Consider the following 135,175-nt stretch of genomic DNA (forward strand, 5'->3'; position numbering starts at 1 on the left):
TAGGAGAATAGCTTCAACCCGGGAGGCAGAGGTTGTGGTGAGCCGAGATCACTCCATTGTACTCCAGCCTGGCCAACAAGAGTGAAACTGTCTTAAAAAAAAAATTCATGTTACTCCAGACTGAGTTTTCCAAGGACCTTTGCCTGTTTAATACTTTATTTGAGAGACAAGCACTCTATCTAACACAACTTATAAGACTAAAAATATATACAAACGTTAATTTTTTGCATGGAAGCAGTGAATTTCCCCTACTGTCTAACTGGCTAGGCTATTGCTTTGGTTACTCGAAACTTTCATAGGTAAGACTTGAGATACTCCTGTCTTTCATATTACTTTTGTTTTGACAATATAAAATAGGTCTATGTCAAGACTACCTGATCTTAAATGTCATTCTTTTTATTTGACAACCTGTTGTTCCTACCATTTAGTCCTCATGGAGCCAGAAGCCTTAGAAATGTGTCCTTATGACCCAAACCACAGGAGGCCAGCCAGCAGATTACAGTACCACCTGTCATGCAGAAGAGTAAGTTTTCCTGATAAGAACTGTAAGCCACTAGAGGGAGAAAATAACCTCAGAAATAAAAAGTTAACGTTTTAAAAAAAAAAATTAGGCTGCGTGCAGTGGGTCACACCTGTAATCCAAGCACCTTGGAAGGCCAAGGTGGGAGGATTGCTTGAGGCCAGGAGTTTAAGACCAGCCTGGACAACATGGCAAGACCTCATCTCTAAAAATAAAGAATAAAAATAGGCCAGGTGCTGTGGCTCATGCCTGTAATCCCAGCACTTTGGGAGGCCGAGGTGGGCGGATCACGAGGTCAGGAGATCGAGACCATCCTGGCTAACATGGTGAAACCTTGTCTCTACTAAAAAAAAAAATACAAAAAATTACCCGGGCGTGGTGGCGGACGCCTGTAGTCCCAGCTGCTGGGGAGGCTGAGGCAGGAGAATGGCGTGAACCCGGGAGGCGGAGCTTGCAGTGAGCCGAGATTGCGCCACTGCTCTCCAGCCTGGGTGACAGAGCGAGACTCCATCTCAAATAAATAAATAAATAAATAAATAAATAAATAAATAAATAAATAAAAATGAAAATAAACAAGCTTCTGACCATATGTAGCACCTGGCAGTTCTTAATGTTGGAACATGGTATCTGTCTTCAGCATTTCCAGAAAGGGGTGGAGGATGGAATACAGGGAAAACCTAGAACTTTTTCCTTCTAGAAAAATCCAAAGATAGTTAAAATGATGGCTAACTGAAAAAATAATGCTAGTCATGTGGTCCCAATAAAAAGGCTCAAGGAGGCCGGGCGCGGTGGCTCACGCCTGTAATCCCAGCACTTTGGGAGGCCGAGACGGGTGGATCACGAGGTCAGGAGATCGAGACCATCCTGGCTAACATGATGAAACCCTGTCTCTACTAAAAAATACAAAAAATTAGCCGGGCGTGGTGGTGGATGCCTGTAGTCCCAGCTACTTGGGAGGCTGAGGCAGGAGAATGGTGTGAACCCGGGAGGCAGAGCTTGCAGTGAGCCGAGATTGCACAACTGCACTCCAGCCTGGGCGACAGAGCAAGACTCCAAGTCAAAAAAAAAAGAAAAAAAAAGGCTCAAGGAACATGAGGCTGTGTCAACAGAACTGCTGTAGATGATGGTAAGTTTTTCATTTTGGGAGCAAATAAGTGGCATAAAATTCTGTCGCTTCCTTTCCCACTCCAATATCGCATAGCTATGGAAGCCTTACAAACAAGAGGAAGAAAAAACAAAAATAAGTTCCTACTCTAATTCTATAACTTGTGGTCTGCTTTATTTCAGAGCCATTTAATCTTCCAAAGGTTATTTCTCCAAGTTTAGGACTAAATTAAAAACTTTCCAATGCTGACAGATTCCTGACCCTGATGTCTGGAATATAGGTGAACAAAGGTGAAACAGTGAATATACTCATGAATTAAGGCCTGGACCCTAAGCCCTTCATAGTAATAAGTACTAAAGCCCTGAAGACTTAAGTCTTAATACTCTTCCCACAAAATCCTTCACAAGAACAATCAAAATAGTCAATCTAAGAATATCACCTGTCTCTGGAGAGGCAACCCAGTAAAAAGGAATCTAAAATCTAAAATCATTTAGAACACTTAAAAGATTCTTCTTATCATACCAATATCTGGTCACTTTCCTATCCATAAAAAATCATTACTGGTATAAACTGAAATTTGTAATCCGAAAGGGTGGGATTTGTCTTATCTCCAGTGATCTCTTTCTCTAAGATGCAGCATGTTATAATGGAGACCTCATTAGCCTTCAGTCAGATCTAGGTTTGACTATCTGCTCTGACCTTAATGGAAGTTACTTCCCTTTTTTTTTTTCTTTTGACTTTTATTTTAGGTTCAGTGTTTAGGTTTAGGTTCAGTGTACAGGTTTGTTACATGGGTGAATTTTGTGTCACTGGTGTTTGGTGTACGAATGATCCCCTCACTCAGGAAATGAGCACAGTACCCAACAGTTTTCTTACCCTCGCCTCCCTTCCAACCTACCCCCTATATTAGTTCCCAGTGTCTATTGTTCTCATCTTTGCGTCCGTGTGTACTCAATGTTTAGCTCCCACTTAAACATGAGAACATGTGGTATTTGGTTTTCTGTTCCTGTGTTAATTCTCTTTGAATGATGGCCTCCAGCTGCATACATGTTGCTGCAAAGGACATAATTTCATTCTTTTTATGGCTGCATAGTAGGGAAGTTACTTCTTAAACACATCTTCTTCATCTGTACAAGGCTGCCTCACAATCACCCTCACAAGGGTGACTTATATTAAATAAAGATGCATGTGTGTGTTAGAGCAATGCTAGCTTCTATATATCAATTCCAAATTGTGTTAATATCATGGCTTAAAACAAGAGAAGTTTTCTTGTATAAATCCCAACACAAGTATTCAGTGGGTGGTAGTGACTTGAAGACACAGGCTCTTTCCATCTTGTGAGTGTCACCTTCCACACTTGGTTTCCAAAGCTGCCACAAAGAGAATGGAGAAGGTGCAACTGCCTTTCAACCACCTCAGCCTGGAAAAGAATACTTTCATTCATATTCCATTGGCAAAACTAGTCATATGACCATACCTAAATGTAAGGGAGGTGGCAAAGCACCCACTCCTCAGCAACAACTATGGAAGGAAGACTCAAATCTCTGCTACCATCTAACCTTCTCTACAAACATATAAAAATGCTAAGTACTTGTGTTACTTCTTCCTTCTTTCTAGGTAATATGCATCATACTCCGTTTTTTTCTTAAGACTTTTGCCCTAAAAATGCTGGTTTGTGAAAGGTAAGATAAACCATCTTTTCATTGTTGGAAGAGAGAGCAGAATACCTTTAAACCTGGATTTTTTTTTTTTTTTGAGACAGAGAGAGTGCAATGGCGCGATGTCGGCTCACTGCAACCTCCGCCTCCTGGGTTCAAGCGATTCTGCTGCCTCAGCCCAGTTAATTTTTGTATTTTTAGTAGAGACAGGGTTTCACCATGGTGGCCAGGCTGGTCTTGAACTCCTGACCTTAGGTTATCCGCCCACCTTGGCCTCCCAAAGTGCTGGGATTACAGGCATGAGCTACTGTGCCTGGCCTAAACCTGGGTTCTTAAAGTGAGACAGCCATCAGGTCCTAGGCATGGCAGATGCCTAAGCTTCAATTATGAATGTAAAAGATCTGTATTGGTGGGCCCTGAGTACTTCCATTCCTTCTCAAGGGCTCTGCTTCAGACTGTATCCCATCAAGGACTTGCATACACAACATTCTTGATTCTGTGTAAGATTTTCAAAGAATAAAAGACCAATTTCCAAAACTGCGAAGGGAAAAGAATAAGCATATTGTACATGAAGGAGGTGAGGACTGCCAGCTAAACAACTTGAAGGGCACATCCAAGAGTTATAGGAGTCATTCATGGAGTTACCTGCCACAATCACAGGAAGATGGGAAAGGGCAAAATAATTATACAAAACAGAAGTAAGCAAAAAAAAATCAATGGTTTCTACTCTGACATTTAGTAATATCAATTACATTGGATAGAGTAACTTTAATCTCCTGTAATTGATTATCTAGATTAATTCTCCAGTACTGGATTCCAACTAACTTTCCTCTTATAGTCATCACCTACAGTGACTCAAGAGACCTAAGGAAAAAAAGAGGCTATGGATGATATACATCCTAAAAACAAGTCGTGGAGAAAAGATAAAATAATTGTTTTTAAAAAACTGATGTCATAGTTTTAACTAATATCACTAATGTATCCTAAGCCTTTAAAGATTCTTAGACAAACTTTTCTTCTTAAAAAAATTAAACCATATTTTCTATTTCAGTTTCCTATTTCACCCACAACAGAATGCAGGGAAAGTCCTGATGGCTTTAAATTAGTCTTAGGAGAAAGGGCTGTCTAGGGATCTATTTGAAATGCTACTAACTAACACACATCGAGCTTAGATCTTCCACAAAAACACTTGCAGCTGGGCACAGTGGCTCACGCCTGTAATCCCAGCACTTTGGGAGGCCGAGGCAGGAGGACTGCTTGAGCCCAAGAGTTCAAAATCAGCCTGGGCAACAACGTGAGACCTCTGTCTCCACAAAAAAATCAAAAAATTAGCCAGACAGGGTAATAGCCAGGCCTGTGGTCCCACAAGAGGCTGAGGCAGGAGGATCGCTTGAGCCCAGGAGGTTGAGGCTGCAGTGAACTGTGTTCATGCCACTGTACTCCAGCCTGGGTGACAAGAGTGAAACCTCATTTCAGAAAAATACACACAAAAAAAACCCTTGCCATCAAAATGACACTACTTCAGTCTTCTCTTTTCCCCTACAAATCAGAAAAAGTGATGTAGAAGTTGTAGATTAAATAGCCAGCAGACAAAATATTTATTTTTAAATCTTTTTTAAACTTCAGAGAAATCTTAACTAGCATGTTTTAGGTAACAACTCTTGGTACTGTTGGCATCTTAACACGATTTTATTTATTTAAATAAAGAATATTTTTCCTGGCCAGGTGCCGTGGCTCATGCCTGTAATCCCAACACTTTGGGAGGCCAGAGTGGGAGGATCACTTGAGGGCAGGAGTTCAAGACCAGCCTGGCCAACATAGCAAGACCCTGTCTCTACAAAAATAAAAATAATTTAAAAATTAGCCAGGCAAGGTGGCACACACCTGTAGTCCCAGCTACTCCAGAGGCTGAGGTGGGAGAATCACTTTAGTCTAGGAGTTGAAGGCTGCAGTAACACTGTACTCCAATCTGGGCAATAGACAGAGACCCTGCCTCTAAAAAATATTTAAAATTTTTAAAAAATTTTAATTTCTATGACAAGCTTCATTTGATTTTTTAATTTCTTCCTTGTTTTTATATTTTCATTTGCCAACCAAAAGTCTGGAGGGCTTATTTGCCTATTTCTGTTATTAGTAGGGGAAATCTTGTCATGTGGGCTATAATGCTATTCCATAATGAGGTTCTTCATCTTTCAATTGCTTTTTCTTCAAGTCACTTACTATATGACCGTCAGATTATTCTTCAATCAGTTCTCTACACAAACTTTCCATGCTTAAAGGATACGTTTTATGGAAAGCTGAGACTGGAACATGGCTCCAAATGTACCTTCCTAACTCTGTAACAGGCAACTTACACCCATCTTAAATATGCCTTATTCTTTTTCACTCTGCTCATTTTTAAATGTCACCCCTTGCCCTTCAATCGTTTAAATTCCTGTTTTAGCTTTTTTTTTTAATCCAACTCTTATTCCTCACCTCATTTAAACCTTCCCTATCTTCTTTAGTGATTTCTATCATGGCAGTTAAATATAGACAATTTTCTCCAACCTCAACCATACCACAAACCCTCACGAGAGAAGTCAGAATCATGTGTTGCTTTGTACTTGTTACACCACTAGTCTGCTGCTGTGCATCTAGTAGATATTGAAATACTTGATGCTTAAACTTAATGCTTAAAAGACCCAATTTATGACAGGCCGAAATCTCTGAAATCATAATTATTTTTTTTTATTGCAGCTAGCTAAGCCTTTCAAAATAACGATATGGTTTTTTTTGCTTAGTTTAGTAATTGTTTCAGGTGTATTTAGATTTACAATTAAAGGAAGTTATAGACAACTGAATATTTTATGCCCTTAGGAGGCTAATCCTTACTTATTTTCTAGAATAATCTTCTTACTTTATCTTTTTTTTTTTTTTTTTTTTTTTTTTGAGACAGGTCTTTACCTGTCACCTAGGCTAGAGTGCAATGGGGCAATCTTGGCTCACTTCAATCTCCACCTCCTGGGCTCAAGTAATTCTTCCACTTCAGCCTCCAGAGTAGCTGGAACTACAGGCACACCCCACCACACCTGGCTAATTTTTTGTAGAGACAGGGTTTCACTATGTTGCACAGGCTGGTGGGGTCAAGCAATCTACCCTCTTTGGTCTCCAAAAGTGCTGGGATTACAGGTGCAAGCCACTGTACCTGGCCTACTTTCATCTCCTGACTAAGGCCTTACACATATTTTCAATTTTTAAAATTATCCTTTGGTATATCGACACCACATTATTTAAAAAAAAAAAAAAGTTCCCTAAGAATAATGACCCAATATCATCAAATGTCTTTCTTTTTTTTTTTTTTTTGAGATGGAGTGTCACTCTGTCGCCCAGGCTGGAGTGCAATGGCGCAATCTTGGCTCACTGCAACCTCCGCCTCCCGGGTTGAAGCGATTCTTGTGCCTCAGCCTCCCAAGTAGCTGGGATCACAAGCGTGCGTCACCATGCCTGGCTAATTTTTGTATGTTTAGTAGAGACGGGGTTTCACCATGTTAGTCAGGCTGGGCTCGAACTCCTGACCTCGTGATCCACCCACCTCAGCCTCCCAAAGGGCTGGGATTACAGGCGTGAGCCACCGCGCCCAGCCCATCAAATGTCTTTCTTTATCATATTTTACATATAGAGAATCTTCCCTTAAAAGGCCATACAGTCTTATTTGACGTGACCACAATGATTTTGTTTTTCCAAACAAGGATATTTTTGAGTATGAAAGGGCTCACTATCAATAATTATCCTGGCTGTAATCCCAGTACTTTGGGAGGCCAAGGAGGGTGGATCACCTGAGATCAGGAGTTAGAGACCAGCCTGGCCAACACGGCAAAACCCTGTCTCTACAAAAAATTAAGAAATTGGCCAGGTGTGGTGGTGTGTACCTGTAATCCCAGCTACTCGGGAGGCTGAGGCAGGAGAACTGCTTGAACCCGGGAGGCAGAGGTTGCAGTGAGCCAAGATCACACTACTGCACTCCAGCCTGGGTGACAGAGCAAGACTCCATCTTAAAAAAAAGTAAAAATAAAAATAATGATACTGGGACAACCAGACTAATCAGGTTGGCCACCCTAGTCTTAAGAGAAAAAAACATCATTTATTAGGCAACTGTGTCATTCAAAATATGGGTGCCAGAGCTACTCAAATCTTTAAGAAATTCTGAGGCCTTCGAAAGAAAGCATAATAGAAGTTAAAACATCACTTTGTGGCTTCTAACATAACATTTGGTCAAAGCTTTGAGAAACACCAAATAAACTTATGGGAAAAAAAAATAAAAGCACATGCATTTTTTTTTCAGTACAGTTTAAAAGTAATTGCCTCAAAGCCTTCCTAGATTTCCCAAAGCCTAAACTATTCCCCCATGTTCCCATAACAGGAGTCTCATGTCTCCAAATAACCTTTCATTCCACTTTATTATTGTTAAGCTATAGGACACTTGAAGATAGGTATGATCTTGACTATGTAGTCATCCTGTACCTACAAGCAAGATTGCTGAATGTGGAGAATCTATATCTTATCAATGGGATAAAAAAAGACTCAGTAGTCTGGGCTAAATATTTCTCTCTTTTTTGTCTTTTTTTCTTTACTTCTTGTAGAGAATACCACAAGGTCTTACTATGTTATCCAGGCAGGTTTCAAACTCCTGGGCACAAGCTATCCTCCCACCTCTGCTTCCCTAAGTGTTGGAATTACAGGCGTGAGCCACTGCCACCAAACCTGGGCTAAATATTTCTATCAGAATAAATCAACCTTTCAAAAACTTTGGTAACCAGGTTCTCTTCTCTAAAAAGTTCTATTAGCTAAGCATGGTAGCAGGTACCTATGGCCCCACCTACTCAGGAGGCTGAGGAAGGAGGATCACTTGAACCCAGGAGGTCAAGGCTGCAGTGAACTGTGTTAACGCCACTGTACTCCAGCAGCCTCAAGGACAGAGCAAGACCCTGTCTCAAAATAAAATAAAATAATAAGTTCTATTAAGGTAATTTAAGGCCAGGCACGGTGGCTCATGCCCATAATCGCAGCACTTTGGGAGGCCAAGGCATGAGTATTCCTTGAGCCCAGGAGTTCAAGACCAGCCTGGGCAACATGGCAAGACCCCATCTCTAAAAAAAAATTTTTTGCTCCCTCTCCCTCTCCCTCTCCCTCTCCCAACGGTCTCCCTCTCCCCACGGTCTCCCTCTCTTTCCACAGTCTCCCTCTCATGCGGACCTGAGGCTGGACTGTGCTGCTGCCATCTCGGCTCACTGCAACCTCCCTGCCTGATTCTCCTGCCTCAGCCTGCCGAGAGGCACGCGCCGCCACGCCTGACTGGTTTTGGTGGAGATGGGGTTTCGCTGTGTTGGCCAGGCCGGTCTCCAGCCCCTAACCGCGAGTGATCTGCCAGCCTCGGCCTCCCCAGGTGCCGGGATTGCAGACGGAGTCTCGTTCACTCAGTGCTCAATGGTGCCCAGGCTGGAGTGCAGTGGCGTGATCCCGGCTCGCTACAACCTCCACCTCCCAGCCGCCTGCCTTGGCCTCCCAAAGTGCCGAGATTGCCGCCTCTGCCCGGCCGCCACCCCGTCTGGGAAGTGAGGAGTGTCTCTGCCTGGCCGCCCATCGTCTGGGATGTGAGGAGCCCCTCTGCCTGGCTGCCCAGTCTGGAAAGTGAGGAGCGTCTCCACCCGGCCGCCATCCCATCTAGGAAGTGAGGAGCGCCTCTTCCCGGCCGCCATCACATCTAGGAAGTGAGGAGCGTCTCTGCCCGGCCGCCCATCGTCTGAGATGTGGGGAGCGCCTCTGCCCCGCCGCCCCATCTGGGATGTGAGGAGCGCCTCTGCCTGGCCGCGACCCCGTCTGGGAGGTGAGGAGCGTCTCTGCCCGGCCGCCCCATCTGAGAAGTGAGGAGACCCTCTGCCTGGCAACCACCCCGTCTGAGAAGTGAGGAGCCCCTCCGCCCGGCAGCCGCCCCATCTGAGAAGTGAGGAGCCTCTCCGCCCGGCAGCCACCCCATCTGGGAAGTGAGGAGCGTCTCCGCCCGGCAGCCACCCCGTCCGGGAGGGAGGTGGGGGGGGTCAGCCCCCCCGCCCGGCCAGCCGCCCCGTCCGGGAGGTGAGGGGCGCCTCTGCCCGGCCACCCCTAATGGGAAGTGAGGAGCCCCTCTGCCCAGCCAGCCAACCCCTCCGGGAGGGAGGTGGGGGGGTCAGCCCCCCGCCCGGCCAGCTGTCCCTTCCGGGAGGTGAGGGGCGCCTCTGCCCGGCCGCCCCTACTGGGAAGTGAGGAGCCCCTCTGCCCGGCCACCACCCCGTCTGGGAGGTGTGCCCAACAGCTCATTGAGAACGGGCCAGGATGACAATGGCGGCTTTGTGGAATAGAAAGGCGGGAAAGGTGGGGAAAAGATTGAGAAATCAGATGGTTGCCGTGTCTGTGTAGAAAGAAGTAGACATAGGAGACTTTTCATTTTGTTCTGTACTAAGAAAAATTCTTCTGCCTTGGGATCCTGTTGATCTGTGACCTTACCCCCAACCCTGTGCTCTCTGAAACATGTGCTGTGTCCACTCAGGGTTAAATGGATTAAGAGCGGTGCAAGATGTGCTTTGTTAAACAGATGCTTGAAGGCAGCATGCTCGTTAAGAGTCATCACCACTCCCTAATCTCAAGTAACCAGGGACACAAACACTGCGGAAGGCCGCAGGGTCCTCTGCCTAGGAAAACCAGAGACCTTTGTTCACTTGTTTATCTGCTGACCTTCCCTCCACTATTGTCCCATGACCCTGCCAAATCCCCCTCTGTGAGAAACACCCAAGAATTATCAATAAAAAAATAAATTAAAAAAAAAATTTTTTTAATTAGCCAGGTATGGTGGCAAGTGCCTGTGGTCCCAGCTACACAAGAGACTGAGGTGGGAGGATTGATGGAGCTCAGAAGGTTGAGGCTGCAGTGAGCCGAGATTGTGCCACTGCTGGGCAACACAGTGCGACCCTGTCTCAAAAAAAAAAAATGGCAATTTCAGTTATATTTCTGGAATAGTAAAGAATTTCCAGCTTTAAAGTTTATCCCCTAAAATCAGGTTTTAAGGTTTAAACCTTTACACTCGTAGTATGAACTACGAGGGAAAAAATTGCTAAGGCCCGTTACTCATGTCCTAGATATGCACCAAAATATGCATCAAAACATATCCCATTAGTTCCACATCTTTATCTATCCTGTGGTTGGTCCATACTTTACAGGCCTTTTTGCTCTGCCTTTCCAAGTAGCTGCAGTATAAAACAGACTCAAAAAAACCTAAATATTTTAGTCTCTTTTTCCCCCATGCTCTTCACAAGATAGATGATATCATATAGTTGCTGCAGCACCTGAAAAAATACACCTGTTCTCAAGTCAAATAATCAAGTATCTACTATGTTACTACTTAATTAAGAACTGTAGTGTATTGGGGGAAATAGGGAGATAGATGTTGGTGAAAAGGTATAAATATTCAGTTTAAGATGAATAAGTTCTAGAGACCTAATGTACTGCATGGTAACTATAGTTAATAATAATGTATTACATACTTGAAATTTGCTAAGGGAATAGATCTTAAGTATTCTCACCACACACACAAAAAAAGATAACTGTGTCAGATAATAGATTTGTTAATTAGTTCAATTGTGGAAATCATTACACAAGGTATACTTGGATCAAAACACCATGTTGTACACCTTAAATATATACAATTTATTTGCCAATCGCCTCAATTAAAAAAAAAACTGTAGTGGCCATGGTCCATTATTGGGGAACAATGTTGGCAACTATAGTATAGGGCAATGGTTCTCAAACTTTATTGGATATTTAAACTATTTGGAGGGCTTATTAAAACACAGACTGTAGGGCACCTCAGCCCCCAGAGTTTCTGATTCAGTTGGTCTGTAATGGGGCCCAAAATGTGCATTTCCTCAAATCCCAGGTGATGCCGATGCTGCTGGTCTATGCACCACACTTTAAGAGCCACTGGTGTCACGGACAGTTTCAGTGCTGGGAGGATAGGAGGGTGGAGGAAGATTACAAGAAAATATAAGGATTTGGGGCTGCACGGTGGCTTCTGCCTTTAATGTCAGCACTTCGGGGGGGCCAAGGCAGGGGAATGCCTTGAGCTCAGGAGTTCGGGACCAGCCTGGGCAACAGGGCAAAACCCTGTGGAGAGAAGAAAAAAAGAAAGGGAAAGGGGAGGAAGGAAGGGAGGGAGGGAGGGAGGGAGGGAAAAGCAAGAAAAAAGAGAAGAAAGGAAGGAAGGAAGGAAAAATGTAAGGACTAATCCCAAGTAAAGGTTAAAAGAAGGCTTCACAGAGAAAATTAACCTTGGATTTAAACATTGTATATGCCTTAAAATAATAGATCCACAAAACAGCAGTGTTGGAATTTTAGAATTGTTCTACGGAAGACCAGTCCTTTACAGAACTTTTAGTAAGGTTTTTTTAGTATAATTCTGCCCTTCTACCATCTTTTTTTTTTTTTTTCAACATAATCCATAGGTTCACACCTCCTACCATCTTTTCAACAGTCTTTTAAGAAGTTACCAAAGTGATGCTTATGAACTTTGGCTTACAATTTACATCTTAGGTGCCAGCACTAGAAAGAGAGTAAGAGATATTTGTTGCTGAGTCCTGGGGAAAGAACTATATATGTAAAGGAAAAACATAAAGAATAGATTTCTCAGGTATACTGGTAACTATTACAGGCAATGTGGATTACAGAAATACGTAACATTTACATGTTAGAACATAGAATGGCTCTAGGACAAACAAAATATCACTACCAGTTTTTCTTCACTCATCCTGTATTTTGCTTTAGCTTTCTAGAACTGAATGTTGGCTCTTCTTGGCAAGTCCTCATTAGCAACTCTTTTTCAAACATAAATTTATTTTCATTGGCTCTCACTACCTCTCCCTGCTACTTTTCCTGAACAATTGTAACCAACCCCATATTTTTACCCTCCCCTAAAGCAATATTTCCTAATCTATTCTCACTTATTCTCACCAAGAAGAATATCTGTTACCCCATAGAGCCCCTCTTCTTTTTTTTTTTTTGACACGCAGTCTTGCTCTGTCACCCAGGCTGGAGTGCAGCTCTGCCTCCCGGGTTCAAGCGATTCTCCTGTTTCAGCCTCCTGAGAAGCTGGGACTACAGACAGACACCGCCATACCCGGCTAATTTTTTTTTCTTTTTTTTGTATTTTTAGTAGAGATGGGGTTTCACTATGTTGACCAGACTGGTCTCAAACTCCCGACCTCAGGTGATCTGCCCATCTCGGCCTCCTAAAGTGCTAGGATTACAGGCGTGAGCCACCACGCCCAGCCGAACCCTCATTTTGAAAGAATTTGCAACTGAATTTATTGAATAATTTTTCCATTTTTAATTATACACTCAACTGCCAAACAGAAATCATAATTAGATGAGAGAAAAATTAATAATTAGATGAGAGAACCAGGACTTGATTAATAAAACCTAAGCCAGAAACAAAAAAATATATTTTGGTCTTTTGACGGGCAAAAGTTTTAAGTTTTATTAGGGTTGTCTGAAAACAGAAAGTTTCTAAAGAACCTCAAGGACTACTGGAATGCCTTCAATCCTAAAATCTGAGAAAACTATTTTCCTAACAAAGGGGTTTTTTCCAATAACTAAGAGAATAGATCTATTTATTCATTAGTTCAGATATTTTATTTTTACTATTATTAATTCTTTCGTTTCAAATTTTTCTTCTTTGAGACAGTCTTACTCTGTCGCCCAGTCTGGAGTACAATGAACTGCAAACTCAGCTCACTGCAGTCTTGACCTCCTGGGCTCAAGGAATCCTCCCACTTCAGCTTCCCGAGTAGCTGTGACTACAGGCACCCACCATCAGGCCTAGCTAATTTTTGTATTTAGAGAAACAGAGTCTCATCATCTTGCCAAGGCTGGTCTCAAACTACTGAGCTCAATCAATCCACCCGCCTCAGCCTCCCAAAGTGCTGAGATTACAGGCATGTGCCACCGCACCCAGCCAACTATTATTAATTCTAAGAATATAATCTATAGGAGGCTGGGGGTGGTGGCTCACACCTGTAATCTCAGCAACTCTGGAGGCTGAGGTGGGAGAATCACTTGAGGCCAGCAGTTCGATACCAGCCTGGACAATATAGCGAGATCCCCACCCCTGATCTCTACAAAAAATGTATACACACACACACACACACACACACACACACACAACATTTAGAGGTAAATGCTAGTATATACACAGATAGAACCAGCACGGATCAGATTCAGTTTAGGGTATTAATTCCCAATAGCTCCTAGAATGACCCTTGTATAAAATGCCTTGTCTCATTTTTTTTTTTTCCTTTTCAAATATGATCAACCTGGCTGGAAAACCAGTCTAAAAGAAAGCTAAGCAGGGACCTCAGACAAAGCAGAAAATTTATAGTTAGAAAGTAATGAACAAAATACTTAAGAATAGAAAGAACAGATGTGTGGTGCATTTTTATTTCAAAATCACCATTGAAAAACAGGTTTGATTTTTGCTTGTTTGAAAGTTGGTTGGCTTATTCACAGGTGCTAAATGAAACAGCATTATCAGTTGAGGATCCTGTCATTCTGACAAGGCATTACTACTGAATGCAGTGAAGCCTGACTTTGGATTCTGGTTTGGTACCCATTCCCCTATCCTCCCAAGCCCTTAGCTCTTTCTTCCTCAGAAATTTCAATCTGCAGGTATCTGAATAAAATGTATTTATGGGTCACAGTAGCACTGTCAACAGTTTCACCAGATTACTGCAATGTAAAGCCTGAAAAAATATTTCATTTCAAATCACACTGGCCCCAACAATCTGCATTCATGATACTGTGATAAAATCAGAGGTTTAGGATTTCATGAAAATTGTTTTAAAATATTTCCTAACAATCTAAAACTGATTTGCCAAAACAACTTTTTCCAAAATGGTTAGTGCTAAGCTTGCAATGAAGCTTTCCTTCTTAGCAATTATCTTTCGCAAACCACTTTAACAGTTTGCTCCTCCTTCAAATGAATCATCCAGGCCATGGGTGAAAGAATGGCTTTTTAAATTTCAAAACAATGCCTAGGCCAGTTGTTCTCAGCCCTGGCTACACATTAAATTCATCTGGGTAGATTTTTAAAAATAACTATGCCTGGCTCTTTCACATTAATTGGTGTGGGATGGGAAGTTGGCATGGTATGTCTTAAAAGCTCCCCTGATGATTCTAAGGTGCAGACAAGATTAAGAACCACTAGCCTACAAGAATGGCTTGAGCCTGGCTTCCATCAACACTTGGTTCTTTTTAGTGTCTTAATCTGAACCGATAGCTGCGGAGCAAACTCTCTTCTAGTAGGAAAAAAAGGTCGGGGGGAGGGGGTGCGGAGGGAGTAACAACAATAGACGCTCACAAATTAATCATGTAAAACGAAAACATCCCTTGCCCGGCGCAGTGGTTCACACCTGTAATCTCAGCACTTTGGGAGGCCGAGGCAGGCAGATCACCTGAGGTCAGGAGTTTGAGACCAGCCTGGCCAACATGGTGAAACCCCCGTCTCCACTTAAAAAAAAAAAAAAAAAAAAGCCGGGTGTGGTAGTGCCTGCCTGTAGTTCCAGCTTCTCAGGAGGTTGAGGCAGGAGAATCACTTGAACCCAGGAGGCGGAGGTTGCAGTGAGCCGAGATCATGCCACTGCTCTCCTGCATGGGCGACAGAGCGAGACTCCATCTCAAAAAAAAAGAAGAAGAAGAAAAAGAAAATGCCCCACTGATCCTTTTTACTAAAGCTACATTCAGTTTTTGTCAGGGTAGTCCTCTCAAGTCCTATTTGGGCTCTACACCACTGAAATGCTGTAGAAATCCCAATATTTCACTGCCCAGACTAATCACCCAGACTGCCTCCTACATCTTGAACAGCACAGAATGTTTTGTCATATCTTTTACTTCTTGGTTTTGAAAAATATTACCACCAGATCTACTTGTAGTGTCAACACCTTCCTTTTTTTGTCTAACCTTCAAAGGCTACAAGTCCCTTTTCTCTATAATGCCTTCCCAGGTCACTTCAGGCCCCATTAATTTTTTTCCTTACAGGAATTTACAGTCTCTACCACTTTTTTGGCATTTTTTGTACTGCTATTAAACCTTTCATCCACTTTGGGAGTCGTTTTTCTAAGCACTCTGGGGACAAGAACTGCAGCTTACACTTTTTTTCCCCAGAACAAAGCCTCACACTACGTTTGGTTTTCCCTTAACAAGTTGTAACCTTCCGACCTTCTTGTCCTCTCCAACTCTTCATTGAGCTCTCTCCCCAACTCTAAAACTCGCTTTCATCAGGCAGCAACAACCATCATCCTACCAAGCATTCTCAGATAGTTAGTGCCTTTTGAATTTTGGGATTTTACAACACATTCTAAACAAGAACAGCCAGACACAAAATTCCTGTCCTTGGTGATTGTTTTGTGGCTGCACTATCTCCTTTATAATTCCTCTTCTCTTCCCTCAAAATCTAAATTACCTTTCTATCTAGACAACTTCCACAAACAAGGCTTCTTTCTAGGCAGCTCCCCACCTCTAACCAGTTCCATCAGTCCCATTCCCTCAGGCGCCCTTTTTTTTTTTTTTTTTTTTTTCCTGAGACGGAGTCTCACTCTGCGGCCCAGGCTGGAGTGCAGTGGTGCAATCTCGGCTCACTGCAGCCTCCGCCTCCCGGGTTCAAGCAATTCTCCTGCCTCAGCCTCCCAAGTAGCTGGGATTACAGGCGCCCGCCACCACACCCAGCTAATTTTTGTATTTTTAGTAGAGACGAGGTTTCACCATGTTGGCCAGGCTGGTCTTGAACTCCTGAGGTAATCGCAGGTGCCCATTTCTAAGTGCTCATCTGCCTTTTCTAAGATGGCCGCCACAAAACCCGGGGAAAGAAATGCGAGTTCTACCCTCTCAAGGCCACTGTTGTTCTGGGGGCCAGGGGAGGATGGGCCCAAAGATGGGGTGCCCAAGGAGGAGATCCTCGTGGGAAAGGGTCATCAGGGAGCTGACCCTAGGGGCTCACAGGTGAACTCCACAGCTGATCCACCCTGCCCCACACTCAGCCAGAGCCGAGACTCCCAGTCACAGGAAGTGCCGGCCCCTCGCCCCACCTCCCAACGGTAGGCGCCGGAAGTGGCCGTTGCGGGGGCTTGCGTGGGAGGAAGGTGACTGTGAGGAAGGTGTGTGTCCACCGAGGTAAGGAAAGGCATCCCGGGGAGCCTCTAAGCAATTCCTATTTTGCGTACCGGGATACCTTCACCTTCTAATATCCTCTTTTCGCTTTTCTGCTGGTAGCCTTCAGCCCTGTGGGCTCTCAATGCAGCTATTTTGGCTACCAACCGGTTTCGCTGCATTGCCCACTCGAGGGCCTCCTTGGCGCCTTTTCTATGTTTTTTTTTAAGTTAACCACCTCCCCCACTTTATCTTATTTAGTCTCATTGATTAAGTCTACTGTGATTTTGTTGTTGTTGTTGTTGTTGTTTAAAGGAAGAAAAATGATTCTTTTACTAAGGCCGGAATTCTGTTAAGCGTTTAACCAGTAGCCGCCGACTACACCCATCCCCTAAACTTGATTGCTTCCGGCGTAGCTTGTCTATTTCACCGTGATCTAGTAGTAGGGAAAAGGTAAAGAATCCCGTTAACAGTTTGATGCGGAAGATACTTAAAACAGACACGGCTAAGTGATGGTACTGTGAATTCCAGTGCCCCTAGTGTACTGTAATTCGTCCTTTTGTCCGGGAAGAATAGGTTGGCTTCCTACAAGCTGCTGAATCTGGTGCTCATCACTTAAAATCAAGAAACATACTTGGTTCTTCCTTCCAAAACTCTTATTTTTAATGAAAAAGTATGAAGTAACTATGTATAAGTGAAATATATACAAAAAGACGGTGGGGATTTCTTGATCCAAACATAAATATGAAAAATATTTTTAAGACAAATTCACTAATGATTGTCATTAACAAATGGGCTCAGTAGCAAAAAAACTAGAGTTCTAGCTGATCACTTGTATTTCCTATCATAGGTTCTAACGCTGCTTATGTCACAGAATGGGGGGAGGGGTGGTGAGGAGTGTAGAATTGTGTGAGGGGCCAAAGGAGAGCATGCTTTAGAGACAGACAATTTTCAGAAGTTTCGTATGGGGATGGTTTTATATAAATTCATGTTTTTCCCACAATAATAAATGTATTTAGTCTCAGTGCTCAATAGAAGAGATTTCTAATAGAAAAGGATTCAAACTATGAAACCATTTCTCTTTTAATGTTTCACATTCCTGTTACAGATTTGTTCTCTTGTGACTCTGTTATCCATAATATGGACAGATCTTGAGTCCTAACATTGAGAGGTTTTCCCTCAGTGCATAGAGGGAATGAGTATTAATTGGAGAAGCTTAGAGTATTGCCACTTTAGCACTGAAGATTGGGATGAGAGGAGGTGAAACCTCACTAGAAAAAGGGACAATGTTAGTGTGGCCCTTCCTGATCATGTTTAAGAAAAGTCATGAAAATGGTGAACTAGTGTTTCCAAGCATATTGGAAGGGTTAAGTGTATACTGTCTGTCAAAGACTTCCAGCATTTCCAGGTCCTAGAGAGGAACAAGACTGGTAACCTGCCTATCTGTATTTTTAAGAACCCAGGAGGAAAGCTTTATAATAGAACATTATTTCTGTGTTTATGTATAAGGGGTTTTTTGTTTTTTTAAAGACAGGATCTCACTCCATTGTCCAGGCCAAGTGCAATGGCACGAACCTCATAGCTCCTGGACTTAAGTGATCTGCCTGCCTTTGCCTCCTGAGTAGCTGGGACTACAGGCATGAGCCCCCATGCCTGGCTAAGTTTGTTTTTTTGTTTGTTTGTTTATTTTTGGGGGGGGTTGTTTTGTTTTTTGTAGAGACGTAGTCTTGCTTTGTTGCCAGGCTAGTCTCAAACTCCTGGCTTCAGGTGATCCTCCTGCCTCAGCCTCCCAGAGTGCTAGGATTACAGGTGTGAGCGACCACGCCCGGCCCTCATGCATAAGTTTAAATGACAGTATTCTTGTGGTCTTGACTTGCCCCCTCTAATGTTAAATATTATATTGATATTTATATTATAATCACTATTATATTAATAGTGTCAAACCCTAATAGATGCTAAACAGTGACAGGCACTTAAGTAATAGCACTTAAGGTAGACATCTTATCACCCAAATACAGCTTAAATTTGAACTATAGGAGTCATATTTGGTTTTTCTTAACTATTTGGTAGGCCCTAGAATTTATTCCAAGAATGTGAATTAGGCCATGATGTTAAAATGATTCCAAGAAGAATGCTTTAAAGAGAAGAAAATATTGGGGGGAGTGGGGAGAGTAAAGGTTTCTTATATTGAACTTGGGTAGTTTCAAATCCAGAAGTGACTCCACTTCTTAGGGTTACCTTTTGGTACATTTTATTTCTGATTTCCTGAATCACACTTTTGTTTTTTCCAGCACTTGGATTCAGCTTCTTCATTTCCAACATGGAAGAAACTTACAGTATGTACTCCTTGTTGCTTTTAGAAAATAAGTTAAATCATTTACATATAGTTTTATATCTGACAAGACTTTTAGTGTGCTGGGAAGAAGTCGGACTTCTCAACTGCTAAGGAGGAAAAGTCTTTATGGTATTGCCCAAATTTGAAATAAGATACTTGAAAATTAAGAAAAGAGGTATGAGAAGTCATAAAGCTTTGAAAAGGCCACAGTTAGGACACCTTTGTTAAACTATTAAATGAGGCAGGACTTCACCTTCTTGTATGTATGACACGGAGATAGTAACTTCTACTTTCTATTTTGAGGAGTAATATATAATAATGTTGATGTACATTAGTTTTTAGGATAAGAAATCTGGGAAGGATTCTTATTTCTCAAGTGATCCAGGAACCTTAGATGGCCCAAGAAATCAAAGCAGAGCCAGCACCTAGAATCATACAAGTGTAGAACCAAAAGGGACTTGAAAAATCATCTATTACAACAGAGACAACAGAACCTAGATTAATTAATTTGCCCAAGTTTACATAGTTAGGGACAGAGTCAGAACCAGAGTCTTCTATATTGTTTATACCTAGTACCCTACATGACACCACAGGCTCTGTTCTAGGCTCTGACTAAATTTGAGGAATATCTGAGTTTATGCCCGTGGATAAAACTTGTCAACAGTACCTACTTTTTCTTCCTACTTTGCTGTCTTGTTCAGAATCTCATTATAATTAAAAGTTCCAACTAAAGGATATTTCAGTCCCATTCTACCCTCTAGGAAGAGTCCAGTGGAGAGCTATATCTCCAATATACAGAAACTACATAGAAATAATCTTTATTAAATATCTAGAACACAGTAGTTCTCAAACTTGTTAACATGCAGCAGAATCACCTGGAAAGCTTATTGAACCAGATTGCTGGGTCCCACCTGCAGATTTTCTGATTCAAAAGGTCTGGTATCTGAGAATTTGCATTTCTAACAAGTTACCAGGGTGATGCTGATCTGAGGACCACACTTGAGAAAAGGGATCCCCTGCCCCTTAATTTTTCTTAAAGTTTTTGTTTTCTTTTTTTTGAGACAGAGTCTTGCTCTGTCACCGAGGCTGGAGTGCAGTGGCACAATCTCGGCTCATTGCAACTTCCACCTCCCGGGTTCAAGCAATTCTTCTGCCTCAGCCTCCTGAGTAGCTGGGGTTATAGGCGTGTGCCACCATGCCCAGCTAATTTTTGTATTTTTAGTAGAGACCGGCCGGGTTTCACCGTGTTGGCCAGGCTGGTCTTGAACTCCTGACCTTGTGATCCACCTGCCTTGGCCTCCCAAAGTGCTGGGATTACAGGTGTGAGCCACCACACCTAGCCTTCTTAAAGTGTTTTTACTTAAGATGTGAAATTCCTGAGCCAGGTGTGGGGGCTCATGCGTGTAATCCCAGCTACTCAGGCAGCTGAGGCAGGAGGATCACTTGAGCCTAGGAGTTGGAGGTTACAGTGAGCTATGATCACACCACTGCACCCCAGGCTGGGTGACAGAGCAAGACCCTGTCTTTTTTTTTTTTTTGAGAAGGAGTCTCGCTCTGTCACCCAGGATGGAGTGCAGTGGTATGATCTCAGCTCACTGCAACCTCTGCCTCCTGGGTTCAAGCGATTCTCCTGCCTCAGCTTCCTGAGTAGCTGGTACTACAGGTGCATGCCACAACGCCTGGCTAATTTTTATATTTTTAGTAGAGATGGGGTTTCGCCATGTTGGCCAGGCTGGTCTCGAACTCCTGGCCTCAAGTGATCCACCAACCTCGGCCTCTCAAAGTGCTGGGATTACAAGCATAAGCCACTACGCCTGGCCGACCCTGTCTCTTAAAAAGAAAAAAGAAGGCTGGGCGCGGTGGTTCATGCCCGTAATCCCAACACTTTGGGAGGCCAAGGCAGGTGGATCACAAGGTGAAAAGATCAAGACCATCCTGCCCAACATAGTGAAACCCCGTCTCTACTAAAAATACAAAAATTAGCTGGGCCTGGTGGCACTCACCTGTAGTCCCAGCTACTCGGGAGGCTGAGGCAGGAGAATTGCTTGGACCCAGGAGGTGGAGGTTGCAGTGAACCAAGATCACGCCACTGCACTCCAGCCTGGCGACAGACCGAGACTCCGTCTCAAAAAAATTAAAAGAAAAAAGAAGAAGAATGTGAAGTCCCTGTATGGTATATATACACTTATTCTTGGAAGCATACTACTCTCTATTAAATTAGAAAACAACATCTCCCCTTTCTGTCTGTTACTTCTTCGTTACTTTTTTCAGCCACATTTTTTTTTCTTAAATATCACTTGGGAGTGTGTTGGAAATGGACAATCTCAGCGCTCATCCCAGACCTACTGAATCAGAATCAGCACTTTAACACAATCCCTAAGTGATGTAACACCTGGAGAGTAAGTTAAAGTTTGAGAAACACTGCCTTAGACTATGGTTTCCCAAATTGACCTGGATTTCCAGCTTAATCTTACAGATTCCTGAACATCTCTGTCTTCTCTCTTTGGACTGTACCTCTTAGCTGATGATACTTTTGTCAGGCCTAGTTCCTTATTTCCATGAAGTTTTCTCCATTTCTCACCATGGGTTCTGGTCCCTACCCAAATCTGAGTAACAGCTGAGTCTGTGCTTTTAGAGGAAGCTTGTCAAATAGACCTACTTTGTTTTCGAAAGTAAATTATATTCCCAGGAAGCCAGACAAAAATTTGTAGAGCAGTTTGATAGTATTTATTACAACTTTTAATGCACAGACACTTCAATGCAATACTCTTAGGTGTTTATCCAAGAGAAATACTCATACATTGGCCAGGCACGGTGGCTCATGCCTGTAATCCCACCACTTTGGGAGGCTGAGGTGGGCAGATCACAGGAGGCTAGGAGTTTGAGACCAGCCTGACCAACATGGCAAAACCCTGCCTCTACTAAAAATACAAAAAATTAAACAGGTATGCCTGTAATCCCAGCTACTTGGGGGGTGGAGGCACAAGAATCACTTGTACCCAGGAAGCAGAGGTTGCAGTGAGCCAAGATCGCACCACTGCACTGTCCAGCCTGGGCAACAGAGCAAGACCCTGTCTCAAAAAAGAAAAGAAATACTCATACATGCAAAAAGAAGAATAAACTAGATTGTTAGTCACAGCATTGTATATAATAGTAAAAACTGGGCCAGGCGCGGTGGCTCACACCTGTAATCCTAGCACTTTGGGAGGCTGAGGCAGGTGGATCACCTGAGGTCGGGAGTTTGAGACCAGCCTGGCCAGTCTCTACTAAAAATACAAAAAAATTAGCCAGGCATGGTGGCGGGTGCCTGTAATCCCAGCTATTTGGGAGGCTGAGGCAGGAGAATCACTTGAACCTGGGAGGCAGAGGTTGCAGTGAGCCGAGATTCGCCATTGCACTCCAGCCTGAGCAACAAGAATGAAACTCCATCTCAATAAAAAAACAAATCTGGAAACAATGTAAATGTCCATTAATAAGAAAATCAAAAATTTGATACATCCATATGCAGCAGTGAAATATTTCTTATATGTAGTGACTTGGAAGGAACTCCAAGATACATGAAGTGAAAAGAAAAAAAAGCAAATTGCAAGATAGAAGATAAAGGAAATGGCCGAATGTGGTGGGTCACACCTGTAATCCCAGCACTTGGGGAGGCCGAGGCAGGTGGATCACCTGAGGTCAGGAGTTCAAGACCAACCTGACCAACATGATGAAACCCCGTCTCTACTAAAAATACAAAAATTAGCTGAGCTTGGTGGTGGATGCCTGTAATCCCAGCTACTCAAGAGGCTGAGGCAGGAGAACCACATGAACCCAGGCGGTGGAGGTTGCAGTGAGCCAAGATCGTGCAACTGCACTCCAGCCTGGGTAACAGTGAGACTCCGTCTCAAAAAAACAAAAAAAAACAAAAAAAACACACAGGAAATTCTGTCACATGTTATAACATGGATAAACCTTGAGGACCTTAGGCTAAATGAAATAGGCTAGTCACAAAAAGCAAAAGACTATGATTTCACATATATGATGTATCTAGTCAGACTCACCAAAACAAAAAGCAATGGTGGTTGCCAGGAGCTGGGGGCAGTGGGGAATGGAGAGCTGATGGTTAATGGGTATAGAGTTTCAGTTTAGTAAAACAAAAAACTTTTGGAGACTAGTTGCACAACAATAGGAATATATTAATGCTTAACACTACTGAACTGTATACTTAAAATTCATTAACATGGTAAATTTTATATGTGTTTTTAATCACAGTTAAAGATTTTTGTCCCAGCTACTCCGGGGGCTGAGGCACAAGAATCGCTCGAACTCGGGAGGTGAAGGTTGCAGTGGGCCGAGATCGCGCCACTTCACTCCAGCCTGGGCAACAGAATAAGACTCTGTCTAAAAAAAAAAAAAAAAAAAAAAAAAAGATTTTTAAATCAAAAAAATTTTTTTAATCTAGAAAGCCCCGTTAAAGTTGACCTAAAGTGCTGGAGACCAGGAAGTAAAGCATTACAATGAGAAGCTCTCATTATCAACTCTGACATATGCTACTATATGGGCAGTATAATAGATATGAATCATAAGGTACCATCCAGTCTATCAGCTGCTGACATGGCCTAACATTTGCTAGTGATGGGAATGGATTAAATGAGGGGAAACTAACAAGAATTTCATCTGTAAATTCTCCCTGGTTGTCCTGAAGCTTCAGAAATATGAAACATTGCTGGTCAAGAAGAGCCTGGTTAGCATAATAAGCCTGCCTGTCCTTTAAGACTTTTCCTTCCTATTCATTCTGTCCTTCAAGTCACCTTTCTGGCTCATTTGCATCACGATCATGGTTGGCAATTTATTCCATGTTTACCACTCTCCCAGTGAAACTGTCTGTTTCAATTCCCCACTGGCTTCTGATTTTCCTAGCAGTCTCCTGGTTTATAAGCTTCTTATCAAATGTGAATTGTTTATCTTATTTCACTTTTATCATTGCCTTCAGGGGTGGCAAGAGCAATTTATTAGGTTGCCTCTTGTCTTCATAATATACCAGAATGTGCTTAACCATTTAATTTCCCTTCCTTAACCAGGCTTGTTAAAATTTGGGGCACAGCCTGGTCATCTTGTATAGCCTAAGGGTTGTTTTAAATAGCATTTTATAGGTTAGGGGCTTTCTTTCACACAGCAGTTCCATATGTCTGCAGTTGTCTTAACCTCAGGAGGTTCTGTTTTTGCACATTGTTCTATTTTTTTAGCTGGCTAATGTAGTAGTCACTAGATTAAAGAATTCTCTGTTTTGTTCTCACATGTGTTCCAAAATATGAAAAGTAAAAACTACCTGTCTGATAACAGTATTGGTTTCATTTGAGAGGTAATTAGAGTAACCAAGATTGGGAACTACTTATAGGAGTAAGTTAAAGCAGACAGATGAAAAAGAAATCTATCCACTAATATTTTTCAAGCTTCCATAAAACATATAACTGATATAGGGCAGTGCTTACCAACTTTTTTCATGTCACAGGATACTAGTAATAGATGAAGATGCTATTACTAGTATCTTCATCTAGATACTAGTAATAGCAAGTATTACTATTACTTGCTATTACTACCCCCAACTTGCCTGTGGAAATGGGGGGTAGGGGATGACTTGAACTAGCTGTGGGCCCCCAAATCAGTGTATTAGCACACTAGCAATCCATTTCAACTGCAGCATACTGGTTGGGAGGCTCTGGATAGACTAGCTAGAGAATAGGAATAACCCTGAATTAGCACTTTTAGAAAAGGAAAAGAGGATGACATTTTATTTAACTTTTTGTTTTATAATAAGAGTAACCAGCAACAAAAACAATATGTTCAGTTCAATATGAAACTGAGACTTCACCCTGAGATTTCTGGTTCTGCTGAACTTACTAAGATTCAGAAATATTTTAAATGTGTAGTCACCCTTTTTTTTAATCCAAGTTTTCTTTAGACTATATTGTTCTATTATTACAGAGTCTCTTGAAAAAATCCAGTGTGCCTGGAATGCTGTAGTTTTACAAGGGCCTGTTATCGTTTTACCTACTGAAACACTTCTGTCTTTCAGCCGACTCCCTGGACCCTGAGAAGCTATTGCAATGCCCCTATGACAAAAACCATCAAATCAGGGCTTGCAGGTTTCCTTATCATCTTATCAAGTGCAGAAAGGTAGGGTCATAATTTGCCCTCTAACACCCTCCTGAGTTCTTTTAAAAGGCCATATTTTATAAATATCAAATAATTTTATCATGTTTTAATTGATTGCCAGAATTGTTTTGGGAATCTACCTCTCTTAAATACCAACATTTATAGAAAGGCATTTGTTCATTCCTTAGGATAAATTTTTTCTTGTTTTGGTTTTCTTCCCATTAACTAGTGACAAAGAACCCTTTATAAACAGCATCTCTAGAGTCTTCTCACCCTTGGTAAAACAGACTAATTTTGGCTAGCAATGAGAAATCCTGCCTGTCTTCTAAATTTGATGTATTCATCAGCCTAACAATGATTGAGTGCTATAACTCACTTTTTCTGATTATTTTGTTTAGAAATTTTAGAGCTTGAACAGCTAGAAGTTAGCCCAAGAAAAATTATTCCTAAAAATAACTGTATCTCCAAGTTTCAACAATAAACATCTTTAAAAAAATAATAAATAACGATTTTTTTTCTGGTCACTCTTGTATAGACTTAGCTGATATAAACTACTTTCATGCTACCTTAATTGAGACATTTTGACAATGTTGTTAGAATTCTGATACAGAAGCCAAAATTCTGCTAGAATTTATGCTTGGAAAACAATTGAGGTATTTAATCCAAACTGCATACAATTCAGCTTTAACATCCTTTAAAAAGTGCTTGTAATCCTGGAAACATCATGTATCTTTGTTATTTCTCCAGCTCCTTTTAATCTTGAGAGCAAGGATCCCTTAACATTAAACCTGGACAGTATGGATCAGCAGATACCACTACAACATTGTCCCCTCTAGGCTCTCAAACATTTCCCAAATGGAGTCAAGTGGTAAAAAAGACACTATCATAACTCCCTTCTTCTAATGTTCTTAATCTTTGGCCACAAAACCTTTGTATTGAATGCCTGATACCACTTATGAAAATGACGGCGATGCCTGCAAGTTTCTCACACCTATGTATTTTTCCAGCCTTCTCCCTACTTCATATTATTTTTACTTTTCCGAGTTTCATTTATGACATATCTTTTTTTCCTAATAAATTTCTTAATTGCTGGTATATTTGCCATAGGATATAGGTGATACTAAACCCTTTGTTTTGTTTTAAAATAAGGAACTTGGTCAGCAAAGTAGATTCTATCATTTGGGTTTTTCCTTAGTGAAATAGCTGAAATGAAGGTCAAATTGTTCAGAGATTCATTTCAGGCATCATTACGTTAAGTAAGCGTCACTGTGTTAATCTGAAAAATTACTGGTTTGCCTCTTCTGCGGCTCCCTTCCAACAGCTATTTTCCAGCACTATTGTATTGCAATAGCAGGGACACTACTGCAATGCAGACTAAGAGTGTATTTTAGTGTTACTATTCATCTTGAATATCAGCTTTCAAAGACATCCAGAGAGCTCTCTCATTACAGGCTGTGCTGCCTGAATCATGTGACTCTGAGAAATAAATGGGGGAAAGATGTCGTTCCAATACCCAATCCTAAATTCATTGTTTAGCTAACAATATCTGTGTTGTCAGTCTCTACAATCATAACAAAAAGACTTATGTTTTGATGATTTTGAAGTAATTGTCTATAAAAACAATAAATAATTCCCTCTTAGTTTTTTACTCTGAGTTTACTTGTTATAGTTAAGCCAGAAGTTTATTGAGGAATTTTAGGGGAGGCATTTGTAGAATAAGGCTTAGCTACTCCCTGTTGACTTTAGTAGATCCAGAGAACTGACAGATCCCTTAATTTTGGTTCCACAGAATCATCCTGATGTTGCAAGCAAATTGGCTACTTGTCCCTTCAATGCTCGCCACCAGGTTCCTCGAGCTGAAATTAGTCATCATATCTCAAGCTGTGATGACAGAAGTTGTATTGAGCAAGATGTTGGTAAGACTTAGTATCTAAAATATTTCAGTACTGGAGGGTAGCTCCTTCAGATTTGTATTATGCTAGATTGTCAGCTTGATTTTTGGCTTTCAGTGTTTCAGAAGAACAATACTTTTCCACCTTTGAGATTTGTATCATGGCAGCAATAGGTTGTCAGATTGTACATGTCATACTGTTTTCTCTCCTGAACAGCCTGGTTCATTTTACTAATAATTCATCTAAAAATAAATCTTTTATTGCCATAAATATGGTAAACATTTTTGTTTCTGCTTTTCTTTCTTCTGTCAGCAAAGAGATAAGATCCCTCTTTTAGCTTTTATACTATCCATTTTACAGAAATAAAGACCCAACAGGCTACCCTTGCAACCTTTTAAGCTACTAGCCCCTTTGAACACAATAACTTGGCAATATCCCCCTCTTATATCCAATCTTTATTGTCTTGCAGTCAACCAAACCAGGAGCCTTAGACAAGAGACTCTGGCTGAGAGCACTTGGCAGTGCCCTCCTTGCGATGAAGACTGGGATAAAGGTGAGCTGCCTCTACATCTTTTTCTTCACAATGTCTAAATCTCAAGTCATTTGCTTAAGACAGAAGGAAGATTTTCCTTTTTTATGAACATACCATGTTGTTCAGAATGCCTTATTATTTTTATTGGGCCCCAAAACGAGCACATTTGTATCGCTGTGCAGACACGTGGAACAGCCAATCCCTCTTGATTGGAAAAAGCACTTCTTTACATCTGTTTTTTTCCATAAATTGTGTTGTACCATCTGTGTTTGATTGTTAGTAGGCACATTTATTATTATTTATGTTGCTTGTGTTTATATTCTTCAATTAAATTCTTGCTACTGTGTCACTTAGGCAGGACACTTGATCAATTTTTACTTGCTTCTGCAAAACTTAGGTGTATTATTTCCCATCTTATAAATTCAACCAACATGAACTGCTGGTGTCTTATCTAGTAGTACCACAAACTATGTTTACTTCCTTTAACAGATTTGTGGGAGCAGACCAGCACCCCATTTGTCTGGGGCACAACTCACTACTCTGACAACAACAGGTAAATGAAATAGTCTTATCCCAGCATTGCCTCCCAAAATCAGCGTGTTCTGTTACCAAGAGAAGCCACCGGAGCATGAATTGACCACTTTCTTTAACGATGTTCCTTGATGGTAGTTTAGTCTAGATATTGTTTTGGCATTTTTTCATATTTATTCCTTGATTCAAAAAGGTCATGTGCTTTGTGCCAATCATAAGGGATACAAAAATACATTATCGTTTAGCAAGGGAAACAGTAGCCCCAGACTTTCATGTGTCTTAGTTATGTTTTTTGCTAGGTTTACATTATTTTAATGCTTTGAAAAAATTCTCCCACTATACCACTTGGATCATTTTTACTTTAGGTAACTAGTGTATAGGAAAAAGCAGGCTTAAAAATTCTTTATTTGAGATTGGAAAATCCAGAGTACCTATTAGGAAAGAATATGCATCTCTTCTTCCCACTGATTTTGTATCTGATTTATTTTTTTAGAGACAGGGACTCTGTCGACCAGGCTAGAGTGTAATGGCATGATCATGGCTCACTGCAGGCTCTGCCTCCTGGGCTCAAGCGATCCCCCTGGGCCTCTCAAATAGCAAGAACTATAGGGATCCACCACCACACCTAGCTAATTCTTTATTTTTGCCCAGGCTGGTCTCAAACTTCTGGCTTCAAGTGATCCTCCCCCCTCTGCCTCCCAAAGTGTTGCTCATGCCCAGCTCTAATTGAAAACTAGATGACTTCTGGCCAGGCACAGAGTAGCTCATACCTGGAGGCCAAGGTGGGAGGATCGCTGAGGCCAGGAGTTCAAGATCAACATGAGCAACACAGTAAGATCCTGTCTCTACAAAAAAGTTTAAAAAAGAAAATAAGCTGGGCATGGTGGTGGATGCCTATAGTCTCAGCTACTTGGGAAGTTGAGACCAGAGGATCATTTAAGCCCAGGAGGTCGAGGCTGCAGTGAGCCATGATCATGCCACTGCACTCCAGCCTGGGTGACAGAAAGAGTCCTTGTCCAAAATAAAATAAAAATGAATGAAACTATTTCTCATTAACACCAATACTCAAACCTTGGAAGATCAAGTTTCAAACCCAAATGAGAATATTTCTGGTTTAGGAAATGAAGGAATAAGATGCTAGACTTCACTTTTTTCCCCAAACAGAATGCTTGTCAAATTTTTACTTTTTAACTACTGAGATCAGTAAATAATTTTAAGTGTATACTATTTTATGTGCACTAAGATAGAAAAACTTAAAATGAATTCCATTGGCTACAACTTTTAATTTTACCTCAGTTGAAGATTTGCTGCTTTTGGTTTGGTTGCCTTAGCACTTTATTTTATCTCTTATGTTTATTGAGTGAGTTGATGAGCCTGTCATACAGCTGAACAGTAGATGGCATTGCTGTTTATCTCAATTTCTAGAAAATGGTTAGACCCATCTTAATGTCTATACAGAACAGGGAGCTTTCCAGAGAAGTAAGTGGTAATCATTCTAATTGCCGGAATGTTTTGATGGAAATGTGTTTACATTTCAGATGAATGTAGGTTGTTGTTTTTCCCCAAATTACAAAAAACACATTTTGATTATCTTACGTGTGCCTGCTTGAATGATACTGATCTGCCGACATAGCCAAATTCATCTTTTTGCAGCCCTGCAAGCAACATAGTTACAGAACATAAGAATAACCTGGCTTCAGGCATGCGAGTTCCCAAATCTCTGCCGTATGTTCTGCCATGGAAAAACAGTAAGTGAAATAGAGACAAAATAGTTTTACTCTTTTCATTGTGCTAAATACAGTTGATCTTGATTATTCAGATGTGTTCAGTCTGAACACCTTGCATTTCCATGACCCTTAAAGTGAGTGCCTCCTTAAATGTTATGCCCTAAGCACCTTACTCAGTTCACCCTATTGACCATGGTTAGGAGCAAGAAATTATGAACAGGAAAGTATAAGATCACAGAAGCCAAAAGAATATTTTCAAAATGGGGTGACCACTGACGTCAAATACCATGAGAAAATTTGGGAGCCAATAAAAAGGTTAATGATTTGGGCTAGGAGGAAGTGATCCCTGATTTCTTTCAAGGCATAATATCAGTAGGGAATTGAGATCAGAAATTGGATTGTGAGGGCCTAAAAGGAAATGAGTAGAGAGAAAATGAAAGTCATAAGTCATAAGAACCAGCATAAAGAATGGTATTCAGATGTCCTCCCCAGACTTTAGAGGTCATGCTGGGTAAACAAGTACTAAATTTGTATCATATTACCGTCATAATGAAATTTCCACATAGAGAACACCCAAGATACTGTCATTTTTACTTAATACAAACTTTCTTTTCCAATGTTGCCCCTAGATTCAGATTCTCTTGATTTCAGTCTGTGCTACTGTTTGAGCTAATTTTTAGGTGGCTAGAGGATTCACTTTAAAACGTTTCTCCCTGGATACTTGCATTTCCCAAAAAATGAAGTCACCAAATTATATGTCAAAAGGCTTGGTAGGTAAAGGTCTATTTTCTTTTCCCATGCTCTTGAATGAAATCTGATTACTAATATTAAATTCTTCTACTTTTATATTATAATTCAGTTTACACAGGAATAAGTCATTTGTGTTTAGTAAGAATAGGGGATGGAGTGAATTTCAATTAACATGGTGTATTTATTTTGAAATATTTCTACTTGTAGATGGAAATGCACAGTAACTGAATACCTATCTCATCAAGTAAGTGTTTCAGTTTTATTTCACTGTCTCTTCAGATGGTAGCAAGATTTAACTGGACATAAAGCAATTTGGGTCCAATTTTCTTTCAGATTATGGTACCAAATTAAAGCTTTGTGTGTGCATGTGTTTTTTAAGTATATAGCCTCTGTTATGGCTTTACACTCTAATGAATAGGCATTTACTGGTTAAATTAGAATTCTGTTAACATGCCAATTTGTTTTCTCTAACATTAGTACACATTGCCTTTTTTTTTTTTTATCAAAGTTGCATTCTAGATCTATCATGCCTCTTTTAATGGACTGAGATTAATCATTGAGCTGTGCTTCACTGCTCTGCAATTCATTCCCTGTGCAGTACAGTTTAATACTCATCAAAAAATTCATACTTTTTTAATGAGCACTTAAAAGTTTTGGGTTTCTGGCCGGGTGCAGTGGCTCACACCTGTAATCCCAGCACGGGGAGACCAAGGCGGGCAGACCATTTGAGGTCAGGAGTTTGAGACCAGCCTGGCCAACATGGTGAAACCCTGTCTCTACTAAAAATTCAAAAATTAGCCGGGCGTGGTGGTGCACACCTGTAATCCCAGCAACTCAGGAGGCTGAGGCAGGAGAATCGCCTGAACTGGGAGGCAGAGGTTGCAGTGAGCCGAGATCATGCCACTGCACTTCAGTCTGGGCCACAGAGTAAGATTATGTCTCAAAAATAAAATAAAATAAAATTTAAAAAATAAAAGTTTTGGGTTTCTAAGAGTTTTACACTGTCGATCTTATCTGAGTATTTGATTTAGCAGAACCTCACAAAATCTATGTGAAGAGACCAAAATCTCTCTCACTTTTCACACATGAAGCCTTTCCTTTAGGTTACCCTATGTGCCTGTGGCAGAGCCAAGTTTGATCCTTCAAATGTCGTCTTGGCTGAGGTTGCCCAGACACATTGCTTCTGGCAAAGGGAATGTTATAAAGGCTGAGAATGGGATTATATCCCAACTGTTTTGCAGTTAGTAGGCCCTCAGTGAATATTTATTGAATTAATGAATAATTGGCCTCTTGCATTCCAGTCTGTTCACTCTCTCTGAACAGTGAAACAGATAAATCTGTGAGTTAGTTTCATTTTGTAGTAAAACTGATGTTTCTTCTGGTAAGAAGCAGAAAAGAGATGCTAAAAGTTAACATCCCTTAGCTATAGACAATAATACTTATCAGTTGCTTCTAGGTACCAGCCATTTTTCCTAGTAGATTCTGACGTCAAATTGTTAAATACATTTGAAAGCCAGAAAATGGGATTTGGTCCCAGAAGGAAAAGAGATACACCAGCACTGGGGTACATCAGGAAAGCATACATTGAGTATGGTGGTATGCACCTATCATCCCAGCTACTTGAGAGGCTGAGACAGGAGGATCACTTGAGCCCAGGAGATCAAGGATATAGTGTACCATGACTGTGCCTGTGAATAGCCACTGTACTCTAGCCTTAGCAACATAGTGAGACCTTGTGTCTTAAACAAAAGCAGGGAGGGCTGGGCACAGTGGCTCACACCTGTAATCCCAACACTTTGGGAGACCAAGACAGGGGGATTGCTTGAGTCCAGGAGTTTAAGACCAGCCTAGGCAACATAGTGAGACCTGTCTCTAAAAAAAGGGGTTGGAAGAGAAGCATACATTGAACAGACCTGGATAAATGGTGAATTTTGAATTCCTCTCTGATATGCTATCCAAGGTGTCTGGCGATCAAACAATATGAATAGCTGTCTAGTAAAAATGGCTACTCTAAGATGAAAATCTAGGAGAAATTTCTGTGTCTATAACTTAAGACCAGACCCTTCTCTCCTTTGGGACTTAACTCTTTATGGTTAAACTCCTTACACACTAAAAATTTATTTTTCTGTGTAACTCCTGAGGAATCAGAAAAATAATTAGATTAGATAAGAATCCTTAAGCAGCCACAGACATTATCCTCTTAATAAAAATGAAGTTTTGGGTTTTTGTTTGTTTGTTTGTTTTTTGTTTTTGAGATGGAGTCTGGCTCCTGTCACACAGGCTGGAGTGCAGTGGCTCACTGCAACCTCCACCTCCCGGGTTCAAGCGATTCTCCTACCTCAGCCTCCCAAATAGCTGGGATTACAGGTGTGTGCCACCACGCCCGGCTAATTTTTGTATTTTTAGTAGAGATGGTGTTTCACCATGTTGGCCAGGCCAGTCTCGAACTCCTGACCTCAGGTGTTCCACCCGCCTTGGCCTCCAAATAGCTAGGATTACAGGCAGGAGCCACCACACCTGGCCATTAAGTATTATTTTCAATGCCTGTTGTTGCAGAATTCTCTAGTTTCTTTGGAAGGATACAAAAGAAATAAAAGATATGACTATGCCCTTAAGGAACTTAAGTGTGAGTGAAATGTTTTTGAATATACATACATGACAAGGGTTTGTTCACTTAGCATTTAATATGTTTTATCCTATTTATGTTTTTATCAACAACTCCACTTTTTACTAGATAAGTACCTCAGAAGCAGGTAGTATCATACCAATTCTTGTCCCCTAATTTACATTGTAAAAGCTTAAAAACTATTTTTGAACTAATGAGTAAATACAGTATGTGAGAAAAAGATCAAGATAATTGGAGTTAATCCAGAATTGTATGAATGAATCAATTTCCTGATATTCTCCTCACTTGTAAAACTCTTGACACAGAAGTGCACATTGATTTCTGTATAGAATGTTTTTAATTCAATTAACAAGTTTCTCTGTGCTCAATGGTAGTAAAGAGTTAAAGATCAGAAGGTACTTGGTGTTCTGCCATCAACAACAGCAGATTCCTCCAGCAGAACAAGATAATTTAATTGGGTTATAGTTGTGTGGCCCATTGTCAGATGTAGTTGGTGCTTTTTTCATTGAAAAAAACTAAGAACTTTTTTTTCTCCATTTACTTGCAGATGCCAGACCCTAGAAGACTCTTGCTTCTTCCTTCTACCAGTGGGTTCTCATTTTCCTCCTAATCTAATTATAGAATGGTAAACTCTCTGTGACTTTCCAAACTGACAAGCACACTTTTTTCCTCCCCCCTTGAATCCTCATTTAATGCAAGAACCCTCATACTCAGAAGCTTCCAAATAAACCTTTGATACAGATTGCTTAATAGTTTGGTCAGGTACCTGCAGCCCCAAGATCAGAGATCATGTCCAATTCCACATTAATGAACCATAATGATTTAAAGTTTTCTTAAAGGATCTAACTGAAATAGACAGGAAACTTGGGTTAGAAAAGGTAACTGTGTATTTGTGTTCTCTGACACACATGGACCAAATTCCTTTTAGTGTTTGTAGCAATGGACTTTTTCTGATCAGTGCATCTGTTTATCCATTCTCTAAGATACTGATTACATTTATAAAGCAAAATACTCCATTCTTATTTATAGTCTTTAGGACATCTTACTGCCTATTTCCAACCTAGGGTAGTTTTATTCATCTCCCCACATTCCAGCTAGAAATTGTACTAGCGGTCAATCTAAGTGTGGATTATGTAGGAATTAAGATTGGAATGGAGGGGAGGAAGTATACCTGTGGAGAAGAGATGGGCTTTCCACCTGTGTGTGAAATTTGATTAAGCTTCGGAGTTTAAATGTGTAAAGGCCCTGCTGACTGCCCTGGGATATGTGTGTAACGACTTAGATTTCTGAAACACCCAAAGCTCTGGCTATCCTAGCATCTTGTGGATTCTTATAAGGAGACTTTATAATCTCCCCAGACCAGTTTTTTGTTTGTTTGGATTATTTTTGAGTTTTGTTTTTGTTTTTTTGTTTTTGAGATGGAGTTTCACTCTTGGTCCTAAGGCTGGAGTGCAATGGTGCAACCTTGGCCCACTGCAACCTCTGCCTCCCAGGTTCAAGTGGTTCTCCTGCCTCAGCCTCCTGAGTAGCTGGGATTACAGGCATGTGACACCATGCCCGGCTAATTTTGTATTTTTAATAGAGGTGGGGTTTCTGCATGTTGGTCAGGCTGGTCTCGAACTCCCGACCTCAGGTGATCCGCCTGCCTTGGCCTCCCAAAGTGCTGGGATTACAGGCATGAGCCACTGCACCCAGCTTGTTTGGTTTTTATCAGGTTAGGTTTGGTTTTAAAAGCGTCTAGCATGGTGGGGAGGCATTTGGGATCTGGTATAGATAGGGACTTGGATGAATAATACTGACAAACATTTCCAAAAAAGATTCTCTAGCATGGTTTGAAGATGACAGATTAAAAAGAGGGAGTGGACTCCTGTGGAATACCTCCTTCCAAGAGTTTTACACAAAACAGGATTCTCCCCCTAATGAAGCAGAGCTGTTCATTTAGCTCCAATCTTTAAAAACAGGTTCAAAATAAGACCCAGCACAATAGTATTTCTGCTTCCAGCTATGTGATCTTAATAAGAAGGCTATTTCTCCTGGAAAAGGTAGTATATTAAGGAGGAAAAAATACACCTATATGTCCCCTAATTCCGGTAGTCATTTATGTTTGTATATCAGTACCTCACAACAACTTTATTTTAAAGAAGTCATATTACTGATAAATACAAAACACTTTTTTATTTTATTTTGGTGATGACAAAACAAAACTGTCTATACTGCACTTAGAACCTAGAACTCCTACCTAGTTTAGGAAAAACAAGTAATATGAGTTTCATTGCAAAGAGCTACTCAAATACAACTCAACAAAGGAATTAAATAGAAATTAATTTATTCATGGGGCTCAGTGTCTTATGCCTGTAATCCCAGCGCTTTGGGAGGCCAAGGTGGGCGGATCACTTGAGGCCAGGAGTTTGAGTCCAGCCTGGCAACATAATGAAACCTGATCTCTACTAAAAATGGCAAAAAGTTAGCCAGCCATGAGGGTGCGTGCCTGTGGTCCCAGCTACTCAGGAGGCTGAGGCATGAGCATCGCTTGAACCCAGGAGCTGGAGGTTGCAGTGAGCCAAGATCGCATCACTGCACTCCAGCCTGGGCAACAGGGCGAGATTCTGTCTCAAAAAAGGAAAAAAAAGAAAATAGTTAATTTGTGCTTCTTAACTATTTAAAGGGTCAAGGTAAGCTAACATCTATCATTCATGAAAAATATTTTGTTATTTTAGGGGGACATCTCTTTGCTCATGACTACTAGGACATAATCACAAAACATCTGACCTTTTGGAGTGTGAGTAGCACTCACTACAGGAGAATGCCTGCCTGTGTTGATTTTGTTAGCTCACAAAATAGTTCTGTTTCTTTTTTTTTTTTTTTTCTTTTTGAGACGGAGTCTTGCTCTGTCTCCAGGCTGGAGTGCAGTGGCGCGATCTCAGCTCACCGCAACCTTCAACTCCCTGGTTCAAGCAATTCTCCTGCCTCAGGCTCCCGAATAGCTGGGACTATAGGCACCCGCCACCACACCTGGCTAATTTTTGTGTTTTTAGTAGAGACAGAATTTCACCATGTTGGCCAGGATGGTCTCGATCTCCCGACCTCATGATCCACCCACCTCGGCCTCCCAAAGTGCTGGGATTACAGGCTTGAGCCACCGCGCCCAGCCAGTTCTGTTTCTTTAGTAAACTAATGATTAAAGCCACCAAATTGTCTGGTCACAAGCTTTTAAGGCCTAGGATTCACTAACCTAGATTTAGTTGGCAGGAAATTTTTGGAGATTCCCAAAAACTAGTAAAAAGAAACAGTTCTTAGGCCAGACACAGTGGCTCATACCTGTAATCCCAGCACTTTGGGAGGCCAAGGTGGGTAGATCACTTGAGGTCAGGAGTTCGAGACCAGCCTGGCCAACATGGCAAAACCCCGTCTATACTAAAAATACAAAAAAAATTAGCCAAGTGTGGTGGCGGGCACCTGTAATCCCAGCTACTTGGGAGTCTGAGGAAGTAGAATCACTTGAACCCGGGAGGCAGAGATTGCAATGAGCCTAGATCATGCCACTGCACTCCAGCCTGGGTGACAGAGTGAGACTCCCATCTTAAAGAAAAAGGAAAAAAGAAAAAAAGAAATGGTTCTTGGGAGGGAAAGCTTGCTTATCTTTGGGACCTTCCTTTTCAAAGGATACCCTTCCTTTGGAATGTGAACAATGGAAGGTAAACAGTTGAATATTCTGCCTCAGTTTCAGCTAAAGTCAAGTGTTATGGTTAGAGGTTAAATGCAGAGGTATTTCAAAAGCTTAGCCCAGAGAGATCTAAGCTTTGAGTCCTGCATTTTAGTCTCCTCCAGGGTTTCCACACTCTACCCAAGGAGAGGATTTGCTTTTTGGAAGATTGCCTTTCTCCATAGGGGTTCTACAAGTGCCATTGTGATTTGCAAATGCTCTCACCAGGAAAAAACAAATGTAGGTGATAAGTGATGCTTAGCTCTCCTGGTAGTTGTACCTGAGCTAAACAAGGAGAGTATTTGGACTTAATTTCAAATAATGCCCTTTCATTGGTAAGGCAGAACAGTAGCTGCTTGTGTTTGTCTCTCAGACAAAATGTACAGTATATACTGTACTGGCATTCTTGTATTCCTTTAGTTGTACTTTTCACAATTCATATTAAACTCCAAAATAGGCAAAAACTGAGGAGATAATATTATACTTATTTTTACCATTTTTAAAGAAGCAAGTTGTAAAAATTAAAGCAATTTATATACTGTATTTTAAATGATTAAAACTGGACTGGCCTTAGAAGAGACATCTAAGAAAATACGCATTTTCATGTGCCAGTTCAATGGTAGAATAAGGAAAAACTACCCAAATTTCATGCAAAAATACTATAACAACTGCTCATTCCTTTGACCACTGTCTTCCTGATACTGTTAAGGTTCAGAACATATTTACATCCTACTTTACAGTGTTGGCCTCTTCAGAGATCACTGAAAACACACTAACCTGTTACCTCATACTACCCCTCAGCTGACTTTCCATTCCAGCCACACTAAGGTCTGATAAATGCAAACCTGTGTATGAACAGGGCATTTGCCTTTTACACAGCAATTCACTGCCTGATCCAACTCATTTAACTCATAAACTTGTTAACAGGTCAGACAAAAATGAAATATAGGATTGTTTGTAGCTAGGAAGAACAGCATCCTAAACAGTAACCCAAAGAACAGCTATTTGGTCAACAGATTTGCATTGGTATTTACCTTAAAGACTGGTTTATATGAAACTAAAATAGTGTAAGAGACTTTGAGGAAACCTATAGAAGACAAGTTTAGTTGTTTTATATATGTAAGGAGGAAATCAGGTTTATTGAAAACCACTGCTTATGAACCCAACCATGCCTCTTAATTTTTATTAAAATACTTGTCACTGAAATAAAGTAAGTTTTTTCAAGTTTGTCTGTTTCAGTTCTGTTGCCTCAGACCAGCATCCTGAATCCCCTTGACCCCCGCCCCTATTGTTCTACTGTCTCTGCTTTACCAATTCCCAAGTTAAGTGAAGCCCACCATGTTTTACTCTGTTCCTTCTAGGTTATCAAGCATAGTTACAGAAAATCATATGTTTTCATTGGACGGGGTCCGGGGCTTAGATTTAGCTCCTTGTGTTGGTTTTCTCTAGAGTAGATCTTTATAGTAGAGATGCAAATTGAAAGGAATTGAAAGTCTTGTTCTTGAAATTAGAAGCTCCACTGAGATATCCTTTTGTTGAACTGCAGATTTCGACAAAGGAGTCTGTTTTAGCTTTATAAAACCCTGCAAAAATAAGCATTCACATGGTTCCCACTAGGTATGTAAATTTGATATCCACCTATTGTATCCCATATAGAGCTGAAAGGGGCTGGGCGTGGTGGCTCATGCCTGTAATCCCAGCACTTTGGGAGGCTGAGGCAGGTGGATCACTTGAGGTTAGGAGTTCGAGACCAGCTTGGCCAACAAGGCGAAACCCTGTCTCTACTAAAAATACAAAAATTAGCCGTGGTGGCACACTCCTGTAATTCCAGCTACTCGGAAGGCTGAGGCAGGAGAATTGCTGAAACCCAGGAGCTGAAGATTACAGTGAGCTGAGATCACACCCCTGCACTCCATCCTGGGCAACAGAGCAAGACTCTGTCTTTAAAAAAAAAAAAAAATGCTGGGTGCAATGGCTCACACCTGTAATCCCAGCACTTTGGGAGGCCAAGGCGGGCGGATCACGAGGTCAGGAGATCGAGACCATCCTGGCTAACACGGTGAAACCCCGTCTCTACTAAAAATACAAAAAATTAGCCGGGCGTGGTGGCGGGTGCCTGTAGTCCCAGCTACTCAGGAGGCTGAGGCAGGGAATGGCGTGAACCCGGGAGGCAGAGCTTGCAGTGAGCTGAGATCACACCACTGCACTCCAGCCTGGGCGACAGAGCCAGACTCCATCTCAAAAAAAAAAAAAAAAAAAAAAAACAAAGGGAGCTTAGAGAGTACCTGATCCAAAGCTTCATCTTACACATGAAGAAACAGGCCCTATACAAGTGTGAAACATGACAGTTTTTTAAAAGGAAATAGAACGATAAACACAAAGTTCAATATAGTGGTAATCCCTAGGGAAGAGGCCAGGATGAGGGGACCAGGAAGAAACACAGGATATTAGTAGTAGTCTGTTGGTAAGTTGGATGGTGAGTTTGTTGGTGTTTATTATGCTTCACAAGTGTGTATTAAATACTATATAATTTTAAAACACTTAAGAATAATTGTTAAAAGAGTTGCAAAGTTCTTAGTATAGGCAAGTTACTGTTCTTACTTAGCATTTTATGTATTTTAACCCAGGAGGGAAAAAAAAACAGGCCCTGAAAATTTGATCCTTGCACAGCTTGTTAGTAGTGAGCTATGACCATAACCTGGGACTTCAGATTTCTAATTTACTGCTTTTATACGATTCTTCCCTAAATATTGATTCTACACTCAACTTCTCATTCTCTCAGGCTATGAGTTTCCTCCTGAACTCATTTCCACATCTGCCAGTTTAGACTCCATGATCCAGTACTTCAGTAGCCTAAACCAGCATCCTTAACCCCCGCTATTGTTCTGTCTCTGCTTTACCAATTCCCAAGTTGAGAGAAGCCCACCATCTTTTACTCTATTCCTGCTAGGTTATCAAGCATAGTTACAGAAAATCATATAACTATGCCACCTAACTCCACTGCAGATACAGATTTCTAAACTTGGGCACTCATTCCTGTTTGACTTTCAGATTTACCTGGTGACCGTTGCAGCCCTTTTACTATTCTCAACTTCGTAGTCCCTACTTTCCATCCTCCACTATCAGGAGATGACATTGACTTTACCTCCAACTTTTTTGAACTCCTGGGCTCAAGCCATCCTCCCAAGTAGCTAGAGCTACAGGTGTGTGCCACCATACTCAGCTACTTTTTAAAAAGAATTTTTAGAGATGTGGTCTTAGTATATTGCCCAGGCTAGTCTCAAACTCCTGACCTCAAATGATCCTCAACCTCAGCCTCCCAAAGCACTGGGATTACAGGCATGAGCCACCACACCTGGTCTTGATTTCCTTGAGAAGGTACTGGTCATTGACCTTAACTTACTCTTTAACTCTTATAGCACCTCTTTTTCCTTTATCTCAGTATACTTCTGGCTGGGCACGGTTGCTCACGACTGTAATCCTAGCACTTTGGGAGGCCAAGGCAGGCGGATCACTTGAGGTCAGGAGTTCGAGACCAGCCTGGCCAACATAGTGAGACCCCCCATCTCTACTAAAAATACAAAAAATTAGCTAGGCGTGGTGGTGCATGCCTGTAATCCCAGCTATTTGGGAGGTTGAGGCAGGAGAATCGCTTGAACCTGGAAGGCAGAGGTTGCAGTGAGCCAAGATGATGCCACTGCACTGCAGCCTAGGCAACAGAGCAAGACTCTGTCTCAAAAAAAAAAAAAAAGTATACTTCCTCTACAAGGCTAACTTTGTCTGTGAACTTTGTACTGCATCACATTGTATTATCTATTGCTACATAACCAATTTCCCCAAAACATAGTGTATTAAAACAATAATAAACATTACTCTCATAATGTCTGTGGATAAGGAATTTGGGAGTTACTTAGCTGAGTAATCCTGGTTTGGGGTCTTTGATGTAGATGCAGTCAAGAGTCAGCCAGGGCTGGGCACAGTGGCTCACACCTGTAATCGCGCATCCCAGCACTTTGGGAGGCCAAAGTGGGCAGATCACTTGAGGTCAGGAGTTTGAGACTAGCCTGGCCAACATGGTGAGACCCTGTCTCTACTAAAAATACAAAAACTGGCCAGGGATAGTGGCATGCACCTGTAATCCCAGCCACTTGGGAGGCTGAGGCAGAAGAATTGCTTGAACCCAGGAGGTGGAGGTTGCAGTGAGCTGAGATCGTACCACTGCACTCCAGCCTGGGCGACAGAGCGAGACTCTGTCTAAAAAAAACAGAAAGAGTCAGCCAGGGCTGCCATTTCTGAAGACTTGACTGAGGTGGGACGATTTGCTTCTTAAGTGGCTCACTTACATGCCTGGCAATTCAAGGCCTCAGTTGCTCCCCATGTGGGACTCTACAAAGCCTGCGAGTATCCTTACAACATGTCAACTGACTTCCCCCATGGTGGGCAATTTAAGAGCAAGGTGGAAGCTGTAAATTATTTTATGACCTAACTTCAGAAGTCACGCTACATCATTTCACAATATGCTTTTGGTTACACTGGTGAGCCCTTTTCATTGTGGGAGGGGACTTCACAGGAACATGAATGCCAGGAGGCAAGAATCAATGGGGGGCTGTCTTGAAGGCAGTCTACTACACTGAGCTTCTCCTATCCTCCAATATCTTCCATAAGTCAATTCCTCTCTCCTCTTTAGCTTTTTTTTCTTTGAGATAGGGCCACACTCTGTCACCCAGGCTGGAGTGTAGGGGTGCTATCATACTTCATTGCAACCTCAAACTCCTGGGCTCAAGCAATCTTCCCACCTTATCTTCCATGACTGGTCTTTCTTTCTTTTTTTTTTTGGTAGAGTTGGGATCTCACCATGTTGCCCAGGCTGGTCTCAAACTCCTGGCCTCACGTGATCCTCCCATCTCAGCCTCCCAGAGTGTTGGGATTACAGGTGTGAGCCACCGTACCCAGCCCTCTTCTCTTTAAATTAACTCTACTCTTTCCTTAACTCTTTCAGCTATGAAAATTTTTATGTTTATTTTTTAAAATATATACCCTGTTCTCCATATTAATCAGGGTTTGGTTGCAGAGAACAGAATCGATTCTAGCTAGATTAAGCAGTAAAGGACTTATTACTAGGGCATTAAATGGATGGATCACAGAATTCTGGGGAAGGCTGAAGAAACAAACTCTAGACTGGACTTCCAGAAATGATTCCTAAAGACTGCTAAGGGAGGCCAGTCGTGGTGGCTCACACCTGTAATACCAGCACTTTGGGAGGCCAAGGTGGGCAAATTGCTTGAGCCCAGGAGTTGGAGACCAGCCTGGGCAACATAGTGAAACCGTGTCTCCACTAAAAATACAAAAATTAGCTGGGGTATGGTGGCATGCGCCTGCAGTCCCAGCTACTCAAGAGGCTGAAATGGAAGGATTGCCTGAGCTCAGGAAACGGAGGTTGCAGTAAACCGAGATCTTACTACTGCACTCCAGCCTGGGTGAGAGAGTGAGATCCTGCCTCAAAAAAGAAACTGCTAATCAGGCCGGGCACGGTGGCTCACACCTGTAATCCCAGCACTTTGGGAGGCCGAGGCAAGTGGATCACCTGAGGTCAGGAGTTCAAGACCAGCCTGACCAACACGGTGAAGCCCTGTCTCTACGAAAAATACACAAAAATTATCCAGGCGTGGTGGTGTGTGCCTGTAATCCCAGCTACTCAGGAGGCTGAGACATGAGAATCACTTGAACCCAGGAGGTAGAGGTTGCAGTGAGCTGCACTCCAGCCTGGACAACAGAGTGAAACTCCGTCTCAAAAAAAAAAAAAGACTGCTAAAGGAGCTGCTACCGCTTCTACTATATTTAGGAAGCTTCTACTACATTCAAGAAGCTTCTACAATAGTTAGGAAGCTGCCATTGCAGCTGCTAGTCCAAGAAGTAACCACCTCTGCCACTGTCAGCATCCCTAAATGGATGCCCTGCACCCCGTCTTAACCCCTGCTGGCTTCAGAATCCAAGTGAAACACTAGTGCATCTGATTAGCAGAACTTAATTCAGAAGTGATTTAAGATAGCTAGCTAGAAGAGAATGTGGGAAATTTAGTCTTTAGCTTTCCAGCTTCTGCACACTAGAAGAGTGTGCATTCTGACCAAACAAATACATAAAATGCTTCACACTCCCACTGAAGCAATTATGACTTCGGTGCCAAGTTTTTTGAAAGAGTTGTCTATACCTGGTCTTAAATTCCCACTTACTCCTTAATCCATTGCAATCTGGCCACCCTATTACCATCATCACCACCCAATCCCCTATTTGCAGGACCAGTGGTCCGTTTTAGTCCTGCTCCCTGAAGCATTCAACAGTAGCAGATTGTTTCTTGTGATGCTTGTGATAGTGGTCATATCAATGTTGTTCATGAAAGAATTAGCTGGGGCGCTGGGCACAGTGGCTCACGCCTGTAATCCCAACACTTTGGGAGGCCGAGGCAGGTGGACCACTTGAGGTCAGGAGTTCAAGACCAGCCTGGCCAACATGGTGAAACCCCATCTCTAGTAAAAAGTGCAAAAATTAGCCAGGCATGATGGTGCCCGCCTGTAATCCCAGCTACTCGAGAGGCTGAGACAGGAAAATCACTTGAACCCAGGAGGCAGAAGTTGCGGTGAGCTCAGATCATGCGACTGCACTCCAGCCTGGGTGACAGAGCAAGGAGATCAGTCTCAAAAAAAATGAATTACTTGGAGCCATTTTCCTCAAAGGGGCCTTGGACTTGAAGGGACTTAGAGCTTCAGCTGTCACCTAGACTCGCCCTTCCTTGTACATGACTAATCCAGATTAATGATGTTACTGTTCTCTCAGTCTTTTCAGAATTCCCTCACATTCAGTTAGCCACCAAATCCTGGCATTTAAATACCAAAGATGACTTCCGAAGCCAACCAGTTCGTTGCATCTCCATCACCACTACTCTATTTCAGATCATTACCTTTGCCCAAACTATTGCAGCAGCTAGTCTTTTAGCCACTAGGTTTTCCTCATTCAGTTTATCTTCCACCTGCCATAGCACAACTTTCATGATATTTAATTGTTCTTAATTTACCCAGTAATAGTAAATAGCAGGCCAGGCATGGTGGCTCATGTTGGTAATCCCAACACTTTGGAGGCTGAGGCAGGAGGATCACTTGAGCCCAGGAGTTCACAACCAACCTGCGCAACATAAAGAGACCTTGTCTCTACTAAAAATAAAAAAAAAAATTTAGCCAAGCATAGTGGCAAATATCTGTAGTCCCAGCTACTTGGAAGGCTGAGGCGGGAGGATGGCTTGACCCCAGGAGTTAGAAGCTACAGTGACCTATGTTCACACCATTGCACTCCAGCATGGGTAACAGAGTGAGGCCCTGGCTGAAATAAATAAATAAATAAAAGAGTAATAGCAAAGGCTTATGAGCACTTGGTATGCACCAAGTACTATACAATGTACTTCATATGCATGTCACATTTAATTCCACATAATCTTAATAAAGTGGATACTGTGCCTACAAGTAAAGATACAAGTCCTTCCTTGATAAATAAGGAAGCTGAAGGTCCTCAAACTTACAAGATTTGACCAGAGTTGTTTAGTTACTATATGGAGAAACCAGAACTGGAGTCATGTCTGCTACCCCTAAAGGCAGCACTCTTAACCCCACTGTATTTTATGATTGCTACAGCCTCATCTCTTCCCATCCTATTCATAGTCTAGCCATGGCGAACTCACCGTCTTTCTAATACATGGTGGTCTTTAATAACCATACCTCAGCACATCTTGTTTCCTGAAATGCACTTGTTCCCTCCCCTTCCCAATGCCTTTCTGCTTAGCATATTCCTATTCCACCTTCAATTCCAACTTAAATGTTACCTCTGGAGTAATTTTTCCAAGTTCCCTGTTCTATGCTCCTACTTTTCCCCATTCATACTTTTTTTTTTTTTTTTTTTGAGACGGAGTCTCGCTCTGTGGCCCAGGCTGGAGTGCAGTGGTGTGATCTCGGCTCACTGCAAGCTCCACCTCCCGAGTTCACGCCATTTTCCTGCCTCAGCCTCCCGAGTAGCTGGGACTACAGGCACCTGCCACCACACCCGGCTAATTTTTTGTACTTTTAGTAGAGACGGGGTTTCACTGTGTTAGCCAGGATGGTCTCGATCTCCTGACCTTGTGTCCGCCTGCCTTGGCCTCCGCTGGGATTACAGGCATGAGTGCTGGGATTACAGGCATGTGAGTGCTGGGATTACAGGCATGTGAGTGCTGGGATTACAGGCATATAAGTGCTGGGATTACAGGCATGAGCCACCGCGCCTGGCCCGTTCACACTTTTTTTTAATAATACTTACTGAGTTGTGTTGTAATTAGCTTCTTAATGCTTGTATCTTTCAGGGTTTAGAAGGAAACAGAAACCACTCTTGATATTTTAAGCAGAAAGGGAATTTAATGTAGAAAATTAGGTACTTACAAAATCATTTGAATAGCTGAAGGAGCAGGCTATATGTGAGACCTCTAGGAATGACTCTCAGAACACTACTGAACTAACTCACCAAAGGAGCTACAGCCTCTGATGACCACTGGAATACTAAGTTTAAGAAGATAGCACCATAGCTACAATCTAGAGATCAGGAAACTGCCACACAGTCCAACAACATATGTAATATCAGACTTTTTATAGAGCTACTGACTAATGTAAACATCCAAGTACATGGTCCACAGAAGAGAGAATAAAGGAAACTGGATAATCAGTACCTGGAGCATTGAGAGTTTGCTCTAGGGTGTGCTGGGGTTTTTGAATGTTTACTTTCATAATAAGATTGAAGTAAATGATGAGTTAATGGGTGCAGCACACCAGCATGGCACATGTATACATATGTAACTAACCTGCACATTGTGCACATGTACCCTAAAACTTAAAGTATAATAATAATAAAAGAAAAAAAAAGAAAAAAAAAGATTGAGGTAAGTCTCTTTTTTTTTTTTTGGAAGGAAATTAGTTATTTTCAAAGCTCAGAGAAATATGTACCATATGCCAAACCACCCCCCAAACTCCCCCCCCCAAAAAAAAAACTGTTACTATAGTAGCTGAGTACTAAATGGACAGGCAAACCTACTTGACAAAAGTGGTTATACCCAGGCACAGTGGCTCAAGCCTGTAATCACAACCCTTTAGGTGGCCAAGGTGGGAGAATCACTTGAGGCCAGGAGTTCAAGACCAGCCTCAGCAACATAGCGAGACCGTCTCCACGAGAAAAAAAAAAATTAAAAACTAGCCAGGCATGGTGGCATTTGCCTATAGTTCCAGCTACAGACTGAGGCGGGAGGATCCCTTGAGCCCAGGAGTTTCAGGCTGCAGTGAGCTATAATTGCACTATTGCACTCCAGCCTGGCCAACAGAATGAAACCCTGTCTCAAAAAAAGTGATTATGAAAGCAGTTGAGAGGTAACATTGAACTAGCAGTCAGACAAACATATTGAGTCTAAGATGAGCCCTGTGACCTTGGAAATGTCAGTTAAACATTCTGTGCCTTAATCCTGTCTTCTATAAAATGAAGAAATTGAACTAGATGACCTGTAAGGTTCAGTCCAACAATAAAATTTCATGCTTATTAGTTATTCAATTGAAAAAAAGTATTTTTATAATGAAAAGGAAAATTATGCAACCATTTCTAGGGCTTGCTTTACTTTTGATCATTCTGTAAAATTTTCCTGTCAACCTTAAAATATTCTCTGAGGCCATCCAGATGAGCTGAGAGAAGCAGTGGGAGGAGAAAGTAACCTAGAAAAGGAAGGGTTTTTGCCCTGACCATATTGAGTCAAATGTAGTTTCTTTAAACACACAGAGCAGCTTTGGAGTTCCCTAATTTCCCAACTGGGGGTTTTAGTTAATCTGTCCCCAGAAGTTAAGCAGGGAAAAAATTCTTCAAAGAACCATCACTGATTCTAGGAGCTGGAAGGGCTCATCACAACCTCAAAAGCTAGGCTTGTTACCAAAAAAAAAAAAAAAAAAAAAAAGTACATTTAAAGTGTCCTCTAGGCTATGTTAGCTGGGCCAGAGATTAAATGGAGCCTTCCGCTAAGTCCCTGCAACTTCCTCTGGGCTATTTGAGGTACTTGCTGAGTTTTTGCCCTAATTTCTTTTTTTCCTTCAAGACTTGCCCTTCATTCTCTTGCTTCTCCGATGTGAACTGCTTTTCAGAACATTTTCAGACAAACCTTCAGATGTTAGCGGAGGGACAGTTTGCCAGTACTGTTTTGTTGTTGTTATTTCCCCAAAAATAGAGACGATCCAGGAGCGACTGCTGCTGTCTTCAGAGGATGCTGTGGTATTACATAGCCCTTGATTTCTCCCCTGCCAATATGCTTTTTTATTGTGCTTCAAAGCTTGTTTACTAACTCCAGCTTAGTCCCTTGACTCTCCTCCCTTACCCTGCCCCATGCATTGTGCATGTCAAAAGGTAGAAAAAAATAACAGCTGCTTCTCAGCCCTCTCCTTTGAAGAACTGCAGAATCACCAGGGCTAACATGTCAAATTGTACAGCCTTAACCAAACCTTTGCACAGAGATGTTTCAGGTTAGAAGAAAGAAAAAAAAATTTTTTTTAAATAATGGCCTCTTTTCTAAGGGCTTTTAACAGACAGGCCCCAGGGCTACCTCTCCTTGCTGCAGAATATATAAATAAATAAGTGAATGAGCAGGGTTTAGTTCTTAGCCAAGAACGATAGAAACCCCAGTGTTGTATCTGTTGCTATGTGGAGCCAATTAAATGAGGTGGACACATGAAGATTTGTTTTAGTTACAGCCCTACCATAATACCATTCATAATCAAAGGCAGTGTTTCCCAAAGCGTAGTTCAACTGTCACCTACATCACAATTATTTTAGAGACTTGCTTTAAAAATGCAGATTCCTAGGCTTTGATCCAGGTTTCCTGAATCAGAATATTTGGAAGCAGCACACAGGAATCTATTTTTAGCAGTACCCCTTATATTAATTCGTATGCACAATAGTTTCTGAAACCACATATTATTGAATGAAGGCTTTTAGGAATATACTAAAATACTAAAATTAGGAAGGAAGATAATTATACTATTTGAATTTTTAAGGACCCAAGTTCTTTAAAAATCTACACACAAATCACAAAGTAAAGAGTATAGGGGCTGGGCAAAGTGGCTCATTCCTGTAATCCCAGCACTTTGGAAGGCCAAGGCGGGTGGATCACTTGAGGTCAGGAGTTCAAGACCAGCCTAGCCAACATGGTGAAACCCTGTCTCTACTAAAAATACAAAAATTAGCCGGGCGTGGTGGCAGACGCCTGTAATCCCATCTACTCAGGAGGATGAAGCAGGAGAATCGCTTAAGCACAGGAAGCAGAAATTGTAGTGAGCTGAAATCATGCCACTGCACTCTAGCCTGGGCATCAAAGCAAGACTCTGTATCAAAATTAAAATAAAAGCATAGTAGTGATTAAGAACATGAAGATAATAAAAGTATAGTATTTATCTCATAAGATCATTTAAAGGTACAAGTGGGAAAAATGCATTAAAGTTTTTAAGAGTTTTTTTGTTTTTTTGCTTTTTTTTTTTGAGACGGAGTCTTGTACTGTTGCCCAGGCTGGAGTGCAGGGGCACAATCACGGCTCACTGCAAGCTCCGCCTCCCACGTTCACGCCATTCTCCTGCCTCAGCCTCCTGAGTAGCTGGGACTACAGGCGCCCGCCACCACGCCTGGCTAATTTTTTGTACTTTTTTAGTAGAGATGGGATTTCACCGTGTTAGCCAGGATGGTCTTGATCTCCTGACCTCATGATCCACCCGCCTCAGCCTCCCAAAGTGCTGGGATTACAGGCGTGAGCCACCGCGCCCAGCCTCAGTTTTTAAGAGTTTTAATGGTAAACACTCAATACATCTTAGCTATAATGAATAAACTGAAGATACGTAATACAGAAATGACATGAACTGTATGTAGCATAAGATGATCCCCAACATTGTCTTAATTCCTTCTTGACTCCTTCCCTTTAAAACAAAAATTTGAAAGATATTTAAAGGGCATGTTTTAAGTGAAAACCTGACATCCAAAAAATAAAAAAGAAATGACTGCTTCTTACTTAACCTGGTTAGATGTTCAGCTGGAGAAGGAGAGTAAATTTCTGGATCTGATGTAAATTGTTTTCCTAGTGCTGTAACCTCCATAAATTGATATTATTGTGCACCCTGATCAATTTTGAGGATATGTATTGACATCGTCCCCATTTCACCAATAAAGGATTCATTTGAGAGCTGTCACTACTTATATACGACCTTCACTTCTGAAGATATAGCCCAGGGACTTTGGTGAATAGCTAGCCCATTGTTTCAGCATGGACAAAATGATTGTTAATGGGTCTAATGGAATTGTCTTTGCTAATGAGCATAGGAAGAGAACTGCTGGTGGATGTGAAAAGAACAGTAGAGGACACCCCCAGTGTCTCCCATATCTGAATCAGGTGGCAGACAGAGAGACGAGGAAAAGGCAATTCTTTAAGATTGCTTTCCCCTTGCCCTAAGGCTAACAAGGACCCTCTGATCTAACCCCACCTACCTGCTGTTTTCTGTCTATGGGCATAGGAGGTGAATAGAGTTTAACCAACCTATATCCAGAGCAACTGAAGCAAGGAAGTGAGGCTCTTGATCTAACCCCTGAGATGTGTTTTGTTTTGTTTTGTTTTGTTTTTTTGAGACAGAGTCTTGCTCTGTCGCCCAGGCTGGAGTGCAATGGCATAATCTCGGCTCACTGCAACCTCCGCCTCCCGGGTTCGAGCACTTCTCCTGCCTCAGCCAACAGAGTAGCTGGGATTACAGGCACGCGCTATCACGCCTGGCTAGTTTTTGTATTTTTAGTAGAGAAGCGGGTTTCACCACGTTGGCCAGGCTGGTCTCGAACTCCTGATCTCAGGAGACCCACCCACCTCGGCCTCCTAAAGTGCTGGGATTACACTTGTGAGCCACTGCACCTGGCCGACAGATTTTTTTGAGAAAGCAGTGTATGGGGGAAATTGTACCCAAGTCTCCCTAGTACCCAGTCTCCCTGAAAAGGCAGTCAATCTGCCCCCATAGCTTCAACAAATTCTGAGAGGGAATGATTTAACCTTGGGATAAATGTAGAGTATTGATGAGGTTTTTTTAGACTCTATGCTAGTTCTAAAGAAAAAAACTGAGACAGTGTTGTCAATCTCCTTGGTGTCCAGTAGGTGGAGATATAGTCTAAGGTTGTCTGGGACTGCAGTGGAAATTTTAGGGCACTAGATAGCTTCCAGAGTCTTCTGAAGTCTGTGGGAAAGAGTAAGCAGCGTGCCTTTTCTGCTTCCCAGTCCACTCATCCTAACCCACACATACCTCACTTCTCTGCCTTCCCATTCTTAGACACTTTGGCTGAGACGGAGGTACATACCACGTAGGGAGGAGTGACACCAAGAACTCTACAGTGGGGGAAAGTTGGGAAGAGAGAGATCACAGAGACATTTGAAGAACTTTCCTGAAGTCCAGGTCCTGTGCTATTCAGCACAGATTCTAGGTTGGCAGTAAGGTGTCCTCCCTTCTGCCAATCTGGAAATGCCAGTATCTTAAATCCATGGAGGGACCACCCTCCTAAAATTCTCACACATACACAAATCTAAAAGTGACACAAACCGGGAACAGCAGACCAGACAAGATGCACTATAGGTATTCAGCCAGCCATCTGGCATCAAGTTAATGCATGAGTGGACACCCTGCCTGCCAATGGGCACTAGGCCATGACCACCAGTTGGGTACAATCAGCCTGCCAAGGTGAAGGGCATCCCACAGCATTGCACCTATCAGCTTCCCTGCCACAAACTGAATGGAGCTCAGAACTTGAGAGACCTCCTGCCTGTAGAGAAATAGACTCAGTTCCTCATTGAAAACAACAGAGGAAAGAGAGGCAGGGAAAGGGGGCAATGCTCTATTTTGCCTGAAAATAGTAGCAAAGTCTCTTCGTCCTATCCTTGGAAAAGAAAAGTCTGGAAATTGACCCTTCCCAACCCAGAACTGGAAGTTGGGAGTCAGTAGGGTAAAATGGTATGTTATTTTATCCTACTGAATGAAAGCAAATGTGGCATGATGGAAAGAGCTGACTTGGAATAAAGACACCTGAATTCTATCCCACATCAGCTGTATGACCTTGGGCAAGTCATTCCCTTTCTCTGGGCCTTGCTTAAAATGAGGACATTGGGCTAGATGATATCTAGAATATCATCCTTCTCCAACATCTGTTCAGTTCTGAGAAGTAATGACTTTGCCTTGTTGAAGTTGACCAGTCTAGCACCCACAGAACCCCATGTGTCCCCAGACATAAGCTATGTCTGAGCTAAGGGAACCGAGTACTAAAGGAGTGGGAAAATGAAAGTTCTGAGCTCCCAATGTCCCTTTCCCACTATCTGTTTCCCACCACTGGGGACCCACTACAGGGATTTGAATATCAGAGATCCAGATCTCCTAATCTTTTGTAGAGTGAGAAGGCTGGAGGCTCCAGTCAGCCTTGTAACCAAAAGAATCTAAAACTACTATTTTAAGAAGAAAGTGATGCTCATCTGGGTAATATTCATTATATTAATATGTATCAAAGCCAGGCGCAGTGGTTCACAACTGTAATCCCAGCACTTTGGAAGGCCAAGACAGGAGGATTGCTTGAGGCTGGGAGTTTAAGACCAGCCTGGCCAACATAGCAAGAGCCCTATCTCTACAAAAAGTAAAATTAGGCCGGGCGCGGTAGCTCACACCTGTAATCCCAGCACTTTGGGAGGCTGAGGTGGGTGGATCACCTGAGGTCAGGAGTTCAAGACCAGCCCGACCAACATGGTGAAACCCCGTCTCTACTTAAAAAAAAAAAAAACCACAAGTTAGCCAGGCGTGGTGGCAGGTGCCTGTAATCTCAGCTACTCTGGAGGCTGAGGCAGGAGAATGGCTTAAAGCCAAGAGGTGGAGGTTACAGTGAGCCAAGATCGTGGCATTGCACTCCAGCCTGGGAGACAAGAGTGAAACTCCACCTCAAAAAAAAAAAAGTAAAATTAGCCAGGTATGGTGTCACATGCCTGTAGTCCCACCTACTCAGGAGGCCTAAGTGAGAGGATGGTATGAGCCCAGGAGTTTGAGGTTGCAGTGAGCTATGATCAGGCCACTGCACTTCAGCCTGAGTAACAGAGTAAGATCCCATCTTTAAATATATAGAGATAAATTTTGGGTCTAAGGCCGATATGTCTCTGATCTCTGCTCCATTGCCCACCCAACCCCACCACCACCACCACCACCAGCTGCCCTTTCTCACTAGAGTCTCTTCCTGCCCCTTTATATTTGCAATGGGCTGACTCTGTTAGTTCTTCCTGCCTGTTGAGTGTTCACCTGGTCCCTGGTAAAGGACCTGTGCCTGAATTTATCCTGTGAAGAGAGGAATGCCTTTACTTTCCCTCCAGACATTGATTCACTTCCTTTGCCCAGGTGAGTTTCCATAGGATATTGGAAACATTCCATTTACCAGAGCTTTCATATACACCCAGGCTGAAGAAAATATTCAACTGTTGAATATTATTAAAGACATGACCCAGAAGTTACACACATTGCTTCACTCACATTCCATTGACCAGAACATAGTTATGGGACCACCTCTAATTGCAAGACAGACTGGACAGTGTAGTATCTAGCTGGCAGCCATGCACCCTGCTAAGATTTAGTGTGTGGATAGCAGGGTAGCAGAGTCATATTATTAAAAGGAAGAAGAGACAGGATGATGAGAATGAGTGGTCTCTGCCACACTTATAAAATATAATTTGTGGGGACAGGTCAGGTGACAAAAGTTAACAAGTAATTGGACCACATCTCTGGATCCAATTCAATAATTAGATGCAAATTAAAAACATGATAGTGAGAAACGCTATCTTGCTAGAAGACTACGTTGTAAAAAACAATGTCACACAATTCAGAAATTAGTTTTGTAATGTTGCTGTGTTATGTTTACCATTGCTTTAAAAACAGGTTCAGTTTATTCAAATATTTGTTTAGCCAGGCAACGTACTTGGCAGTAGAAAAACAGAAGTAAACAAGATCCTTACCTCACAGAACTTAGTCTAAAAGGAGAGACAAACAGGAAAATACAATATAGTGGGGTAGATGCTGTGACTAGTGAAATCAGGAGTACTGGGTGGGGAATTAATGAATGCTTCTTGGAGGAATCAGTGTTTGTGCTGAGACTTGATCTATAAAGTACATTCCATTCAATCCCAGCTACCCGGGAGGCTAAGGCATGAGAAACACTTGAAACCCGGGAGGCGGAGGTTGCAGTGAGCCGAGATCACGCCACTGCACTCCAGCCTGGGCGACAGAGTGAGACTCCATCTCAAAAAAACAAAACAAAAAACAACATTACAGAGAGCACATCAGAGTTTAAATAGATTTCAGATTTATCAGTAGACAGAATGAGGCTTTAATATTTATAACCAAGTACTGTAACCATACATATAGTATATTAGTTTAATTATCCCAAAAAATCTATGAGAAAGATATTACTGCCATTTTACAGGTGAAGATATTGAGACCCAAGGAGGTTAAGTAACTTGCCAAGGTTACATATCTGTTAAGTAAGGGAGGCAACTTTCAAACTCAAGTCTTTTCAGATGACTTCCCTGTATAAAATAAAAGCACATTAACAAAAAGCAAACATTATCATTAAAAATTCTGGCCAGGCGCAGTGGCTCACACCTGTAATCCCAGCACTTTGGGAGGCTGAGCCAGGCAGATCCCAAGGTCAGGAGTTCGAGACCAGCCTGACTAACATGGTGAAACCCCGTCTCTACTAAAAGTACAAAAAAATTAGCTGGGTATGGTGGCAGGTGCCTGTAGTCCCAGCTACTGGGGAGGCTGAGGCAGGAGAATCACTTGAACCCAGGAGATAGAGGTTACGGTGAGCCAAGATCTTGTCATTGCACTCCAGCCTGGACAACAGAGCGAGACTCAGTCTAAAAAAAAAAAAAAAAAAAAAAATTCTATGGAACATGCTTTCATAAAATATTTAGAGTTGCTTCTATCATAGGTGCATTCAAATGTATTCAATTTCTAAATTATACAAGGACTTTATTAATACACTGGATAATTAAGTGCTAGACCATGTACTCCAGACTATAAGCCTAGGACTTCAGAATAGTGGCACATTGCTGAGATTTAGAATGAGCTGGGGAAGTCCAGGCTCAGTGGCTCACACCTGTAATCCCAGCACTTTGGGCGGCCGAGGCAGGCAGATCACTTGATGTCAGGAGTTCAAGACCAGCCTGGCCAACATGGTAAAACCCCATCTCTACTAAAAATATAAAAATTAGCCAGCCATGGTGGTTGGCACCTGTAATCCCAGCTATTCAGGAGGCTGAGGCAAGAGAATCACTTTAACCTAGGAGACGGAGGTTGCAGTGAGCCGAGATCACGCCACTGCACTCCAGCCTGGGTAACAGAGCAAGACTTCATCTCAAATAAATAAATAAATGAATAAATAAATATTTTAAAATAAAATAAAGAGGCCGGGCGCAGTAGCTCACGCCTGTAATCCCAGCACTTTGGGAGGCCAAGGCGGGCGGATCATGAGGTCAGGAGATCGAGACCAGCCTGGCTAACACGGTGAAACCCCGTCTCTATTAAAAAATACAAAAAAATTAGGCGGGCGTGGTGGTGGGCGCCTGTAATCCCAGCTACTCGGGAGGCTGAGGCAGGAGAATGGCGTGAACCCGGGAAGCGGAGCTTGCAGTGAGCCGAGATGGCACCACTGCACTCGGGCCTGGGCAGCAGAGCGAGACTCTGTCTCAAAAAAAAAAAATGAATAAATAAAATAAAATAAAATAAAGAATGAGATGGGGAAGCTTATGCAGGGCTTGGATGGGCCTTGATGACCAATACAGAGGACAGTGCATTCCAGACACTGGAATCACAGGAGCAAAGCTGAAGACAAAATGGGCACATTAGTGAGACAATACTGAGACACTGAGACCCAAATGACTAAAGCAGAAGGTGTATTAGAAAGAAGCTTTCTGGTTCTCCCAGGTACAGGAGAAGGGAGAGATTGGAGACCTCAGGGTCAGTTTACCCCCATTTAAGTGGCCATGGTAGCTGTGACCTACCCCCACTTTTCTAGGAAAAAATATATTCCAGCATTCCCAAGATCTTCTATCTTCAGTGTAATCATTTTGTCACCTTGAATATCAAAAGACATATTATTTTCCTAATGCTAGTCCTGGGCTGTACCAATTGACAGACACAATCTTTGCTTCATTCAAGTTTCCAGTCTAATAGGATACAAACAGACAATTCAGAGAATAAAATGGGGCAAACTTAGCCCAAAATAAAAGCATCATGATTCCTTTAAGATGTCAAAGTGCTTACAGCTGTACCATGTAGGGGGCCATAACAAATGCTACATTTAAGAGGACACTAGGCATGGGTGGGGTGGTCCCAGGCTTGATAAGGTTACTTATGCCCCCAAATCCTTGTGGTCAACCCGAACAGTCGCCTGGAAAAGGGCTGATGAACAGGATACCTTTCCTCCAAAGGAATCCTGCCTCTCCTATATGCCCCGAAATGAGCATTGAGTGGGAAGCTAACCAGAGGGAAAAATAGGAGGTGCTGTTAGGGTCAGACAGGATCCAGCAGCCTGCAGCCTGGACCCAAGCGTGCGGAAAAGGCCATTGTCTGAGTGGCTTTCTGGATTTCCTGCCCTCAAACACCTACCCCGCCCAACAGGCACACTCAATCTCTTGCCTCCTGCTCTGCCATCACTGTGATTAGCAGGCACTGCCCACCAAGAGGACAACAGACCACTGAGGTTCTCCTAAAGTGAGAAGGGAAATCACCCAGACCCATCCCCAGTGGGGAAGGGCAAAAAGATGACACAGAGCAGGGCTTTAAGATTACTAGAGAAAAGTGTTTCCAGATCTTAATGAAGATCCAGGATCCTCCTTATCTCTCAACCCGCACTCATTTCTCCTAGGTCTACTCATCCAGGAGACGTAGAGTTTTCTGGCACAAGTGAGCAACAGCTGGATGGGGGTGGGGGGTGTGTCTATGTAGGTGTCTGTGCCTCCAGGCACGTCCCAGTGGTTTTTATGTGTGGGAGAGGAGAATTCAGCAAACAGGGTGTGGTTGTGGGTGTGTCTCACGTGGGATGAGGCATCTACAGAGCAGTTCTGTTGAGATCCTTGGGCTCCCTGCTCTACCAGCCCTGGCATTGAGTCCATTTCATGACCCTGATGAGACCAGATTCCCAGCTGATGACGCCCATTCCCAATCACCAGCTTCCAGCTCTTTGGCCCCTCCCCCATCCACACGCTTACTCCTCTGGCAGGCTAGCTGGGCTTTTGGCTGGGAACTGAGCTCAAAGCGGAAACAGGCAGTTGGAAGGTGTGATTTATGTCTCTGACTTCACCCCAGGCTGGAGCCCAAACACTTGGACCCTCTCCGCGAGTACCCGTCTGGCAATTATCTCCTCCCTCTCAAAATCTCAGGCTCTTCTAGCTGGTCAGAGGTCTTCCAGGCAAGCCCATCCTCACTACCATCCCCCCTCTCCACTAACACTACCACTCACACCTCTAACTCCTGCTGATTACAGTGATAGAAGAATTAACTTCACTATTACCCACAGGAGGCAGGATTCTCCTATCAGCCCCAAACAATAGATAAATCCCTCCATATATCTAATTTCCTTCTCTCCTGCTGCTGACCAGTAGTTGGTAGAAACAAAGGGGAGCTAACTCACTCAGAATTCTGCCTCTGGCCTCTCAAGGTCTCTTTGCAGATTTAAGGTAATCCTCAATCCTGTGATTGTTTCTATCTCTAGAGACTTCTTAGAAACATTCTCAAAGACACCAGAGTGCCATTTTCTTGCTCCTGATCAGTAACTTGATGCATATCTTTATCTGCCATTTGTCAAGATCTGGAAAGCACACTCCACCCCCCACAATCTGGAAGCCTAGAGTCAGAAAAGATCTTGCTAGGAAGTGAGAATCCTCTAACTCCTTGCAGGGGCTCCCACCATTACCACTTAGAAAATTGTACTAGAAATCTAGTTTCATCTTTTCCCACTTTCAGAGATTCCTCATCAGTCAAATGCCCTTGCTAACTTTAGAGGGCAGTTGAGGAGGATTAAATGAAGAAATCAATTTGAAAGATATAAAATGCTGCTTCATAGGATTATTTTGAGGTTAAATGAGGTCGCATATGTAAAATGCTTAGATCTATACCTGGTACTTGATAACTATTAGCTGTTTTTTCCTGTAACACCTCAAAAATTGGGGAGGGACCTGGGAGTTTGCCCTTCCTAGACATCCAGAGCCCATGGGCTCATTATAACCTTGTTGAATGGGAAGCTCAGATTCCTAGGTTTTAGTTTCTTTTTTTCTTCTTCTTCTTTTTTTTTTTTTTTGAGACAGAGTCTCGCTCTGTCACCCAGGCTGGAATGCAGTGGTGCAATCTCGGCTCACTGCAACCTCTGCCTCCTGGGTTCAAGTGATTCTCTGCCTCAGGCTCCCGAGTAGCTGGGATTACAGGCGCGCGCCACCACACCCGGCTAATTTTTGTATTTTTAGTAGAGACAGGGTTTCACCATGTTGGCCAGGCTGGTCTTGTACTCCTGACCTCATGATCCACCCGCCTCGGCCTCCCAAAGTGCTGGGATTACAGGTGTGAACCACCGCACCCGGCCCCTAGGTTTTAGTTTCTGAAGGTACATGGTTGCATGAATGAATGAGTCCATGCTCCATTCAGTTTTCTGGGGTCTGGTCTCTCCTTCCCTGGCTTCCTTCCCATCACCCCCTACAGAGCCTTTCCCCTAGATCACTGAGCTCATCCTGGTTACCAATTATTTGTTTATTCCTGGCCCCCACACAAGGACTCCAGCCGCAAACCTGGTTTTCCCCTGAGTTCCTGTATGAGAATCTGAATGTGTTGGGGTAAGATGGAACCTCGAGGATCACCTAGCCCAATTCCTTTGATTTAGGAAAGACAAAATTGAGAGCCAAAGAAGGGCAGACTTGCTCTAGTTGGAACTTCCAAGTCAAGTACCTGGATCCAGCCCAGGGAGTCCCTGTGTGCTTTCAAGGGTAAAAGAATTCTCATCCCCTTCTTCCTTTCTCTCTCTCAGTGAGTAGAATAAATCACTATTTTTAACTGCCTAAAACATGAGCAAAAGCTGGAGAAACGCTCAAGGAAGTCCTTCTACATACAGGCTTACTGGCTTCTTCCGTATTTTCCTGGGTCTTCTCTAATTCTTATTTCTGCCCCTTCTTGCATTCCTCCCTTCCTCCACCTCCAGTCACACTTAGATGGCTTCTATGCTAACCTGTATGTCACTTGCATATCATTCAACAATAGATCAATAGATTTGGGGTTTTTTTGTTTTTTGTTTTGTTTTTTTGAGACAGAGTCTTACTCTTTCGCCCAGGCTAGAGTGCAGTGGCATGATCTTGGCTCACGGCAACCTCTCCCTCCCAGGTTCAAGCAATTCTCGTGCCTCAGCCTCCTTAAGCAGCTGGGATTACAGGCATGTGCCACCATGCCCAGCTAATTTTTTGTATTTTAGTAGAGACGAGGTTTCACCATGTCGCCCAGGCTGGTCTCAAACTCCTGAAATCAGGCAATCCGCCCGCCTTGGCCTCCAAAAGTGCTGGGATTACAGGCGTGAGCCACCACGCCCAGCCTAGATTTGTTTTTAAAAAATGAATTTGTTGCTGAGTGCAGTGGCTCATTCCTGTAATCCCAACACTTTAGGAGGCCAAGGCAGGAGGATCACTTGAGCCGAGGAGTTCGAGACCAGCCTGGACAAACATAGTGAGACCCCGTTCCTACAAACAATTAGTTTAAAAAGAAAAAGAAGAATGGGTCAATGGCTTTCTTTGAAAGTGTTTAGTCTGAATCCAACACCTAGGTCCAAAGTGGGGTACACTTGACCAGCAGCTTCTGTGAGCATGACCACCCCATATAAAGGCATTCCTTTTGCCTTTGCCAGTGAGGCTCAAGCATTCCAAAGATAAACCTAGTGGGCTGGTCTTTCCTAAAGTAAAGCTAGATTGCTTGGGTTTGAATCCCAGCTCTTCTGCTTACCTTGGGCAAGTCTGTGCCTCAGTTTCCTCATCTTATAAAATAGATCAATAGTACCTCCCTGATAAAGGGGCAGTGCCAATTAAATAAGTTAATTCATATAAAGCTCTTAGAACACATACTATATAGCATAAAGCATAAGCTATTATTATTATAGGAGAGACAATAACTCCAGGAAGCCGTGCCTCCACCCCCCATACATACCTGAGTCATGTGGCACGGTTCCTCTCTCTTCCTGGGATCTCATTACCCTTCTCCAAACCAGCCCATCTGGCCCCTGTGCAGTCTTACCCTTATCCAACCCCCAGCTCTACCCCTGGGGCCCAAACCTGGGTGTAGGGGAGGGAAGAAAGGCAAAACGTGGCCATTTTAGGGCAGAAGAACTGTTAGAGGGGAGAAGGGGTGGGGGCAACAGGGAAGTGGACCCAGAGTTGGGAAGCTCCTTATTGGGAAAGGCCCCTGTCTGATTCTGGGAGACAGAGGCCAGGCCTGGGCACTCAGCCAAGTCCAAAGAGCAGGCCCCAGGCCCTAGTCCTGGCCCCCAAAGCCAGCACCAGTGAAGAGACTAAATGTTCAGTTGCTTTGGGCTCTTCTCCAGACAGTCACAGGACACTTCCCCTACCCCAACCTCACCTATTCTGACAAAATACCCATGGTGATTAAAGTAGCTAGAACCAGGAGTACAACGTCTCTGTGTATATATGTGTGTGTTGGGAGGAGGGAGAGACTCATGCTTCCGGGCCATAATAAGGTCAAACCACTGTTCCAAAAGTGGCTGTCTCCAGGACACTGCCCACCACCCACAACCCCCACTACCTCCCACCAAGTCCAACGGTTGGCTGTGAACTCCTCCTACAGGAACCCAGCCAGTTCTGGGGAGACTGCTGGTGAGGGGGGGCCCAAGGGTGAGTAACGGTTCCCGTGGGGATCGGGGTGCCCATGACTAATCAATGAGAGGGTGAGAAATAAAACTTACATTCCTTGACTTGTAGGGCAGTAGCTGGAGGTGGGAGGTGGGGCAGGGGCAGACTGAAGCAAGGACAGCCAAGTAGGGACGCAGAGAGGGAAGCAAGGCTGAGGTGGGGGTAGGGAGTCCTTCCAGCCCTGCTCTCTCCATATCTCAGGCTGAAGGAGAGGCAGGCCCCAGGTAACCAAACACCTGGGTTTCTGCTTCCCATCCCCTGGCAAATAAGCTTCTCCTCCAGTTCATTCAATCCGGGGCTACAGACTTTGAATGGGCTGAGGGAAGGGCACACTGACATCTCATTTGCATTCCTCAGCCCCTGCCCCACTCATCTAGGAGTCCCTATGCCCAGAAGACCCGGCTTGGAAAAACTCCGCTGTGCAAGGCTGAGAGCTAGACTAAGGGCATAAGAGCGGAAATGAGCTGGGAGCCAAGATGCTGAGAGAAGGAAGGAAGCCAGTCTGCTGCCACAAAGGAGTCAGGAAAGAGAGGGAACAAACAGCCAAGTGCTTCCTGCCCATCCCCTTCCCTGCCTCTCCACCAACCTCCTCCAGCCTGTCCAGACATCTCAGGCCCAGGGCAGAGTAGGGAAAGGAGTGCAGAGACCCACACGAAACGCCCTCTAAAGCTTCCAGCTCAGCAGCCTTCATGGCAGAGGCCGGGGGCTATTCTCACAGCAGCCTCTGCATCAATAGCTATAGGATCACTCCCATGTCAGCCAGTTCCAGAAGCTCCCTTACCCCAATTTCCTCCACCAAAGTGACCCATTCCTCTCTGTTTCAAGCTTGCTTTCTCTGGCCCTCCAGTATCTGCAGTTGAAAGAGAACACCATGAGTTTGGGAAGGGATGTGGTAGTGGGGAGGGTTGGGAGAGTTGTAAGAACAGGCAGCCCTCTTCCCCAAACTGCTATCTCACCTCCCACTGCACTGGCAAGAGAGCAGGGGCAATCACACCTCACACACACACACACACACACACACACACACCCAACTTTAGCCTATTGACAGATCAGGATACAGATACCCCACCCATGCAAATACACCAACACAAGCATGTTCAGGTTTTCAGACCATACACACACAGAGAGGGAGATTTTCACCTCACAGGCACATTCACATCACACAGGATCTTTTCCCAGCCTGGCCAGCACAAATGGTGAACATGGGAAAGATGTAGAAACCTGGGTCAACTTGGGCCCAAAATATATTCCAGCTTTGGCCCTTCTCCAGGTCTGTTTCTCCATTCCTTGCTACTCCCCCAGGGCTTTCCCATGCAAAACACAGGAGAAGGCGGAGAGGAGGCACCTGAGGGTGCTCTGTTCCTAAGCTGTGATACTCAGTCAACTCTGTCTGGGTTTCTGGAACCCAGCCCCCCTCCCTGAGGTGATCACATGGAAAATGTCCAGCTGCGGTTGCTTGGAGAGATGAGCTCAGCCAGTCTGAGTGGGGCTGGGGGCCTGGACTCAGCGTCAGACTTTCCACTTCGGACCTTACCCCTCCTCCCACCTCCAAATACCACTCCAGGGATTCAGGAGCAGGAAAGGGGCCAAAGGGACTTCTGACACAAATGTCGCAGTCTTGGACTGGTTCAGAGGGGAAGGGTGGACACTGATGAAGGGCGGAACAGATCTGGAAGCATCTCTAGTCTGCTTCATTCCTGCCCACCCACTTCAGGGAAATAAATCCAAAGATGGACCAAAAAAGACAAGGGAGACTAGGTTGCAGTGTAATAAGTGGGGGGAAGATGACTTCAGAAATTGGTCCCCCGGGGTGGGAGTGGGAGGGCAGGGAACTCAAGAATAGATTCAACTCAATGACCCCAAAATGACAAAGGACATAGAAAGCTGGGTCCTAAATGGGAAGCTGGGGGTGGCAGAGGAAGGAGCAGACCAGTGTTACACTGCCTCTCATTGGCCAATGAAGAGTTCCTGACCTGGCAGGAGGAAAGGATTAGTCCCTCCATCCAGTCTTCCAAAGTATATTTCCCACTCTCCATGACTCTGCACCCCTGCCCTCCCTCTCCTCACGTTCCTTTCCCTCTATCCCCCATCTCTATTATGCGCTTCCCCTTTCCTTTCTCCTTTCCTCTCTCCTACCATCTTTCTAGGATCCTCCTTCCTGGTTCCTCCACCCCCTTCTCCTTCACCAATCCCTTGCCACTCTGTCTTTTCCTCTCGCTGAACCCTCTCTGTCTACCTCTTTGCTCTTATTTATGTCTCCAACCTCACCCATTTCCCCCTCCTTCTCCCTCCTTTTTCTCCCCAGCATAGCCCACAGAGCTTTATACATAGTAAGCACTCAAAAATATATACTACTTAGATCAATGGCACTGATTAGTTAATGTCCCTTGCACAATTCTAGGAATCTTAGAGCAGACTGAGATCTTTAGTAGTTAAAATGTTGGAGCCATGAAAGGTTTTGATCTGAGAAGTAACATCATCAGAGCCTTGGTTTAGGAAGATTAATTTGCCTGCAAAGAGTAGGGTGGATTTCAGGGGAAAATGAGACCCTTTTTTCATTTTCTCTCTTTCTTTCTTCAACTGTTTCTTTCTCTCTGACTTCTTCACCATCTGACAGGCTTCCCCACCTGGCCATAACTTCTTCTCTCCCTTCCATGAGTCTTCCCTCCTTCCTTGAGTTTTCCTTCCCTTTACCCCTATCCTGCCCTTCCTCCTCTCAACAACCCCCCTTCCTAGAACATCTGTAAGCAATTGGCTTGTAGAGAGGGGTAGGGTTGAGATTTCCCAGCCAGCTGTGGGGTGTGGCCAGCCCTGGCCGACTGGATGGAAGAGTGTGGCCTGAAGGGAGGGCCGCTCTCCCTAGAGGTGAAAGCTTGGAGTGCCATTCCACCGTTCCTGTTCCTAGGCACCCAGCCCTTTAATCAAACCCCAAACTTCTCTTCTTCCCAGGTCAATCTCATCACACACCCCTTTTCTAGCTTAGAGACCTGGAAGCCCTAGCCCTACCTCCCAGTTCCACAATTCTGTCATCTGGAACCCTCTAGCCACATGTAGATTAGAGACTGGAAGAGGGTACCCAACCTCCCAACTGCTGGACATCTGTTGAAAGGAATATAAACTGAAGGGTCAGAAAGCTCCTCCTCTTGGCTTCTCCCTTAGGGCTTTGAAGTCCAATCAAGGACTGAAGCCAGAGGTGGGGGGTGTGGGTATTCAAAGGACAGAATGCAATTCAACCTTTACTGCAGATAAGGTAGGAAGTCCAATATATTTTTGTACATTAGACCCAGAAGTAATCACTTGTGAATTGTGAATGTATAAACTGTATACAACATTACTTTCTTTTATACTATTATCTCAATTTAGTAAGCCTCAACCTTGGAGTCCAGGGGTTAAGAATCTTCTAAGGCTTTGTTCCTCCTCAAGTTATAGCTCTGGAAGAAAAGGAGGGGGCTCTGCTTCCCAGGAGTGCTCCATATCACTGGGCTTATAAATCTCAGCCCCAGAGACTCTCCATTTTACTTTTATGCACTGGCTGCTGGGGACACCTGGAACCTTTGCAGGAATTGCTGTAAACCCCACTTATCCCCTCGTTCAGCACCCCAACAGGTTAGCTCTCCCTGAAGAGAAAGGCAAGGGGATGGACCTATTCTTAGCCCTGTACATGATCTCTGGAAAACAAATGTGCTCGTTGTGAGGTGATGATGGACAGGGAGGAATTTGCAGCCAAGGAAGGAGTGTATGTGTTTGTTTGGAGGTAGAGAGATGAGGAGCGCCAGAGGTCCAGAGAGCTCATGAGGAAGACTTATGAAAAGCAAGGAGAGGGACATGCTGTGCCCCATCCCCAACTTTGTGCCATTGTGTTAAGGACTAATGGCACACTATGCTCTACACATACACACACACACACCCTGATTCCTACCTGATCAGAGATGCTGTTATCTCTATAAAGCCAGAAAGAGCTGAAGCTAGTAACATAGCATGTCTGGGTTTGGAGTGCAGTCGGTGGCCCTCCTGCCTTCCTCCCCAACCTCTTTCCAATGCCCTTTCTGTCTGGGATTGATAATCCTTCCCAAGAGAGGGCTGGAAATGGCAGGCAGACTTGTGGAGGTGGGAGGGAACGCCTGGCTCATCCTCAACCCCTCATAGCCCCAATCGGATGTGCACTGGGAATCCTGGTGCTCCAGGTCCCTTCCTAATGGGCTCCAGATGTGCTTACATCTGGGAAGGCCATCCCAAGAAGCTGACACTCCCACCCACAGCTCCCACCCTGGATGGTTCTCTCCTCTGACTGCCAGGCCTTTGAGCTGAGAAGATTCAGGCACCCCTTTCCTCTCCAGAGGTAGGTACAAGGCAGCAAAGGGGAGAGAAAGGAAAGTCACGGGGGTGGCATGAGTAAGCAAATAAAATGAGGTCAATGCTTAGGACACCCCAGAGGATCTTATTTTCCTTTTAACTTCCTATCTGGGGTTGTTACATTTTGCCATAGCATTCTGGTGCCTCTAAATATGCCAAAAATAAATAAATAAATAAATAAGAAAAACTGAAGAACTTTTGGAAGAGAAGACATTAGCAAGAGTGGGGGAAATTCCTTCCCATTGATCTGCTTAATCTGGATTCCTGGGTCTTATATCTTTTATCCCAGTGTCCTCTTAGCTCTGCTCCTTTCCTGTCAGTGCCCATCCCCTAGTCCCTGTCTCCATGTGCCTCTCCAACCTAGTCTCGCCTGGAAAAACTCCCAGTTTGGTCCCCACAGAGGTATCTAGTCACAGGTTTTTTTTGTTTGTTTGTTTGTTTTGAGTCTGAGTCTCTCTCTGTCGCCCAGGCTGGAGTGCAATGATGCTATCTTGGCTCACTGCCACCTCCACCTCCTGGGTTCAAATGATTCTCCTGCCTCAAACTCCTGAGTAGCTGGGATTACAGGCTCCCGCCACTATGCACAGCTAATTTTTTGTATTTTTAGTAGAGACGGGGTTTCACCATGTTAACCAGGCTGGTCTCAAACTCCTGACCTCAGGTGATCCACCCGCCTCAGCCTCCCAAAGTGCTGAGATTACAGGCGTGAGCCACCACATCTGGCTCTAGTCACAGTCTTAATCACTGGGTCCGGAGTCCTGGAGCAACAATAGAACCCACGCATCTTATTGCTAAGGTCTGCTTTTGTCACCCTAGTAAATATCTTCCATCCACCCCTCCTGTGCTCTGTGCAAACTGGGGATAGAAAAAGGAGAGGAGCCTGGGTTTATTTTAGGCATAGGACACAGGGGAGGGGCTTCTCCTGGGTCAGACAGCAGGTAGGGATGGTGGAGGTGACTCACAGATGATAGAGCCCTCAGTTCCTCTAGGCAGAGACCTGAGTCAGAGAAGCAACAGAGCCTGAGGGTGCAAATGGTCTACTCCTGTACTTTCCAATTTCCCTCTCTTAGACATACACGCACACACACACAGAACAACTCCCCAGCTTCAGCAGTCTCTGGATCCTGGTATAACTGGGCTCCTATTCTACTTCTGGAAATCCCCCCACCCCCGCCTTCAGCTTCATAATTTTCCTAAATATCCCACCTTCCTTCCCTCTGTGAGATCCAACTTCTTTGTTTGCTTGTTTGTTTTTGTCTTGTTTTGTTTTTGAGATGGAGTCTCGTTCTGTCACCCAGGCTGGAGTGCAATGGTGCAATCTCAGCTCACTGCAACCTCTGCCTCCCAAGGTTCAAGCAATTCTCCTGCCTCAGCCTCCCAAGTAGCTGGGATTACAGGCAGCCACCACCACGCGTGGCTAATTTTTGTATTTTTACTAGAGACGGGGTTTCACCATGTTGGCCAAGCTAGTCTCAAACTTCTGACCTCGTGATCTACCCACCATGGCCTCCCAAAGTGCTGGGATTACAGGCATGAGCCACTGCACCCAGCCTAGGAAGTTTTATTTCATGGACACCTCAGCCTCTACCACCCCTACCCAACCAGACTTTTTAAAGCCCAACAAGACCTGAGTCTGTTTCTTAAAACCAAGGCATCCAGCCTTAGTGTTCTCAGAATTTCCAGGCATTTGAGAATCTTAAAGAAGCCACTGAGTCTCACCCCAGAGAAATCACATACATATAAACAAAAACTTCCATCCAGTTTCAGAGGATTAATGGATTGTATACCCAATCTTCCCCCACCCCACCCCAAGGACAATGAATCTAGGTTATAATTCCTACTCTAGAATCTTCCCCCATACCTCTGTAGAAACCCAGCCGGTTTACAGGGCTGACATTGCAGTGGGAAAAGCAACTGCTCTGAAATCCACTGGGATTGGGTTTGGATTTACCTCTGCCCCTTTCTGTTGGCCTTCGCTTAGTCACTTCTCTCCTTTAGGCTTCGATTTCCTAACAGTAAAATGAGGATCATGATACCTTCAGTGCTGGATAAGTTGGGATAAATGGGATAGAGGCAGATTAAAGGTCAAGCCCAGGGCCAGGAATACAGCATGTGCTAAATAAACCATTATCAGTACTCCCCACCGCTCTTCCACACTACTAAAATTCAGCATGACCCCTGGCATTAGAACTTGCACCTGTATCCTGAACTCCTCTGTGGAAATTCACTCTTGTGGTTCTAAAACTCCAGCCTTCAGGGCAAGCAGGCTGGCGACAACAGGAGCCTGCTGAGTGTCCTGGCCTTGCCCTTCACCCTTCTTCCTCTCCATCAAGCAGACCATGATTAATAATGGTCAGTCATCACAGCAAATCATTCCTACTGAGCAATGAAGGGACAGAGGGTACCAAAGAGGTCAGGTTTAAGAGAAAAAGCAGAGGCACTTGGAGACACACAAACTTGGCCAGAGAAAGGCTGAGAGATATACAAGATAGAAAGAAAAAGCTGAGAGGAGATAGAGCATTTAGAGGGGCAGTGGGCTTAGAGGAGAAGGCACTGGGTCTGGAGTCTAAACACTTAGGTTCTAGGCTCACCGCTAACTGGCTAGCCATATGACCCTGGACAAATCACTTCATCTCTCTACACCCATTTCCTCTTCTGAAGGAGAAGATTGGACTGATGGCTTCTACCCCCTCCTCACTGGCCTTTCTAGGTCAGCTTCCAGGCCTGGAGGTCTGTGCTGAAGTAGCTCTAATTAGGAGGGGACCCCAAGTTAAGGACGAACCCAGAGCAGAGGAAGAGAGGATCAGGCAAAGGCAGGCATGGTGAGAGGAAAGGCAGGAGGTGTTGGGGCCACTGGGAGAGGACTTATAAGGGCAGAAAGAGCCAAGAGAGGAGGGATATTGGGGAGAGTAGAAAGGCCAGCCAAAGAATGACTAAGGGGCTCCCGGTGTAAACAGGAGCAGGGAATGGACAGGGAGGGGGCCTGTTTGAGTTGGCCAAGGCTAGGGGTGGAGTGGGGAGGAGGACTGGGGCAGGACGCTATGTCCCCTGTCCCCCACCAAGGCTCCTGGGAGGAGCTGAGTCACACACCTCCTTCCCTGCACCCCTCCCCACCCCCACCCCTAATCTCCCAAATCCTGGGAAAATCTAAAGAGTTTGCCTAGACTGAGAAAGGAGAGTGTTTGTTTCACACACATGTGTTTTGCTGGGCTGAAAAGCAATCAGGCCTCAGCCCTTCTCCTCCCAAAGGGGGTTCTCAGCCCATGGCTTGAGTAGCTCTCACCTAAAGGTTGCCTTTTTGGCAATGCTGGGCTTAAAGATCCTGACCCAGAGATTCCTTGGGTTCCTCACCTAAGAAAGGGTCAGGACTTGCAGATGTGAGAATGGGATATGGGCCAGCCTTGCCCCACAGCCTGGCCAGCCAGCCTCTCCCTTGGGCTGCAGCTGGCTCTGGAGGGGGGCTTTTAAAAAAGCAGATGGGTGATTTGGGACAGGAAGTGGAGTAGCAGAGTGAGGGGGAGAGTCATGGCAGGAAAAAAACATTGACTCTGGGCACTCTTATTCTGAGCCTTTCAGCCCGAAGTGGGGCAGGGGACTGGGGAACAGAAGGGACAGGGTTGACTTCGGGGGTATTATTCTGGAAAGTGAGGAGTCCTGGAGGAAAGAGACTGAAAGGACTTTTAGTCCCCTCCCCCAGACTAAGATAAAGGCTAGAATCCTGAAAAGTGATCTCATCACACAGAGCCTGAGCTTGGGGAAGAGGTGGGCAGGGGGTCACTGCCTTCCCTTTCTAGAGTCCCTTCCTCTACTTCCACAGGGGAATCTGGGAAGAATGGGGTCCTGGCTTCCGGCTCCCATTGTTTTTTTGGTTTTTGGTTTTGGGATTTTTTTTTTTTTTTTTTTTTTGGATACAGTCTTGCTCTGTCACCCAGGCTAGAGTGCAGTGGTGCAATCGCGGCTCATTGCAGTCTCTGCCTCCTGGGTTCAAGTAATTATCCTGCCTCAGCTTCCCGAGTAGCTGGGATTACAGGTGCGGACCACCACATCTGGCTAATTTTTGTATTTTTAGTGGAGATGGGTTTTGCCATGTTGGCCAGGCTGGTCTTGAACTCCTGGCCTCAGGTGATCTGCTAACCTCGGCATCCCAAAGTGCTGGGATTACAGGTGTGAGCCACCACCGTGCCTGGCCAGAGCTCCCAGCGTTTACAGCCATTAGGAGCTGAAGGTTGGGTCCCTTTGCAAGACTTTCCACCACCACCACCACCACCTCTCACAATTCTCCAGGTTTGTAGGAACCGGGCCAGTTTAATCAAGAAGGTACTGAGGGGTCAGCCACTCGCAGGTTTTTGGTCAACTGTCAGATCCAAGGAAGGGGCTCAGCAGAGGTTTACATACCCTAGGACCAAGAAGGGGGCAAACTGGAGCAGAATCCTCCTGATGAATGACCCCAAACTCCTGGGTTTTCAATACTAGCAGCTTGGAGGAGGAAGCAGCGGAACTTGAGGAGCCCGTGTAGGTCCCCTAGCAAGCTGACTGCGAACGCTGTCTCTGTACCTCAACTGTTGTGTCCCAAATCCAGCTGGCCAGAACCCAGGCACCCGGCGGCCCCGGAAGGCAAGGGGGAATCCCAGTTGGCCGGACGCCAGAGGAGTCTCCTGTCTCTTTAGACCCCAAAGTCTCCTCCCTAAAGCACTGAGGGAGACCCCACACACATATACAGGCTTCCTCCGCCCACCAGAGGTGATTCCTTTCCTCATTAGGAAATTCTCCGCTCCCTTTTCCGACTCGTTTTCCGAGCGTTTACGTTGTACATCTGGAAAGGAATGGGGAGGAAGGAGGGGGAAGCAGAGAGGAGGGGGAAGAACCCAAACCCGCCCAGTCTAACCCAGTCCAGACAACCGGCTTCCAGCTGGGGCTGGGGAAAGGGGGTTGGAGAGGTGCGCCCCCCCCCCACGCCCCTTAGGGGTGGGGGACGCGGGCTCAGAGTTCCAGGGACCCAGGAATGCCCCCCCGCCAGCCCCCTCGGCAGGCGGGGGGAGGGCTCAGCCGGGAGTTTGGCAAACTCCTCCCCGCGTTGAGTCATTCGCCTCTGGGAGGTTTAGGAAGCGGCTCCGGGTCGGTGGCCCCAGGACAGGGAAGAGCGGGCGCTATGGGGAGCCGGACGCCAGAGTCCCCTCTCCACGCCGTGCAGCTGCGCTGGGGCCCCCGGCGCCGACCCCCGCTGCTGCCGCTGCTGTTGCTGCTGCTGCCGCCGCCACCCAGGGTCGGGGGCTTCAACTTAGACGCGGAGGCCCCAGCAGTACTCTCGGGGCCCCCGGGCTCCTTCTTCGGATTCTCAGTGGAGTTTTACCGGCCGGGAACAGACGGGTGAGTGAGGAGGGCTGGAGACGGGATGGGGGTGGGGGAGCCGCCTGGAGACTGGGGGCGCGGCTGGGGTCTGGAGGGGACCAGGGCTTAAGTTTGAGGGTGGAGTTTGTAAGGAATAGAGCTGCAGTTGGGGGCCCGCGCTAGAGTTGGGGGCCCGCGCTGGAGTAGGGAGGGCACCGTGGCGGGTGAGGAGGGGCCCTGGCGTTTGAGATCAGTGGGGAGACATGTGTCCGGTGGGGAGAGGACACGGAGCTGGAGAAGTCTGGGCAGGGGTCTCCGGGCCAAGGGAGAGGAGAGCGCGTGAATGGAGAGCTGAGGGTCTCTGGCTGAAGTCTGTGGGCTGCTGGGACCTGGGGCGGGTGGGGGCGCAGAGGGGGCGCAGAGGCCGGGAAGGGCTTTTGGGGGCTCCAGGAGACCTCGGGATCCGCAGGGGCCATTGTGCGGCGAGAAAACGGGTAGAAGCCGAATGAGCTACGTGTAGTAGGAGGAAAGTCAGAGACTGAGGGGGTCGGAAGGTTAAATGGGGGCCAGCCTCATCCTCCCCTCCCCCCTCAACTCAGACCGGGGAAAGACCCGAGAGAGGACGGCGGCTCCCTCTCCTTTCTCCTCTGTCTCCTACTCCTCCCTCCGCCCCCAATCTCTGTTCAGGCGAGGGGATCCGAGAACTGGGGGCGAGTGCGGGGACCCTGGCACTGGGGCCCTGGGGCTGGGGGCGAACTCAGCCAAGGGCGGGTGCTGGGATGTGTCGGGAGGGGTGTGTGCGCGCGTGAAGGGGGGTGGGCGGTTTCCCTCTTCCTCTGGCTCTTGGGAGGAAGAGAAAAGCTGGTTTCCTGTAGCTGGTCGGCTGGAGCTGTGCTGAGACCGGGACTTCTGGGGCTGGGGTCGGAAGCTGGGGAGACGGGGGCTCCGTGGGGCCAAGAACGTCAGAATGAAGGACTCAGGACCCTGGAAATCTCAAAGGAGGATCCTTATTCCCAACTCAGCACAATGATAAGCAGACCCGGACCCCGAGTGCCTAGAAAATGGGGTACTGACAGGCTTGGGAAACAGGAGTTAGAGTGGAAGCAACATTGGAACCAAGGGTGTCTGTTTAAATGTGGGATGGCGGGGAGATTGGGAAGCAAGAGAGGTAGGTGGTTGCTCCTGGGCTAGGCCATAGATGCCAGATTCCTGATCCTCCACAATGACTGGTGTAATCCTTTTTCTTCTACATCTCTGAGCTGGGAGCTTCTTACTGCTCACCCCCACCCCAACCCCAGGATCTCAGGGTTTGAGGGGAATTCTGTCAGAAGTGACCTGTTTTTACACATGAGACAGTTAACGGATCTCTACTCAGTCCCTATAGTTTTTGGAGAAAAGGGGTTAATCTAGCTAATACAACTGGGGAGAAAGGCAAATTCTCCTTTGTCTGGAGGACTTGGGGATGGGAGAAAAGAAAAATGATTAGGCCCCGACTGTTGTTCTGGGCTATTCAAGGTCCCCACCCAACCCCCACCCCACCCCCCTGGCCTTTTGCCCAAACCCCATTGCATCATCACCCTGGCCTGGAGCCTCTGCCAGGCCTGGTCTCCCCCAGGTTCCCTCAAACTTCTTATCACAGCCCTAATGGAGTAGAAAAGAGGGAGGGAGGAAGGGGATGAGGTCTCCTCCCGCAGATCAGAGTATCTAGTTGTCTGGCATTTAACCTTCTCTTTACTCCCCCCTCCCCTAAATTTCCCTTTAAAACACTCCTCTAAAACATCTGGACTTCACACATTCCTGGTTCCCTAGGTGTCTGTCTGGCCCCTGGCCTGATCCTATAGTCCCTAAAGTCCTCTTCTAAAACAGGACCTAGCTCTCTCATCCCTTCCCCCTCCCCTTCTGCTCATCTCCCCTCCCAAGAGAACCCAGGTGTCCAGCTTGCACTCCTTCCCTCTCATTTCCTATTTACAATACCCTCTTAGAGTAACATTCTACCTCCCCAGTGACCTCCTCCCACCACAGCTAGGCCTTCACCCCCTTTCCCACAACACAAGACAAACACAGCCCCTCACCTACGGCCATTGCCAAAGAGGGAGAGCCTCAGTGTTCTTGTTCTTCCTGCATCACCTCTTGTGGTGAACACCAAAATAGTATTAAAGGACAGGGCGAGCACCAAAGCAGTTAGATGGTAGGAAAGGGCAAAGCTTTCAGTCAGACAGAGGTAGGTGTGAGTCCCCACTACTTACTAGTTTTTTGTGTGGTACCCTAGTACCTAGGGAGAGGTATTTAAGCTCTTGGAGCCTGGTCTTCCCATGAAAATCAGACACCTGACTAACGGAGTTCTGAGGACTAAATGAGAAAACATATACAAAAGGAACCTGGTCCACAGAGAGTGATCAATACATGGGCAGCATGGTTTTTATGGGGTAGCTGTTTCTGTTTCTGGTTCTCTCCTTCCTGGCTACCGCCTAGTTCTTTAAGTTCTCCCCCATTTCTTACTTGCTTTGAGTATTTGCTTATACTAGTGATAGTAACAATAGTCTGTCATATTCCTTTAGCACTTTCATATCGATTTTTCCATTGGATTGTAACAAAAATCCTTGTGTTAAAGCAAAGGAAGCATTATTGCCCCATTTTTAGATATACAAAAACTGAGGCTGGCCAGGTGCAGTGGCTCACGCCTGTAATGCCAGCACTTTGGGAGGCGGAGGTGGGTGGATCACCTGAGGTCAGGAGTTCGAGACCAGCCTGGCCAACATGGTGAAACCCCATCTGTACTAAAAATAAAAAAATTAGCCGAGCGTGCTGGCACGCACCTGTAATCCCAGCTACTTGGGAAACTGAGGCAGGAGAATCGCTTGAACCTGGGAGGCAGAGATTGCAGTGAGCTGAGATCACATTTGTACTGAGCGACTCCAGACTGGGCGACAGAGTGAGACTCCATCTCAAAAAAACAACAACAAACAAACAAAAAATAAAAACAACTGAGGCTTCAGGAGTCATAGAAATTTTGAACCAGAAGTTAGTTTAGGAAACATTCAAGGGAAATCCATCATTTTATGCCAGAGAATCCAAAGCTTGAAGAGAGGCAGTGACTTGGCCCAGGACACTTGAAAGCTTGAGAGGCAGGCCAGTCTCAGCTCAGCTCCTTGTTCCCTTCTGCAACTGCCACAAGTGGAGACAGCTGTTCTTCCCCAGCCAATCATACATATCCCTTGTGAATGCAATGGGGGACCCCAAACCAGGTGTCCTCCTCTGGCCTGGCCCATGCTGCTGTAGGACCTGTAGGAGCTGGGCGCTGGTCCACTTGCTGCTCTCCACCCCTGACCTTGTCAGGCCAACAGAGTCAAACAGTAACCCAGTATTGAACTGGGACTTGGTTAATCAAAAGCTGGGGAGATAGCAGATATGAGAGGAGGGAATAAGTTGGCAATGGGGTAGACTAGAATGCTGTGGTAGAAATCAGGATTCCTGATTTCTGCTTCATATTCTGGGAGGGATTATGAGTGACCTAAGCACATTACTTAACTCCTCTGAGATAGTTTTCCCATCTGCAGAATGAGAACATGGGACGAGGTGAGCAGCTTTGAACTTTTTCTTAAGGAGTGTCAGAACGAGGCCAGTCTGCCTTTATGCCATGTGGCCTCAGGCACCTACAGTGAAGTCTTAAAACCAGTGGATGCTCTCTACAGTGCCTTCTAGCTGTGGTAGTCTGTGTCTCCAAGGACCAACCCTTCCATTTCTGAGGCTTCAGAATAAATTCTGGCAGTTATTTCTTCTCTCAGACTCTATTTCAGAAAAGTGTACCTGCCAACCTGCATTTAGTAAGAAATAATGAATTCCTTTTCTCATTCTTTTTATTTTTATTTTTTATTTTTTTGAGATGGAGTTTCCCTCTTGTTGCCCAGTCTGGGATGCAATGGCGCAATCTCGGCTCACCGCAACCCCCACCTCCCTGGTTCAAGCGATTCTCCTGCCTCAGCCTCCTGAGTAGCTGGAATTACAGGCATGTGCCACCACGCCCAGCTAATTTTGTATTTTTAGTAGAGACGGGGTTTCGCCATGTTGGTCAAGCTGGTCTCAAACTCCCGACCTCAGGTGATCTGCCTGTCTCAGCCTCCCAAAGTGCTGGGATTACAAGCGTGTGCCACCACGCCTGGCCGTTGTTGTTGTTGTTGTTGTTATTGAGAAGGAGTCTCGCTTTATCCCTGGACTGGAGTGTAGTGGCGTGATCTCGGCTCCCTGCAAGCTCCGCCTCCCAGTAAGCTCCGCCTCCCAGGTTCATGCCATTCTCCTGCCTCAGCCTCCCTAGTAGGTGGGACTACAAGCGCCCGCCACCACGCCCGGATAATTTTTTTGTATTTTTAGTAGAGACGGAGTTTCACCATGTTAGCCAGGATGGTCTCGATCTCCTGACCTCGTGATCTGCCCGTCTCGGCCTCCCAAAGTGCTGGGATTACAGGCGTGAGCCACCGCACCTGGCGCTTTTCTCATTTTTTATTAACCAAAAACATCTATAGCTGCCAATCAGAGTTTCTGACCAGCATGAGATAACCAGGTTCCCACATAAGTTGATATAATTCCAGCCAAAAGCAAATACACTTGAGGTTTTAATTAGCCTAGGCCACCTTATCTGGTAAATGCATGATTTCCGTTAGGCTTTCTGAAATATTGAAAATAGCACACGGACCCTCCATTGTTACCTTCTTAGACCCCTAAAAGTGCCCAACTGCTGCAGGATTTAGGAAGCAGGAAAAAGATGTGGGAAAATAAGGACAAACTAGCTTGCATGCCATCCATGGCACCAGTCACCTCACTTGGCATGTTGGCAGGGGAGGCACTATTTATTGGATTGACTTAAGGTTGCTGGGATGGAAGGGCCACTGCCTGTCCAGGAATAAGCCATGGGTAGTGTGCCGGGAGGAAAGGAGGCCTGGGTCTGTGTCACTTGCCTGCATGCCAGGTATCCTGAACCATCGCACAGCCGGAATGGATATGCCCCTGGCTTGTGGGCTTTACAAGCTTTCTAAATGCTCTGTCTTGCAACCCTGCTAAACTCCAGGCTACTTCCTCAGGCCACCCCAGGAGTGTCAGGCTCAGCTCCTCTCCAAGAGCAGTGGGTGTTGGAGAAATTGGCAGCAGGAATAGGGTCCCTTGGCCTTAGCCCTGTGCTCCAGGAAACTTTGAGAGAACCTCTTCTTCACCCAGAGGAAGAGGGAGAGGGTATTGCCCAAGTCCACAGTTAGTGCCTGAACCAGAACTCTTGGCTCCTGGTCCAGTGCTCCTTTCACTGCTTCCTGTACCTCTGCTGTTCTGGTCTAGTTCAGGTTGGTGGCCCTTTCTGCTTTCTAGAGCCTGAAGGCAGCAACCAAGTTCTCTGGGGGCTGCCCCTGCTGAGAGAGGGGTCTCCTTCTCTCACATCACCCAGCCCTAGGGCGGTGCAGCCAGACCCCACAAGTGGATGTCATGCCTAAGTGAGAAGGGTGGGGCCTGGCAGGGAGGTGGGGGTGTGGGAGACAAACGGAGAAGTGAGAGGTTGGAAACAGACAGGAAGCCACAGGCAGTAAACATTTCCTGTCCCGAGAGTAACGGAGACTGGCACCTCCCCTCCCCACCCCTCCTAACTTCAGGAGCTCTCCCTCTTCAGCCTACCCATCTCCTATTCCTCTGGACCCTGCCTTCTCTCCCCTCCCCACCCCCCCTAACTTCAGGAGCTCTCCCTCTTCAGCCTACCCATCTCCTATTCCTCTGGACCCTGCCTTCTCTCCCCTCCATTCTCACCACTGGCCCTCACAGACCCCTCCTCACTCTCCTCTTCCGCCCCTCGGACCTGTCCTCTCTGCTGCTTCCATCCCCTTTACCTCCTGGGCCACTCCTCCCCACCTCAGTATACCTGGTCTTCTTGGAAAATACCCCCAGCTCTTGTGACCTCTACCATAATCCTTCACTTTGGGCCTTCTTGCCTAGTGAGAAAGCTGAGGAAGGTATTCAAATATCAGGGAAAGGGTAGGTATTGGACAGGTTGAAAGCTGAAAGTGAACAGAAACCAATAGAGATGGAGAAATGTAAAATCTGAGATAGAGAGATAGGATTCAAAAGCCAAAACCAAGAGAGCAAGCAGGCATAGGGGCAGAGGGACAGAGAGATAGAGAAGCAGTGCCAGAGGCAGACACAGAGCAGAGCAGAGGCCAAGGCTGGCAGGAGCACTGGTCCAGAGGCTGGGTCGAGTTGCCCAGGCTGCCAGATACAAGTCCTGGCAGGAGACCCTTAGGGGAAACCAAGAGAGCCAAGAGCTGTGTGGAGGTCTTGGAGGCAAGAGACCTAGGGATGAATGAGGCAGAGCTGACGGCAGGAGGACTGCCCAGGCCCTTAGCTATGACCACCCCATTACACAGGGCAAACTTCTCCTCATATCAGGGGGAACAGAAGCACTGTGTCCAGAACTAGGACCCCAGTAGAGCAGACTCTGAATTCAGTCAGCTGGGGGTGGTCTATGGGAAAGGGGTTCAAGGGCTGAAACACAGACCCAGCCAGGAAGGGGAGGTCCACACCAGGGCCGGGGTGAGGGCAGGCCCAGGCCCAGTGGAACAATCTGTTTTCACTGTCCTCCAGCTCCTCTCTCCACTCCTGCTGCCTGATTTCCAAGACTCACATTTTCCTCCTACACGCCCCAAGGCTGGGTGGCTGGGCAGCCGGATGCCTGGGTCTTGGCCCAGGGAGGGGATTTGGCTTGGGAGGAGAGTATATAGGCTATATGAGAGACCCTGAGGCTCCACAGGACCTTGGGGCTCCAGAAGCTATACATCTAATCTCAGCAGGTACATAGAGGAGAGGGAGAAGCCAGGGGTACAGGCTCTGGCCCCTCTTCCCCTTCTAGAAATTGACTGTGGTTCCTCCTCTCTTTATGAACAGGATAAGGTAGGAGAGGACAGAGAATGGCGGGAGGAGGGGAGGGTTGTGTTAGTGACAGCGGCACATGGGGACCGCCTGACTCCAGCCTGTGCCTCTGGCATCTGTGGCATCTTCTGAGATATAAATACAAAGCAGGGGGCATCTACTCCACCCCCAGCCAGCCCCAGCCTAGAGGCCTGGGTCCTTCCTGCCTCCAGACACCAATGAAAAGCTAGGAGCCATCCTCAACTGCCTCGCTTTTCCCCCTCACAGGGTCAGTGTGCTGGTGGGAGCACCCAAGGCTAATACCAGCCAGCCAGGAGTGCTGCAGGGTGGTGCTGTCTACCTCTGTCCTTGGGGTGCCAGCCCCACACAGTGCACCCCCATTGAATTTGACAGCAAAGGTAGGCCAGTGAAATTCAGGGAGGGACTGGGGGGTGGGACTGCAGCCTGGGGGCAAGGCCTGGGTGGGGCCTGGGGCGAGGGGTGGAGCCTGCTGGAACCCCGGCCACGTGACCTCTCAGCACCAGCTCTGGTGCTCCAACTGCTTACAGTGGATCCCCATGGCACTCACTCCACTCTCCCATCCAGCCCAGCCCAAGGAGGACGGGCATGATTCAGAAACATGTGGCTCTCATTTCCCCTGAATCACCCACAATTCTGGGAGGCCAGGGCCGTAACACAGACAAAGACAGGGAATGTTGCACAAACTATTCAGTTCCTTTAACTAAGTACTGACTAAGTGACAGTGCATGACAGGCACTGTGCTGGTGCTGCAGGGATTGAAAGATGACTAAGCCACTGCCCTCAAGGAGCTCAAGGTCTGAGTAGACACAGATGGATGGGAGGAAGATGGAGACTAACAGCTATCAGTTGCTCTGTGCCAGGCCCAGTTGTGAACACTTTACATGTATTAGTTCACTTAATCCTTTCAACAACTGTATAAGGTATTATTATCCCCATTTTCTAAGTGAGGAGACAGAGGGTAAGTAGCTTATCCAAGGTTATACCGCTAGCAAACATTGGAGCGAGGATATGAACTAGGGCCATCTGTCTCCAGAAATAAAAACTGGACAGGCTGGGCACGGTGGCATGTGCCTGTAATCCCAGCACTTTGGGAGGCCGAGGCAGGAGGATCACTTGGTCCCAGGAGTTCAAGACCATCCTGGCCAACATAGTGAGACCCTGTCTCTACCAAAAACATTAGACAGAGCTGGGTGCGGTGGCTCATGCTTGTAATCCCAGCACTTTGGGAGGCCAAGGCAGGTGGATCACCTGAGGCCAGGAGTTTGAGACCAGACTGGCCATCATGGCAAAACCCCGTCTCTACTGAAAATACAAAAATTAGCCGGGCATGGTGGCACTTGCCTGTAATCCCAGCTACTTGGGAAGCTGAGGCCCAAGAATTGCTTGAACTCAGGAGGCAGAGATTGCAGTGAGCTGAAATCATGTCACTGCACTCCAGCATGGGCTACAGAGAAAGACTCTGTCTCAAGAAAGAAAAAAAAAAATTAGCCAGGCATAGTGGTGAGCACTTGTAGTCCCAGCTACTCGGGAGGTTGAGGTGGGAGAATCACTTGAGTGATTCTCCGTCACTGCAGCCAAGGCTGCAATGAGTACTACTTGCCCCACTGCCCTGTAGCCTGAGTGACAGAGCAAGACCCTGTTTAAAAAAAAAAAAAAAATTAAAATAAACCTGGTCAACATGGCAAAACCCCATATGTACAAAAAACACAAAAATTAGTTGGGTATAGTTTCCACCCACTTGGGGGGCTGATGTGGGAGGATCACTTGCACCCGGGAGGTCAAGGTTGCAGTGAGCCATAATCACGCCACTGCACTCCAGCCTGGGCAACAGAGTGAGACCCTATCTCAAAAAAAAAAAAAAAAAAGGAGGTGGAACAAGACGGTGTTAGAGACACAGTCCAAGTATAGACAAAGAAGTGCAGCCAAAGGGTTACTCTCTTGGGAAATAGCCACTGTTCCCCACCATCCTCCTGCCCCTACTCCACAGCAGGCATCCTTGTCTCAGTTGGGTGAGAAAGCAGGAACCTTGGGGAGGCAACTCTAGAAAGCCCAGGTTCTAGGCGGGCGCAGTGGCTCACGCTTGTAATCCCAGCACTTTGGGAGGCTGAGGCGGGCAGATCATGAGGTCAGGAGTTCGAGATCAGCCTGACCAACATGATGAAACCCCGTCTCTACTAAAAATACAAAAATTAGCCAGGCATGGTGACGCGCACCTGTAATCCCAGCTACTGAGGAGGCTGAGGCAGGAGAATCCCTTGAACCAGGGAGGCGGAGGTTGCACTGAGCCGAGATCACGCTACTGCACTCCAGCCTGGGTGACAGAGTGAGACTCCATCTCAAAAAAAAAAGAAAGCCCAGGTTCTGTGTGCGTGTGCGTGCGTGTGTATGTATGTGTGTGTGTGTATGTGTATGTGTGTAGTGGAGAGATAAGTCAGGCTACACAAACAGACTACACAAAGCAGAATTAAGCTCCTTACCAATTCCACACTCCCACTGAGTCATGGAGTCTCAGGGCTTGGAAGCGTTTGTTGGGTATCCCCAGGCTGAGGGTAGGGGCTGTCCTAGAGCTCAAATGTCCATGGCTCAGTAAGACTCCCCCTTCTCACTTCCACAAGGCTCTCGGCTCCTGGAGTCCTCACTGTCCAGCTCAGAGGGAGAGGAGCCTGTGGAGTACAAGTCCTTGCAGTGGTTCGGGGCAACAGTTCGAGCCCATGGCTCCTCCATCTTGGTGAGGGGCCAGCAAGCTCAGTGGTGTGGTGGCCAGGGGATGGGCAGTGGTTGGGTAAGGCCGGGCCTGGAGGGAGGGAGGAAGGGCCTTATTGGACTGAATCTGAAGGCCCCTCCTCCTGGGCCCTCCCAGGCATGCGCTCCACTGTACAGCTGGCGCACAGAGAAGGAGCCACTGAGCGACCCCGTGGGCACCTGCTACCTCTCCACAGATAACTTCACCCGAATTCTGGAGTATGCACCCTGCCGCTCAGGTAGGGGCAAGAGGGGGTCTGTGCCCCATGTCTGCCTTCTCATATACTTGAAGTGTCTCACATACTTAGGGTTGACTCGCATCTACCATGTGCCCCCATGAGGTTCTAGGTTGCTTAAGATAAAGGCTAACCCAGTTCGTTAGCCTTTATGCTTACTGTCTGGTCCAGGAAGGCCCTTTCTCTGGTTCTCTCTCCCACCTCCTTCCCTATGCCCTCTCTTCTTTCCTGGATGACCCATCTGTGCAGGGCTCATTTTCACCACCTTCTCCCCTCACAGATTTCAGCTGGGCAGCAGGACAGGGTTACTGCCAAGGAGGCTTCAGTGCTGAGTTCACCAAGGTGAGAGAGTGGTCTGGGAGAGAAGGGGCCGTGGGTGGTGGACATGGGGGGATTGGGACCAGATGTTGGACTCCCCTCCTTTCACCCACAGACTGGCCGTGTGGTTTTAGGTGGACCAGGAAGCTATTTCTGGCAAGGTAAGTCCTGTCTCTGCCATTCTTTTTTTTTTTTTTTTTTTGAGACGAAGTCTCACTCTGTCACCCAGGCTGGAGTGCAGTGGCGCAACCTCTGCTGCCCAGGTTCAAGTGATTCTCCTGCCTCAGCCTCCCAAGTAGCTGGGATTACAGGCGCCTGCCACTGCGCCTGGCTAATTTTTGTAATTTTAGTAGAGAAGGGGTTTCACCATCTTGGCCAGGCTGGTCTTGGACTCCTGACCTCGTGATCCACCCCTCTTGGCCTCTCAAAGTGCTGGGATTATAGGCATGAGCCGCCGCGCCCTGCCTGTTTCTGCCATTCTTTAAGTCCCCTGGCACATAGCCTCCCACCCTACTCCCAATTCTCCTCTTCCTTTCCTGAAGCTTACATGCCACCACCCTCCCCATGCTTCCCTTTCTTGAACCAGACTTCTGAAATACTACCCAGTCAGCCCCCAGAGTCCCAAGCCCCCTCTGCCACTTCCTCTCCATCTACTCCCTCTTCATCCTCTCTCCAGGCCAGATCCTGTCTGCCACTCAGGAGCAGATTGCAGAATCTTATTACCCCGAGTACCTGATCAACCTGGTTCAGGGGCAGCTGCAGACTCGCCAGGCCAGTTCCATCTATGATGACAGCTACCTAGGTGAGCAAGCAAGTGGGGAAGGGATGGCAGAGGGAGAACCTCAAGTGCTCCTGTCCCCACTCACCCCCTCGCCTCCCCTCTCCTACTCAGGCATCCCCAGCACCCCTGCCATACTTGTCATGTGCCTGCTGACTATGAAGGCCCAGTAGGGGTGGGGAAGGAATTGGTGGATAGGCCAGAGCAGAGGGGTCCTCAAAGCAGGAATCCTAACATCCACCCACCCTGTCCCCCAGGATACTCTGTGGCTGTGGGTGAATTCAGTGGTGATGACACAGAAGGTGAGTGTGTCCCCAGGCTGGGGCCAAGGGAGGGGGATGGTTAGAGGCTCAGGGCCAGAGAGCCCATGAACTTGGCCACTTACCATTATCTGCTTCCCTTTCCCCAGCCTTAGGTCACAACTTTCTCTTCTCTTTGCAGACTTTGTTGCTGGTGTGCCCAAAGGGAACCTCACTTACGGCTATGTAAGACCCAGCCTGACCCCTCACTTCCTCTCCTCCCCTGCCTAATCACAAAGAACCGTGCATGGCAGTTTGCAAGGGCTCAAAAAGGTGGATCAGAACATGGGCTCTGGAGGCAGACTGGCATTCAAGTTCTGGCACTTACTCTGGCAGAATCATTCTGCTCTTTATTCATACTCTGCTTCCTGCTGAACCTCTCTGAGCCTTCTTCTTCTCTGTATACTGGGATAACAATCGTTCTGACCTCACGAGGCTCTGGCAAGGATGAAATGAGAAAATGCATGTGAAAGTACTCAGTGAATTGTTAGGCAATGTACAACTGGCAGATGTTATTATTAGACCAGGACAAGTGCTTTTTAAAAGATACAGATAAGAGTGCCATTGGATTTCATTCAATTAACAACATTTATTAAGGCAAGGTAAGAGATAAGATGAATAAGATATCATACCCCATCTTATAAGATGCTTCTAATCAAGTATGTTATATAAGACACACATACAATTATGATCTAAAGTGGAGCAACTATTCATTCTCTACTCAGTGTATCAGGCACTATCTATTCATGATTTCTATTCTTCACAACAAGCCTATGGAGTAGATATTATCATCTGTATTTTGCATATGAGAACACTGAGGTTCTAAGAGACCAAGTAAGTTGCTTAAGATCACCCAGTTAGTAAGTAGGTTTAAAATCAGGTCTCTCTTAATCCAAAATCAGCATTCTTTCTGCATTTTGGTAAACTTCAGCAAAGTGGATACAGTGACATAGCAGTTTAGGGGAAAGAATAATCTCCTTTCTAGGAAAAGGATGGAAACAAGTTTGGGGAGTCAGGAAATAAAAATTTTAAATTTTTAAAAAGGAAGAGGACAGATGAGAGAAGGTTCTATGAAGGTTCAGCAGAGATGAGGCAGGAGGGCATCCTGTGCAGGAGCATGAATGAGGTGGAAGAAAAGGAAACAATTTCAGCCCAGCTTAGCAGACTCATGAGCTGATTGAGGATGAGTAGAATATGGAAAGGTTGAGCAAAAACAGATAGGTTAGGGCCAAATTCTCCAGAGCTTTGAAGGACCAGCCAAGAAGTTGAGACTTTGGGCAGTGACTGCAGGGGGCCACTGGATTTCCAAGTCAGAGGTAGCCTCCTAGATCTGCTGGGAGAGCTGGAGGCAGGGACATTGTCAAGACATCTGTCCAGCAGTCCTGGGAAAGGGCTCACACCAGGATTCAAGAGGCCTGGTGGGGCCAGTCACTAAGGGAATATAGGGGAGAAATGGTGTTTGTGGTTCGGGGGACTGGAGGATGAGGATGACTTAGGTTTTGAACGTGATGGGTTTGAGGCACCAGCACACATTCAGTCATAATTATTATTGAGTGCCTACTACTCACCAAGCATGACTTTAGGTTCTGAGGAGAAAGCAAAGAACAAAATCAAGTTCCTGCCCCTATTGATCTTACATTCTAGTGGGTAGAGAGGGACAACGAACAGATAAATACAAAATCTGTCAGTGGTTGGTGATTGATAGGGAGAAAAATAGTGAAGCAGACAGGGTGGAACTACCTGGCATAGAGGTGGGAATATGAGGGCAAAGCTGAAGAGGGAGCTAGGGACAGTGGTCTGCGTCTCTAAGGAATGCCTGCCCCTGGGTGTCCTGTACACATCTGTTCTTTAACCACGGGATATTCTGGGAGTCCAGGACCAATGGGCCTATCTCTTCATCTCCCAGGTCACCATCCTTAATGGCTCAGACATTCGATCCCTCTACAACTTCTCAGGGGAACAGGTAAGGATACCCCTCAACCCCACCCCAGCTTGGCCTCTGTCAACGAAGCCCCAGCCCTGACCTAATAATGTCAGCCCAACTTCCCAGCCCCTCTTGATCCTGTGGATGGAACCTTCTAGTTCTGACCCAGTGCTGCCCCTTTGTCCTCCCCAGATGGCCTCCTACTTTGGCTATGCAGTGGCCGCCACAGACATCAATGGGGACGGGTGAGTGGTGGGAAATGAGCGCACTGTGATACCCTCCCAGATCCAAGAGGGAAGAGTGGGAATGGGACAGAAAATGCAAGGAGAGTTTCTCCAGGGCTTCTTCTCTAGACCCTTGCTCATACCTGCATTCCCCTTGCTCAGGGACAAGGAAAGAGCTGAGAGCTGATGATCAGAGACCTCAAGTCTTCTGACGTGATGGAATTCGGAGTGTCCGGGATTTCTAGCACTAGGATTGGGGTGGGATGGCAAGACAGGGTATCGAGATGCCTGGGTTTGCCCTTCCCCTCAGGCTGGATGACTTGCTGGTGGGGGCACCCCTGCTCATGGATCGGACCCCTGACGGGCGGCCTCAGGAGGTGGGCAGGGTCTACGTCTACCTGCAGCACCCAGCCGGCATAGAGCCCACACCCACCCTTACCCTCACTGGCCATGATGAGTTTGGCCGATTTGGCAGCTCCTTGACCCCCCTGGGGGACCTGGACCAGGATGGCTACAATGGTGAGTACCATGGGCTCAGAGAGTGAAAGAGGAGGCAGGGGCCCAAGTCAGAAGGGATTTGGGGAGAGGGCATCTGTCAGCTAAGATACCCAGACCTCCACGACTTCCTGAGGGGTTAAAATCCCACTGTCTGGGTCTTGGGATTTGAAGATTAGAATATAGGGACTGACAGATGGGAAAAAATAGGATCCTAGGTCCTGGGGTCTGGTAGTAGAGATTTGAGCCCATGGATTCCTGGCCTGCTGACTAGTGTGTGTTCTGTGTCTTCCAGATGTGGCCATCGGGGCTCCCTTTGGTGGGGAGACCCAGCAGGGAGTAGTGTTTGTATTTCCTGGGGGCCCAGGAGGGCTGGGCTCTAAGCCTTCCCAGGTTCTGCAGCCCCTGTGGGCAGCCAGCCACACCCCAGACTTCTTTGGCTCTGCCCTTCGAGGAGGCCGAGACCTGGATGGCAATGGATACCCTGGTGAGTTGTGCCTGAGGCCCCTTTTCACCTTAAAATTCCCTGGTCACTGACCCCTACTCTCTCTTCTGCACCTTCCCTTAAGTTCCTGGGTGCAGTTCTGGCTACTTCCAACAGAGGGCGCTGTCTTCTCACTTCAACCTCCCTGAGCGTTGAAACCAGGAGGGGTTAGGAAGAAAGGATCCTGATTTGGGGCTTGCTGTAAGAGGTGATTTCTTGACTTCTTACAGATCTGATTGTGGGGTCCTTTGGTGTGGACAAGGCTGTGGTATACAGGTATGAGCTCCAAAGGGAGATGAGGGGACAACCTGGGTGGACTGGAACTGGAAATTTCTCAACAGAGCTGAGGTTGGGAAAATCAATGCAGAGGACACACATTCTGGTGCTTGGGCATCAGTTTCCTGTGTCCAGGTTACAGAGGAGTCCTAATTCTATTGACCCCACATTCACTCTTGGCAGGGGCCGCCCCATCGTGTCCGCCAGTGCCTCCCTCACCATCTTCCCCGCCATGTTCAACCCAGAGGAGCGGAGCTGCAGCTTAGAGGGGAACCCTGTGGCCTGGTGAGCTGGTGCCCAGGAAATTGCAGAGACCTGAGCCTGGGAGTGGGCAGGGGCACCAAGTCTGCCTTAAAAAGGGGAAAATGGTGGTGTCCTAGTCTGGGTCTGGCTGGGAGATAGGTAGAGGATAGGATGTCTGTTCCAGTTGGATTCACCAGCTTTCTTCTTGGTCTTTCTCCAGCATCAACCTTAGCTTCTGCCTCAATGCTTCTGGAAAACATGTTGCTGACTCCATTGGTGAGGGAGACTGCCTGGATCTCTCAGGCCCTAGGACAGAGAATGAAGGGACTGGGGACCTGGGGACATTTCTTCTCTCTGAAAAGATGAGGAAAGACAAGCAGTTTCCCTTTATATGTCCCTGGCTTCAGGTTTCACAGTGGAACTTCAGCTGGACTGGCAGAAGCAGAAGGGAGGGGTACGGCGGGCACTGTTCCTGGCCTCCAGGCAGGCAACCCTGACCCAGACCCTGCTCATCCAGAATGGGGCTCGAGAGGATTGCAGAGAGATGAAGATCTACCTCAGGGTATGGCCCAGAGGGCGGGGTGTGGACTGGCCAGGGAGGGTGGCCACACAGAACTGAGGGCACCTCTTGAAGGGAAAAAGATTGGGGGATTCCAGTGAAGGGCTTGGGACTCTTGTAGGACTGAGAAAGGGAGACCTTCTGTCAGAGGAGCTGGGAAGCAGGCTGCCAGGGCCTCTGAAACAATGAGGATGGTCAGAATTGGGCCCTAAGCAGACAAAGGGAGATGAGAGAGGCTGAGGAGCAGGGCCACTAAGTCTCCAGAGTCCCCTGACTCCGTGAACTCTCTCCTCTGGCCCCAGAACGAGTCAGAATTTCGAGACAAACTCTCGCCGATTCACATCGCTCTCAACTTCTCCTTGGACCCCCAAGCCCCAGTGGACAGCCACGGCCTCAGGCCAGCCCTACATTACCAGAGCAAGAGCCGGATAGAGGACAAGGTGAGGACAGGGCAGGGAGAAGGGACCTGGGAAGACAGAGGCCTGGGTATTGGGGGGGCAGGGCCATGGAAAGAGAAGAGCCTACAGCCCAGGAATGGGTCTAAACTTCCCCTCTCAAGGCTGCCCTGCTCCCCAGGCTCAGATCTTGCTGGACTGTGGAGAAGACAACATCTGTGTGCCTGACCTGCAGCTGGAAGTGTTTGGGTAAGTAGGGCTGACGGTAAGCTAGGGAGCTCCAGGTGCACCTGGCACCTGAAAAAATCAGCTAGGGACATACTAGCTGTGTCGCCTTGGGAAGTTGCTGAGCTGCTCTGAGCTTTAACTCCTTTGTCTGTATAGTGGGAATAGTAGCATTTATTTCTCAGACTTTTTGGAAAGATTAAATGAAATAATCTACATAAAAAATCTAGCCTAGTGCCTGCCATAGAGTTAGAACTCAGTAAACAGTGTCTATTGTTACTTTATTATTACTCTTTTTTTTTTTTTTTGAGACGGAGTCATGCCCTTGTCACCCAGGCTGGAGTGCAGTGGCGCAATCTCGGCTCACTGCAACCTCCGCCTCCCAGGTTCAAGCGATTCTCTGCCTCAGCGTCCCAAGTAGCTGGGATTACAGGTGCCTGCCACCATGCCCGGCTAATTTTTTTATTATATTTTTTAGTACAGACAGGGTTTCACCATCTTGGCCAGGCTTGTCTTGAACTCCTGACCTCGTGATCCACCCGCCTCAGCCTCCCAAAGTGCTGGGATTACAGGTGTGAGCCACCACACCCGGCCTCGTATTGCTACTCTTATAATGGTCCTTTGTCCTGGTTTGAGGATTAATTCACCAATGTCCCTTACCCTCTGTGTCCCTTCCAGGGAGCAGAACCATGTGTACCTGGGTGACAAGAATGCCCTGAACCTCACTTTCCATGCCCAGAATGTGGGTGAGGGTGGCGCCTATGAGGCTGAGCTTCGGGTCACCGCCCCTCCAGAGGCTGAGTACTCAGGACTCGTCAGACACCCAGGGGTGAGATGAGACTCTCGAGTGGGATTTGGGAGGATACCCCTCTAGAGGGGACACCAAAACCTGACCAGTGCCCACCCCATCTCCAGAACTTCTCCAGCCTGAGCTGTGACTACTTTGCCGTGAACCAGAGCCGCCTGCTGGTGTGTGACCTGGGCAACCCCATGAAGGCAGGAGCCAGTGTAAGTTTGGGATGAAAGAGGATGGGACAGAGGGAGAGCAGACCTGAGGGCGGTAACCAGCCAGCCGAGAGCACAGCTGTGAGGTGCGGAGGGAGGGTGAAATACACAGTCTAACTGCCCTCTTTTCCTCTTTTTCTGTCCCCAGCTGTGGGGTGGCCTTCGGTTTACAGTCCCTCATCTCCGGGACACTAAGAAAACCATCCAGTTTGACTTCCAGATCCTCAGGTAGGGAGTGAGTGTGTCTAGGCTGGGGCTGAGCTGGGGACGGAAGGGAGGGCTGGGTGCCATTCTCACTGGCTGCATTCCAGCACCTCAGTCTTGCCTCCATCCCACAGCAAGAATCTCAACAACTCGCAAAGCGACGTGGTTTCCTTCCGGCTCTCCGTGGAGGCTCAGGCCCAGGTCACCCTGAACGGGTCAGTGCCAGGCAGAATGGGGTCTTTCTGAGAGGGGACACAGACTTCTAGGGAAGGATGCATATGGGGTTCCTTCTACCCTCCTCTAAACCACCCTCCTCCTTAGTGTCTCCAAGCCTGAGGCAGTGCTATTCCCAGTAAGCGACTGGCATCCCCGAGACCAGCCTCAGAAGGAGGAGGACCTGGGACCTGCTGTCCACCATGTCTATGAGGTAAGGGGGGAAGGGGCAGGGCCAGAATGAATGATGGGAAAGGAGGAGCTAATATGAGTGACAGATGTCTGGAACCCATGTGAGGGACTGAGAGAAAGAGAGGAGGGAGGAGTAAGTGATATGCAAAGGCATGAGGCAGAGTCCTGTGAGAAACAGCCAGAGGAGAGACAGGCCAATTGAGTGGCTTGGAAAGAAAGATGGAGCCCCCTCCAAAAGTGTTGGCTAGAGAGGATTTCACCTCTGCCCATTGCTTCCCTGCTTCATCTCTGAGATAGGAGCCTGACAGCAGGGTATAGTGGAGCCATGGTGATCCAGGGTCTCAAGGGGGCAGAAGCATTCCCTTCCTTCTCATGATGATTGTGCTCTTCCCTCCTCAGCTCATCAACCAAGGCCCCAGCTCCATTAGCCAGGGCGTGCTGGAACTCAGCTGTCCCCAGGCTCTGGAAGGTCAGCAGCTCCTATATGTGACCAGAGTTACGGGACTCAACTGCACCACCAATCACCCCATTAACCCAAAGGGCCTGGAGGTGAGATCCTGAACACTGGCATGGGGAAGAGGAGCAGATTCAGAGGACCAAGGCTGAGGGGTTGGGGAAGGTTGCTGGGGGCCTGCAAGAGGCAATGAGGATGTGCCTATAGCTAGGGTTGAGGGTCACAAGGCCCAAAGTTACCTCAAAATCCTCTGGAGGAAAAAGGACTTTCATCCACTGTGTTTCTTTCTGCCTGAACTATCCCTTCTTTGTTTCCCGGCATACCCCTAGGGCCCAGTTATGTGCCACCTCCTCTAGGAAGCCTTCTTCAAACCTTTTCCTCTGGGCCCCAATGCCTGTTTTATAGTTCATTTACTCATTAACATTTAATTAAATAAGTGACTGTACCGAACACTGTTAGGCCCAGGAAATATTGCACCAAACAAAACTGACAAGGTCTCCACGTTCATGGAACTTACATTCTAGTGAAAGGTGATAGACATAGAAAAGAAAAAGAGAAGGAGAAAAATTAACAGGGATTGAAAGGTGATGAAGTGAAGAGTTAATAAGCTGTAGGGACACTATTTAAATTGGATCATAGAAAAACCTCTTGAAGACGTCACAGCTGAACTGAGGCCTGAAAGATAAGGTTGAACCTGTCTATAAGACTCAGGGATGAGCATTCCAAACCAAGGGAACAGCCAGTGCAAAAACAGGAACACAGACCTAATTATTTATTTAAGCATCTCCTCCAGTGTGAACTCCAAGAACCAAGTTTTCTTCATTTCCATATTTTAACCCTGAGCTCAGTGCCTTGCGCATAGGAGGTGGACAGTTGGATGAATCAATAAAGAGATAGATGAAAGAATAGGTTGAAGCTGCTCTGGAACCCAGGTGCAAGCTGACTTAGAAGCTGTAATGAGATGGGAAAGGGGCCCAACACTTTCTTTTATAGTTGGATCCCGAGGGTTCCCTGCACCACCAGGAAAAACGGGAAGCTCCAAGCCGCAGCTCTGCTTCCTCGGGACCTCAGATCCTGGTAAGTCAGGCAGGGAATGAGGTGTGGACCAAAGTGTTGAGTACTCTGGGGTTCTCAGAGCCATCACAAGGGCAGAACACCAGGTTCAAGCTTCTTTCTTCCTAGAAATGCCCGGAGGCTGAGTGTTTCAGGCTGCGCTGTGAGCTCGGGCCCCTGCACCAACAAGAGAGCCAAAGTCTGCAGTTGCATTTCCGAGTCTGGGCCAAGACTTTCTTGCAGGTGAGGGAGCCTTACCTCAGCCCTGACCCCTGACCTTTGGGCCTGCTTAGACTGACCCACCCCTTTCTCCACTGCAGTAGCCACCTCTCCTTTGGTGAATGGGACCCAGCACTCCAGCTCCCCTTCCTTGCCCTTGTCTAGACCAGGCTGTATGTCCTTGGCGCCATCTAGTGGCCACAGTGGGAGCAGCAGCTTCCCTTTCCTGGCCCATTCAGAGGAGGGAGGGCTGGAGGGAGACCAGTGTGCAAAGAATGATAGAAAAACAGTAAGATGGAAGATGAATCCATAGTGGAGAGGTAAACACATGTAGGAATAGTAAAGAGCAGTCACTTCTTGAGCACACACTGCAGGCTAGGCACTGTCCTGGTGTCAAAGCACATTAATAATTTAAAAAAAAAAATTTTATTGAACACGTAGTCATCTAATTATATATTATCAAGTTACAATTATTCAGTTACACATTTATTATCTCATATAAGGAACATCAAGAGAAGCTCACGGGCCAGGCACAGTGGCTCACACCAGTAATCCCAGCACTTTGGGAGGCCAAGGTTGGCGGATCCCTTGAGCCCAGAAGTTTGAGACCAGCCTGGGCAACATGGCAAAACTCCACTTCTACAAAAACAAAACAAAACAAAAATTAGCTGGGCATGATGGCACATGCCTGTAGTCTCAGCTACTTGGGAGGCTGAGGCAGGAGGATTGCTTGAGCCCAGGAGGTGGAGGTTGCAGTGACCTAAGCCCACACCACTGCACTCCAGCCTGGGGGACAGAGTGAGACCTAGTCTCAAAAAAAAAAAAAGAGAGAGAGAGAGAGAGACTCAGGAAGAATGAGCCCAAAATAGGGAAAGATCACAACCCCAGCCAGACGATGGGGAACCCTATGTCCTCTGGATCCCAAGAGAGGATGTGCTAACCAACTTTCCCCTACCCACAGCGGGAGCACCAGCCATTTAGCCTGCAGTGTGAGGCTGTGTACAAAGCCCTGAAGATGCCCTACCGAATCCTGCCTCGGCAGCTGCCCCAAAAGGAGCGTCAGGTGAGTCTAGGGCCAGAGGACTGGATGAGGGAATACAGGGCTCAGAGTGCTGGAACAGGGCTGGGACTTGGGTGAGGGCTGGCCTTGGTATTGTTAACAACTGTTGAGAATGTACTATGTGCCAAGCACTGTGCAGATGCCAGAGACAGAGTGGTAAGCAAGATCAACATGGTATCTTTGCTCCTGGTGTTCACAGTCTCGTGGAACAACACAGTGTTCCAAGTGTGGTGATATTTATGAAAACACATAATAGGAACACCTGAACCCAGTCTAACTGGGTCAGGGAAGGCTTCCTGGAAGAAGTGATGTTCAAGCTGAGACCTGAAGAATAAATAGGAACTAACCAGGCTAGCCATTCAGGAAAGGGATATCCTGGGGAGAGGTGAATAACAGATATGAGGCTGAGCGCAGTGGCTCACACCTGTAATCCCAGCACTTTGGAAGGCCAAGGCAAGTGGATTGCTTGAGCTCAGAAGTTCAAGATCAACCTGGGCAACATAGTGAGATCCTGTCTCTACAAAAAATACAAAAATTAGCCAGATGTGGTGGCGCATATCTGTGGTCCCAGCTACTCGGGAGGCTGAGGCAGGAGGATCGCTTGAGACCAGGATGCAGAGGTTGTAGTAAGCTGAGATCACACCACTGCACTCCAGCCTGAGTGACAGAGTGAGACTCTGTCAAAAAAAAAAAAAATGGATATGATATGAAAGCCCGAAAGTAAGAGACAATATTGTACATTTTAGGAACTTCAATTTTTAAGTTCAGAATGCTGTTAGTTCAAAATAAGAGGTGGGAAGTGGGTCTAGATCCAATGACAAGTGGGGGCCAAGTATAGGGTAGAAAGAACTTCTGAGCTTTCATTGACTTCACCCAACTTGCTCCCCAGGTGGCCACAGCTGTGCAATGGACCAAGGCAGAAGGCAGCTATGGCGTCCCACTGTGGATCATCATCCTAGCCATCCTGTTTGGCCTCCTGCTCCTAGGTCTACTCATCTACATCCTCTACAAGGTCAGCCACATCCTGCTTGTGACTTGGCCACCCTCTCATCAGGCTCTGCCCTTGACCTGGCACAGTCCCAAGTATCTACCTCTAGACCAGTTCACCAGCCATGTGCCCCCACCTCTGTCCTGGCTACATGCATCCCATCCTAACCCTTCTTATAAGATCCCCCCCTTCATTCTATAGCCCCTAGCTTAGAAAGGGTCCTCTTGACTCAAGATGATAAGTTTGCCTATACTTGCAAAATCCTTGGAACCCAAAGATGACAAATACATGGCATTTGTGCTGTCAGTTTCTCCAAAAATCCATGGCAGCCATCACTAACCTAGAAATGGCTACTGATCATCTCCTAGAAGTGGCTTCAGAATCTCTCTCAAGAGGCAGCCATGGCTGGGTGTGGTGGCTCACACCTGTAATCCCAACATTTTGGGAGGCCAGGGTGGGAAGACAGCTTGAGCCCAGGAATTCAAGACCAGCCTGGGTAACACACTAGGACCTTGTCTCTACAAAAAAAAACACAAAGATTAGCCAGGTTTGGTGGTGCGTGCCTATAGTCCCGGCTACTCTGGAGGCTGAGGTGGGAGGATCGCTTGAGCCCAGGAGTTTGAGGCTACAGTGAGCCATGATCATGCCACTGCACTCCAGGCTGGTCAACAGAGTGAGACCCTGTCTCAAAAACAAACAAACAAACAGAAGCAGCCACTACTAAGCAATCAGACTTGGCATTTGAGTTCAAACCTATCTGCCATTTCTGGCTTAACTGGGGAATTTTAAAGGCACTGGTAAAAGATACCCCCCATACAAAATCACCCCCAAGTTTAGTCCTCCTGGGTCCATTGCACAACTTAGAGGGGTAGTCCTAGCCTGAATTCAGAGGCCACTTTTGCAGGATGTAGAGGTTGGAGGCACTAGAGTCCTCCTTATTACTTCTTGGAATAAGAGCTGTGGAGAAATGGCAGCCATAGTACCTAAACTCTCCCTCTTTTCCCCTTTATCAGCTCGGATTCTTCAAACGCTCCCTCCCATATGGCACCGCCATGGAAAAAGCTCAGCTCAAGCCTCCAGCCACCTCTGATGCCTGAGTCCTCCCAATTTCAGACTCCCATTCCTGAAGAACCAGTCCCCCCACCCTCATTCTACTGAAAAGGAGGGGTCTGGGTACTTCTTGAAGGTGCTGACGGCCAGGGAGAAGCTCCTCTCCCCAGCCCAGAGACATACTTGAAGGGCCAGAGCCAGGGGGGTGAGGAGCTGGGGATCCCTCCCCCCCATGCACTGTGAAGGACCCTTGTTTACACATACCCTCTTCATGGATGGGGGAACTCAGATCCAGGGACAGAGGCCCCAGCCTCCCTGAAGCCTTTGCATTTTGGAGAGTTTCCTGAAACAACTTGGAAAGATAACTAGGAAATCCATTCACAGTTCTTTGGGCCAGACATGCCACAAGGACTTCCTGTCCAGCTCCAACCTGCAAAGATCTGTCCTCAGCCTTGCCAGAGATCCAAAAGAAGCCCCCAGCTAAGAACCTGGAACTTGGGGAGTTAAGACCTGGCAGCTCTGGACAGCCCCACCCTGGTGGGCCAACAAAGAACACTAACTATGGATGGTGCCCCAGGACCAGCTCAGGACAGATGCCACACAAGGATAGATGCTGGCCCAGAGCCCAGCTCCAAGGGGAATCAGAACTCAAATGGGGCCAGATCCAGCCTGGGGTCTGGAGTTGATCTGGAACCCAGACTCAGACATTGGCACCTAATCCAGGCAGATCCAGGACTATATTTGGGCCTGCTCCAGACCTGATCCTGGAGGCCCAGTTCACCCTGATTTAGGAGAAGCCAGGAATTTCCCAGGACCCTGAAGGGGCCATGATGGCAACAGATCTGGAACCTCAGCCTGGCCAGACACAGGCCCTCCCTGTTCCCCAGAGAAAGGGGAGCCCACTGTCCTGGGCCTGCAGAATTTGGGTTCTGCCTGCCAGCTGCACTGATGCTGCCCCTCCTCTCTCTGCCCAACCCTTCCCTCACCTTGGCACCAGACACCCAGGACTTATTTAAACTCTGTTGCAAGTGCAATAAATCTGACCCAGTGCCCCCACTGACCAGAACTAGAATCTGTGATCTCATGTTACTCTTTCCAAACCCATCCTGGAACCAAGCGACTTGGTGGAAAGCAGATGCCTATTTCTCTCATGGCTTCTTTCCACTAGGAGCCAGAAGTATGACCCCCCAGAAACTGTGAAACTAGTTCTAGGTTCCCTTCTTAGGTGAAAGAGGTGATGGAAGGAGAGAAAGCAGGGCTTGACTCCTCTGCCCCTCCCTCATCCCCCATCAGACCTGGTCCCCAACACTCCCAAGGGAGAAGGGAAAGGAACCTCTTCTCTTTGGGTTTGAGGATTAGAGCAGAATGCAAAGGGGGAGGTCCAAGGTGGAGGTGGGGGAGGATGGTTCAGAAAATTTACCAGGCTTCCCTAAATCAGAATAATGAAATGAGTTGAGAGGAAAAAGCCACGGAACTAAATTAGAAGAAAGCCCAGTTAGGTTTTTGTATTGCTTTGTTTTCATTGCTACTGTGTGCTGGTAGGGGGTGTTAGTTTGCATACATTATCACATTTAATTTCTCACAGAGTTCTGTGAGGTTGGTACTACTTATCCCATTTACACAAAGAGAAACTGAGGCCCAGAGAGGTTACATAACTTGTGCAAAGTCACACAGTGAGTGGCAGAACAGAGTGAAACTCAGCCTTATCTGGCTGGGAAAGCCCGAATTCTTAACCAACATGCCACAGGGTTCAGATCTTTGAAGATAAATCTCGCAAAGTGAGGGACCCTCAGGGTTCTCTTTTCTCCTCAAGGCCTGTCCTAACCGGCAGCAAGAGGGAGAGCAATTGCGGTTGTTGGAGACAAAGATGTCCCTGTCAGGATAGACTAAAATTCAGCCACCAGAGGGCAGCACAGCCACAAATTTATGGGAAATTTGGGAAGGTAGGGTATGAGGTCCACCTCACCCTCTTCCCCCATCACCAGGACTATTCTCATTAACTCAGGCTTCTGCCTAGCAGGGCCTGCATCACCTAAAAATATCCCTCCTGGGAGACCAACCCTGGACCACACTCCAGTCTGTGACTTCTTAGAATGCTCTGAGTCAGGAATGTCTTCACAGAACCCACAAATGAAAAGGGGCTGATGGGGTAGAAGAGACAGGATGAGACAAAGAACCCCCTAGCATTTCTAAGAATGGCAGCCGTGGCATAACAAGGCACCAGAAATTCTAGAGGGAGGAAATCCCATACCTGATACATTAAGAGGAGTCCCCTTCTTGGGAGAGAGGTGGGGGTAGAAGCAGCCAAACTCCAGGGGCCAGACCTAAAATGTCTTCCACTGTTGTGAGGAGGAAATAAGGAAGGGAAGTGGGCTGTGAAAATTGGGCTGGTGTCATGGGTGTGTCACTGTGTAGGGCCTGTACTTTTGAGAGAGTGACAAGTTCTTACCCGTGGATGCACAATATAAGGAAGAAATTCCTTGAGCTCAGAAATGCCACAGATGTAATGTAGTATGAGCCTCTCTTTCCCTGAGCTCTAATTCTCAGACTCCTGGTCTAAGTTTCTTCTCCCAAATCTCCCAACCCTCCGAAGGAAGTGTGGCTCCCACCTTGAGACTTGAATAATCCAGACGAATTTAAGTGTAGGGGGGCTAGAAGGCCTGAGCCCTATCCTTGTCTGTGTTGGTGGAGATGAAAAGGAGAAGGAAAGGAGGCCTTAGGAAGTGAACAGAGCAGCTGGGGGTGCAGGGAGGGGGAGGGGGCTCAGGAGAGGCAGCTGGCAGGCGGGAAGCTGATCTGGGGGTCTCAAGTTTCTTGACATCAATTAGAGCAGCCGGCCTGGGCTCATTAGTAGCCCGGGGTGCAGGGCTCATCAATAATGCGGCCTGGGCTCATTAGTAGCCCGGGGTGCAGGGCTCATCAATAATGAATTCACCCCACACACCTTCCCCCCACCCCAGCTGCCTGCAAGGTCACCCCGTCCTCTAGCCAGCTGCTTCCCCTTGGTAAGCTTAAGCAACCCCTCTTCTGAGATCTTCCTAACCCAGAGTCCCTGGGGCAGTGTGGCAGGGTGGACAACAGCTGAGCGCAAAGGGGTCTCTAAAACCAATTGACCATGCCTGATGATGGCTCTTGTTTAGTCTCTGAGTCCACCCAGGAGGAGAAAGAATGGGAAGAGGAAAGGAGGTGCAGGGTCTAAGGAGAAGCAAGGGTTTTTCATACTGGAGTTGACCAGCATGGTGGTAGGTCAGACCCAGAGCAGGAGGACCTCCTCTGATGGACCCAGAAACCCCGTATCCTCTCCCAAGGCCAGACTTGGGCAGCAAGGCCAATCCCCTGAGATCTCTGCCCCACTGAATCAGAATGAGACTAAGGCATTGGCACTCCCAGCATTCTCTCCCTTGAGCTGGAGTGTCTTGGCAGGTACAGAAACAGGTCTTTTCTTCAAACCAGATTACTGGGGTGAGGGCAAGAGATTGCTGGGACCCAGAAACAGAAACTCAAACTTCCTGCACCTTAATTGACCATCCAGTCCCAATTTCCCTCCAGAACCCAGGAATGTCAGTCTCTTTCCCCTTCCTAAACCATTCCGAAACTTCAGTCCCACCACCCTTTCACCGACTTCTTCCCCTCAGCTTCTACCTCCCTAAACCTCAAACGTTCCAGTTCCCACCCACTTTTCCTCTGATTGGGGTTGGCCTGAAGCTGGCTGTGTGGCATTCTGGGAAATCTGGCTGCCACCCTCCCTCTTGAGACAAGTACGGACAGGTCCAGCCTCCATCTCCCCCAGACATCTGCATTCTCCCAGACTCCTACCTTGTACTGGGGTCCCTTAAGAATACCTCTGAGTGGGCTGCGTGCGGTGGCTTACGCCAGTAATCCCAGCACTTTGAGAGGGCGAGGCAGGCGGATCACCTGAGGTCAGGCGTTCGAGACCAGCCTGGCCAACATAGTGAAATCCTGTCTCTACTAAAACTACAAAAATTAGCCAGGCGTGGTGGCGGGCACCTGTAATCCCAGCTACTCGGGAGGCTGAGGCAGGAGAATGCTTGAACCCGGGAGGCAGAGGTTGCAGTGAGCTGAGATCGTGCCACTGCACTCCAGCCTGGCAACAGAGCAAGACTTGGGTCTCAAAAAAGAAGAAAAAAGAAAAAAGAAGAAAAGAATACCTCCAAGTGGCCTGTACTTCCTCTCCCTCCTGACATTCTCCCCTGCTCATACATTTTGTCCTACCCTCCATCTTCCCCTCCACCTCACGAAATGCCCCCCCACCAGTCCTCCTCGATCGAAGCTCGCCTTAGTGGGGAATGCCGCGGATTTAGCCCTGGATAGATGCTCCCTGACGCCACCCCACCCTAATCCAGGTCATCTCTACAAGGTGCCTCAGTTCTGAATTTTCTGTCATCTTCCAGTTGCCCTAATGATCTCGGTTACAAGCTTCTATTTCCATCTCCTCAGGTCCATTGATTGCAATCTCCTCGCTGAGACCTTCCCTAAGGACCCAGGCATTCAGACCCCAGCCAGAACTCAACCTGGGATCCATCTTCAACATCCCATTTCACCTCAGAGGCCCAGCCCCCAGGCATCCTGCTCCAAAGCCAGAACAACAAACGAGGACCCATACAATTTCTGCTGCACTTCCCCTGCCCCCTGCTCAGTCCATTACTCTGGAGGGAACCTAGGTATCCTACCCAACCCAAGGCCCATCGCCTCCCAGAGTACTTAGGCACCCCCGCCCCCCTCCCCCCCCCCCACTCCCCTGCCCACCCCATATCAGCCCAGAACCAGACTTCCCGCCCTCAGACTCAGCCCTTCCCGGGAACCCAGGCATCCTAGTTTCCAGCTTCGTCCATCACCTCACACCGTCTTCTAGACGTCCTGTTCCCCCAGCCCTGGCCGCAGTGACACCGTAAACCCAGGAGGCCAGCAGGCAGCAAGAAGAAGGGCGGGAGGAAGCGGGAGGGGCCAGGACGCCCCCTCGCGGAGCCCTGAGTGCCCGGGTCCCCTCCTCCCGTCTTCACCTGCTGAGGGCCCCGCCCCCGCTCCGCCTCGGCCGGCCTCTGCTCCTCCCCGGCTCCTCCCCCCGTACCCCCAGCCCGGCCAGAACGGCCCCCGGGACAGAGCGACGCGGAACCCCGGGCGCCTGGGTCCCCAGCATGATCCTCGGTGAGTGGTCTCTGCGACTCCAGGCTCCCGGCTCCTGGGCTCCTCTCTGTGGGTCACCCACCGCCCCCCTCCACCATCTCCCGGCACCGCGGTGACTGCGGCCGCCCGTCAGCGACCGGTTCCCCCTCCCCCTTCATCTGGCTCCACATCTGGGGTCCCCTCTTCCCCTCTTCCCCTCTTTCCCAGGCTGCCGCTGCTCCGGGTAATTTAGGGAGTGGTAAAGCGGGAGGCAGAGCGGAGTGAGACCCCCGCCCCATAATTAGAACATTGCGTATTCATGAGGCTCATGAATATTATATACCAGTCTACGAGAGGCTGGGGGAGGGGGCTGGTCCTGGCCTGGTGGAGTTGGGGGAAAGGTTCTGACCCGTCTCCCGCCCCAGCGTCTTCCCCCACCCTTAGCTTAGATACTCCGACATCCTTCTGGGCCCAGGATAAGGGGGAAAGGAGGAAGTGGGGGGTGGAAGGAGAAGATGGTGGGTGTAGCTTCGAGGTGAGTGTGGTGGGAGGTGGGAACCTGAGGGCCGGAGATAAGAGGGCTGGGGAGCAGAGGGGCTGGGGAGAAGAGGGGCTTGGGAGAAGAGGGGGTGGGGAAAATAGGGGGTGGGAAACTGTCCATCCAGGGCTCCTGCGGCTCAGAGCCTGTCTCCACAGCCATCCTGCCCCAACACGCCGAGACCTGCCCCTCTCTCTCCCTGCTGTAGCTGCCTAAGTCCCTCTTTCCTCACTTCCTTCTTCTCCCTCCACCCCTGCCTTGGGCCGGGGGCACCAGGAGAGGGAGGGGCAATGGGGAGGGTAAGGATGGGGGATGGGAACTCCTGCTGGGCTCTGACAGCCCGTCAGCCACAGCCACCCCATCCTCATGACCTACATCAGGAAGGGAGCCCCAGGGGTGGGGGAGGAAAGGGCCTAGCTGTGCTCTGGACTCTGCATCAGCGCCGGCTGCATGCCCCTGCCCTCCACCCTGCCTCCACAATAGTCCACAGGCCTGCTCTGACCTCTGCCCTCCACCCTGGCTAGGCTGGTTTCTGGGATCTGTTTATGATGGGAGCCCCCCAACCAGGCCTAGACACCTGTGGTCTCCCTGCCCCCAACTGAGGACACCTGGCTCCATGCTGGTACCTGGAGGGCTTGACTGGCTCCTGCACTCATCCCTCTCCTGAGTCCCTCTGCTATTTGTCTTCCTTTCTTACCTTCTTTCATTTCACCGCCTATCCCTGTTGACTACCTATTGTCCTTCTGCCCTTCCTCCATCTCTTTTTCTCTCCTCCTCCTGTGTGTCCTCAGTCTCTCTCTGCTGTATGTCTCACCCCCTCCACCTGGCACTCCACCTATCTATTGAATGGATGACTGAACGAAGGCATGAATGGCTGGTTGCCTGCCTCCTTCTCAAGAGCCTCTCCAGCAGGGGAAGGTATTACCCACCCTTCTATGAATACCACCCTGATGCTAGAGTGACCCCCACCAGCACACATTGCACTCAGTCCCCCAGAGCACAGGATCCACATTCCTCCAACCTGTGTGATCTCTGCACCCTGGCTCCACCCTGGGCACGGCTCGAGAGGCAGCATCATGCTTGCCCAGAATAGGCTGGCATAAGCCGTGCTTTCCCTGGTCAGCAGGCCCTGAAAAGGACATCATGGACCTGCTTGCTGGAGCCTGACCAAGACCCCAGCCACAGGAATAATTCCTGGGTCCACATTTTCTGAAACTGGACCACAGCCACAAGTGGTACCCTCACATCCCCCTGGAGGACACTGTAATTAATTCCCTCCTTATGCCAAGCCCACAGAGTGCGGGAAGTCTGGCAAAGCCCACATACCTTAGCCCTCTATGAGGAAGGAAGGAGAGAGGGAGGAAGCTGCCAGCCAGGGCTCCGGCCCCACCCCCAGGGACCCCCAGGGACCCTACAAAGGTTTCAGTTCTGAACACTTAGGTCCTCTGAATCCATGTGCATGGTAGCCGTGGAGGGACCCTAAACCCTCCCTGCCTAGCATGTGACACCCAGCCAGCCCGCTCAAGATCTAGAGTCTGGGCCCCAGGTTTAAGATGGCAGTTCTGGGCTCAGGTTCCCTGTTCTAAGCCTTTCTATACCATCCTTTCCAACCGAGTCCCTGGTGCAGTAAGGGTAGTGGCACATTGAAGGAGGCCCTTTCCAATCAAGTGGGGAAAGATTTCCCAGGGGCTTCCCTGCTCTCCCCTTCCCAGTCAACTCCTTCCTCTAGGCCCAGTCCCCGCCCACATCCACCCTGGGGTTATTAGGCATGGTGTTTTGAGTAGTTGTTCATAATCATCCCCCTCGTCTCTTTCATCTTTGACTTCAAAGCCTTTCCAGTCCTCAGCCTGCCTCCTGCCAAGATGGGGGAATTGAGGCAAAAGGGGACATATACATGGAACTTGGTAAAAAAGACCCAGGGGTTCAAAGTTTTCCTCCCACCCCCGCCCTCAATTTTAGGCACTTCTGGGGAGGGAGGAAAGGCCAAAGGGCCTGAAGGGAAAAAGAGATTAATTAGAGAAGAGATCTGAATTTCTCCTTTGGCCCAAGTCTAATTCCCATTTTAACCCAGTACTGGCCCTGTGCTTTTTACCACCTTGGGCCCTAACTACTTGCAACCTTAACCCCAATATCTCTCTCTGATCTTAATCCCATTCTGGCCCAGTCTTCCAACCAACACTAACCCACAGCCCTATACTAACACCTTTCCTGGCTCCTATTCCTACTCAGATGCAGCCACTCCCTAAGCATTCTTTAACAACAGGGCTTGAGGCATGAGGCCCCACCTAAAATAACCAAAGGGCTGGGGCTCCAGACCAGGCCCGAATTTCTAGGGAAGAGGGAAAGGAAAAGACCAATAGAGGAAGCCAGATGTGGCCTGGTTGAGGGTTAGTGCTGACAGCACAACTTGAGCAGGATCAAAGTGCCCAGGGCTAAGTAGGATGTGAAAATGGACAGATGGACATCCATCCAAGGGTCTGGAATTCACCCCCTCTAAATCATGTTGGGAGCTTTCTTTAATAAAGCATTTAGCAATTCTCGATGAAGCTGGGTGCGTCTCTATCTGCTGGAGGTAATTACTCTAATGAGCTTCCCTCAAGTGTGGCCTGCCCCAGCCAGGCCTCAGCTCCTCCCTGCCTTGCCTGACATGGGTGACACACACACACACACACACACACACACACACACACACACACACTTACACACACTTCAATTTGCTCTCCACCTCTTCTGCCAAACCTGCCTGGAGATTTTACCTAGCTAGAAGTCAAAAGCCCTACATTTCCTACTCAGTTCTTGCCTCCCCAGCCATTCCTATATTCCTGCCTTTTCCCCTCCTCCCCTTCCAGATCTACCCAGAAAAGTGTAGTGCTTGAAAGCCCTGTCTCTGGAACCAGACAGACAGGTTCACGTCACTCACTCACTGTGTGACCTTGGCCAAATAACTCTCCTTCTGAGCCAATTGTCATCATCTATAAGATGAGATTCATTTATTCAGCAAATATTTATTGAGTTCTCACTGTGACATGCCAGCATCTTACATGGATTTGTTCAATCCTCTCAACAACTTGGTGAGGCAAGTAGTGTTGTTTTCATTTGACAGATGAGAAATGAGACTGAGAGTCAGAGAACCTAGCTGCTCACCCAGCTAGTGAGTGGTGGGACCACCTACTGGGAGATTGTGTATGTAAAGTGCCTGGCCTATAGTAAAGCCTGAAAAAGCGGCAACTATTGTTAGCCTCAGAAAAAGAGAGGGAGAGGCCTGAGGCCTGGGCTACCTGAAACCAAGAGTCCTGTTTCTGCCCACCCGGCCCAAAAGCTGCCATCTGCCTCTCTCGCCACCTCAGAATGGAGTGGACCAAGGAATCTGGGAAGTAGATAGTTTGTCTCCAGTTGCCTGCCCTGCTTCCTTCCCTCACTGTACCCTCATTTGACCCCTCTCTCCCACTCCACTCCCCTCCCCTCCCCCGCTAACCCAGGGCTCATGTCTGTGGAAAAGATGAGTTGCTAGCCATAGATAACTGAGTGGCTGCTACCTGTTTTCCTCTATCCCTCCTCTGGAGGAAAAATGAGGACTCCAACCTGAGGAAGCGCATGGAACCTGCTCTCCCCTTCCTCTCCTTGAACAAGATGGAAGCCTGTGCTCAGATCTCTGCTTCAGTTAAATTCAAGCCCTTTGGGAGTAAGGTAGCAGAGAAAGAATTTGCTGTAGAGTCCAACAGATCTTGATCTATATCTCAGCTCTGATATTTACAGGCTGTGTGACATCAGCCAAGTTTGTTAACTTCTCTGAGTCTCCATTTCCTCATAAGTCAAGTAGAAAAATATTATCAGCTACTTCATTGAATCATGGCTACTTCATTGAGCTACTTCAGAGGTTAAATATGATAATACTTGGAATTCATTACCTGGCACATAGTAGCCTCAAATTTTTTTCTGTGGCTTTTTCTGGAACTCTGCTGTCTCCTCTTAAGATGGCTTTGAGGAGTGGGAGCCTAGAGAAATCTAGAACCAGGGAAAGGGTCAAGCCAAGCTTCAGCCTCTGGTGCTCTGGGGCAGGGCAAGTGCCAGCCCAAAACCAGCTGCTGGGGGTGGATGCTGGGTGCAGGGGACTCTGGGAGCACTCAGGTTTCTCTCACCATTCCTGATGCCGCCTGGGGCTCATTAAGGCTGCCCTGGCCTTGGGTAACAGGCAGTAAGGGAGGGTGGGGCACAGAGGGGAGATGCCATAAGGGGCAGACCAGGAAGGGGAGGTGGTCAAGCTGCCCCATCCGTCTATCTGTCCCTCTCTCTTCTCTTTTATCTTTCTCGCTGTCTCTGTTCTCTGTCTCTCGGTCTGTCTGCCCTAGTCTCTAGTTCTGTGTCCAGCTTTTCGGCAGTGTCTCTCTGTTTGTATGTCTGATTTCGCTCTCTGACATCTCTCCATTGTTCTCTATCCTTTTCTCTCTCAGTGTCACTGTCCGATTCCTCAGTCACCTATTCCTGCTGCTACCACTCTCCCATCCTCTCACTCACTTTCATCTGTCCGTCTCTCTCTGTGTGTGTGTGTGTGTGTGTGTGTGTGTGTGTCCTCTCTCCACCCCATCCCAACCTTGAAGGTGACAGAGGAGGGAATAGACACAAAGCATACAGACCCCCAGCTACTTAAGGGTCAAAGCCAAGGATCTTACCCTCTCCTTTAGCCCTGAGAATTCTGAAGCCCAAACTCCCAGTAGCCTTGACCCCCTGCTCTGTCTCAGTCACCCTGACCACCCATCCTGGCATGGAGTGAAAGAGACAGACCCCTCCAGACCTTTCTGGACCAGCTCCCAGCCCCCAGCTGTGCCTGAGCCCTCCCCACCCCCTCCCTGTCGCCTCAGATTCCCCTAATCCCTGCTCCCCTGCCCTCCCCTCTGCCCCACTTTTCCAGGATTCTGATTGGCTGATTCTACTGACTGGGCTGAGGGGGAGGGGGCTGGCAAGGGAGGGGGCAGAGGGCAGAACCAAGGGAAGGGGACGCTGTCAGGCCCAGGCCCCTGGGGGGCCAGGGCCAGGCCACTGCCTGGGGGCAGCAGGCATCAGAAACTAAAGGTATGAAAGGGGGTGGTCTCTGGAGGGAACAGGAAGGGATCCTGGAGACCTTCTGCTCTAGTAAAGTCAAGGGAGGACTGGCCAAGCACGCAGCCTCCTCGGTTTGCCTTTGTTCCTGGGAACCCCTGTTGCTGTCAGGGGGTTACTGGAGCAGTGAAGGGCGGCCAGAACTCCCCAGCTGGTGCACAGCAGGGTCGCAGAAGGGAGCTGGGCCAGTGGAAGCCCAGAAGGGCTCTGAGGACCTTTGGGCTGCCCCTTTGGAGTCTGGTGGAGTTCCTCCCGTGACTCTGAGAGGAGGAGGAGAAGGTTTCAGAGAAGGGTAGTTGAATGGCTGGCCTGGACTTTCATTTCCCCTTGGGGTCAGACCCAGGCATTCCCCGCCCATAGGCCAGGTCGAGGTTCCTCCTGCAGAACTGGACCTGTAGCTGAGAATTCCTGGTGAGACAAAAGGGCATGGGGGAAGACTGAGGAAGGTTGGGAGAAGGGGCTCTGAGAATGGCCTAGGTAGTTCACCTCCCAGAGCAAAAGCCACCCAACCCACTACCTACCCCCACAGATGTCAATAGTTAATAAAGAATTATAGTTAGAGCAAAATCTAATTCCAGGGCATCTGAGAGATTCAGCAGCCCCCCTCCAAATCTAAGTCTCAATATCCCCCTCTGGTCAGTAGGATGAATCACCCACTTGACTCTCTTCTTCCTGGGGCGATACCAAGCTTTAGGATCCCCTGGGGGAAAGCAAAACCAGAAGAAGAGGGTGGCCAGGGGCTTGAGGCTGGGAGTCCTGCTGGTTCAGCAGGCAGCCTGCAGAAAAGGTATGAGCTCTTACTGGGTCTGTAATGTGCCTAAGGAGTTTGGGGGAGGGAGGCTGGAAAAGGGGGAAGTGAAAACCACCCAGAAGGGAAGGACCGGTCTACACCCTCCCCCAGGCCCACAGGGCACTGTGCTCCATTGCTCTGGAGCCAGCAGGGGAAGTGTGTACACTATGTGCACTGAGGGTGACACTTGTGAGTGTGGGGGCCCTGGCTAGGGAGTGGGACTGGCAGGCTTGGGTGGGGTTCCCAAGCTTTAATCTTCCTACCCCACAGAATGTTTTCTCTGCCCTTCAGGCAGCCTGAGCCGGGCAGGGCCCCTGCCTCTGCTACGGCAGCCCCCGATCATGCAGCCCCCACTGGACCTCAAGCAGATCCTGCCCTTCCCACTCGAGCCAGCCCCTACCCTTGGCCTCTTCAGCAACTACAGCACCGTAAGTAGCAGCCTGCCTGCCTTCTCCATCCTCTTGTGACCCGACCTTTCTCTCTCAGACCCACCTCTGCCCTCTTCTTCTGTTTCTAATTCCTTATCTCCTCTTATGACCCCATCTTCCTTAATTCTAGTTAATTTTGAGTATTATGGGCCATCTGGTACAGTGTTAACAACAATAATAATAGCTAATATTTGCTGAGGTCTTGCTACGGGCCAGACACTGTGCTAAGTGTTTTATATGAATTATCTCATTTAGTCCTACAGTGAATCGCCCTACCATCTAGAGAAGTAATGAGACTTAAATTGGTGGTAGTAACAGTAGGGAGGTAGGAGGGGTGTAGGTGCTGAATCCAGAAAGAGGGAATGAGCAGGAAAATAAGCATGCCTGTTTGTAAGTTTCACCTCTCTGCAGTCCACGGCTGGGTGGGTAGCATCAGTGGGATAGGGCTTGGAGGACTGGCAAGGTGGTCTAGATTTAATACAATATGAAATAAGGAGGTGCTGTCTATTCGTGTGTTTGTTTGTTTGTTTTTATGAGACGGAGTCTCACTCTGTTGCCCAGTCTGGTGTGCAGTGGCACGATCTTGGGTCACTGCAGCTTCCACCTCCCCAGTTCACCGATTCTCCTGCTTCGGCCTCCCAAGTAGCTGGGATTACAGGCGTGTGCCACCACACCGGGCTAATTTTTGTATTTTTAGTAGAGATGGGGTTTCACCATGTTGGCCAGGCTGGTCTCAAACTCCTGACCTCAGGTGATCCGCCTGCCTCAGCCTCCCAAAGTGCTGGGATTACAGGCATGAGCCACCACGCCCAGCCGCCACTGTCTATTCTTGAGCAGGAGAGTGACTTGGTAAGAGCAGTGTTTGAGGAAGGTGAGTGGGGCAACTGGATGAAAGGGAACAGAGGCAGGAGGAAGGTGACAGTTAGGAGGCTGTCCTAGCAATGCAGGCCCAAGGGAAGCCTCAAAAGCCAGACTGGGCTGGTGGCAGTGGCAGTATGAGTGGAGAGAAAGGGAGAATGGGGGAGGTAATTTCAAGGAAATATTGACAGGCCATGGTGACCAACTGGTGTTTGGGGGTGGGGGAGAAGAGAAGGCATGAGTCAAGGATGACTCCAGCATTCAGGCCTTTGTGATTGGATGGAAGTCACCACTGACAGAGGCAGAGGGTTGGAAGAGGAAGCTGGTCTCCAGTGAGGATGATGCTTTAGCATATGGTGCTAAAGCTAAAGCTTTATTTGTTTTGTTTTGTTTTGTTTTGTTTTTGAGATGTAGTCTTGCTCAATCTCTCAGGCTGGAGTGCAGTGGCATGATGATCTTGACTCATTGCAACCTCCGCCTCCTGGGTTCAAGCCATTCTCCTGCCTCACCCTCCCCAGTAGCTGGGATTACAGGCACGTACCACCATGCCCAGCTAATTTTTGTATTTTTAGTAGAGATGGGGTTTCACCATCTTGGCCAGGCTGGTCTGGAACTCCTGACCTTGTGATCCACCTGCCTCAGCCTCCCAAGTGCTGGGATTACAGGCTTGAGCCACCGTGCCTGGCCTATTTGTTTTGTTTTAAAAAATAATAATAAATATTTTTTAAAAAAAAGGATATAGTGATTTGGCATACCAGTAGGACATTGAGCCCAAAACGTTCTACAGATAGTTAGAATCTGAAGCCTGGAAGGTGGGCTAGAGCTAAAGGTTTGGGGAAAGTCAGCCTTATTCAACTTAAATAATCCACATCAAACCATATTTAGCCAAAAACATGTATTGAGCATTGACTACACACCAGGCACTGTAGCAGATGTTTCTATCTGCAATCTCATTTCACCTTCACAACAACCCAACAAGGTAGACATTATTATTCCATTTAACAAATAAGAAAGCAAAAACTAAGGCTCAGAAGGGTTTAGTAATTTATATAAGTTGACACAGTATGTGCCTAAGGTATGATTTGAACCCATTGCATCTGACTCTAAACAGACTTATCGTTATACCACAGCTGCTCCCCCCAAATGAAGGACCCAGACACACATTTGCATTGCACTTTTAAGTTTTCAGACTGGGCCAGGCGTGGTGGCTCACGCTTGTAATCCCAGCACTTTGGGAGGCCAAGGCAGGCGGATCACAAGGTCAGGAGATTGAGACCATCCTGGCTAACATGGTGAAACCCCGTCTCTACTAAAAAAAAAACAACAAAAAACTAGCCGGGCGTGGTGGTGGGCGCCTGTAGTCCCAGCTACTCTGGAGACTGAGGCAGGAGAATGGCATGAACCTGGGAGGCAGAGGTTGCAGTGAGCCGAGATTGCGCCACTGCACTCCAGCCTGGGCAACAGAGTGAAACTCCATCTCAAAAAAAAAAAAAAAATTCAATTTAACAAAAAAAAAATTTTTTTGAGCACCTACTATGTGCTGGGTACTGTGCCTGGTGTCAGGGACACGGGACTCAGTTACCACACTTGGGGAGCTCATAGTTTGGTAGGAAGGATAACAAGTTAACAGTTACCCTATACAGTGTGAGAAGAGCTGTGTCAGAGGCATTTTGCTTGCATGGAAGCCCAAGTATCAAGAAAGACCTTCCTGGATGTGGTGGGGCCTAAGGGACCAACCAGAGTTAGGCAGAAAAACAGAGAGCAGAGGAAAAAGGGATTTAACCTGGAGCAGGTGACATATAATTTGGGCTTTGAAGAATTATTGGCAAGATTTTTAAAGTAGTCTTAGAGAACATTCCAGACTGAAGTAAGTAGCATGAACAAGGGCTAGAAAGGAGCATTTGAGAAAGTGCAAGATTGGATGTGACTAGGTCATAAGATGGGGAGAAAACCTCCCCCCATCTAAACACCTGACTTACACTTGACCTCAGATCTTAGCAACCCCATCATTGTCCCCATTGTATAGATGAGGAAACACAGACGCAGAGAGGTTAAGTGAATTGTCCAAGGTCACAAAGCTACTTAGTTGATTGGATAATCCAGGGTTTCGACTCCTGCAGAGTTCATGGCCCCACTGCCTCTAGCAGAGGTATTTAAAGCGATGAGCATGGATAAGCTTGAAGAGTTCAGCAGGGTGTTGAACTGCATCCTGCATCTGATTGGCAGGATTTAAACTGATGTTCCAAAGTACTGGCTGTGTGATCTTAGGCAAGTTATTTAACCATTCTGAACCTCAGTTTTACCGACTGTAGAATGGGATAGTTTTTTTTTCTTTTTTTCTTTTTTTCTTTTTCTTTTTTTTTTTTTTTTTTTTTTTTGAGACAGAGTCTTACTCTGTCCCCCAGGCTGGAGTGCAGTGGCCCAATCTCCGCTCACTGCAACCTCAGCCTCCTGGGTTCAAGTAATTCTCCTGCCTCAGCCTCCAGAGTAGCTGTGGCTACAGGTGCACACCACCACGCCCAGCTAATTTTTGTATTTTTAGTAGAGACGGGGCTTCACCATGTTGGCCAGGATGGTCTCAATCTCTTGACCTTGTGATCCGCCCGACTCAGCCTCCCAAAGTGCTGGGATTACAAGCATGAGCCACTGCACCCGGCCAATTTTTGTATTTTTAGTAGAGATGGAGTTTCGCCATGTTGCCCAGGCTGAGAATGGGATAGTATTAACACCAGCTCACAAGGTTGTGAGATCATATTACATAATCATAATGCCTAGCACAAACTAAGTGCTCAATCAGTGTTAGCTGCTATGATTATTATGCTATTGCTATTGTTTTTATTTAAGAGAGGAGTAAAGAGAGAAACTTAGGATGGTCAAGGCCTTAGCCTTCGGGAACGTGCAGAATTAGGCAGTGGGAACAGGAAGAGGCTTCAGCAAAAGGAATGGAAAAGCCACTGGAGGGGGTGGGGAGGGAAATACGTTCCTGTAGAGTTGGAGAAGCCAAGGGAGAGAGTGTGGCGGGCTACATCAATACTGTCAAATTCTGCAGGGGAATGAGGACTGCAGAAAAGCTGCAGACAGGCCTTTGGAAGTACTGTGCAGCAGTTAAGTACATGGCTTTGGAGTCAGACTGCCCAGGTTTAAATTCAAATCCCAGTTCAGTCACTTACTAGCTTATGACCTTGGGCAAATTATTTAACCTCTCTAAACCTCAGTTCCCTCCTCTATAAAATGAAGATAATAATAGTACTTACTTCAAATAGTGGTTGTGAAGATTAAATTAGATAATCCATGCAAACAGCTCAGTACAGAAGCTGGCACATTGCAAGGGCTCAATCAACATTAGATGGTGGTGGTGATATTATTATTCATGACAGAGTCTCTCTTTCCCAGTGGACTGGCACCTCCAGTGCTCTCTCCTACTTGGGCAGTTCCTACCCCTTAGACCTCTTCTAGAATTACTGTCTCCCCTCGTTCTCCTCCCACTCACTCCACTGCTTCCCTCTGCCCTTGGACGTCCCTCACTGTTTCCCAAAGCCACCCTCTCTCTAGATCCAGTCCCCTGCTTCACTAATGTCTCTGCCTTAGGTGGAATGGGAGAAGATGGGACCTAGAGATGAAATACTGGGAATCCCAGGACCTGTCTAGACAGAACGAGGTGTCTGGGGGAGTGGGCTGCTGGGCCCTACAGCCTCTGGTCCCCCAGTGCTGCCCCCACTGAACCGCCAGAGGGCAGCAGGTGCACGAAGCGTGGGTTTTCAGGGAGCCTGGTTCTCCGGCAGGTGGCGGGCGCGGGCAGGAGGTGGGAAGAAGTTAGGAACGACATCCCCAGTCTGAGGTCGCTTTTGCCCTGGGTGCCCTCAGCTCCATAATTTGGAGGAGTCTCTGAGAGAGCAGTGCCTGACACCTGGGTACCCGGGCTCAGTTTCCCATCCCTAGGGAGGGAAGTGACTTGTAAAAAGGTGGCAGCATAGGGCCGCCGTTTGCAGAGGAAGCTGGGGAAGGGTCGTCTGGGGACTCTGAAGACAGACTGTCAGCAGGGGATCTAGGGAAGGTGGGGCAAAAGGGGTGAAAGAAAGGAGAAATGTCTGAGTTGGTGGGGACCCTGGACCCAAGAAGGAGCCCCAGTGGAGGCAACGAGGTCATCTGGTCAATGCCCCTGCCGCGGGGCCAAGTGGCTCCTTCTCTTCAGAACAAGCTCTTTCCTAGGAGTGTCTGGATAATGGACATCTCCCTCTTTCCGCCCTAGCCCCCTTTCATTCCTCTTCAGCTCCCTGTCCCTGTCCCTGTCCCCGCCCCCGTCCTCGGCCCCGCCTCCGGGGCGGGCTCCGGCCCGGGCCAGCGCCGCCTCCCCTTCTCCCCGCCGGCCGGGCCGCACAGCCCCGAGCCGCCCGGGCAACGAGCGCCGCGTCCCTGGCCTGCCCGGCCCGGCCAGGCTCGGCCCCCCAGCCCGGGTCCGCCACCCCGGGCCATGGAGCCGCGGCCCCCAGGGTCTCGCAGGGTAAGCCACCCGGCCCCTCCTCTCTCCCTGACTCCCGCGGCTGCCGCAGCGCACCCCCACCCCGTCCCCGCCCGCCCCTGCGGGGCTGGCTACCTCTCCCTCTGCCTAGTCCTCGGGTTGTCCGGCCCATCCCCCACATCGGCGCGGCCCTAACCAATCACGGGATCCCAGCTCATGCCCCCAGACTACTGCCACCACACTGGATACCCTGACCTCTGCTTCCCACATTCTTGGAGTCCCCCAAATCTTCAGACTTCCTGTCAGGTCCTACACCTGCCCTCCAATGACCACACTGATCAGATCCCTCCTCTCCAGCCCCAGCCCCTTCCCAGCATCCCTCCCCCACCAGCTTGCACCTGCTCTCTAGATACCCCCTAGCTCCCTCTCTTTCCTATCTCAGTCCTTCCTCAGGTCTTCCCATCCCTGAGATTCCACCACCTTTCCCTTTTCGTCTTAATTTTGGTGGGTGGGGAAGTGGGATGCTCACACAAGGGGCAGCAGTTCCATCAGATAAAGGGCAATGGAAGGAAATATAATCATAGCACCCCTCCTGTTCCTGATCTGGTTTCCGCCTTCCCTCTCCCTTGCCCTTCCTGATTCATTTTGCCCCAGCTTCAGGGAGCGGTTCCCCTTCATGTCTACTGTTGGAGGGCAGGTGGGAGGGGACTGTTTTATGGACGTTTCGGGGCCGTGTCCAAGCCAGCATCCCAGGGAAGAGGCTCTGGAGTGAGATGGGCTCTGGGAGGTGCTGGCCTTCACCCCTCCCCAGGGAGCCCTCATCTAGGTCACCGGGGCCTCCTGACCTTGGCCTGGAGCAGCACTTCAGTGGCTCACATTCCACCTGCACAGGGATTGGGCCCAGGAGTCCTCACCTTAATCCTGGTGTCTCCTTAGTTCCTGGAGGAGGGTGGGAAGCACCCACCTGACTCCACTTCTGCCCTCTTCCCCACTCCCCACTCCCACTCCTAGTTGGTGTTTATGGACTTAAACCAGGGGAGGGGGTTGTGCAAAAGCTAAGGTTCTCACCCTGGAGGAAGGACCCAGATAGGGCAGGAACCATTCTCATGGTATGGATGTTGGGATGGCCAGTCCACAAGTCATCCTCGGGGTACTGTGTCCTCAGCCCCTCTGGAGAGCAGGCTGGCATGATGGGGCAGAGCATAGACAGAACTAGGAGACTCTGCTCCCCTCTTCCATCCCACTCCTCTCTCCCTACTGTTTTCATCCGACTTGGGTTTCCTGGCCCAACTTGAGTTTCTGTTTGAATTCCCATTCCCCACCCAGCATGTGAGGAAGCCCAGGGCTGAGGAGAACTCTGGAACAGAGTTGGGGGTCTCTAAATAGGAAGGATTAAGGCCTGGAGACTGGGAACTGAGAGCAGCAGTCTGTCTCCCCTTTCTGATTAAAGACTGTCTCCAACTTGGTCTGTCTTTCTTTCTGCCAAACACATCATACATTTACACAGATAAACACACAGCTGAAGATTACACCACCTGACCATTCATGGTGCCATCAAAGCCCCCGACACAGAAATGTTGATATATAAATGATGTACGCACAGTACATGACACTTATTCACACTCCACCCATGCACAGATTGATCACAGCCTGCCTAACACAGACACACCCGTTCTCCTGTTTGGCTTTTCCTTGGATGTGACTGGGGCTTCTGGGAAGCTGAGGTAAAAAAAGTGAGCCCTTAGAGAGGCTTCTTTCCAACCAAGAGTAGGCCAAGAGATTGACACTCGTCGGTCAGACCAGCTGTCTGAACCCAGTCCTGGTCCCTGCCTTCAGCACTACCCAAATGGAGAGTGGATGAGGCCACCATCTATTTCACAGGGATACTAAAGCCCATTTCCTGACATTAACCCCACCCAGCCAGTGAAACTACTGGTGAGAGGAAAGGAGAGTCCAGAGGACAGGGCTTTCCAGACTCTTACTACTTTCCCCCACTTCTTGTTCTCTCACCAGTGTCTCATTGGAAACCCTAAAGACCTGTCACAGAGACGGGCTCGGCTGAGGAAATAAGGACCCCAAGTCCCCAGCAACTATTTTTCACTTGATCCCTCCACCCAGAAGATAAGGTTTTGTCCTAATTCAGTCCCATTCTTATGAGAGAGCCCAGCCATCCCCCAATCTTCAGTCTCAGCTGCATTCCAGGCTTTCCTCTCCCTAGCTGCCTAGAGGCCAAAAGGGAGGAGAACTGTTGAGGGAGGCAGTTTTCACGCCTCTGAGCCCCTGGTTTTCATCCCCTGATAGCAGAAAGCCTCAGAGAAACTCCCGTCCTCTCCCTTACTCATGTGAACTCTTGGCAGGAGACTGCAAAGACGTCTGCTGACCCAGGGTGGGGACAGGGATGGTTCCTAATCCCGCCCAGCCCCACAGCTCTGCCCTAGAAACCCTGATGATCAGGGAGAAAAGGTTCAGAAGATCCCTGGGCTGCCTCGGGCCAGCCCAGCTGCTTAGGTCCCCCTACTTAGTCCCCATGATTCACTAGAGCTCCTACTCTCTCCTGAGTTCTTTTACTCCCTCTAGAAGTTGCTGCCTTTAAGAGGTCCAGAGAGTGTGTGTTAGGGCGACCAGGGATCCAGAGTTGGGAGGCTGGGAACATCTGTCTCCTGGGACTAGAGGCTGGGCTTGGTGATAGTCTTACCCCAGAGTGGAGGCCCAAAGGGCTCAGAGGCGTCAGCTGAAGGCCCTAGGATCTAGGGTGCTTTGGGACTTCATGTCAGAGGCCTCTGGTGGATTGGCTTCACTGTAGGAGATAAGTCAAGGTGACAGAGTTGGATGTTCATGGTATGATGGACCAAGGCAGGAATCCAGGTTCAGATACCAGATCTGCTATTAACTCATGGTGTGACGTTGGGCAAACCACTTCTATGTTCTGTAAAATAGGAGCATTGGGCCAGTTATCGATCAGGTCCCTTTCAGTGCTATGAAGATTGGGCTAAGAGAGAATCAGAAGACTGAGGCTCAGAGCCCTCAGGCATATTAAGGGATAGAAGGGGTCTGGGGACCTTGGTTCAACACAGATATCTGTGTTGGGGGAATGCTCGACATGAGTTGCACTAGGGTTCCCGGCTCACCCCAGCCTGCCTCCACAGATGGACCCTGTGCAGAAGGCTGTGCTCTCCCACACTTTTGGGGGACCCTTGCTCAAGACCAAGCGGCCTGTCATTTCCTGTAATGTCTGTCAAATCCGCTTCAATTCTCAGGTAAGAAGCCAAGCTGCTCATCTACCCAGTGGGTGGGGCAGGGGCAGCAGGGGAACTTGAGGGAGGGCAGAGGCTGGGTGAGAACACTTACTCTGGTTGAGGGGCAGGGATTAAGGGGATATTAGGCAAAGAGCAGGGAATGGGGATACCGCAGGAGGGGCAGGGTCTTGTGGAAGGCACTGGAGAGACACAAGAAGTTGCTGTGTATTTTGACATGAAGTAGATCAGTCCTCTAAAGTTGACCTCTCCCTCCCTTGAGACTTGGGCATCCGTGGTTCAGAGCTTCTTGGAACATAGGTGGCCATCAGTGTCTGAGCAGGAGTGTGGCCTCTGGCCCACTGGTTCTTGGGTACGGGGCAGAGTTAGGTCATTGGCTCCCCCACAGAGCCTCTGTCCTCTTTGGCCTCTGCTAAACTCCTCCTTGGCCCACCCACTTCACTCAAACTTTCTGGCTTCCTTCTCTCTCCACCCCATTTCTACTCTCCTCCCTCCAAATCACACACAAGGCCTGGCCCCTACTCTTATCCCATGGGGCTTTCCCCTGGGGAGAAGCTACCCCAAACCCAAAACCCAGATGTTCAGCCTCCCAGATTTCCTCCCTCTGAGGCTCCACTGGGACTCTGTGGAGTGTGTGTGGCTCTAGAGGGGACTTTGTGGGGTGCAGGCCCTGAGAGCTTTTGGAGAAAAACAGCAGAGCCTCGTTCTGCTGAGTAGGGGAAAATAAAAGCATGTTCTGTTTCTCTACCCAGTACAGAGACACACACACACACACACACTCCATACTACTGGGCTCTGCACACTGCTACTTTACCCCTGGGCTGTCAATCTTCTTTTCCTGCATATCCACACCTTTTATTTCTGCCCTTGTCTGGGTGACCCTGTGCCTCCAGGATGGTACATTCTTAGCAGGGGTATACATGGGAGTGGAGCAGGGTGGGGAAGGGAAGACAGGACTAACCCAGCATTAGGCCTCTGCTTTAGCTTGGACCCCAGGCATCCTGTCTATCAACCCTGGCTCCACTCACTGGTGGATGGTGGAAGACTAGAGGGGCAGGGAGCCAACAGCAGATAGCCCTTCCCACTTTTTGCCCTACCCTCCCCTCCCCCATCAAATGGTTCTGTTTTGACAGCTGTCTCCACTGCTGTTTTCTGTCCCCAGAGCTGGGCTCGGGGCCAGGGTCCTCCAGGGTGTCCACAGAGGCTTCAGGGAAAATGAGACCCAAGGAAAAGTAGTCAGGACAGAGCCCAGGCATCAGGGATCCTGGGACTTACAGCCTCAAGGTGAAAGCAGCAAAGGCTGGATCCTAGGGGCAGAGGACTTGGGCACATAGCCTTGGGGTCTAAGAGGATGCTGACTGACTGGATTGCTAGGCCTCTCCCAATTTAGAACTCTTCCATAAGTTTGTGGTCCCCCTGTCTCTACCAGGACTAGGTGGGGGGTCTGAGTCAGCAGCCAGGCCCTGGGTGTGGTGGTAGGGTGGAGTCTGAACTAGGTGGGGACCTAGGTTCCCAGGGACTCAAGCTTGAGAAGCTAGTCTGAGCCCCAGGAATAACCAGGACTTATTGGTATGGGGCTTTACATCTCACTGGTGTACAGAAAAATTCACTGCAGCCTGCTGAGATCACCCCAGGACTTCAGGGAGCTCTGTGGGGAGATCGGTCAGATGAAAGGTGATCTCAGATTCCGTTTTCTTCCTCCATCCCTAAAGAGCCAGGCTGAGGCGCACTACAAAGGTAATCGCCACGCCCGACGAGTCAAAGGCATTGAGGCTGCCAAGACCAGAGGCAGGGAGCCTGGCGTCCGAGAACCTGGAGACCCAACTCCCCCAGGCAGCACCCCAACAAATGGGGATGGTGTAGCACCCCGTCCAGGTGTGTCTGAATCCCTGCATATTCTTCAACTGATCTCTGTCTTCTCTATTCTCTCCCCCTTTTCCAGAACTGTCCTCTGCTTCCATCTCTCTCTTCCTCAGTCCCTATACCCCCACCCCCACCCAAGGTGAGTCCTGGAGCCAAGCACAGTGATGTAAAATTTCCATCCTGTCACCCTTACCCCCACCACAGCTCCTCTCAACAGAGTCCCCACTGTCTGTCCTCCCCACAGCCCAGTGACTCAGAGAGGGGCTAGGGTGAGGCCACCTGGCAAACATCCCCAAGAAAAAGAGAACCACCAAATCCAGAGAGATGCCTTTTCATCTTAGGGAGAGGGGCAGGGAAAGGAATCAGAATATCTGAGTTCCTGCCCTACTGGGGCTCCCCTCGGGGAAGACAGAGAGTGCAAGAAACCCAGGAAACTCCCTGGATGATCTTGGGTAGTAGTAGACCTTTTGACCTCCCTAGTCAGAGTTTTTTTTGTTTTTTTTTTTTTCTGGGAAATAGAGGAGTGAGACTAAGATCTTTGAGGTCTTTTCCAAGTTTACAAGATTCCTTTTCCCTCATGGCTGGTGACCATCCTCAGTCATACTTGCAGCCAAGAAATTGGAAAGCAGGAATATTGAGACAGGAAGATATGATGAGCCACCCCCATCCTGGGATTACCACATCGGATGTCAATCATGGCCAATTCCAGAGAGACCTAACATCTCCATCCTTATACTTGCCTATCCTTCCTGCCCCACCCTAAGAAGAATGAGAAACAAACACCTGTACTACCAGCTTGGAAACCAGGACCCCATTCTCAATACACACACACACACACACTCACACACGCACACACACAGAACCCCCTCAGGGATGCACAGAGTGAGTGGGCAGGCAGGCAGGTGGGGGAACTGAGTTCTGTTTTTTGTTTGTTTGTTTTTTGAGACAGAGTCTCACTCTGTCACCCAGGCTAGAGTGCAGTGGCACAATCTCAGCTCACTGCAACCTCCACCTCCCAGGTTCAAGCGATTCTCCTGCCTCAGCCTCCTGAGTAGCTGGGATTACAGGCACCTGCCACCACACCCGGGTAATTTTTGTATTTTTAGTATAGAAAGGGTTTCACCATGTTGCTCAAGCTGGTCTCAAACTCCTGACCTCAAGTGATCTGCCCACCTCAGCCTCCCAAAGTGCTGGGATCACAGGCATGAGCCACCGTCCCCGGCCACAGGAAGCTGAGTTCTAATTGTACTTTGGCTGCTTCTTAGCCTGATCATCTTAGTTTGTTAACATCTCTGTAAGATGGAGAGGAAGAAGAAGATGATGATGATGGTGATAGCTAACATTTCTTGAATAGCACTTTACACATATTACCTCATTTAATTTCTACAGTATCTCTGAGGATATAGGCAGGATAACTATACCTGCCGTGCTTTATAAACCATGAAGTCCTGTCCAGACTGAGATATGGATGTGCTGTCTGGATTGGGATGGAGGTGAACAATGTCAGAAAAAAGTAAGAGAAATAAGGGGAAGGACATAGGATGAACAAGCAAATGGGTACCTGGAGGGGTGAGGAGTTCCCCTCCCACAAGCTCCCCACCCCCACTGCCAGCCTCGCCATGACCCGGAAACTGGATCAGCTGCTGGAGCAAGAATGGGAGCGCTAGAGTTTCCCCTGTACAGAGGCCAGAACCCAGCACTGAGGCCTAGGGCCTGTGCATCTTTAATCAAGCCATGAATTATAGAGCAGCCTACATCCCTGTTTCTTCCCTCTCCGGTTCTGATGTTTCTATTTCCCTTTTGCCATGCCTGTGTTTCTCTCTCCAGACCTTTCCTCACCCTGCCTCTGCCCCTTCCTAGGGCTCTTTCGTGTACTTCCTGGGGGCTGGGCAAGACTCCAGGAAGGGGCTGTCCTGGCAGGAAGACCAGACTGGCTGGCAGGCCACTGAGGGGTATATCCTTGTTGCATGCCTCTCCCCCTGGCTGGGCTGGCTGCCAGCTTCACCCTGAAGGTAGGCTGGTGAGGCTGGACCCCTTGGCCATTCGCAGCTAATGGAGAATGAGCCAAGCATTGGAGTTTCACACCCAGCCTGCGGCAGCTGGACCACATCTGGCTCTGGACCAGGGCATGAGAGCATGCATGTTGTAACAGGGTGGGGACTCCTGGTCCCTTGCCCTCCAGGAAATGGGGGGGTCTCTTCCACATGAAGAGTCTTCTCCAAGAGCCATCTAGGGTGATCCCCATGTTTCTCCCCCAACAACAGTTTCCATGGAGAATGGACTGGGGCCAGCCCCAGGATCCCCAGAGAAACAGCCTGGCTCCCCATCCCCTCCCAGCATTCCGGAGACTGGTCAGGGTGTAACCAAGGGTGAAGGGGGGACTCCAGCCCCGGCTTCCTTGCCTGGGGGTAGCAAGGAAGAGGAGGAGAAAGCCAAGCGGCTGCTCTACTGTGCCCTGTGCAAGGTGGCTGTGAACTCCCTGTCCCAGCTTGAGGCACATAACAAAGGTATGGACTCCCCTGCCCCCACCCAGACTCTCCTGTCCTCAGGCCACCCCTGCCTCTACATCCTAATGCCCCTGGCTTCCAACATCCCTAGACCATCTAAGACCTATCAGCCTATCTGCCTGTCTCCTTCTCCAGCCATCTCCCCTGTTCCCTAGCCCTTTACTTCCTCAGCTCCTCCCTCCACCTTACTCCTTTACCTACGACTCTCTCCTGATCCACCTGTTTGGGAGGGTCCCAAGGAGCTTAGAAAGAACCCACACTGTGCCCACCCTCTTCCCCCTCATATTGTAACTGGGAATGTGCATTTTGAGGCCCAGTAGGCCTGGATAATTTTTCTTCCACCCCTTACCTCCTGCCCTCTCTGGGCTCCAGGTACTAAGCACAAGACAATTCTAGAGGCCCGAAGTGGGCTCGGGCCCATCAAAGCTTACCCTCGGCTGGGGCCTCCCACCCCGGGGGAACCAGAGGCTCCTGCCCAGGACCGAACTTTCCACTGTGAGATCTGCAATGTCAAGGTCAACTCGGAGGTCCAACTGAAACAGGTGGGTCTAAGGCCCTTCCCAGGAATTCTGGGACGCTCCACCCGCTAAGTGGGGAAAGGGAGCAAGGAGCTTGAGTAAAGGCCCTTCTTCAGGGTTTTCCCCAGGGGGCCAGATGGGAGGGGGCCGGTGCTTGGAGCTTGATTATACTCCCTCGCTGTTGCCCCTTTCCGGGAGCTCACAGCCCCCTATCCACTGGCCCCCGCAGCACATCTCCAGCCGGCGGCACCGAGACGGCGTGGCCGGGAAGCCCAACCCACTACTGAGCCGTCACAAGAAGTCTAGGGGCGCCGGGGAGCTAGCGGTGAGGCCTGGATGCTGGGAATTCAGCAGTGGGAGGGCGCGGGCGGGCAGGAGAGAGGGACGCGGGCTTTGCCCAGGGAGAGGTGGGGTTTGCAGGACCGCCGGGTGACTTCTCTTCCTCCGCCTTTCGCCCGCTTCAGGGCACGCTGACTTTCTCCAAGGAGCTGCCCAAGTCCCTGGCGGGCGGCCTGCTCCCCAGCCCCCTGGCGGTGGCTGCAGTGATGGCAGCGGCAGCAGGCTCGCCGCTGTCCCTGCGCCCGGCTCCAGCCGCACCTCTTCTCCAGGGACCGCCGATCACTCACCCTCTGCTTCACCCGGCCCCCGGACCCATCCGAACTGCGCACGGACCCATCCTCTTCTCCCCGTACTGACCTCAACCCTGAACCCCTCCCATTCAACTCCCCACCTCCAGCCGGGACCCAGGCGTCCGGGCTCCCAGCCCGCCCCTCCTCCCGGCACTCCCTAAATGATCTCTCCTTCCCCCCCCCCCACCCCGAGATACGGGGTTCCAGGAAAGGGGAGGGGTAGCGGGGGAGGGGGGCTTCAGAAGGGGGGGAACACCCCAGATCTCAGGGAACCCCGCCCCCTGCCTTTCCCTCTCCCCTAGAAAAGGGGGGGCCGTCTCACCCCCGAGCCCCCTTGGAGACACCCCCCCTCCCAAAAGCCATGTCCATCCAGCCCTTCCCCCCAAACCTAGCACAAAACGGGGTTCACAAGCCATGGTCGGGGTCCGGGGGGGACAGAAATGGATTTTCTTGGCAATAAGCGGACTCTGGGACTCCGGCCCCCTACCCCAAACTGAAGCGCTTCCGTGAACACCCCCGTCCTCCGTAGGGGGAGGGGAGCAGGCGGGATCCTGGGTCCCTCATAAGCACTTTGGTTTTACCGCCTGCAACCTCACTGTGCCCGCCCCGCACCATGCCCTAGCCCCAGGTCTAGCCGGGCCCATTGCAGGGGGCAGCACTTGGGGGCATCTCCGGCACTTGGGTGGGACCAAGGAGATGCCACCATAGACCTTTCCCTCGCCTTCTTCCTCCCTAGTCCGGGTTCCATTCTTTTCACCAGCACCCATCGCCCAAGGGGTACCGAGGGGGGCAAGGGGTGTCCAGTCCAAGCCCACCCCCGCCTCGCCTTCCGCAAAACTGTGAGCAAAAAGCAATAGAAGCCTCGCCCCCGCCCCTCCCCTTCGCAGGATTCGCCGAGTCTGTAGCCTCCCCGATCCAAGTTCCTAGACCTCATGGCTGTCCCCTCCCACCAGTCACCTCCACTGCACAACTCGGGCGGGGGTGTGACACCTCTCCCCCACCCCCGACTCCGTGGTTTCCGTATCGTCAACCCTTCAGCCGCCGACCCGGGAGGGGTCTGGCCTACACTGGTCTTCCCCTTCCCATCAACTCTTTCTGCTTGACAATGTAGCAACCCAGGCCCCCCACCCACGGTCCTCCCCTTTTTCCTCTCCCTGACAATAAAGTCTGAATTTGTTCTGCCCTCCGCCCCTAGACTCAGACTCTGTCTTTGCCCGCTGTTTTGGGAGCAATTCTACCGTTAAATGTATGGGACCGGCACAGAAAGAGGAAAGGGAGCGAGAAGGAGGAGGGAAACGGAAATCGGGGGTGGGGGAGGCAAAATATGAGGCTTGTGCAGAGTGAGCAGAAGCTCCCCATCCCACCCACCCCCACTCTCGTCCAGCTCGTGTAAACTTGGCCTGGGGGATCATTTCTAGTCCAAGTCTGGGACTGCAGCTGCAGCTGTTGAGAATTTGCCACAACTCCACAAGGCGGCGCCAACGACCCGGAAAAGGAGTCTAAGCCCGAGGCTAAGCCGCTCCTGTAATGTGTTTCGAGATTCCACGCAGATGGGTCTAGACTCAGTCTCAGACAAAGAAAAGAATCCAGGCTTTTGTGTGTCTGGTGGGAAACCCACGCCAGCGAGACTCAAGGCACAGGAAGAAACGGGGGGCAGAGACTGGGGATCTGAGCTCTAGGCTCTGGCCCCACATAAATAGTGACCTTGAGTCAGTCCTTGCCCTCTCTGGACCTCAGTGTCACAGTCTTCAAAATGAGGAGACTTGAGTCTTTCAAAGGTTCATTAAGATCTCATGTATCCAAGACTGAAGAACTGAGACTGTGCCATTTACAGATAGACTGGAATACCTTCTCAACTGGCCCCTAAATGGTCTGTGGAACAGGGAAACACTGTTCAGCTGTCTCTCACATGGTATGTGAGGAAAATGGTTTCTCCGTTATCTCCAAAATTTGGTTCAACCATACACTCCCAAGAGCAGCCAGTAATCCTGACCCCCTCTATCCCTACTGAGAGGCAGGAAGTTCAAACAAAAAAGCCCAAACCAAAACCCAGAATCTACGTGAGGTCCTCCTGACTTTCATCTCTGCTCACTTCCCCCACTCTACCCACTTCCCAGTCTTGCAAAAGAAAGGAGGAGGGAAGTTGGGATGCTGTCTGTTAAACAGGAAGGAGAGGGGAATGGGGGACTCCTGGGTTTGTCAACTGTGGAGCTGAAAGGAGGGTGTTCACTGTGGGTTCAGAATTGGAACCCAATAAGGAGTGTTTTGGTGTTTGTTTGCATGTTTGTTTCCAGGTAAATCTAGCTTTAAAAGGGGTTGGGAGGATTCAGAAGGATGAGGGACAAGAGAGGCCCTATAGAAGAGTGGGTAGAGAAAAGCAGGGGCTGGGTCACATGTGGGGAAGGAGATAGGGACTGGAAGAAATTGGGGTTAGAGAGTCTGGGATCCTAGCAGACCCCACAAGTACCTCAAGTCTGCTAGTTTAAAACTGAATTCATTATTTACCCCTTTCCCTAAGCCTGCTCCTCCTCCCACATTTCCTATCTTATTAAGAGCACCACCATCCCTCTGGAAAACAGAAAGTTATCCTAGTTCCTCCTTCTTCCTAACTCTTCATCCAATGAATCACTAAATAAGTCCTATTTGACCTCCTAACAACCTATGGATCCTTATCATTCCTCCATTCCCACAACCACTGCCCTAACCAGGACTGGCTCCATAATTTGTGGGACCCAGTGCAAAATGAAAAAGCAGAGCCCCTTATTCAAAAAGTATAGTATTAAGAATTTAAAAACAGTGATTGACGAGCATTGAACCAAGCACCAGGCCCTTCAAACTGCAAGGCCCTATGCAGTTGTACAGGTGGTCTGGCCCTAACTTAGGGCCATTCTATCTCCCGTCTGAACTAGTGCCTCTTTACCCATTTCGCTCACTCCCAGGCTGCATGCCTTCATTCTTTACTCACAGCAATCTAAGTGCAAATCTCACCAACTCCTTCAGCATGAAACCAGCTCCTTAGCACGATACACAAGGTCCCCCTTGACCCTGCCTGCTCAACTCTCCAAGCTCTTCTCTGTTGTTCTCTACCTCATGCCCTTTGTTGGCTTCTACCTGAACCTCTGCGCCTCTACACATACTGTTCTCTTTGTCTAGAATGTCCCTCTACTTATCTCCCAAAAAACTCTCCTGTTCATCATTCAGAATGCAGCTCAGTAACCTCTCTGTGAACGCTTTCCTCACCTCCTACTTAATAGTATGCTCCTTTTCTCTAAGCCTCTGATATATCATTCTGGGTTGTTTTGTTTTGTTTTGTTTTTTGAGAAAGAGTTTTTGCTCTGTTGCCCAGGCTGGGGTGCAGTGGTGCAATCTCGGCTCACTGCAACCTCCGCCTCCTGGGTTCAAGCGATTCTCCTGTCTCAGCCTCCCAAGTAGCCGGGATTACAGGCGCGCACCACCACGCCTGACTAATTTTTGTATTTTTAGTAGAGACGGGGTTTCATCATATTGGCCAGGCTGGTCTCGAACTCTTGACATCAAGTGATCTGCCCACCTTGGTCTCCCAAAGTGCTGGGATTACAGGTGTGAGCCACTGCACCCAGCCATGTATTTTTTGTTTGTTTTTTGTTTGTTTTTGAGACGGAGTCTCGCACTGTCACCTGGGCTGAAGTGCAGTGGCGTGATCTCGGCTCACTGCAACCTCCACCTCCTAGGTTCAAGAGATTCTCCTGCCTCAGTCTCCCAAGTAGCTGGCATTACAGGTGCCTGCCACCACACCCAGCTAATTTTTTGTATTTTTAGTAGAGACGGGGTTTCATCATATTGGCCAGGCTGGTCTTGAACTCCTGACCTCAAGTGATCTGCCCGCCTTGGCCTCCCAAAATGTTGGGATAATGGGCGTGAGCCACTGCACCTGGCCTAAAATATAACCATTTTTAAATGGAAAAAAAACATGATTGGGTCACAGGCTATACAAAAACAGCAGACTAGATTTGGCCCATAGGGTGAAGTTTACTCACCCTTGCTCTGGAGAATCGATTAAGCATTTGCATATTTATGTATCTGTCTCCCCTAGTAGACTATGCACAAGGCCATATATCAGACGTTCTTGTATCCCCAGTGTCTAGATCAGAGTCTGGTGTATAGTAGGCACTCAATACTAAGTTGTTGGGTAAATGGATAAATGAATGATTGAACAGGACCCTGATCCCTTGAGGAGAATGAAACCAGAATTCTGGATGCCTCATTCCCCACTTTTCTTCATCTGACTTGGTTTCTCAAATGTGCTAGGGTGTCACATGGGTCCCTCTGACTTGAACCATGTCTAAGCCATGGAGACAAGAAAGGTACTGCTCCTCTGAAACAAACCCAAGGCTTCTGGGGGTACCTAAAGTTGCTCCTGGAACTTGGTCTTATCTTTTGGCCCTTTGAGGAGTGGCCCAAATGTTCTGATGCTCTGACTCCATGCCCTAGCAATTCTTGGCAATGATCTTACAGATGAGTTCTGCCATGCAAAGAGAGGAAGAAAACAGAGTTTGGGTTTCAGGAAGGAGAAAGGAAGAGTGAAACTACTCTGAGGTAAGTAGCGGGGGAATTTCAACAGAGAAGCCTAGATTTCACTAGCCAAAGCAAAATGAGTAGGACCGGAGGTGGTGAAGGAAGTGGCTGGGATTGGGTAACGGGGGAGTTTCTTATTCTTTCAGTGGACTATAATAGGATACGTAAGAGCAGGATGTCTCCTGCTTGAAGCCTAACTGTCCACCAGAAAGGACTGCTCTTTGGGTGAGTTGAACTTCTTCCATTATAGAAAGAATTGAAGGCTAAGAAACTCAGGTAAGCACTTTTGTCGTGGGTATACTTTTACCTTCTTGGTCTCCTCATCTCCCAGGTGGTAACAAACAGAAATGACTAAAGCCTATATGTGTGTGTAGTGGAAAGGAGCAGAGGGAACTGAATACAGAGAGGATCCTGAATACAGGATGCTGAATAGAGAGAGGGGACTCCTGGGGGTCTTTGGGGATGGGGAAGGAATTTAAAAAGTTGGAGGGCACTGGGTTTACTGAGAGCAGCGGGATGGATATAGAAGAGGACTGAGGTTTGGAGCAGAATAAGACTAAGATATTTAGGCAAGAGATATTTAGATAAAAACTTGGGGAAATATTTGAGAATGGGAAAGGACTAAGAGAACCTAAGGAGAGAGTTAGGGATCTTGAGATGAAGAGGCCTGGGAATGGTTCAGGAGGATACTGAATTAAGGTGAGGTCCAGGAGCAGTTTAGATGTCCAGGGTCCCAGAACTGTTCAAGAGATCTAAGTTGAATGCTAGGTTCTGATTCCCTCTTCCTCTTCCACCCTCTGCCTCTTTAGCCTCTATCATGTGGAACAGCTCTGACGCCAACTTCTCCTGCTACCATGAGTCTGTGCTGGGCTATCGTTATGTTGCAGTTAGCTGGGGGGTGGTGGTGGCTGTGACAGGCACCGTGGGCAATGTGCTCACCCTACTGGCCTTGGCCATCCAGCCCAAGCTCCGTACCCGATTCAACCTGCTCATAGCCAACCTCACACTGGCTGATCTCCTCTACTGCACGCTCCTTCAGCCCTTCTCTGTGGACACCTACCTCCACCTGCACTGGCGCACCGGTGCCACCTTCTGCAGGGTATTTGGGCTCCTCCTTTTTGCCTCCAATTCTGTCTCCATCCTGACCCTCTGCCTCATCGCACTGGGACGCTACCTCCTCATTGCCCACCCAAAGCTTTTTCCCCAAGTTTTCAGTGCCAAGGGGATAGTGCTGGCACTGGTGAGCACCTGGGTTGTGGGCGTGGCCAGCTTTGCTCCCCTCTGGCCTATTTATATCCTGGTACCTGTAGTCTGCACCTGCAGCTTTGACCGCATCCGAGGCCGGCCTTACACCACCATCCTCATGGGCATCTACTTTGTGCTTGGGCTCAGCAGTGTTGGCATCTTCTATTGCCTCATCCACCGCCAGGTCAAACGAGCAGCACAGGCACTGGACCAATACAAGTTGCGACAGGCAAGCATCCACTCCAACCATGTGGCCGGGACTGATGAGGCCATGCCTGGTCGTTTCCAGGAGCTGGACAGCAGGTTAGCATCAGGAGGACCCAGTGAGGGGATTTCATCTGAGCCAGTCAGTGCTGCCACCACCCAGACCCTGGAAGGGGACTCATCAGAAGTGGGAGACCAGATCAACAGCAAGAGAGCTAAGCAGATGGCAGAGAAAAGCCCTCCAGAAGCATCTGCCAAAGCCCAGCCAATTAAAGGAGCCAAAAGAGCTCCGGATTCTTCATCGGAATTTGGGAAGGTGACTCGAATGTGTTTTGCTGTGTTCCTCTGCTTTGCCCTGAGCTACATCCCCTTCTTGCTGCTCAACATTCTGGATGCCAGAGTCCAGGCTCCCCGGGTGGTCCACATGCTTGCTGCCAACCTCACCTGGCTCAACGGTTGCATCAACCCTGTGCTCTATGCAGCCATGAACCGCCAATTCCGCCAAGCATATGGTTCCGTTTTAAAAAGAGGGCCCCGGAGTTTCCGTAGGCTCCACTAGAACTGTGACCCTAGTCACCAGAATTCAGGACTGTCTCCTCCAGGACCAAAGTGGCCAGGTAATAGGAGAATAGGTGAAATAACACATGTGGGCATTTTCACAACAATCTCTCCCCAGCCTCCCAAATCAAGTCCCTCCATCACTTGATCAATGTTTCAGCCCTAGACTGCCCAAGGAGTATTATTAATTATTAATAAATGAATTCTGTGCTTTTAATGCTCAGGTGTGGTCTCTGGGGAAGAAGGAAACAGGTCACGGTTAGGCTCAGGGGCCAGGCTAGGAGGAGACCATACTATTCCATCCCTCCTGCATGACGAAATCCTATCACCATGTGCATGCTCACACATATCCCTAAAGCACCTGTGGCCACCAGGAGCTGGAACCTAATACCTAAGGATTCAGGGGTACCTAGGTCAAAGCAGGAGCAGGAAGCAGCTGGCCTGGGACATAGCCTTTAGAAGAGGGGTTTCTAGGTAATAAAACATGTGAGGTGATTTAAGAGGATTAGCCTGCCTTTTTGTTTAATTTCCCAGAAATGGCCTCTGCCCCTAACCACTGCTGCCAGGATCCGCCATCCCTACAAACAAGTTTATTCAGCTCAAAAAAGTTTTATAATCCAGCTTTCATATCTACTCCAGTGGGTCCAGTCCCCCAGCCCTCATTCTGTGCGAAGGGAATGGTCATGGAGGAGGACTCCTTGGTCTGTAGAAATGGAACTGAGCTTAGCTAAGGCAAAGGCAGAAAAAGGTTCCAGCTGCCCTGGCAGGGTCTTGCCCATGGGGCTAATTCACCTGAGTCCCAGGCCCTCAGTTGCCTTGCATTTGTCATCTGGACTTATGAAAGCAAGAGAACAGGCCTGGTGGGGTGTCTCACACTTGTAATCCTAGCACTTTGGGAGGCTGAGGTGGGCAGATCACCTAAGGTCAGGAGTTCAAGACCAGCCTGGCCAACGTGGTGAAACCCCGTCTCTACTAAAATACAAAAATTATGGGCCAGGCACGGTGGCTCATGCCTGTAATCCCAGCACTTTGGGAGGCAGAGGCGGGTGGATCACCTGAGGTCAGGAGTTCGAGACCAGCCTGACCAACACAGAGAAACCCCATCTCTACTAAAAATACAAAAATTAGCCCGGCATGATGGCGCATGCCTGTAATCCCAGCTACTCAGAAGGCTGAGGCAGGAGAATCGCTTGAACCCGGGAGGTGGAGGGTACAGTGAGCCGAGATCACGCCATTGCACTCCAGCCTGGGCAACAAGAGTGAAACTCTGTCTCAAAATAATAATAATAAATAAATAAAATAAAATACAAAAATTAACCGGGCATGATGGCGGGTGCCTGTAATCCCAGCTACTCGGGAGGCTGAGACGGGAGAATCGCTTGAACCCGGGAGACAGTGGTTGCAGTGAACCGAGATCGCGCCACTGCACTCCGGCCTGGGTGGCTGAGCGAGACTCTGTCTCAAACAAAAAAAAAAAAAAGAAAAGAAAAAGAAAGCAGGAAAACAAAGACTCTAGTTAAAAGGGCTCAGGGGCCAGGCTAGGAAACCATACCATTCCTTCCCTCCAGAATGACCAAATCCTGTCACAGTGTGCATGCTTACACACATCCTTAAAGCACCTGTGGCCACCAGGTGACGCTGGTTCTCTGCGTTTCCTTTCTGGCTTCCCAGTTGAGGACACAAGGCAGGACTGGGAATCCAGAGACCCCTGACCAGGGAGTAGAGACCCAGGGATCTTCACCCTCCCTTTCCCCCAAAGCTTAGGAAGAAAAGTGAAGAATGAGACATTTATTATTCATGAGATATTACTGTCTACTTGGGGTGGGGATGGGGGAAGTAGCGGTGTGGGCACTGGGGTGGCACTGGGGTGGCACTGGGGATGGAATGTGAGTCATGCTGACCTTAATGCTCTGGCTGCATGTTGTCCCCTCCCTCCCCCAAGTCCATGGTTTGAGAGAACAAAGTAAAATCTGAAGATATTAAGGGCAGAAAGAACCACAGTTGGGGAGGACAGATTGATACCCTCACATGCAACACACTTCTAGGGTCCAGGAATCCTGACTCCTAATATGGAACATGCACTTTTGGGTGTCCTCCTTCCACGAAAGTCACAGGAGCCTAAACCAAATCAAGCTGGGGCTACTAAGGCAGGGGTCCAGGTAAACTGTTGGACCAATGAAGAACAACAATTTATGGGTGTAGAGACAAAGGTTTCAGTCAAGGCTCTCTCATAGTTAGCTCTGGGAACTTGAGCAGATCTCTGGACCACTCTGGGGCTCAGATTTTATCATCTGTACAAAGCGGGGTGCGGGGTACACTCTTAACACGTGCCCAGTGCAGTTCCCTGTACATATTTCATGTAATCCTCACAAAATTACCATGAAGTATCTATTATAATTTCTTTCTTACAAATGTGAAAACTGAAGCACAAATAGGTTAAGTAATTTGTCCAAGGCCGAATGCCTAATACATTGTAAGACCGTGATTTGAGGGCAGTCTCAAATCCGCCTTTCTAAAACTAGGATCAAGTGTCCAGATGATCCCTAACTGTCCTTCCTATTCAGACCTTCTAAGATTCTGAAAGTTGACAACTCTGAAGAGTTGTAAAAGGATTTACTTTACATGTCCTTAGAAGGCAAATCACAACGGTGTCAAGTAGAAAGGTGAAGCAATAGGGATTGAGGTTAGACCTCAGAAAGGACTTCCCAATTATCAGTCGCTGGGGGAAAAAAAAAAAAACTCAGGAGACACAGAAGGAAATCCTGGGGTCTAAGACCATAGAGGACAGATCTTAGCAAAAAAGCAGCCACCCGCCACGGCCCACACAGCCACCCCAGCCCCTAATTTCAATAAGGGCTGAATGAGGGGAATGAAACTGAAGAAAAGCCAGGCTTTCTTGAGGCCTTGTCTCTCTTGCGGTTGTGTTTGGCGAGTGAGGCCATGCACTGGGTCCCTCGTGGTGCGTTGCTCATGCGTGTCTCGGGAAGTGTGTGTGTTTGGAGGCCCTTTATGCTCACGAGTGTGAGTCAGTGTCTGTCTCTCTTTGTCTCTTTATCTCTGTCAGTCTCTCGCGCGAGTCCGAGCTCTATCGCTGACTTTCTGACGCTATCTCTCACTGCCTCTCTTTGTCTCTTTCCATCTGTCCGTCTCTCCTGCAGGCTGTCTTCATCTCCTGTACCTCTGTTATCGCCTTTTTTTTCTCCTAAACTCGTCTCTCCAATCCCCGCTGCCGCGCTCCCCCCGCCCCCTCCCCAGTCGCCCGCCAGGGCTGTTCTTGCTCGTTCGCACGCTCTCTCTCTTTCGCTGTCTCTTACAGGCAGATTTATGGTCAGCCCAGGGCCTTTCATTGGCCAAGCGCTGACAGAACTTGATTTAACGCCGCCTCTCATTGGCTGAGCTTGACAGGCCGATTTACGAGTCACTCTACCATTGGCCAAACCACCTTGGCCCTGATTTATGGCTCAGCAGCCGCGGGGAGGGGGGTGCAGCTGCTAGGGAGTGAGGAGTGAGGATGCCCCTCCCCTCCCCTCCCCTCCCCTTCCCGCCGCGTCCCTCCTCCTCTCCCCTGCTTTTTTCCCCTCTTTCCCTCCCCTCAAGGAATGGCGCTCCCTCTACCTGTTCCTCAGGCCCCCTCCTCCCTTCTCTTTCGTCCACTGGGAGGGGAAACTGGGGTGTGGTGGTGACGGGAACTGAAGGGATGATGGCGTCTGAGGGTACACATGGGTGGAGGAGTCGAGTTTGAGGGGTGTGGATGGGGGCCGACAGGGAGAGCAGAGGAGACTGAACAGGGAGAGAGGATTCCGAGCTGAGGAACGAAGGGGAAACTGAGAGGGCAAAAGGATGACAGAAAGAAAGGAAGGCTGAGGAGAGAAGGAAGGCAGGGGAAGAGAGAGAGGGTTAAGGAGCTAAATGGGGGGTTGGGTAATTTGTCCAAGATCCGAGAAGAAAGAAGGAGAGATGAAGAGAAAGGACGCATTTGAGGGGCCACACGGGCTGAAGCAGGGAAATCGGGCATCGAGAGAGGGACTTTTCAAATCTCACTATCCAGACTGAATAAGAGACAGAAATTTCCTTTTCACACAATGGCTCTGAAAAGGAAAAGCATTAGAGAAGCAAAGACAGAGAAAGGCGCAATAGGGAGGTGAGAGAGAGGGAGAAGCAGGAAAGGACAACTGGAAGGTAATAGCAAAGAAAAGAGAGAGGGAGAGCGACAGAGAACTAATGGGGAAGACCAGGAGGAAGGTAGGTTTTTGGTTTTTTGTTTGTTTTTAGGGGAGGGAGGAAAGGTGCAGTGAGAGAAGACTACTCCCCAAAGGAAATATGGACAGAAAGGCTCCTCCTCCTCCCCTATGAAGACCCATTGGCGTCTGCAAGGGGACAGACGAGTCAGGCGCCTCCCCCAGGAGGTATTCTGCTTCCTCAAGGCTGCAGTAAGCTCCCCATCCCATGCACCTCACTCCTCCCCTTGCCCACCTCCCCAGTTAAATTTATGAGTCCAGGGTGGCCTTCAGGAATTAGGAATATTTATGCTTCTTTGAGAGTGAGATTTAGAAGGTGATAAATAAGGGTCCACTGGGGAGTGCAGCTGGGGGCTCCTATTTTTAACATGGCCATTTTCCCAAGGCCCCACCCACACATTCCCTCTCCTCCTGAGCCAGAGAAGGAAGCACAGACGGAGGTGAGGAATGGGTTTCAGGTATCAGGAAGAGGGGTTGACTGTCCTGTAGAGCCCCTCAGAGGACTGCAGAGCTTTACAGCAGAAAGGATTGAAGGCAGATAGGGGAGGAACTTTCCAAGCATCCTGGCATTTGTATAGCCCCTAGTGTGCAGTTACAACATTTTTGCAGAAGGTGGGGAGAAGCCCATTTCCCCCCTGTCCCCTTAAGCTCAGTTGCTGAGGAATAGGGGAGATAAGCCAGAAAATTCAGAGGCAGATTTCTCTGGCCTGTCACCATCCTCACAGGAAAGGAAGACTTGAAATCCCCCACCTCCACAGACCACAACCTGGATCCCTGGGAAAGGAGGCTAGGAATGTGGGGCTCAGGGCATCTCCTAGGAGTCTTGGCCTCCAACCTGCCCACCCTCACTGCTGCTGAGAATTAAAAACAGCCAATAGTTCTTGACATCCCTTGCTCTGGGCCTCCAGGAAATTGAGAAGGGGTGGTGGATCTGCCTATGGATCCACATACCTTCTCCAGCCCTCACCTCTAGAAGCCATGTGTCTGTGACCCCCCAACCCAGTGAAAGGGCTTGTTCTGGGTTTGGGTGGGTAGTGAACAAAGATGGAGGTCCATAATATAAGGGAGACCTAAGGAAAACAGAGCTGGGGAAGAGTCACACATCGCCCCCATCCCCCATGCCCTCCAACCGCTATGGCCTTAGCAAGGATGGCCACAATGCACATGCGTACATACACTAGACTGCTGCCTGGAGTGGCAGGAGGGAGGGAAGGGTCTAGACTGGCCCTTTAAGAGCCACTTAGGGTCAGAAAGCTTGGGCTACAGAGAGGGGAAGGAGCTGATGTCAGAAGACGGATGGGCAGCAAGATGGGGATTGATGCTAATGGGGGAGTTAAAGCTAAGTACCCAGACACTCAGAGGGCAGAACTGCAGATCTGTCTTCCTTATGCTCACCCCCCTCTCCAAACCAAGGCTGTAAATCTGCCTCTTCAACTGGGGGAAGGGGGACTGAGGAAAAAAGACATGCTCTCTTCTCCCCTTTCCTGTTTCTTCCTTACTTGGTGTGCCCACACCACCCCCCTCCACCCAATTCTTTTGTCCTCTCCCATTCTCTTGCAATCCACGACCCCTTCCCACTAAAATTTCCAATTTTGGGCTTTGCATCAGAAATTGACAGAATGGTTTCAGCTTGCAGAGGAGTTTAAGAGAGACCACAAGTTTTCCCTCACCAGACCCGGGTGGGAATGCTTGGTGGGATTGTGGTAAGAAACTGGTAGATTGGTAACTCCCAGATCCCTCAGTTTCTCATCCTTCCACTCTCTTCTCACTTGGAGGTAACTCTAGCAGCCATCTTCCAGGACAATAGGGTAAAGGCAAGAAGCAGGAAGTTGGGTGCCAGGGGCTGGAAGGGGCACGAAAGATTCTGAGCTGGGTTTGTGGAGGCTTCTGACACACTGAGATTCTAGAGGGGCTGGTGGTGGGCTTCCAAGGGCAGCTAGAGAAGCTGCGGGAGCTGTCCACTGAAAGATATACAGTCTGGTTTCTCGGAAACTCCTGGATCATACCGTTCCCTCTCCTCAAGCACACACCCTGTCTGCTGAGTAGAGACAATTTCGGGCCAATAGTGTATTTACTGTAAAGGACCAGCTGCTCCTTGTACCTCTCAGGAGGGAGTTGGGGATCTTAGGGAAGAAGACTTTTTCAGAGGGGCTAGAGCTAGAATTAGCCCTTGGTAAATTTCATTTCTTTCTTCTTTCTTCAGGTGAGACTGTTTCTCCCACCTTTCAGGACCCATAATCACCCTTATTTCCTTTCCTACTGGCAACCAGGGCCTGTTCTTGAGAAGTCCCTCTCTATATTAGAGGACAGTCCCTCTCATCTGTTGCAGTATTAGGCCTGAACTCTTTCCCAGCCCTGGAAACAGTTGGTGCCTGATTGCCTCTAGTTTCCAAATCCTCTTCCATATCCATAAAAGAATAACCCTAAGATATCAATCTCATCTCTTCCTTTCTCCCAGGTTTTCCTTCAGAGGCCTAAAATCACCTCAGGGTCATACTCTTCTCTGTTTTCCAAGTCTTCAGAGACAAGGGAGAGAGGAAAGCTGGAGTGGGAAAATGGGGTTGTGAGCAGCAGCCACTGGAACCCAGGCTTCCAGCCTCCCAGCATCCGGCCTAGTGCTCCCTCCTATCTGAAGGAGGTCAGCCATTGCCCTCAGCCCTGGTCTCTGGCTACTTCTCAATACTGGTGATAAATCCTGTCTTTGTCTCCCCTCTGACCCAGGCCCCAGGCAGGCTGGGGGTCAGAGCTGGGGGAGGGGTCAGTGTGGAGGAAGGGGAGATACAAGGAGAATGGGGAGGAGAAGATAGACAGGAGCAGCTGGTGGGCAGGCATGGGGGGTGGGCAGTGAGGGGATGGGGCTCTTCATTCTACAGATCCTGGACATTCCAGCAGGCCTGCATTCCAAGTGAGAAAGCCAGGATTGCCGAGTTGTGGAAATACCTTCGGAATGGTCCCTTGAGCATCCGGAATACTGGGAGATGGGGGGCTAGTATGGGGTGCCTCAAGGAAAGAGACTGCTGAAAGAAGTGGAAAAATGTTGTGGAAATCATCCTATCCATACCGCAGACCCCTGTGCAAATGTGCCATGCACACACACACACACACACACTCACACACACAGGACTTACAGCATGAGGGAGCCCCGGAGAGCCAGGCTGCCCCTTGCCTGGCCCCTCCCTAGTGGCCTTCTCTTGCTGTGACTTTCCTGTTTCCAACTCTATTCTTTTTCTCTGCTCCCAGTCTTGCCTTCCTTCTTTGTGTCTCTCATTCTCCCAGTTTGTTATTCTCACCGTCTCTCAGCCTCTGCCTCGGTCTCTCAATCACTTTTTCTCTCTTATTTTGTTTCTTTCCATCTTCTTGTCTCCCTCTCGCCCCTCCCCAAATTCCTTGGACGCTGCTCCATCTGTCCTGTTTCTGCCACTCTTCAGCCCAGCCATCCCTCCTACCTCAGTCCCACCTCAGAACCCTGTTCTGACCCAGAGGAGACCTTTGGGAGTTAGATTCCAAGAATAGATGGAAAGGAGAAAAGAGGCTCTGAATGAGTCACTGCTTTAGTGGGAGGTCTGGGAATCATACTGGGTTATGATATGGCACGGAAGGGCGGGGTGGGCAGAAGGTGACCAGAAAGAGAAGCACAACTAAGGGAGGTAGGGTGAAATGAGAGGGAAGAGATTGATAAAGAAAAGGCATAGGCCGGGCATGGTGGCTCACACCTGTAATCCCAGCACTCTGGGAGGCCGAGGCGGGCGGATCACCAGAGGTCAGAAGTTGGAGACCAGCCTGGCCAACGTGGTGAAATCCTGTCTCTACTAAAAATACAAAAAAAAAAAAAAAGCTAGGCATGGTGGCGCATGCCTGTGATCCCAGCTACTCGGGAGGCTGAGGCAAGAGAATCGCTTGAACCCGGGAGGCGGAGGTTGCAGTGAGACAAGATTGCACCACTGCACTCCAGCCTGGGCAACAGAGCAAGACTCCATCTCAAACAAACAAACAAACAAAAAAGGACACCAGGCCGGGTGCAGTGGCTCATGCCTGTAATCCCACCACTTTGGGAGGCCAAGGCAGGTGGATCACTTGAGCCCAGGAGTTCAAGACCAGCCTGGGCAATATGGCAAAACATCATCTCTATAAAAAATACAAAAAGTTAGTCAGGCATGGTGGCACACACCTGTAGTCCCAGCTACTCAAGAGGCTGAGGTGGGGGGATCACCTGAGCCCAGGGAGGTCGAGACTGCAGTGACCTACGATCATGCCACTGCACTCCAGCCTGGGTGACAGAGTGAGACCCTGTCTCAAAAAAAAAAAAGAAAAAAGAAAAGAGAAAAGAAAAGACACAGAATGACAAACACTAAAGAGAGAAGGGTGCGGACTTAAAGTTCTCTCTAAGTGTGTGTTTTGGGTCAGTGTGAAGGGGAGGAGCTGAGGGGCATCTCCTAAGTCATATTGAGATACAGGTTCAAAGACAAGGTCTGGAGGCTCAGCCAGAAAGATGTGATGTCCACCAGGCATCCACAATTCTGGACTCTCTGTCACCTACCTAGGAAGTTCTCAGAGACCTTTTTCTCCTCTCCAGACAGTCTTGGAGTGTTGGTTCCTTCCCCATTCACCTCCTCCACTCTGTCACCTCCCTTCCTCCCCCAGTGAGAATGACATCAGCTCTGGCTGCCCCTGTCCTCAGCCCTGTTGCTGATGTACTCTCCCATGGGTGAAACAGAAGGCTAATCACCTTTGCCCCATGCATTCACTCTCTAGTCCAGGAGCTGGAGTTTACATAGCCTAGCACTCTGGAGTAGGAGTGGGAGGAGGCTGTACCAAGAAGGTAGCTGCAGAACATTGTGGCAAAAGAGGGGGCATGGGCATCAGGGGGAGGGAGAGGGAGAGGAGTGGAGGGGGGCACTTGAGGAACAGAGGCAGCAGCAGTAAATCACCCTGTGGGGGGGCTCCCTCTGCCTGAGCTCAGTGGGGTAGGGAAAGAATAGACATAGGGGGGTGGGGGGAAGAATGGGGAATCGCCACATCTGGCAGGCAGGTGTCTGGCACTGTTCAGGCTGTAGTCACTTTCCCAGCCAAAGGGGAGGAAGGGGGAGAGGGGAGGAGGGGCCTCCCAGCATCCCCTGGGAAAGAGGGAAAGGCTCACAAACAGAAAGACAGAGGCTTACAGACAGAAAGAAACCAAGGAAAAGAAATAATCAGACCCTGCTCCCAGGCTCTGCTTCAGTCAGTGCTTGGGGATGTGTTTACTCATAGCCCTGAAAAAAAATTGCTGGCCAAAAGACTGGGTAGGCCAGGGCACCAAAGTTCCATTCATGCTGGAAAACAGCAGGCAGGAGTTTAACCCAGACCAGGCTGGGGAAACTGAAGCTCAGAGAATTCCAAGTTTGAGAACTGGATAGAACTCCACACCATCACAGATCACCACCACCCAGCTCTGGCACTGACACTGCCCCTCCCCGAGGTCAATGCTGTGTGGTGAGTAGGAAGATTAGGATGTTAAGGCTGAGTATTGCTTTTCCCCAGCTCAGACAGGCAAAGACAAAAGAAGTACCTAGTCTTTATCCAAACTCTTGCACTCCAACTTTCAATGCAGGACTGTTGGCAGACGTGGTACACCCAGGTATTTTTCTTTTCTTTTCTACCTGCTGAGGAGTATCCCATGCACAGGTGCCCCGTAGTTGTTGAGCTTAATTGTCAGGTTTTCACAGAAGAGCAGGCAAGACTGGAAAACTCTGGGTTTCATGTTCTGATGCTGGAGAGACTCTCCCCATTCCTGCTACCTTCCTTCCCCCATCCTTTCCCATCTGAGATACTAATTTGGTCTCCCTTGCTTAATCCTGGAATTGCAGGTCCATTTTATGAGCGGCAGAGGTGACTGAGGAGACCCTTCAAACTGCAGTGGAGAAGAGGCTCCCCACACTCCCCCCTCCTTAAAAATCCTGCAGAGGAAGGGGGAAAGAAAACCAAAGCATTCTGTCGCCGCGGCAACCATAAAACCCCCAGCTAAATCCATCTTGTGAGCTCACCGCCCCATTAAGATGCAGGGCCAGGCGCTGCGCCAGCCCAGCCACATTCATTTGTGCGAATAAAGGTGGAGGAGGGGGAGGGGAGCAGGCTCTGGAGGGACGGGGAAATGGCGAGAAGAGGTTATTTACACCACCGTCCTGACCTTCTGGAGCAGCGCTGGCTCCGATAAATAACCCGCTCAGCGCCGTTTCAGAGCAGGAGTGGGAGGTGCAGGAAGGGAGCAAGGGCTGGAGGAGAGCCCCCACGCAGGTGCGCGTCTCTGGGTTACTAATGGCTGAGGCGGGAGCAGGCAGCTGGCTTTGG

General features: G+C 48.0%; 4 protein-coding genes and 1 long non-coding RNA gene across 11 annotated transcripts; 4 read left to right on the plus strand and 1 right to left on the minus strand.

Moving 5' to 3' along the window:
* Positions 1-14,608: 14,608 nt before the first annotated feature.
* On the plus strand, positions 14,609-35,344 carry GTSF1 (gametocyte specific factor 1). Of its 3 annotated transcripts, none has more exons than XM_003807566.5 (9): positions 14,609-16,510; positions 18,778-18,822; positions 24,880-24,980; positions 26,749-26,875; positions 27,321-27,404; positions 27,873-27,936; positions 29,568-29,662; positions 30,599-30,635; positions 33,565-35,344. In XM_003807566.5, exons 2-8 carry the CDS (start codon positions 18,807-18,809, stop codon positions 30,613-30,615), a joined length of 504 nt encoding a protein of 167 aa, XP_003807614.1. In that variant the 5' UTR covers positions 14,609-16,510; positions 18,778-18,806; the 3' UTR covers positions 30,616-30,635; positions 33,565-35,344. The 3 variants fall into 3 exon arrangements, with proteins under 3 accessions (XP_003807614.1, XP_008957963.1, XP_054951546.1); XM_008959715.5 differs by having other exon boundaries at positions 14,609-16,494; positions 33,565-35,246; XM_055095571.2 differs by lacking the exon at positions 14,609-16,510 and adding an exon at positions 17,379-17,916 and having other exon boundaries at positions 33,565-35,246.
* A 17,395-nt stretch (positions 35,345-52,739) lies between these two features.
* Positions 52,740-96,953, minus strand: LOC103784262 (uncharacterized). The gene is made up of 3 exons (XR_004665677.3): positions 96,844-96,953; positions 60,534-60,602; positions 52,740-53,713 (listed from the first exon to the last, which is right to left on the minus strand). It is a non-coding gene; the product is annotated as an uncharacterized LOC103784262 (long non-coding RNA).
* Positions 68,853-93,059, plus strand: ITGA5 (integrin subunit alpha 5). The gene is made up of 30 exons (XM_003807568.4): positions 68,853-69,472; positions 76,598-76,728; positions 78,967-79,079; positions 79,212-79,332; positions 79,610-79,671; positions 79,763-79,808; positions 80,324-80,449; positions 80,683-80,727; positions 80,867-80,910; positions 82,631-82,687; positions 82,841-82,893; positions 83,183-83,391; positions 83,663-83,854; positions 84,082-84,127; positions 84,311-84,412; positions 84,591-84,646; positions 84,778-84,932; positions 85,232-85,369; positions 85,506-85,573; positions 86,228-86,378; positions 86,465-86,557; positions 86,703-86,782; positions 86,893-86,973; positions 87,080-87,185; positions 87,563-87,712; positions 88,611-88,694; positions 88,800-88,913; positions 89,851-89,952; positions 90,839-90,961; positions 91,951-93,059. The coding sequence occupies exons 1-30, from the start codon at positions 69,108-69,110 to the stop codon at positions 92,032-92,034; spliced, it is 3,297 nt and encodes a 1,098-aa protein (XP_003807616.3). The 5' UTR covers positions 68,853-69,107; the 3' UTR covers positions 92,035-93,059.
* Positions 96,451-119,241, plus strand: ZNF385A (zinc finger protein 385A). Of its 4 annotated transcripts, XM_034935707.3 has the most exons (9): positions 102,612-102,719; positions 103,435-103,533; positions 103,828-103,964; positions 112,428-112,538; positions 114,248-114,410; positions 116,663-116,905; positions 117,278-117,447; positions 117,653-117,748; positions 117,888-119,241. In XM_034935707.3, exons 3-9 carry the CDS (start codon positions 103,878-103,880, stop codon positions 118,116-118,118), a joined length of 1,101 nt encoding a protein of 366 aa, XP_034791598.1. In that variant the 5' UTR covers positions 102,612-102,719; positions 103,435-103,533; positions 103,828-103,877; the 3' UTR covers positions 118,119-119,241. The 4 variants fall into 4 exon arrangements, with proteins under 4 accessions (XP_003807617.1, XP_034791598.1, XP_008957965.1 ...); XM_003807569.5 differs by lacking the exons at positions 102,612-102,719; positions 103,435-103,533 and adding an exon at positions 96,451-97,153; XM_008959717.4 differs by lacking the exon at positions 103,435-103,533 and having other exon boundaries at positions 102,613-102,719.
* Positions 119,242-122,732: 3,491 nt separating this feature from the next.
* GPR84 (G protein-coupled receptor 84) lies at positions 122,733-124,830 on the plus strand. Of its 2 annotated transcripts, none has more exons than XM_034935706.2 (2): positions 122,733-122,831; positions 123,416-124,830. In XM_034935706.2, exon 2 carries the CDS (start codon positions 123,424-123,426, stop codon positions 124,612-124,614), a length of 1,191 nt encoding a protein of 396 aa, XP_034791597.1. In that variant the 5' UTR covers positions 122,733-122,831; positions 123,416-123,423; the 3' UTR covers positions 124,615-124,830. The 2 variants fall into 2 exon arrangements, with proteins under 2 accessions (XP_034791597.1, XP_008957964.1); XM_008959716.2 differs by having other exon boundaries at positions 122,777-122,882.
* The last annotated feature ends 10,345 nt before the right edge of the window (positions 124,831-135,175 follow it).

The sequence above is a fragment of the Pan paniscus genome, chromosome 10, assembly GCF_029289425.2.
Source record: "Pan paniscus chromosome 10, NHGRI_mPanPan1-v2.0_pri, whole genome shotgun sequence".
Taxonomy (NCBI): domain Eukaryota; kingdom Metazoa; phylum Chordata; class Mammalia; order Primates; family Hominidae; genus Pan; species Pan paniscus.

Excerpts from the sequence above, each read along its gene's own strand:
- ITGA5 (XM_003807568.4), top strand. The coding sequence starts at position 69,108 with ATGCCCCCCCGCCAGCCCCCTCGGCAGGCGGGGGGAGGGCTCAGCCGG. Across the intron at positions 84,413-84,590 it reads GAGGGGAACCCTGTGGCCTG|CATCAACCTTAGCTTCTGCC; the intron begins GTGAGCTGGTGC and ends GTCTTTCTCCAG. Across the intron at positions 88,914-89,850 it reads GGGCCAAGACTTTCTTGCAG|CGGGAGCACCAGCCATTTAG; the intron begins GTGAGGGAGCCT and ends CCCTACCCACAG.
- ZNF385A (XM_003807569.5), top strand. Across the intron at positions 103,965-112,427 it reads TCTTCAGCAACTACAGCACC|ATGGACCCTGTGCAGAAGGC; the intron begins GTAAGTAGCAGC and ends CTGCCTCCACAG. Across the intron at positions 117,448-117,652 it reads CGGAGGTCCAACTGAAACAG|CACATCTCCAGCCGGCGGCA; the intron begins GTGGGTCTAAGG and ends TGGCCCCCGCAG.
- GTSF1 (XM_003807566.5), top strand. Across the intron at positions 24,981-26,748 it reads ATCTTATCAAGTGCAGAAAG|AATCATCCTGATGTTGCAAG; the intron begins GTAGGGTCATAA and ends TTGGTTCCACAG. Across the intron at positions 27,937-29,567 it reads CACTACTCTGACAACAACAG|CCCTGCAAGCAACATAGTTA; the intron begins GTAAATGAAATA and ends ATCTTTTTGCAG.
- GPR84 (XM_034935706.2), top strand. The coding sequence starts at position 123,424 with ATGTGGAACAGCTCTGACGCCAACTTCTCCTGCTACCATGAGTCTGTG.